Genomic DNA, 136255 nt, shown 5'->3' with positions numbered 1-136255 from the left:
TTGGAGATATAATTGATTTTATTACTCTGTCTTTTGACCTTCATACTAGCATTATAAGAGATCGATCTACTACTTTTACTATATGTTTGCTTTTACTAGTGAATTCTTTTTCCTTTCATGTTTTCTTCTAATTCTGGCCTTTTCTTTCCTGCTTAAAAAAAAAATCCCTTTAATATTTCTTATAAGGCCAGTATAGTGGTGATAAACTCTTTTAACTTTTGTTTGTTTGGGAAACTTTTCATACCTCCTCCAAGTCTGAATAATTTTGCCAGATAGAGTATTCTTGGTTGTAGGTTTTTTTGTTTTTGGGTTTTTTTCGTTTCAGGACTTTGAATATGTCATGCCACTCCCTTCTGGCCTGCAAAGGTTCTGTTGAAAAATCTGCTCATGGCCTTAGGGGTTTCCCTTGTACATAACTATTTGCTTTTGCTGTTTTAAAAATTCTCTCTTTAACTTTAATCTTTGACATCTTAATTATTATGTGTCTTGTCATGGACCTCTATGGCTTCAGCTTGTTTGGGGCTCTCTGTATTCTGGACCTGGATGTCTGTTTCCTTTCCCAAGTTAAGAAAGTCTTCAGGGGTGACTGGTTAAGCATCTGACTTTGGCTCAGGTCATGATCTCACAGTTGGTGGGTTTGAGTCCTGTGTTGGGTTCTGGGCTGACAGCTCAGATCCTGGAGCCTGCTTTGGATTCTCTCTCTCCCCCACCCCCCGCCCCTCTCTCTTTCTGTCCCTCCCCCACTTATGCTCTCCCTCCCTCTCAAAAATAAATGAACATTAAAAAAAAAGAGAAAGTGTTCAACTAATATTTTTTTGAATAAGTTTTCTGTATCCACCCTTTCCTTCTGGGACCCCTTATAATGTGGGTGTTCATATGCCTGGTGTTGTCCCAGAGGTTCCTTAACCTATCCTTATTTTTAAAAATTCTTTATTATTTTTGCTTTTCAGCTTGGTTACTTTCCACATCAACAGTCCATTCTTCTGCATCCTCTAATCTGCTATTGATTCCCTCTAGTGTATTTTTCCTCTCAGTTATTGTGTTCTTTAGCTTTGATGGTTCTTTTTTTTTAAGTTTTTATATATTTATTTTGAGACAGAGAGAATGCAAGCAGGGGAGGCGCAGAGAGAGAGGGAGAATCCCAAGCAAGCTTCATGCTGTCAGTGGAGAGCACGATGTGGGGTTTGAACCCACAAATCTCTAGATCATGACCTGAGCCAAAGTTAGACACTTAACTGACTGAGCTACCCAGGTGCCTCTTGATGGTTCCTTTTAAAAAATATATTAATATAAATTTTTTTAATGTTTATTTATTTTTGAGAGAGACAGACAGAGTGTGAGTGGGGCAGGGGTAGAGAGAGAGAGGGAGACACAGAATCTGAAGCAGGCTCCAGGCTCTGAGTTGTCAGAACAGAGCCTGACATGGGGCTCAAACTTACGAACCATGAGATCATGACCCGAGCCGAAGTTGGAAGCTTAACTGACTGAGCCACCCAGGCATCCTTTGAAAAATACTTTCTATGCCTGAGGCACCTGGGTGGCTTAGTCGGTTAAGCCATTGACTCTTAATTTTGGCTTGGGTCATGATCTCAATGGTTCTTGAGTTCGAGCCCTGCGTCTGGCTCCATGTTGATAGTGTGGCGCCTACTTGGGATTCTCTCTCTCTTTCTCTCTTTGCTCCTCCCCAGCCTGTGCTCTCTCTTGCAAAATAAATAACTATGAAAAAAATATGCCTTTGTTGAAGTTCTCACTGAGTTCATCAACTCAGCTCTCAAGTTTGGTGACCATCTTTATGACTATTACTTTGAACTTTTTATCAAGTAAGTTACTTATCTCTGTTTCATGTAGTTCTTTTTCTGATGTTTTGCCTTTTTTTTTAAAACATATCCCTCTGTTTTCTCATTTTGTTTGACTCTCTGTGTTTGTTTCTATGTATTACGTAGGTCAGCCAAAGTCTCTTGGTCGTGAAAGCAGTGGCCTTGCATTGAAGGCATCCTGTTGTGCCCAGTAGTGCAATTTCCCGGGTTAGCAGAGCCAGGCACTTCTGGGATGTCCTCTGAGTTGGTTGTGAGCACCCTCCTGCTGTGGCTAGGTCACAACTGCTGTGGGTGTACTGATGGGTGAGGCTGGCCCCTGGTGTGGGAGGCTGCAGCTGCTGCAAGCACACTGGTGGGCACGGCTGGCCCTCAGCCCAGCTGTCTGCAATGACTGGTTGCAATTACTGAGGACACACTGCTGGGCAGGACTGGCTCCCAGTGTGGCTGGCTGAGAGGTCAGTGGTAGCTTCTGTGGGCGTGCTGGTGGGTGTGATTAGCTCCCAGTGCAGCTGGCTCAGGGGCCCAGCCACAGCTTCTGGCACAGTGCTGGTGGGTGGGGCTGGCTTTTCCCTTTCTTGGGGCAGGAGCTGCTTTGCTGGGGGGGCACTGCTTTTCACCAGGTGTGGTGTGGCAGTGGTCGCTTTGTGGGGGACCCTAGTCTGAACTGAGGCTGCCTGCCAGGTGTGGCAGGGTGAGATCTGCCTTGGCGGAGTGCCTGCTAGGGGAGGAGGGTTGGATGGGGCAGCTCTACAGGTGAAAACCAGGTGGGGTGAGTGGTGCTAGCAAGGTAGGTGGAGAGAACGAGCTCCCACAAGTGTCTGGCTAGCTAGGCTGAAGGAGGGCATGAAAAATGGTGCCCCAAAACACTTCTGTTCCCAAAGAAAGTTTCTGCAGATCCCTGCCCCTCTGGCACATGCCCTAAAATTAGTTAGTAAATCTTCACATATAACCTAGGTGCTTTTCAAACTGCTGCTTCTGTGCTGGGTCTTGGGCTGAGGTACATAGCATGCCGGCCTTTTAAGAGCAGTCTCAAATTCCTATAGTCCTCCAGGTGTCCTGGGGTCCCAGGTGTTGCCGAGTCTCCACTGATTTTCATAGCCACATGTTATGGGGGCTCATCTTCCCAGTGTGGGCCCTCAGACCCAGGGGTGCCGGATGTGGGGAGTGATCACCCCACTCTTCAGGGAGGATCTCTGTGTCTATTATATCCCTCCTGCTTGTGGCTTGCTCTGCTGGGAGTCTGGCTCCCTACCCATGCTCTGTCCCTCCTATCCTCAATGTGATCTCCTTATGTCTTTATCTATGGAAGAGCTGTTCTGTCAGTGCCTGGACCTGTCTATGGAAGGGGGTGAGCACAGCATCCTCCTCCTCCACCTCCTTCCTGAGGTCTCTAGTAGGTAACCTTTTCATTTTGTTGATGGTTTCCTTTGCTGTGCAGAATGCCTGTATGTTTATTTTGCTAATTTCCCCATCAGGTAGTCAGTCATTTTTTCTTTTCTTTTTTTTTTTCTGAATAGACATCCTTTGTCAGATATAAGTACTGCAAGTGTCTTCTTCCAAAATAATGTATTCTGATTAACAGAATTTCTTCATTTTAATGTGGACCACACTTTTATTTTATGGCTTTCTGAGTCCTGTTTAAGAAATCTTTGCCTATCCTAAGGTTTTGAAGATTGTTTAGAAGCTTCATTGTTTTGCTGTTCACACTTAAGTCTATGCTCCATTTCAAATTAATTTTTGAGTGTGGTATGAAGTTGGAATCAAGATTCATTTTTTCTTTATAGATATTCAGTTGACCCAGCACCATTTATTGAAAAGCCTGTTTTTATCTTTACTGCTATACAGTGCTACCTTTGATGTGAATCAGGTGTCGATACAATGCATGGTTGTTTGGGACTATATACTGCTCTGCTAAGCTATTTGTCCATCCTTCCATCAATAACTCAGTCTTAATTACCATACCTTTATAAAAAGTCTTAACATCATTTCTATAAGTCCTCTCATTTTATCATTCTTTACGATTGTCTTGCTATTCTTGGCTCTTTTCATTTCCACATAAATTTTATAAATCAGTTTGCCAAGTTACATGCACACACACACATACACACCCCTACTGGGATCTGATGAAAACTGCAGTGAATCTAGGGGCACCTGGGTGGCTCAGCTGGTTAAGCAACTAACTCTTGATTTCAGCTCAGGTCATGATCTCGTAGTTCCTGAGACCAAGCTCCGCGAGGAGACTGCTTGGGATTCTCCCTCTCCCACTCCCTCTGTCCCTTCCCAGCTTGAGCACATGCTCTCTCTCTCAAAATAAATAAGTAAACTTAAAAAAAAAAAAAACCTGCAGTGAATCTGTAGATCAATTTGGGAAGAATTAACATCTTTACAACATTGAGTCTTACACACTATCAACCTGGTATACTCATTTACTTCTCTCTATAATGCTTAACACTTTTTTGTGTGTAGAAGGCTTGCACATTTTCTTTTAGATTTATTCATCAGTATTTGATGTTTATTTGATGCCTTGGTAAATGGTACCTTTTAAAAATTTTCATTTTATTTGCTTATTGTTGGTATACAGAAGCACAATTAACCCTGCTAAATTTACTTATTCATTTTAAGAGTTTATTTGTGGAATCTTTTGGATTTTCTATATATACTACTATGTTGTCTATAAGTAGTGAGTTTTATTTGTTCCTTTCCAATCCTCACATCTTTTATATTTTTGGTTACTTTAGCATAATGGCTAAGACTGCTAATATGATATTGAAAGAGACAGTCACAACAGGTATCCTGATTTCCAATCTTAGGGAAAAGTTTTTAATATTTCATCATTAAATATGATGCTTGCTGTAGTTTTGAAAATACACATTATTAGGTTAAGGAAGTGTTCTTTTTCTAGTTTGCTGAATGTTCTTCCTTTCTTCGCTTGTCCCTCCCTTTCTCCCTCTCTGCTTGCTCTCTCCCTCGCTCCTTCCCTCCCTTCCTTCCTCCCTCCCTCCCTTTCTTCCCTTCCCTTCCCTTTCCTTCCTTTCTTTTTTAATTTTAAGTAATCTCTACACCCATTGTGAGGCTTGAACTCACAACCCTGAGATCATGCTCTTCAGACTGTGCCAGCCAGGTGCCCTAAACGTTCTTTTAAAATCAGGAATGAATGTTGAATTTTTAACAAGTGCTCTGTCTATATCTATTAAACATGACTTTCCACTTTTATTCTGTTAATGTGTTGAATCACACTGATTTTCAACCTTGCAGTTTTTAAAAAATTTTGTTTATTTATTTATTTTGAGGTGGGGGAGGGTCAGAGAGAGAGAGAGAGGGGGAGAGGAAGAATCCCAAGCAGGTTCTGCACTATCAGTGCTAAGATTGACGTGGGCCTCGAACTCATGAACAGTGAGATTATGATCTGAGCAGAAATCAAGAGTCAGATGCTCAACCGAGCCGCTCAGGCTCTCCTAACCTTGCAGTTTTTAATGAATCCAACTTGGTTGCAATTTTTTCCTATTTATATATTGTCAGAGTCATTGAGCTAATATTTTATTTAGTGTATTTGCATCTGTAATCATAAAAGAAATTAACCTGTAATTTTTCCTTTTTTTGGTAATATCCTTTTTTATAATTTGGTAGTAATGGTATACTAGTCTCAATGAAAGTCTTGGGAAGTTTTCTTCTTTTTCTCTTCTCTGGATAAATCTGTGTAAGATTGGTGTCATTTCCTCCTGAAATGTTAGAGAGAATTCACCACTGACACCATGTAAGCCTAGAGCTTTTCTCTGGGGGAAGATTTTTAAACTCCTGATTTAATTTATTGCCTAGATACAGAATTCAAATTTCCCATTTTTTCTTGTGTCAATTTTGGTACTTTGCATTTTTTCAGGGGTTTGTCTGTTTCATTTAAATTTCAGAATTTACTAACATAAAGTTGTCATAATATCCTTTTATAATTTTTTATTGTAAAAAACACAGAATATGAAATTTGCCATCTTAACTATTTTTAAGTATATATAGTTCAATAGTGTTGAGTGTATTCACATTGCTGTGAAACATATTTCCAGAACTTTTCATCTCGCAAATCTGAAACTCTGTATCCATTAAACAACTTCCTTTTCCCTCCTTCCACCAGCCCTGGTAACCACCATTCTATCTTCTATTTTTATAAACTTTATTATTATTTATTTTCATGCGTAGGCTCTATAGTGATGCCCCCTTTTCATCCCTTATATTGGTCATTTGGGTCTTTTATCTTGATAGCAGAGTTTTGTTAGTTTTATTACTAGCCTTTTTAAAGAAACAACTTTGTGCTTGGTTGATTTTTTTCTATTGTAGATTTGTTTTCCATTGAATTCATCTATGATCTTTATTATTTTCTTCATTTGATTTAGTTTGCTGGTTTTTATTTGGGAGGAATGCTTAGAACACTGAGTTCTAGCTTTTTTCTGTTCTAATATATGCATTTTAGGTCACAGATTTTCCTCTAAACAACTTTACTGGTATCACACAAATTTTGATATGTCATATTTATATCCATATTCAATTAAACATTTTAAGATGATTTCCACTGCAATTTTTTCTCTGACTTATAAGCTTTTTAGAAATATGTATATAGAAACATATATATATATATATATATATATATATATATATACACACATATCTATTTTAATATTTATTTATTTTTGAGAGAAAGAGAGCTTGAGTGGGGAAGGGGCAGAGAGAGGGGGACAGAGGATCCGAAGCAGGCTCCATGCTGACAACAGTGACCCTCACATGTGGGGCTTGAACTCACAAACTGTGAGATCACGACCTGAGCCGAAGTCGGACACTCAACCTACTGAGGCACCCAGGCGCCCCTAGAAATATATTAATTGAGGGGTGCTTGGCGTGTTCAGTGGGTGGAGCATACACTCTTGATCTTGGGGTTGTGGGTTTGAGCCTCATATTGGGTGTAGAGATTAAAAAAATAAAATCTTAAAAAAAGGTAGTATATTACTTGATTCCAAACGTCTAGGGATCATTCTAATTACCGTTTCATTATTGATTTTTAACTTAATTTCACTGGTTAGAAAACATACTCTATATGATTTCAATCTTATATGTTTGTTGAAATTTGCTTTATCTCCCAGTACATGGTCTATTTTAGTAACTGATTTATATGCACTTGAAAATAATATATATCCTATAGTTGATGAGTGCTATATATACGTCAATTACATCCTTGTTAATGGTGTTGTTAAAATCTAGATCCTTGACGAGTATTTGCTTGTTAAAAACAGATGTGTATAAACTTCCCAATATATGATGTTGGAATTGTTAGTTCTTTTAGATGTCAATTTTTGCTTCATATATTTTGAGCATATATTAGGTACATAAATTTATAATTGTTTTCTTCACGATGGATTAACTTTTTCATCATTATGAGATGTCCCTCTTTATCTTAAAGCATATTTGTCTGATATTTATACAGCAATGATTTTCTTTTGGTTAATGTTTACATGATCTATATTTTTCTATCATTGTATTTTCAACAGTCCCGCCTCCTTAAAGAAGTGTCACACATATAGATGTGCATGTGTGTTTATAAATTTTAAATCTAGTCTATCTTTGTATCTGAGTAATCATTTTATATTCATTACTGACAAACTGAGATTTAAATTTATCATTTTATTGTTTTTTATTTGCCCCTCCTGTTCCACGTTCCTTTCCTCTTTTTTATTTTTAATGTTTATTTTTGAGAGAGACGGGGGGGGAGGGGCAGAAAGAGAGGGAGACACAGAAACCCAAGCAGGCTCCAGACTTTGAGCTGTCAGCACAGAGCCTGATGCAGGGCTTGAACCCGCGAACTGTGAGATCATGACCTGAGTGTAAGTCAGATACTTAACCAACTGAGCCACCCAGGCGCCCCTATTTTTATTTTTTAAGCAATTAAAAAAAGTTTTTTTTAATGTTTATTCATTTTTGGGAGACAGAGAGACAGAGGGTGAATGGGGAAGGGGCAGAGAGAGAGAGAGAGATACAGAATCTGAAGCAGGTTCCAGGCTCTGGGCTGTCAGCACAGAGCCTGACATGAGGCTTGAACCCACGAGCCATTAAGATCGTGACCTGAGCCGAAGTTGGGACACTTAACTGACTGAGCCACTCAGGTGCCCCTAAGCAATTTTTTAAAGTGTATTTATCTTGAGAAAGGGAGAAAGGGGGAGAGGGAGAGAGAGAAAGAGAAAGAGAGAGAGAGAGAAAGAAAATGAGCGGGGTAGGGACTGGGAGACAGAGAGAGAATCCCAAGTAGGCTCTGTACTGTCAGTGTGGAGCCCAACACAGGCCTCAAACTCACAAACCGTGAGATCATGACCTGAGCCGACATCAACTGTCGACGCTCAACTGACTGAGCCACCCAGGCCTCCCTCCTCTATTTTAAAAAAATATTTCTTCTTTCGGATAATTTTGTCATTCTATTTTTCCCTCTATAAGTTTATTATATATTATTTTCCTATTCTTTCAGTAGCTGTGCTAGTCTAGAGACTATTTTACTACTGTTTTTAGTTGTCACCCTGATCACAACATGTATCTTTGATTTATTAAAGTCTTAATACAAATCAGTATTTTTACTTACTCCTGGGCAATGCAAGTATCTAAAGAGCACTTTTACCCTCTTCTACCTTTTGTGCAACTGATGTCAGGTAATCTCCACAGGACATCACTACTGAGAGTTTTATACATCAACTGTCATTCAGGTTAACCAATATCTACCATTTTCTCTCTCTTTAATCTTCCCGCACCTCCATGTTCCTGTATGGAATAACTGTCCTTCCTCCTGAAGAATTCCCTCTCGGTATTTCTGTTTGTTGGAAAACGGCTTGTTTGTGTGTTTTATTCATTATTTTTGGAACGAAGCATTTCATTTATTTTATTTTTTACTGAAGTATACTTGACATACAATGTTATATGGGTGTCAGATGTACAACAGTGAGTGATTCAACAACTCTACAAATTATGTAATGCTCACCACAGTGTAGTTACCATCTGTTAGCATACAAAGTTATTACAGTTATTATTGACTGTATTCCCTATGCTGTACTTTTCATCCTTGTGAATTATTTTATACGTATTTATTTCTGATGGATTTTTTCCTAGGTATTTAGGTTGAGAGGGTTTTTTTCCCCGCTAACACTTCACGTCACTGTTTTATGGTTTTCATTGTTTGTCAAGACACCAACTATCAGTCTATTGCTATCAGTTCTATCATTTCTATTGCTACTTTAAAAGTAACATATCTCATATTGAAGAAGGAAAAACAAAGCTGGAGGACTCGTACTTCTTGATCTCAAAGCTACTATAAAAGTACGGTAATATAGTGTGGCATTAGCATAAAGATAGATCAATGAAGTACAATTGAGAGTGTACAAACTCATATATTACGTTTTTTTAAATTAAAAAAATTTGTTTAACGTTTATTTATTTTGAGAGAGACAGCATGAATGGGGAAAGGGCAGAGAGAGAGGGAGACACAGAATCTGAAACAGGCTCCAGGCTCTGAGCTGTCAGCACAGAGCCCAATGCGGGGCTCCAACTCACAGACCACAAGATCATGATGTGGGCCGAAGTCGGACGCTCAGCCAACTGAGCCACTCAGATACCTCTGCTCGTATTTTAACAAGGGTGCCAAGACCCTTCAAAGGGGGAAAGAAGAAAGAATAATCTCTTCCAAAAGTACTGGAACAAATGGATATCCACATGCAAAAGAATGAAGTTGGACCCTTACCTCACACTAATACATAAATATTAACCCAAAATGGATCACACACCTAAATGTAAGAGCTAAAGTTGAAAGTTTTTGTGACCTCGAATTAGGCAATTGTTTCTTAGATATGACACCTAAAGCACAAGCTACCAGAGAAAATACAGACAAATTGGACTCAATCAAAATTAAAATTGTGTACTTTGTCTTTTTTTTTTTTAAAGTAGGCTTCACGCCCAGCACAGAGCCCAGTACACAGCTTGAACTCACAACCCTGAGTTCAAGACCTAAGCCTTGAAATGACTTTTTTTTTTTTTTTTAAAGAAAACAGCAAGTGTTGATGAAGATGTAGAGAAACTGGAACTCTTGTACATTGATGGTGGGAATGGTGACCATAGGACCCAGCAATTCCACACCCAGGTATATACCTAAAAGAATTGGAGAGAGAGATGCAAACAGATTCTTGTACACTAATTCAGAGCAGCATTATTCACAATAGCCAAAAGGTGGAAGCAGCCCAAATGTCCATCAACGGATGAGTGAACAAATTATAGTATGTATATATGTACACACACACACACACACACACACACACACACACACACAATGGACTATTAGCCATAAAAAGGCATGAAGTACGTGCTAAATGTGGATGGTTCCTGAAAACATCATGCTAAGTGAAAGAAGACAGACAAAAGATTACATAATTTGTATGATTCCATTTACATGGCAGATCTAGAATAGGTATATCCACAGACAGAACACAGATAGGTATTTTCCTGGGGCTGGAGGGGAAGGTAGAATGAGGAGCGACTACTTAATAGGCAGAGGTTTGCTTTTTGGGGTGATAAAAGCTTTTTATAACTGGACAGAGGCGGTGGTTACACAACACTGTGAATATACTAAGTGCCATTATTCACTTTAAAGTGGTTAACTTGATGTTATGTGAATTTCTTCTCAATCAAAAAGCAGTAATATATTGTGGCACCTGAGTGGCTCAGTTGGTTAAGTGTCTGACTTCAGCTCAGGTCATGATCTCGCGGTGCATGGGTTCGAGCCTCGCATCAGGCTCTGTGCTGACAGCTCAGAGCCTAGAGCCTGCTTTGGACTCTGTGTCTCCCTCTCTCTCTGTCCCTCCCCCACTCACACTCTGTCTCTCTCTGTCTCTCTCTCTCAAAAATAAAGACATTAAAAACAAATTAAAAAAAAAGCAGTAATATATCTTTTTTCTCTGCTTTAAAGTTTTTGCTTTTCTTTTTTGTTTTACAATGACATATGTTGGTGTGTTTTACTTGAATCTGTGGTTTGATGTCTCTGTCAGTTTTGGAAAATTCTCAGCCATGTTCTCTTCTAATAATTGCTTCTGCCTCAATCTATCTCTTTTCCTTCTATAACCTGAATTACATGTATGTTAGATTTTTTGTCATCATCATCTAAATTCTCTTGTGACCTTTTTTGTATTTTCTTTCTCTTTTTCCTTTTGTGCTTCAGGTTGAATATTTTCTGACCTGTTTTCCAGTTCACAAGTCCTTTCTTCAGTTATATTTAAGTTGATATTAAACCTTCTGTGAGGTTCCTACTTTCGGTCCTCACATTTCCATTTATCTTTTTTTTTTTTTTTTTTTGCTGCTTCCATTATTTCTGAAATTATCCATCTTGTTATCAGTTTCCTGTACATACTTGAAGTTATTTTAAAGTCTATTATGTTTCTGATATTTGTATTTCTGTGGATCTACTATTTTTTGTTTTTCCTGTTTTTTGGTTGTTTGGTCTTCTAGTATGTCTGGTATTTTTGATGGCTTGTTGGACAGTACATATGAAAACTGTAGAGATAATCTGAGGCTGCTGCTGGTGGTATCCTCCTCTGGAGGATTTTCTATTGGGAAGGGACATATCACTTAGGCTATGGGCATATCCTTCCATCCAATTAGAAATTAAGCAGATTCAAAGTCAGGCTTCAGTCTTTGAGAGGGTTAGTCAAATTCTGGTTCAACCTGTATCTAGTTCAAGGGTATAGCCCTTTGGGGATCCCAGTGGAAAGCCTAGGGTGCTTATCAGGGCTCCTTGTTCTTGGTGTGCTCTGAACTCCAAGTTACTGTCTCACAAGTCCAGTAAGACTGCCTGAGCTCTCCTCAGTCATTCACCCCCGCATTCTGGTCACTTCTCAGCCATTGTTTACCAACTGGAAAATGCTTCAAAAAGAAAAGCAGTGTTGAACATTGGGTTCATATTGCTATACTTCCCTTTCCTCTGTGTTCTTGGCTCCTCAAGTTCTCACCACACTGATAGCTCTTCAATGCCTTAAAATAGAACATTAAAAAGATGCTTTTTCCAGATTCTCTGTTGTGCTTGGTATGATGTTGGAAGTACAAGCTAGTATGACATTAGCCGAAGCAGAAATGTGATCAACTTATTATTGATGACTTAGAGCCCCCATTCATGTGGCTTACAATCTTTCAGAAGTTTTCTTCAGAATCCTGAAATTGATTAATGCCATTAAAAAATAAAAGAGACTTTGTAATTCCCTGAAAAATGTAAGTACTTTAATTATTATGGTGTTTTTCTATTTGCTGTCTTACATCTTTCTTCCCCAATTAGACCATAAACTTATGGGTACAATTCAGATGGATTTTATCTCTGTCTTTTCACATTATGCCAGCAAATACTCTACAGAATTGAATTGATTAGGATGCACACTATCCCGATCACATCACTAATTTGTGTCCAGATAGTTTTAACTTGGAACTCCCCTAGCATGACATAAAGAGGGATTTTGCACTAAGAAACAGACAAGAGGGGTGCCTGGCTGGCTCAGCCGGAAAAGCATGATTCTTGATCTGGAGGTCATGAGGTTGAGCCCCATGCTGAGTGCAGAGATTACTAAAAGTGGTATATAAACTTAAAGAAAAAAAGGAAACAGAAAAGAAGCTAGAAATTAACCACCAATTGCTATTTCTGTGTATCATTGATTTTAGTTGTTATACAGCCTTTGTAAAGATTATAAAGACTTAAAACAACTGAAATATTCATCAATTGAGAATTGATTCAATATACAAAGCATCTGTCAATATTAAAGAGAATGAGGCAGACAGATCCACAGGCACTGATATGGAATAATCTCCAAATACTGGGCAAGAAGAAAATTATAGTCTATGTGTTCTTTTTTTGGCAAACCTATTGCTTCCTGTATTCTTGGTCTCAAACTGTGTTAAGTACTTGTTTTCTGATTCCGTTCTAGCAAAGAAGCCTGTCTCTGCTTTGAAACTGCAAGCTTTTGTGAGAAGAAATTTTAGGCAAACTTAAGGGAGTTGTTGATGTAGTTGCAAAAAGGGAACAGAAAACTGTAGAGTAGAGCCATTTAGGAGAACCTTGCAAGGTTAAGCTGAAGACAGAAAGCATTCACAAAAGCACAAGTCCTAATTGCTTACAAATGTAAATGTTAGAGCATCTTGCGACAGTGTGAGGTCTGGAGACTTCTGGACTTAAATGGTATAAAGTTTTCTTCAATGATGTTACATTCATTCTTAAATTACCTGATGCTAGGGGCACCTGGGTGGCTCAGTCTGTTAAGCATCCGACTTTGGCTCAGGTCATGATCTCATGGTTTGTGAGTTCAAACCCTACGTTAGGTTCTGTGCTGACAGCTTGGAGCCTGGATCCTACTTCAGATTCTGTGTCTCCCTCTCTCTCTGCCCCTCCCCTGCTTGCACTCTGTCTCTCTCTAAAATAAACATTAAAAAATTAAAAAAAAATACCTGATGCTAATTTGTTGCTATGGATAACCATATTCCCACTGTCATCTGTGGCCCTCTTCTGTAGCTATAAGGTAGGGATTCTTTTGTTTGGCAGAAAGGCTGAAAAATGTCTTTTTTTTTTTTTACCTTTGGGCTAAAGGAAATTTAATAGATCAGTGACCAATTGATAACTTGTTCTAAAACTATGCGCAGAAGAGATTTTGTTGGGGAAGGACAGTATGTAGATTAAGTTAACAATTATAAAGGTATGTATGAAAAAATATGCTTATATATGCACAAAATCTCTCTGCAAGTACACACGTAAAACTTAGGCAACAGAGTGCTGGGAGAAGACTGAGGACTGCATCAGAGTGGGAGGGAGATGTACCTTCACCTTATACCCTTTTGTACTATTTTGCCTTTTTTTTTTTTTTTACCATTTGCATTTTATTCAGGAAAATAATTTAAGATGATTTTTAAGTACAAGAAAAAGGGTTGAAGGGGGAAATTTTAAATTTATATATAATTTCACAACAATACTGCAAGACAGATGTGTTATTCTTATTTCAGAGAGAGGAAAATGGATGCTCAGAGGTGAAATAACTACCTCAAAATCATAAAGCTAGAGCTGAAATCCAGGTAAAGCAGAATCCAAAGCAAAGGCATCTTTCAGTTTTGTACTCTTAAATGTTTATTTATGTGTGTTGAGAGAGAGAGAGAGAGAGAGAGAGAGAGAGAGAGAAAGAGTACGAGGAGGCAGAGACAGAGGGAGATAAAATCCCAAGCAGGCTTGATGCTCAGCGCAGAGCCTGATGTGGGGCTCAATCCCATGAACCATGAGATCTTGACCTGAGTCAAAATCAAAAGTCAGATGCTTAACTGACTGAGCCACCCAGGTGCCCCACAATTTTATACTCTTAACACATAAATACCTTAGACGGTAGTTATGATCAAACTGCAAAAAAAAAAAACAAAAACAATATAATTACATTTAGTCGATATATTTAATTAATTAGTACAATTCAAATTCCTTAGATGCAATACTATTGACCGATTGAAGTTTTTTTTAACGTTTATTTATTTTTTGGGAGGGAGAGGGAGAGGGAGAGGGAGAGGGAGAGGGAGAGGGAGAGAGAGAGAGAGAGAGAGAGAGAGAGAGGAGCAGAGAGAGGAGTCACAGAATCCAAAGCAGGCTCCAGGCTCTGAGCTGTCAGCACAGAGCCCGATGCAGGACTTGAACTCACAAGCTGTGAGATCATGACCTGAGCTGAAGTTGGACACTTAACCAACTGAGCCACCCAGGAACCTGACCAATTTAAGCTTTTTATTCCGTATAAGAAATGGCTACAATAAATGAGAAGGTATACTTTTTCTAAGGCAATCAAAATTCAATTAAAATTTAAACTTTCCAAGGACTTTACAAAGGTGTTGGTAACAACTTTGATTAAAAAAAAAAAAATCACAACGTTGCTACTGCTTCTCTTTCTTTTCCAGAAATTCCAAAAAGATTATTACACCAGTGAAGACAGACAAGTCAACTTGAATGCTATTACCAACAGACCAGCTTGATAAGTGAAGGACCCGGCAAATTATAAGGATTGCTCTCACTACAGAATCCTCCCCGTGTTCCTATAATTAATGTTACAGTATAATCTACACAACTGTACCTTGTGCCTTCTTATAGAAATTAGACCATGCTCAAGTCTTCTTTATCCTGAGGCATCAAGAATTCCCTTGGAGTGAGGCTCCAGAGGGCGGGAGGGGGTCTCCTATCCCCCTTCCCAGAGCCCTCGTGTTCTATTTTCTTCTTATTTCTAGTCCCCTGCTGCAGGCCCTATCTCCAGATCAGGCAGATATATTTGCTCCTACGTGGCGCAGCTTTGTTTTATCACTATGCCTTAGGCTTACTGGTGGCTGCAGCCTATTGAAAGTGATAAATGACTAGAATTTTCACATAAAGCTTTCTTCTTATAAATCAGGAATTGGTGCTTGAGGCAAGACAGCCTTTCCAAGAGTCTTTTCAAAAGGCTGCTAGAGTTCTCACCTGGGCCTGGGACCTCTGTAGCCTCCAGGAAGATGAGTGCGTGCTGGCTGAACAGGGGGGAAAGGCAGTGGTGCCCAGTGGACAGAACATCGAACAGAAGACCAGTTGCAAAACCTCAGCAGGGCGGGGCCTTCCCTGGGCTGGAGGATGCCTGTGCAAGGCTTTCCCATCACCAACACCCAGAGGCACTTTTTAGGGATCAGTGCTTTTCATATATGGAAGGAAGCAACAGATACTACTGGGGAATACTATGTGCCAGGCACTTGCATAAGCCCCGTCCTCACTCTCCCAGCTCTGCATGGCTGCTACTGTGACTTGAACTCAGGGGCAAGACGTTGAGGCTGGAGGAGGCTATGTGACTGACCCAGCCAGGAAGGGGGCTGGTCCAGGCTCACAGCCCAGCTGCTGGACCGCACATTTGAATGTGGTGCAGATCACGTCAACCTCAACACCCAGGGGTTGCTTGCTTTGTGTGTCCATTCATCGAGCTGGCAGAGTAGGTGAGGTATGCAGAGAGGCAATGGAAATTCAGTGTCTTGCCCCAGGCTTAGCAGGGCCAGGCCTCCATGGGAAGCTAAATTCTCTGTGCTGTGGCTGTGAACCTCCTCACCTGTCCCTGGCTGTTTGTGCTGACTCCCAGCTAAGGAGGACTCCACTCCGAACCCCAGTTCCATGTGGGAGCCTGAGTTTCAAGGGGCATTTATACCTGCCTAGCAGTAAATGACATTTAAAGAGTGTAGGTGACTCTGCCTGTTGCTCAGCAGCAGGAGCGCCTGCCCTGTGGAGACAGGACTCTGATGTTTTGTAGCTATTTGCAGTCTCGGGTCCCACTTGTTGGCACTGCACCCGGATCTGAATGATGTTTCAAATGCCATTGGGATTACGCTTTCGTTTTTGCCTCTATAAACCTCCCCAACCCCTAAGATACAGCTCTCCTCTACTGTAGTTAGGTTACACAAGTCACCAGAAGCTAGGTGCTAGAAATTCGGCCTTTCTGGGTCTGAAAAAAAGTAAATTGTGCCTTTGAATTCTGAAAGACCCTTCACCGTCCACCTGTTTAGGCTGGTCTTGTTTCAGCCATGTGTGGTGTGTGGTGTGTGGTGGCGGGGTGTGGGGATCATGAGTAAAGAAGCCTCTCGGAAGGAGAGGTCACGTTAGGGCCACCTCGGGCTGAGCGCTCCACTTCTGCCTCTGCACCCTGAGCTTAGGGGTGGCCTCCACAGGGAAGGGCGCCATCTTGAGGCAGAGGGCAGAGACTCAGGGTGAGAGAACCCCTTTCCCTTCGGTCAGCAAGACCAACGTGTATTTTCCTCAAAAGGAACTTGTATGAAAACCTTGAAGGTAAAGGAAACAAGAGTAAGGGAACTGGATATGTTTTGCAGACTTACTAGATTTCTCTTCAGTTTCCTGGAGCCCCCTCAGAGACTGGCCAGGCTCTTGCCACCAATTTTACACACCCATCCTGGGCATCTTTTCATCACTGGGGTGTGCTTTTACCCCTCCTTCTCAGCCTGTGCTCGGGTTTGGCAGCTACCCTCGCTCTTGTGACCTCTACCTGCCTTTTCCACTCCTCAGAAAAGACAATGCTTCCCCTCTCTGAGCTGTCTGCAGGTGCACTGGTGCAGCTCTCCTGTACGGATGCTCTCCTGTGCTGGGTGAATTCTCCCTAGATGTCTCCTTACCCATGGGTTTCTAGAATCTTCTCATCATAGGCCCTGTTTCCAGCCTATTTCTTGCTTGCTGGCTTGTGTGCTAAAGCAGCTTCTGAGCCGTGCTGTTCTAAGCTGGCACCTCTACCTACTTTCTTTAGTGACTCCATTTATTTAATTTTAGGTTCCAGTCTGCATCTATTTCACACTTTCCAAAAATGCATGAGCCTCCTTAAGGCTCCCCACTGGAAAAGCCACGGTCTGTAACAGCCCAGGACACCTCTCACCTGCTTGTGTCCTTGACCCCAGCCATCATACTTCTCAGCCTTTCCTACCACCGAGCATTGTGCACACAGGGCCCATGGTCAGGATGCCCCATGATCTGCCCTGCCACTTGATGAGCTTCTCTGAGGTGCAAAACAGAATGGGGTTTAAGAACACAGCCGTGGTAAGTTACTGGATTTCTCTAAACCTGTTTCCTTGTCTGTAACATGGGGGTTAACAAAAGGGTTGTTGCAAGGATTAAATGAGTTAATGTGTGAAATGCTTAAAAGAGTGAGTGCCTACCACATAGTAAGCACTAGATGTTAGCTATTATTGTGATTAATCATTAACTTTAAAAAGTGTGTGTATATACACACATGTACACAGAAAGAGTACGTGCATGCATGCACTAGCTCAGCCCTCAAATAGTTCCCTCTGTTCATGGTCCTGTTTCTTCCCTGAACCTAAGAATTCCTTAAGAGTGAGAACCATGCACACTTTCCAAATGCTGGCCCAATGGTCTCAGGGCTGGAGGGTGGCTGGTGGTCAGGAACGTTATCCCTGGGCTGCTTCCGTTTCTGACTTTGCCACTTAATAGGTGAGCAATCTCCGGCCAAGTTTCTGGATATTCTCTAAGTTTCTTCATTTGCAAAAGAAGAAAGAACTATCCCTTCTCTGATTGGGATGTTGCCAAGATAAAGATTATCATGTACGTAAACCACTCAGCATAGTGCCTGCCACATCCTGGGAGATCTGGGGCTGCTAGTTTTTTCCTGCCCAGCTTCACAGCAGAGTTCTGGAATGGCAGTTTCTATCTAGACTGGATTCTTTGTTCTATTTGTTGCCATTAGGTTCTATTCTTAAACTGTCCTGATAAGGAATTTAACATAACCGAATATTTTTGTAGATAAAAAGTCAAAAGAACCATCAGGATCTTTTCTCAACTATTTAAAAAGTCTACAGTTAAAAAAAAAAGTCTACAGTTACAACCCAGCTGGCTGAAGAGAAATTAGATTTAATCCCATGGGGCTTTAGTGGCTATAAATGTCTGAAGCCATCAGGTAGATGATCAGGGAACTGCTTTCCTATGGAGGCTCTTTGGACTGTAGACTGTATTCTTACCTACCTTTTGTCTGTTGTAAACACTGAGTCTTCCTTGAAATAAAACTCTTGAGAAACACTTTTTACTTTTGGTATGTGTAGAAAACAAAAAGCAAAAACCACCTAATTCTTCAGGATTACAAAGTTTTCCAGTAAGGGCTTCAAAGTGAAATATCAATCTGTTCCAGACTAATTTCTGGTCATCTTCTAATTTTTAAAGTAGTAAACAAGTAAACAAGTAGTAAACAATTTTTAAAGTAGTAAACAAGTAAACAAGTAAACTCAACTTCATACATTTCTTCTATTCATAAAGCTGACTTCACTGTTGGTAGCGCTGTGACTGTGAAGAAATAAGCAACTGCCTTTGGATGATAATTTGAACTCTGATTCTAAGGAACCAAAGCCCATGTAAAGGATAACACGTGCAAACACGTGCACATATATACAACATACCGCCTTCAGAGTTAACAGAGACCAAGACTAATTGAAACATAAAAACTTAATGGTGCCAGTTAAACTTCAAAGCCATAAAATGGTAGGTTCAAATTTCATGGCAGATGACAAATCTTTCCTAAGACTGATGGAAAGCTCCATCCTGTTAATTCACTCATTTCATTTCTTAGCTCTTGTAAAAATTCTGTATTTGGCTCTGAAAAGCACCTACTATTTTAAAAAAGTCTTACTCTCTGCTAGGGCTTGAAACAATGTGAAAAGGCAAAAGCACATTAATACAGACAGTAGCATTGTCATTAAACACTCTTACATCTCCTGCTTATGAAGGAAAATCACAACTCACCATAAATGGGAAGGAGAGCAAAGGGAACAAACTAGGTTAATTTTTACCGGAATAAAGTGAGGTGGGGAGGAACTATCTTACTAATTTATGAAAATACTGCTAGAAGAAAAAAATATTTTGTAGGTATTGAGGAAGAAGCCAACCTCAACACAGCCTGCTCTAGAGAATAAAGTTAAACACTCAGGTGAATTCTCTAGCATACAGAGTTGGCTGGAAATATCAGGAGAGCCACTGAACCAGTCAATCTCAAGGGATAAAGATGTACTAAATAACCTCTGCGGCTTCTGAAAATCCTTTAACTTACTCATGCACCTAACAACAGGGCCCTAGAATACATAAAGCAAAAACTGACATAATTGAAGGGAGAAACAATAATAGATTCAACAATAATCATTGGAATCTTCAGTACTCCACTTTCAATAACAGAACAGCTAGATCGAAGATAAAAGAGGAACAAGAAAATTGAACAACACTATTAAACAACTAGAGCTAACAGACATCTACGGAGCACTCCACCCTATAGCAGAATATGTATTTCTCTCAAGTGAACATGGAACATTCTCCAAGATAGACTATATGTTAGGTAATAAAACAAGCCTCAATATATTTAAAATGATTGAAATCATACAAAGTATATTTCCAACCACAATGTAATGAAATTAGAAATCTGTAAGAGAAGGAAATTTGGGCAATTCACAAAGATGTGGCATTTAAGCAACATACTCCCCTCAACAACAAATGGGTCAAAAGAGAAATCACAGGGAAACTAGAAAAAAAAAATTGGGATAACTGATACAAAACCCACAATATACGAAAACCCTATTGATGAGCAAAACTGTGCTTAAATGAAAACTTATAGCTGTAAATAATTATATTAACAAAGGAGAAAGAGCTGAAGTTTTTCCACTTTGAGAAAAAAAGAGAAAGAAAAAACTAGGCCCAAACCAAGCAGCAGAAGAAAGTAACAAAGACCTGAGTAAAAATTAATTAAATACAAAATAGAAAAATTGGCAAATTAATGAAACCAAAAGTTAGTTCTTTGACAAGGTCAAAATTTGCAAACCTTTAGCTGAATTGACCAAGCAAAAAAGAAAGAAGACTCAAGTTACTAAAATCAGGGATGAAAGAGGGGACATTACTACCTACACTGCAGGAATAAAAAAGGATTACCAGGGAACCTTATAGACAATCATGTGCCAATGAATAAAATAAACTTGATGAAATGGACAATTACCTACAGAGATGCAAACTATAGGAACTGACTTAACTAGAAATAGAAAAGACCCGTAAAAACTAAAGACAGTGAGCCAGTAATCAAAAAACTTCCCACAAGGAAAAGTTCAGAGCCAGATGGCTTCACTGGTGAGTTTTACCAAACAAATGAGAATTAACACCAATCCTTCTCAAACTCTTTCAAAAAACAGCAGAGGAGGAAACACTTCATAATCATTATATGAGGCCAGCAGTACAGATACTAAAGCCAGAGAAAGAAATCACAAAATTATAGACCCATACCTCTTATGAATACAGATGCATAAACCCTCAGCAAATACTACCAAACTAAATTCTGCAACATATAAAAACATAATCCCACTGTGACCACTTGCCTGGGGATTTATCCCAGGAAGGCAAGGTTGGCTCAACACATGAAAATTGATCAATGTAATACATTAATGCAAAAAAGGACAAAACCTACAAAATAATCACAATAGGCACAGAAAAAGCATTTGACAAAATCCAAAACTCATGATAAAAACACTCAACAAGTTAGAAATAGAGAGGAACTTTTTCAATCTGACAAAGGGCATCTATGACAATCCCACAGCTAACATCATACTCAATGGTGATAGTCTGAAAGCTTTCCCCCCAAGATAAGGAAAAACACATGGATGCTGCTTGCACCACTTCTATTCAACATTCCACTAATGGAGGGTCTAGCCAGGGACAATTAAGCAAGAAAATGAAGTAAAACGCATTCAGATCAGAAAGAACATTAAATTATCTCTATTTGCAGATGATATGACCTCTTATATAGAAAATTCAAAGGCATCCACTAAAAGGCTATTAGAGCTAGTAAATGAGCTCAGCAAGGTTGCAAGAATAAAAAATCCATCATATTTCTACAGAAATTAAATAAATAAAAAGGCATCCTCTGTTCATGGATTAAAGACTTAATACTGTTATGACACTACTACCTAAAACGATCTGCAGATTCAGCATAATCCTGATCAAAATCCCAGCTGGCATTTTTGCAGAGATTGAGAAACTGATCCTAAAATTCATATGGAAATGCAAGGGGCCTTGGAGGGCCAAAACACTCTTGAAAAATAACAAAGTTGGAGGACTCACACTTCCCAATTTTAAAAACTTAGTACAAAGAAACAGCAATCAATATCACATGATACTGACACAAGGACAGAAATGGACACCAATGGAATAGAATTGAGAGCCCAGACATAAACTCATATATTATGCTTAACTGGTTTTTGACAAGGGTACCAAGACCTCCATGGGGGAAAGAATAATTTTTTCCAACAAATGGTACTGGGACAAATGGATAGCCACATGCAAAAGAATGAAGTTGGTCCCCTACCTCACACCATATACAAATTTTAACTCAAAATGAGTCAAAGACCTAAATATAAGAACTAACCTATAAAACTCATGTTAAATTTTGTTAAAAACTTGTTAAATTTCCTGTCATCTTGAATCAGGCAATGATTTTACACACATGATACCTAAAACACAAACCAAAGAAAAAGCCAGACAAACTGGACTCCATCAAAATGAAACACCTGTATTTTGAAAGTTACCACTGAGAAAGTGAACAACTTAAAGAATAGGATAAAATATTTGCAAATCATAGATAAGAGTCTAGTAATCTGGAATACATAAAGAACTCTTATAAGTTAACCACAAAAAGACAATCCAGCTGAAAAAACAGGCAAAGGAGTCAAGCAGATCTTTCTCTAAAGACATTCCAGTGGCCAACAAGCACATGAAAAGCTGCCCAACATCAGTAGTCACTAGGGAAATGCAAATTAAAACCAAGTCAAAATGCAAATAATGTGACATTTTGTACCCACTAGAAATGGCTAGAATTTTTTAAAAAGTTAAATAATAATAATGTGTTAGTGAGGAAGAAGAGAAATTGGAACTCTTGTACACTGCTGGTGGGCTATCCACTGCTATGGGTAACAGCTTGGCAGTCTTTCAACAAGTTCTAGAGTTGCCATATGACCCAGCAATTCCACTCCCAGGGACACACCCAAGAGAACTGAAAAGATACATTCACACAGAAACTTGTACAAAAGGTAGAAGCAACCCACATGTCCATTACTGGATGAACAAGATGTGGTATATTTATCCACACAATGGAATTATTATTCAGCCAGAAAGGTAAGTACTGATTCATGCTACAGTATGGAAGAACTTGCAAATGTTATATTAAGTGAAAGAAGGCAGACACAAAAGGCTACACATTGAACAGTTCTATTTATATGAAATGTCCAGAATGGGTAAATCCACAGAGACAGAGAGTGGATTTGTGGTTTCCAGGCTGGCAGGGTGAGCAGTGACTGTTAATGGGTATAGGGCTTCTCTTAGGGGTGATGAAAATGTTCTAGAATTAGACAGCTGTGATGGTTGCACACCCTTGTGAATATGCTGAAAACCACTGACATGGCTTATCCTTTAAAAGGGCAAATCTTATGGTATGTGAATTAAATCTCAACAAAATAGATAAAAATCTTCAACCCCTTACCAATTTGAGAATGACTGCTGTAGTGAACCCATTACTGATGGGATCAAATTCAGATGGGAATTTGGGAGTAAATTCTCATCCCTCAGGCATACTGATGCAAAAGGTTGAGGATTCACTGCTTAGAATGTTTACACATACTGATAATCCTTCAAGCATATGGTTCAATAGAACATAAACTATTTTAACATTCTTCTTGTCAATACAGCAAAAAAGATTTCCACTTGTAAAACTGCTCTCCTCCAACTTTTTAGAATTTGCTGCTTTAAAAAAAATACTGTACAAACTAGGGAGAAAAACCCCTTGGACAGATATAATTTATTACACATCGGTGTGTATTTTGGAAAATTTTCCATAGACTCATTCCTTCATCCCACAAGTATTTATTGAGCACTTACTATGTGCAAAAAGCACTCTACTAGGCATGGGGGGATATAGAGGCAAGCGACACAGCTAAATGTCCCTGTTGCTGTGGGGCTGATGTTCCAGTGGAGGCAGATCAACCATGTTTTTCTGGTGGAGCAAGAGATTATCAGAGAGGATGGTGACCTTGAAGCAAGTCTACTGGAGTAACTAACCCACTGGGTGCTTGAGTGGGCATTACTGCACAGGATGTGCTCACGCTCTGGTTGTATTTGGGCACCAGGAGGAACCAGTGTGAAAATACCAACAGGAGCAGCATCACTGCTCCTCCTGTGGGGGAGTCATGAGCACAGTTTGTCTCTGAAACACACATAAATGAAACTGGGGTATGTGATCTCCAGGTCAGCCTTCCGATCAATCACAGGTGGGTGAAAAATACTCAATGGCACGGTCTTTTTATTTTATTACTTATTTATTTTAATACAAAGCTTTGGCATTAGCAATTTTATGAAAAAATAAAATGTACTAAAAATAAACGCTTGTGTGGCATGATTGGTAAATGATGCACAAAAATAGGTTCTTTTTTCCTTCAAGGCAATCAGTCAGAAAGCAGTTTTTTTTTTTCTTCTTCAAAACCACTCTACCCTGTGGAATAGAAGGGAAAAAAAGAGGTCAAGAATTAGTTAAAAGGGAGTGGCCAATATTTTAAAATAACGGAGAAAGTGATCTTAACTGAAAAGTGGGCTGGGGCTGTCCCCCACCATTTCCCAGCCCCATTTGGGAAAGTCAGTAAGCCATTAGCATTTTCCTGAACTCAGCAGCTTCAGATCTGTGGTCAAGTGGCTCAGTCACCTTAGAAATGTGTTAGTCCCCCCAAAAGGAACGCAGGGAAAAGCACAGGCTAACCAGCATCCTGCTTAAAAATGCAGGGACGATTATCATACAATTCACAACTTTTCCTGGTTTGAATGCAAGTTCTCGGTGCTGAGTGTCCTGAAATCTGCAGCTATCTCTTTAAAATAGGATCCCCCTTTATACCTGGGACAAGAGTATCTATGTTTATTTTTAAATAAAATTTGTGAAGTGTAGACTTCTGGGACGTGTGGCTCTCTTACGGGACTTCCCCAGACTGTATGTGCACGTGTCCCTAAATCCGATGTCTGATGGTGCCCGGGGTCTTGGGAAGCCCCCTGCTCTGCCCTGGGGCGGACACCACCCCTCCACAGCCTGGCTCTGTGGGACGGCCCTAGCTTCCTGAAGCTTCGCGCAGCTGGTTCGCTTCCTTGGTACCCCGATTCTGGTCTCTAGTAGTGCTCTTTTCTCTCTGCTCAGTTCTAGACCCACACTTCAAACCGCTTAATCTCTGGACACCACACAACTCTCCAGCATCTCTGGATTTCCTTCCTCAGCTCTGTAGTCACTTAACCTCCCACCTCCAGTCTCTCCCAGGCCAAGGCAACTTCTAAGGAATCATCTTTGTGCCAAAAGGCCTCAGATATTACCTACTGCTTATAAGGGCACAGTCCAGATTCTGTAGTTGGCCTACTGCCTCCAGCAGACACATCAAGCCCACCACTCCCTGAACCAGCTCTGCTTTTTCCTCTTTGTGTCCTAAATTATGCCTGGCCTGGTTCCTGAGTGACTCTCTCCAGGAAGCCTCTGTTAACTCCCCAGGGTGGGGGCAGCAGGTTCCCTGTGTCTGTGTGATACCGAGAGGCTCTGCCATCACTCCCACTGGTGCCTAAGCCTGAGCACTGTGCAGCACAGCCCCATTCCCACAGCGCCCCTGCAGGGCAGGGCCTCGTGCCTGGAGAGGGTTGGCGGGGCGCAGCAGGAAGGCCGCTCACCACCTCACACTGTTCATCGCAGTCCACCTGAAGATCACATACCGATTTTATAAAATTTCCTCAGAAAAGTAAAGTATTAGGTAGGAGAACTTTCAATGGGTGAGTCAAGATTTTTAAACTTAATCTTGCTCTTCTAAGAAACTATAAGCTAATGTAGCTATAAGAAGGTTAAAGGTACTTGTGGGGGAAAAAAAAAGACAGTGAGGGAGTCCAATCAGGGGTCCCCACTGCCTTTAACTTTCTTTGTGCCATCACATTTCTAAAAAGCCCACTGTGTCCTCTTCCACTACATTATTTCTAGCCCTTTAATGGCTTACTGGAGCAGGCAAAGACCAGCAGTGTAAAGAAAGAGGTGGGCCCAGAAATGCTGGGCTTGAACCCCAGGCCCTCTTCCTATGGCATTTCTCAGGGGTCACGCAGCTCCTCTGGGCCTCACTTAGGTTATTTTGTGTACATATCTCAGGCTCAGAGTGGCTGAGAGGAGAAAGAGGTGGATTCATTATCAAACTGGGGGCAAGTTCAAATCTTTGCTGGCATTGCTATAAGGAAGGCTGTCTCGGAAAAATAAACAATCGAAGATGGATTCCAGTGTAACTAAGCAAAAGGTATTCTGTTGAGAACCAGAAATCCAAAATTCTTTAGATCTGTGTTTCTCAAACTGCAGGCTGCAGACTATTACTGGACTGTAAAAATCAATGTGGGAATTCATGACCAGTATTAACAACAACAAGGTACAGAGAGGAGATCCGAGAATAAGGATGTAGTAAGGGAGGTGTTTGTGAAACTTGTTTCAGTTATACACATGTGAATATGTCACAATACAAAATGTAGTTCTTACAGTGGCAGGTGGTAAAAAAAAAAAAGTTTTAAAATAGTTTTGATAGTTAAGGTTCTAAAAGAGGCAGCCAGCCAGCAGGGCATGCAATACCTCTTCTTGGGCTCTGATCCCTCCTAGGAAAGGACAGACAACTGAAGAGGGACTCTCAGAACTGGAAGGAGCCTCAGACTTGCACCTGACACAGGGTCTGCCTCTGAACAGTGCCGGCCTTGTGGTTTCTGTCACATAAGCAGGTTCTGGTAATTCACCAGCTCTCAAGGTATCCCATGTCATGGATGGACACTGTTGATCGGCAGTTAAGTTCTTTCCTATATTAGGTGTTACTCTACCTCTCCTCTGTGGATGTCTCCAGAGCTCCTGAACTACACAGTAAGCCCCCTCCATATGCACTGGTTAGTCATCACGAGACTATTGTGAGTGTTACAGGGGCAACCTGGGTAGAAACAGAGTTCCACACAGGAGTAAGTTCTTGGGAAGCACTCAGTAAACAGCAGCTAGTCTCATCTGTGGGAGCCCTTCAAATACATCCCTCACATCACCCTCATCTTTGCTCTTCTGAGCCAAGCACCCCCAAGACATAAAGATGATTACATTTTCAGATCCTTTTATATTGAAATACGTCAATGTTCCTCTTAAAGAGTATGTGTAGATAACTCAGAAATACTGAAAAGAGGGTCAAATAAAAACATCAATTCCTCTGATCTGGCTCATAAATGTCTATCACTGCACCTCAGAGGCCACCAGCTCACCAGGAATATTGGTGGGGACAACTCGGGCCTGCTGCAGAGCCAGGCTTCCTGGTCTTGGGCTGTGCTACAGGATTCTATACTTGTTCCAGTTATTTTACCACACTTCCTCCGGTTCAGATGGTTTTGAATCTTGAACGTCTGGACTACACTCCCGGGCAGATCCTTGGGCACGAGTTCTATGAATCCGAATCTAGGAGCTGTGGAGGATACTTAGATGGACCTCCCATTTGGCTCAAGTCCTCCTGCATCATCTACCTTATCTCACAACTTGCTCCTCGAACAACAATGAAAAACACTGTCTTTTCTTATGTTGAGGGACAAATAGGCTGGTACAGATAAAAGCTGGTGGTAAATGTTGGGATATAACGAGGTTTTCTGAATAATGAAGCAGAGCGATAAACCTCCTTTGGGAACTGAAGTTCACTACCCTTGCTCACTGAGGTACTACGAAACAGGGGTATGAGAAGATCATATGTACAAATATATTTGTCTTGCATTTATTTGCTTCTTTGACTACCAACCTGTAGTCAAAGCCTCAACATTTATATTTGCAAAGCCTCAACATTCACTAGATTGGTTTGCAGTGTTAAAAAATTAAGGCACAATTAGTCACGGTTGAGTATTTAAACAGTATTTCATACACTAGAAGGGGGGTGACCTCAGATCTGTGGACTTCTGACTGACCTCAGAGTTCAGGCAATAGTACAAGCCCTGGGTCACTGTGCAGAACATGGTGAGGGAGGCGGGCGTGCTTTTGCCCCTAGCAGGGCAGGAATCGGTGCTCGGCAGCCATGCCTGGGCCTGTGTGGGTTCCACGTGCCTGCCCTTACACGTGGCCCACATGGCTTCATCTTGCCCACAGGGTTTCACCAGTGACTAGACTGGGTCAAAGTCTTGCTGAAATCACTATATACAAGTTCAGTGTGACATTGTCAAAAGAGTAAACTATAATAGTAGGTAGTATGCGTAGAGGTGAATTTTACTATCAACTTCCAGACAAATCACATGTAAAAAGATGGAAATCTATTTATACAGAAGACTATCTTACAAATGGATGAAGTTACCTAGAAAATTAGAAACAGCAATTAAAATGAAGACAATCTCATTTTGGCTGTAAGTTTTTGGTAAATGCAAAAGGGAAATAGGACAGATTTCAAAGAATTCATTAATGAAGAATAATCATAAATTTATTTGCTAGAAACTTTTCTCTGGAATTAAAGTTGCATAGGAATTTTTTTAATCAACATTCTTGGGAAGGAGACATTGAGTGAGAGTGACTATCATCTTTCCGTTATCTTCCACAATTAAAATGGCCTTTAAAATATTAAGTACTTCATGTTGTATTAAAAAATCAACATATAAAAGCACAACAGGAGAGAAAAACATCACCCACAATTCTACTAAATTAAGATAATCACCATTAATATTTTGGTGGCCATTCTTTCATACATCCATATGTACACACACACACTCTCTCTCTCTCTCTCTCTCTCTCTCTCTCTCTCTCTCTCTCTCTCTCAATGGGATCATGAAAATTGTCCTTCAAAGTAGTTCTGACTGAAGGCACAGAAATAATACTCAAATGAACAACTGCAGTATCAACCTTCTACAAAGGCTAATGGGAGAAGGGTCGGCCTAAGACATGGATCTAAGATCTATGCTTAGACTGAGTCATGCAGGCATTTATGCATGGAACTGAAGTATCATGGCCCCAGGTACTTTGATTTCTAAAAGGTAACACATCTAGTGAGCCTTCTCTAAAATATCTGATGCATGAACTGAGCACCTGGCAGATTCTGAGTGGCAACAAGGTGACCATTAAATCACATCATGATTCTCTAAAAGTGCCCAGAGTGCCTCTATATGCTGTGACTGGTTTTTGCTCATTTGTGAAAGTTTTAAGAAGTGGACTTACACTACCATGGACTCTGATGGGGTCAGTATGAGAGTAAGCAAAAGAGGTGATTGTAGGTGAAATAACTCTCCCCTCCACACAGGTCTGAATCATAGGCACTTACTGAGCTCCTATGATTCTATACTGTTTCATGGAAGAAAATTAAAATCATTTGCCAAATGATAAAGGCAGATGGTCATCTCATTCACAGAACTTTGAAAGAATCTCGGTGGAACCATTAAGCTAACATTTATTGAGCACTTATTATGTACCAGGCACTGTGCTAAGCACTTTACATGCAAATTCACACAACCTAGGGTATGCTCCTACCATTATTCTTGTTTTCTCCATGACTAAAATGAGCCTCAGATAAATACAGCTGCCCAGGTCTCCCAAGCAAAAAATGGAAGAGCAAGGAGTCAAATCCAGGTTATGTCTCACTCTAGAGCCTGAGCAATTCACACTGTGCTATGTTGAAGTAAAACTGCATCAGGTGGGTTGGCCTATTGGATGACTGGCCACAACTACTTGCCTGAAGGCTGAAGAATGCCAACCAACCATGGCATCCTCCCAACGTGTCAGGGATGCCAAAGGGCCCTTCTTACAAGTATCCAGGCAATAGATCAGGTTAGAGATAATAAAATGATGTCATGGTAAGTGCAGGTTACTTGCCCATTTGTTTCTACAGTTGGACAAGGAGTGTTCAATTAAATCAATTACGTGAGCTTGGCTGGTTATGAATCAGTTAAAATGCCAGGACATAAGTGAGTGTGGAGAGCACGTGAATGCCACCTGTACTACTTTAGGTTCCTACTTGGGCTGTGTCCTAGGGCTACTCTCATCTCAAAATTTTTTTTCATGGATACTGGTAAAAGAAAGGACTAAAGAATACTTTACAATGCCCTAAATTTAAAACAAAACCAACAAAACCAAAAATAAAATAATAATAATAAAAAAATAAACCTTTGTTTTATCTTATCCCCATGGAAAGCTACTTGGAAAATCACTGGATCCAAATGGGACTTAAGAGTAATCTAGCCCAATTTTGCCTACTCTGAACAACCTCTAGCAGCCCCGACAAGTAACTTGCAGCTTCTTCCTGCGTTCCTCGTCCTGGGCACTCCCCATGGCAAACCAGCTCACGGGGTAAGTAGCCTCACTGACAACTGTTCTTCCTCTTACGGAGATGAAATTTGCCTTCCTGTGACCTACCCCTTTGGTCCTCATTTTGCCCCATGGAAATACCGTATAAGCTTATTTTCTTTGCCCCCCTGACAATCTTCCTACTCTTTGGTAACAGTGGGTCTTCCCGATTGCTTCTTTCTTAGAGGCTAAACATCCAAGTCACTGTCCCTTGACTGTAGGCCAGGGTGCCAGTGTTCCACCAAAAGCTAAGTATGTAAGAATCCAAATCAAGTCTGGTGAGCACACAGTAAAGTGGGATTTTCCCGTCAATGATCAGGACATAGACATTCTTTGCACCCTATGACTGTGCTGGTTCCCCTGGAGTTTGCATTACACCGCTGCTGTACTCTAAGCATGTGGCTAACAAAAGCCCTTGGATCTTTTCTCGAGTGAGCTGTTGTTGCTGAGCAAGGTGACCTCCCGATCTGTGTTACTGACTAAAAATATATGGTCAAGAAATACACTTATTTTGCTAGGTATGGCGTCATCAGGATATGAAACTAGTGGAAGCCAATTTCACCATCTTTATGAAAATTACAGGGTTTCTTGGGATCATCTGGCACATGCAATCCAAAAAATAATTTGTTACTTACTCATTAGCATTCAAGCTAGCTGTGGCTCTGATGATCATGTAGCAGAGTGTGAGAGCACTGAGAAGGCCAAAACTGGCAATAATAAACCATTCTTCTGTTGACAAAGGAAAGGGAGGAAATCACTCTGGGGAGAAGGCTTAAGTCAAATCGATGTCAACATTTCCCTCAAATGCAACGAAGCAGACGTCAACGGAGGTGTAAGCCAAGACTGGCCCAAGGAAGTGAAGCAGGAGGTTTGCCAGAGAGCTACTAACTGGAGAAGGTTAGTGGAAGTAGTGTTGAAAAGCTGCAAGGGAGAAAGGAAAGCATGGCCCAAACATTTCTTCCAGTTAAGGTCCTGAGGTTTGTGAAGAGTGTGGCCACCAAAAAGTGTGCAGCAGAAATAATGCATATAAAATTGCACGTGGACACAGAGTTTTAAATGGCTACTTTAGATGACAGTAAAGTGGACCAGCCATACTTCTACAACCTTTCCTTCTTCATTCTGTCACTTCTGCATGGTTGTGCCACTCATACGGAGTAGAGGTCCCAAAGGTCCTGTGGGTACTCCACGCAGTCCGCGGGCTGGCCTTCCGTGGCATTCGGGTCTACCTTCTTTTCTCTTAGGCACAGGTTTACTTACAGTCTTTATTTACAAAGGACATCTTATTGGTTCTCTCCTGGGAAGAACTACCCTTCATACTCCCGCCGGCGGGAAGCAAGCACTGGCTGCTTTGGCTGTGTCGAGCACAAGTAGGAAGGGAAGGTGACTCACAAGGTACCTGGCCCATCAAAGAGTTGGAAAAAAACCTCTGAAACACAGAACTCTAGGGTTTTTTATCTAGTCTTTCTCTAGATCCGGGAAGTCAGTTAATATTTTCCCTTCTTTTCAAAGTCTGTATGTCAAGGTAACGTCCCCGAAGTACTATTTACTGCAAACCTTGAAAATAACCTGAGAACCAATCTATAAAATATTTCCTAGTATATACACTAACTAGGGCTGGTTTAACAAGGTGGTACACAGCAAAGTCCCCTATGTATCTACAATAAGGCAGAGAGAAGACATTTATACTTGGAATGCCAAAGTTGGGTATGTAAAAGCTGTGTAGAATGTGAGGGTTTCTCAGTCTGGTTTCCATGAATCCTACAAATGTGCAAAATTGTGTGTGCCTAGGGATTTTTCTAGAAAAAGGTTATTATACTTTCACTGGATTTTAAAGGTGGTGATCTTCAAAACGTTAAGAACTGGTCTTCAGGATTGCCAGGATGATGAGTTTGTTCTAGAAGCGTTTCTTGGCCATCTTGATCTGTATTGTTATAATGCTTAGCAAACTCTTTGGTTTTTGGTTAACAGTGCAGCCACTGCTTCCTGGATTACAAATTCTTCATCAGTACAGTAAATTTATAAGGTTTTAATTTCAGTCCAAATGAACATTTAAGAACCCATACAAAACCCACCATCTTTACCTGCATGTATTTTAAGTTAGGAAAAATGTGTCCTGGCATTTAAAAAAATTCAGAGATGACTGGTCATCAGTACCAAGAAGCTTAACACAGAGTTATTTCTTTCTTCTTAGAGACCTTTGTACATGATAAGCAGACTAACTTTTGGAACTTCAGTGATGTCTGTGTTTCTGCATACTGAACATACCATCCATAGATGTATGGCATTTCAGTTATAAAAACTAGTAACCAAAATGAAGCAGACCCCATCACAATGCCTGGTGGGTCCAGCAGTCTGCTGAGGCCGGAACCCCAGTGTGTATTTAGCACAGTGCCTTGCACAGTGGGTGCTGAGCGGGCGCACTGTAGCTGGTACGACACTACAGAGCTTTGAAGGCAAAGGAGAGGGAGCTTTGGTTTCGTTTAACCACATGAGTTTATTTATTCACATGTGTAAATTCCACTAATGGGGATTGATATGATATATGAAGTAACATTTTTTATCATCAAAATGGGAGATTCTGAAAGGACAGTTCTGCATAAAATATAGCAGGATCAGAACTTAATGTAGTAGTAGGTGCTCAATAAATGTCGATCAATGAAGGACCTACAAAAACTCATTAATAAACAAGGAACCTTTGTTTCCTTTATTGCTACTAGATCAGTTTTCAAAAATCTACACTATAAAACCTGTTGAAACACATCACGGGGGAAATGGTAAGAAATGAGTCAAGCTGTATCAAAGAATAGTTTTCCTTATTTTGTATCTGAATGAAGTCTCCCTAAGTTTAGACAGATGCTAGAACAAAACCTGGGGAGTCATTTGCTACTACTAAGTTTTGGTTGGTTAAAAACATGTGTCCTTCACTTGAAGAGACCACACGAGGCTTGCTATGTCAAGGGCAAATCTTTTGCAACAGCTTTATCTGGGCTATGGACCCCCTGAGTTAAGCAGGGCCCCATCAGCTTTAGGGCTCGAAGCTACAGGCAAGCAACAGCACGTACTGGAAAAGGCAGCACCAGAGTGGTGGCAAGGAAGATGGCGAAGGGCTGTTAGATGGAAAGATCACGTAGAGGATGGAACTGGAGGAGACAGCTGGCTTGTTACAGGGTGAATGTCCGCAAGGCCCACACACACGCCTGCCAGCCCACTCACACCGTACTGAGGCACGGCCATCAGAACACTCGGAGCACTGCTTTTCTTCCCATCAACGGCACAACAGTCAAGACGTTCATAACAAGCAAGAGCGTTTTTAAAGGCATATTACCCTTTGGCTTTTCTCCCACCTCATGTACCATGACACCAAAGAGGTAAGTGCCAAGACACCAAACGTCATAGAAAGTGTAAAATAAAGTAAGCGGCAGCTGGCTCAAGTTGCCCTAGAGTGGTTCATTTGTGTGTTCAAATCTGCACTAGTGTTTCACTCAGCTGCCTGCAGCCTAGGAACCAGAGAGCACTGGTGCTCACGGTCACACAACACACCCAAGGTGACGCCCGAGGTCACATCCCAGCATGACCCTTGAAACTGCCCATCTGCAAGGCAACCATTTTGAAACCGGCTACTAAGACAAACCTCTGAACAACTACTTGTCAAATGGAAGCGATTCCCATTTATTATACACAAATACACAAGCTCCTTATTATAAACAAACTTTTGTCCTTCCAAATACCTGTTTCTTTCTCGGTTACAGACTAACCAACCGGCCCAGGAGATTGCCTCAACTGTCCTCCAGAGCAATCAACGCACACCAAACAGCAGCAAATCTGCCCTGCACCCGGGCACAGGGCCCCACTTACTTGTTACTGCAATGTTGATCTCTCCCGTTCTAGGAGTGAGCTCCCCATCCTGAGGAAGAGGCGAGATCCCCGAAGTTCGAAGTGGCTCCAGGCCAAGGGAGTTGTCACTGGCGAGGTCACCTAGGGCTGATCTTCGGTTAACTGCTTGGGTTCTGGTGAGCCTTTCCATATCAAATGCTACGTTATCAGTACATGGCAAATTTGGCTGCAAAACATTTCCAGATTAAAAGTACTTATAAGAATAACAAATCTTTTAGAAAATTCTAAATGTTTGATACCCTGTTGAAAAGACTTCAAGTTTTTTTCCGTGTGGTTTCCTCTCATTTCTTTCCCCACTTACCCTTTCTCACCCACAAGTTTTTCTGTAAAAGAAACAGATTTCTTCCCAGAAATTGGTGAAAAAGAAAACTAAAATCCACTGAAGAACCGAGAAAACCAGATACTTCATCTTTATGAAGAAATGACAACCTTTGGTGGACATGGCTCACGGGCACAGGGGTTGTTCAATACATTACAAAGCTGACAAACATTTAAAATGTGTCACTTTGGCTCTTCCATCAATGTGGAGCGAAAGCAAATGACATAAAATACTGCTTTCATCCTATTAACTTCTCTGTAATGGCATTTATCTGGCAGTCAGTTTTTAAACGTCTCCTACCTTTAAACACAAGGAAAGCATCCAACCAAGAGCAGATCAACCCTGAAAAGACCTTGAATCGTGAGTAAGGGATCTGTTTCACAATCTAAGAATCTAACCCTGAAGGAGAGTTACAGAGCTGCCTTGGGGCCAAAGCCTACCAACTAAAACATGGATATGAGAATCTTCTGATGTAACAATATGGATACTCGGTTTCCCTAGCAACCTTCAGTTCTTGTAGCAGATAGCACGTCAGAGGCAGAGCTGGGAAGGATGGCTGAGAGAAGCTGAAGTATAGAGAAGTGACAGCTGACCAAACCCAGAACAATGGCTTCTCAGCCAGGAGAACGCTGTTCTAGATCACCCCAGAGCCTAAGTACAAAAAATGACAGCACAGTGCAATAACTGATGCTTATAATGATACCCACTCAGAAGAGGTTTATTACAGCCTTTATATTTAAAACCATGGTAGCCTGTAATAGATTTTAGAAGGGTTTCATTAAAAAACAGAAGGGAAAAGTATTAGTACTTCAAAAAATAGGACTTAAAAGAAAAACCAAACCAAACCACCACCAAGGCTAGAGGCAATGAAAGGAGATTAAGTTAATCCTTCCCAAAGTATCTGCCACATGTCAGGTATTGTGGAAGATGCTCTATGTTAAACTCCTCAAAAGGAGTGGGTTTTGTTCCCCAGGAGACGTCTGGCGACGTCTGGAGACATTCTGATCGCGTGACCGGTGTGTTGTGCCACTAGCATTCAGGAGTAGCCAGAGGGGCTGCTAGGAACCGAACGGTGCACAGGATGAACCCCCACTGATGGAATTATCTGGTGGTGCTGAGGTAGAGGAACCCTATGTTAAATGATGTCACTGATGTGATCGCTGCAGATGGGAAGATACAAGGGGTCATCACTGCCCAATGGGACTGTTAAGCTGTCATCTGATAGCGGATTTTGAATACGACTGCTTGGATGTGCTTTGGGCTGCAAGGCTACCATGAGGAATTCTTTCGGTGGGCCAAACTCAACTTTTGGTTCTTAAGGAAATCACTCATCCACTCTTTCCTGAGACCAGAGAGTACTTTGTTTTCCTCCAAAAAGCATTAATTGTGGACATATACTTCTCTTAAGGAAGTCTCCACGATCCTCAGTCAGTGCTGAAGTTGTCTGCACAGAACCGGACCAAAGGCCCTGCCCAGAGCCGGCACCGCCCACCACCACTACTGGCAACTGACCAAGGCACGCAGGGGAGCAAAGCCAGATCCAAGGGGAAGGAATGTAAGACATGTGATGCTGAATGCAGAAAAAATTACTGCATAGTCTATATTCTAGTCCTTAAAATAAAATAGTGGAGTGCAAGAAAACCCCATCCATCTCTCCTATGGCGGTACTTTACCACAATCCAGCACCCACAGAAAAGCACGCTTGCCAGTGGACTAGCTCAGTCCTTTATCATCTCTTCTGGGACTTCCCCAAGGTGGTCTGGACTTTAAGTGCTCTGGGAGAAAGGCACTGCAAGCCGGGGTTCTCTCGTGAGATGTGACCATCCCGCTTGTGCTACGTTAGGCTGCACCTGGAGAGGACACCACACGGACGCAGTAACAAAATAAGAAACATACCACAATTCCCAGGGCCTTCAAAATATTAAGTTTGCACATTGGACAGGTACAGTGTTCACTAAGCCAGGGATCCACGCAGGATTTGTGGAAAACATGCCTGGAAAAAATGGGAGACTTGTATCACAAATCACATGCTAAACAACTATTAGACCAAAAGAAATGGAATTTTTAGTCAGTTTCTCCTCCTTTTCCGACATATTGGCAAGTCCCAAGAGACAAATATTGGGGATGTACTAATACATGGCTGGCAGAAAATCTCCTGAATCCAATCTGGATGACGAGAACTGTAAGTAGTATTTGGCAGTTCGGTCTTTTTATTTCACCATTTGAGGAAACTTAGGACATTTATTATGAATGAAGAAGACAAACTATACTTTATTAATCAGTTATGTTTTCTGTAACAGCTAAAGTAGGAAAACGCAAACTCAAGAAGATATGAAACAAGAGTCATATGAAGTTTTCTGCAAAACTATGAATTAGTTTCATGGAACTCAGTTTAAATGTCACTTAAAACATTTTTACTTGTTTTTTTAAATTAAAAATTCTTTTTAAATGTTCATTTTTTGAAAGAGCAAGTGGGGGAGGTGCAGAAAGGGGGAGGGAATCCCAAGCAGACTCTGGGCTGTCAGTGCGAGGCCCGACACAGGGCTCGATTCCACAATCTTGGGATCACAACCTGAGCTGAAACCAAGAGTCAAGATGCTTAACTGACTCAGCCACCCAGGAGACCCTTTAATTTTTTTTTTTTTTTTTTTTAAGAGAGAGATGTACGCACCAGGGGAGAGGGACAGAGGGAGGGAGGGAGAGAGAGAGACAGATTCTCAAGCAGGCTCCACACTCAGCAAAGAGCCAGACATGGGGCTTGATCGCATGACCATGGGATCATGACCTGAGCTCAAATCAAGAGCTGGATGCTCAACACACTGAGCTATCCAGGTGCCCCTAAAACATTATTTAAAAAGACTTCTAAGAAATCTATGCTAAATGTATGTAAAGGCTGAAGGGTGGTTGGGAATATTCTGGGGACAACTGCACCTAAGAATTAGGTAACACTGAGCCAGAAGTTTTCAGTGGAAATGTTTTGGGGAGAGAGAGGATGGGTGATTTGCTCTTGCTCAGGAGAGTGGAAGTCGCATCCTAGCAACTGAACCTAAGTCAGTTGTGGAGAGTTTAGCATTCTTAGAAAAGGGACGTTGCACCTTTTGGAAGTGAGAGAACACTTTGAGGGAGCTGTGGAAATCATTTCTCAAGTTCAAGTACTCCCCATGGCAGCTCTCAGAGGTTGAAATGAAGCCACACAGAAGCCCCAGAGTCCTAGCCAAACAGGGAAAGAGGCAGATGCTGGGACCTCTGCCCAGCACCTTGAAAGAGGCAGATTCAAGCACCTTTGGAGTAACTATACGTGGAGTCTTGGGATAAAAGAAATGTTAAGAAAGATATCAAATTGAAACATGGTATGCCTTTAAAACTTTGTCAATTTATAATTTATATGTGGCTTATAGTTATATATAGCTGTTCAAAAAATTGCAGTTTTGATAAAAAAAAAGAGGTCTAAAGAACTCACTGCTTTAACTGGGATTTGGAAGAAACATTCATACCTACAGCTTCAATATGAACAACACGTGTGTGCCCACCTGCTGCCACTTAGTGACCGTGCACTCAATTACTTTGGGTAAGAATAATGATCATGATGTCTGAATTTATCCATCTCGTGGGAAGCCTGCAGATAAAGCAATGAACTAGAACCTCATCATCCCTGGAGGCTTTTATTTAAACCTGCAGGTTTCTACTTAAGGGGTTAAAGTCACCAAACCATAGGGGAGCTTGAAATTCATTTACAACACACAAGGCCTTGTCATGTCTGCTTCTTGTTCCTTTTATTCTCATGTGAGAATGCTCCAAGAGTGCTCCCACCCACAGGGCCCGCCCTGGGCGGGTGTTTTAAGAGCTGGTGTTTGCTGTAGTCTGGCGGAGACTAGAACAAGGGTTCTAATCTTTCTGGGGATTCAGATCCCTTCAGGTTGGCTAAGTGACAGATCCTCCCCCTTACAAGGGTGCATCTGCCTAACCCCTGGCCTACAGACCTCTGAGGGTTTGGTTAGCATTGGGTAGAGGTGGGTGGCTGGGAGAGGCGCTTGAGGCCAGTTCTGCGATGGACTTTGGGCAGTTGGCAGGTGACAGGAGAGCTGAGGTTGTGTGACCTCCGTGGGGGGAGGGCGCTGACTTTAGCCAGCTGTTTGTGGGGACCTTGGTTTCAGCAAGCAGCAGAGGCCTGGGGGCAAATGGTGGTTTGCTCTCCCTCTTCCCTGTCACCTCCCTGTCACCTTTTTCTTAACCTACTGCCTTTCTTTTTTATCACTGGTTGTTCAGAAAGAATAAAAGTTATAATCCCATATTTAATTTTTAAGGCTCCATGAGCTGAGTATTCTCTGCTTATCTGTTCCTTTAGTTATAAATGCATTTTCTTATTCATTTTTTTTCTTATGTTGGACCTTATAGGTTTGTAGATGCAAAAGAAAGTGTCTCTCCAGCCCCCCTTGGGTACTGTAATGGACAACAAAGACTAACTGGGTCTTCAGGGACAAACTGAGAATGTCTCCCTTTCCTAGCTAACTCAAAATCCGAAAAAAAATTTTTTTTCTTAAAACAAACAAAAAAACTTTTCCTTTTGACTATGTGTCTAACCCATGGCTCTCCTACTCTTGACCCCCACCCCAGTCCACCACCTGCCCCCTCCCTCCTTTGACAGATTTCCCAACAGCTGAGTTCCTGTACCTCCCCTGGAGCGAGATGGGGAGATGGCCAGCCTGGTTCCCTCAGCATTTCCCTCTCATCTGAACACAGCTGGGCAGCTTTCCTGTTCTCCTGGGGCCCCCTGACCCCAACCCCCTTGGGGTCGCTGCTGGAATCTCAGTGAGTAACTGACCTGTGCTCCTTCTTTCCCTCATCACCCATGTCCTTACCCTCTTGCTTCACTGCTGCACCAAGCTCAGCCTGGTGGCCTCCCCCTTCTTCCCAGACACAGTTCTGCTGCTACAGTGTGTGGAGCCTTCCCGACTCCGCTGTGTGGCCAGCAAGCCACAGAGGTGGAGTAGGGAGGGGGGCAGGGAAGGAAGGCATGCTCTACCTTGTGAGGCTGTTTGGAGCAGTATGCAACAAACTGTTGTGGAATACTTAGAAAAGCACCAATGGCGTGCAAAGGAAAGGTACTATTAAACATACACTCAGGCTTGGGGCGCCTGGGTGGCGCAGTCGGTTAAGCGTCCGACTTCAGCCAGGTCACGATCTCGCGGTCCGTGAGTTCGAGCCCCGCGTCGGGCTCTGGGCTGATGGCTCAGAGCCTGGAGCCTGTTTCCGATTCTGTGTCTCCCTCTCTCTCTGCCCCTCCCCCGTTCATGCTCTGTCTCTCTCTGTCCCAAAAATAAATAAACACGTTGAGAAAAAAAAAAAATTTAATAAACATACACTCAGGCAAAGTTAATGGTAACGTTTCACATGACAGAACGAGTGAGTGGGCCTCAGGTGCTGGCACGCCCAGCACCCGTGACCTCGGACTAGCTTGCACGTGTACCACGGATGTCTCATCGGGCGGCAGCTGGGGCCAACCAGACTTTGAGAAGAAGCCCTTTGAGAGACTCGAGTAGTCAAAGTACACACACACAGAAGCATTCAGGACAGAGAGGTGGACAGGGACAGGGATGGAAGGCAGGTAATGGGCTGAGGAACAGGGAACCATGGGAAGGACAAGCAGATCACAACTTCAACAGAACAGCTCTTTATTCTTAGAAGAAATACCTTGGGGTACAGAATGCAGAATTTATGGAACACGAAAGGAACAAAACCAGCAGAACTGCACTGCATACGGTGTCCGCCCCCTTTCCTCCTTCCCGAACCAACACAAACTAGAGAGAGTAGAACGATGGCTGGGGGTGGGGTGAGGAGTGCACACTAAAGGGGAGTTGTTTGCACAGCTCTGCAGCCTCTTGGTGCCATGTAAGAACCTGACAAATATAAAAGGACCTGGGATTACTAAAGGTCAGAGATGAGAACTCTCCCCCCTCGCTGGGCCTGGCAGCAGACGCTATGCAAATAGGCGCTCCTTCGAGGTGGGGCACCACAGCGATGCACCCCTCTTAGCACCCAAAGTGGCATCTCGGACACATGTTTATCCAAGCTGCGGCACTCCACTTCTGAAAAGTATTTTTAACCACTAAAAAATTTTGTGGCTGACCTTTAAATCAGAGGTCTAAATAAGGCGGTAGTCTCTAGGGCATGCTGGCGAACATCCTAGATGATCAGCCGTAATCAACTGACACAAGCAGGAGGCCCCAGAGCAATGCCAACCACCATCTGTTCGCAGTAAATGAACGTGACAGAGGACGAAAAGTAAAGGTCATGCACCAAAAAGCCAGCAATCCATGAGGGCACTGCTATCGATAGACAGAAAGTTCAGTCTGCAGACAGGCTGGTTGAAAATCAAGGATGGACAGAAACAAAGGCACCTAGGTTTTCTTCTTCCCTTACTCAGGTGAAGAAGGTTACAGCGAGCACAGATCCTTCCCTAAATCTGGGGGTGAGGGGAGGGGCCGCAGGACGGTATTTGGAGACAGATTAAGAAACTGCTGCAGGAAGTGCTTGCTTATGTCGAGATGCCAGGGATAGAAAGAACAAAACCTGGCAGGAGCAGACAGTCTACAGAGCAAGGTCCCTGAGGAAGGGAAGGGGCACATCGGAACAAGGGGGTCCTCCTCCACCCAGAAAGGAGGGGACGCTGCAGGCGTGGCTGGGAGGCAGGTGCACCTGAAAGCTTGCTGTCAGGCAGCTGAGAATTTCAGTATCTAACAACCATTATTTCTTCCGTGGAAGTGATGAGGAAGCTCTCCGGCAAGAGTGAGGAACAAAGGGATGAGCTGAGGTGTTTAAAGGAGACAGAACACACTTAGAAGTGTGGCTGTGAGGAATGAGAAGAGCTGACCGGGAAAGGGAAGGGCTCTAGGCAGCACCCTGGGCCCTGTTGGGGGTCTGCCTGGAGTTCCACAGGAGGCAGGGAGGTACCAGTGCCACTTGGCAACAAGAGCTCAAGGGAGATGCTCAGTCTCAAAGACCTACAGGTGAGAGAGGAAGGGCAGGGTGTCCCAGGCTGAGGGAACAGAGTAGGCAGGGGCACAGGCCAGAAGCAACTTGAAAGTACTCTAGAGGAGCCCACCGGAAACCAGAGGCTTAGACAAGATTTGAAGTGAAGATGGGTATGTGAGCGAGGTCATCCTGTAAGGTCCGTGGTTCTCAACTGCTGACATCTGTGGTTGTCACAACTGTGTGTGGGGTGCTACCAGCATCTAGTGGGTGGAGCCTGGGATCCTGCCAAATATCCCACAATGCACAGGGCAGCCTCCCCCACCCCTCCACACCGGCCCCAAATGTCAACAGTGCCAAGGCTCGGAAACCTGGCTCCAGGTGAAAAGTTGTCAATTCTGGTCCCACAAAACGTTGCTCAATGTGCAAAGTTGATTTTTACTGTACATGAGAATTATGCTGTTGTTACCGTTTTGGTAAGGTGAATGGTTCTGCCAAGCATGTTGTGTGACACAGCTTAGAGAAAGCTACAACTTGTTGAGGCTTAAGAAGTAAGCGGTACAGACACCAACCTGCTCCAAGGCAAAAGGGGAGCTCTGATATACAGGCAGTGGGCATGTCTAGTCCAGACAAGGACCCAGCATGGAAGACAGCTGACTGAGGGAGCAGTGCCCTAACTACGTGTACAAGGAAGTGTTGCTAACGGTTGCCAAAATTGTAATACTCAAAAGCAGACCATGGACACAAAGGGTGAGAACCAGTTCTCTGGTGGCAGGAGCAGCCACAGGGATGGCTAAGAGCAGGCCGAGCTCTAGACTCTGATGGAGGGCATGCAGTTTCAGCATTGCTCAGGCACCTATTCAAAACCACACACCTGGGCTCCGTGATGTTTCTAAATGTTCCCCACTGATTCCAACACAGAGTCAGGTCTGGAAAGCACTGAATGAAGTTAAGAAAAAGGAGGACTAAGAACAAAATGCTGGAAAAGCCAATGCTTAAGGGGGCGGGGGGCATGGGGAGCAAGTTTCTGGAGTAATCCATCTTTGGCCAAGGCTCCCCTGAGGAAGACACCCTCTCATCAGTAATAAGCATGAATGGCTTTAGAGGCCTTTTGTGCTTACGTCCAGATGGTTCCTCTGGAGGAGGGACCCTGGCCTGAAATATGAAGATGGAATTTGGCTTCTTCCTGGTGATTCTAGTGTCAGAAGAAATCTGTGCATGTAAAAACATTTTTAAAAAGCAGCTGAGAGGGGCGCCTGGGTGGCGCAGTCGGTTAAGCGTCCGACTTCAGCCAGGTCACGATCTCGCGGTCCGTGAGTTCGAGCCCCGCGTCGGGCTCTGGGCTGATGGCTCAGAGCCTGGAGCCTGTTTCCGATTCTGTGTCTCCCTCTCTCTCTGCCCCTCCCCCGTTCATGCTCTGTCTCTCTCTGTCCCAAAAATAAATAAATGTTGAAAAAAAAAATTTTAAAAAAAGCAGCTGAGAGATGATAATGTTTTATAATGTACCTACTAATCTTTTTCCTGGTTTGTACTTGGATGTGTCTTTCCTTCAGCCTCATGTGACCAATGATGACAGGTGAAGGAAATCTAATTATATAATTACACAATTTAGTTTTCTATAGGACAGTTTTGTAGATTATCCTTTGTATGTAAACTAGACTGACCTGACTTCCAGACTCTGGTTTTCTGTTTCAGCATATGGAATTATTCTTGAGTTTAGGATTAAAAAAAAAAACAAACCCACAGATCTTTCTGGGTTCAAAATAGCCTCATGGAGACAAATACTGACATTTATCTTATTTGCTCCCATGTTCCGTGTTATTAGAAGGTCAGGGTCAAGTAGCGTGTGTTTTAAGAGAAGGGAGAAGGAAGAGGAAAAGTCCTCGATTTTCAGCGATTTTTTATTTTTCCAATCAACACTCAGAATTGTGCGTCTTACTGTTTCACAATCCCTAGCTTGAGATGGCGCCGTGGCAAAAATCAACATGCTTCCAAAGAACATCTGCTCTTTTTATAGAGTGCCAATACAGGTGAAGACCCTCTTTCTGGAGGGAGGTATGTGGCCCCAGGTGTGGAGTGCCAACATTCAAGGCTGACCTTTACTTGGACTCTGCCATTTCTGGATTGTGTGGCCTCGGCATCCACTAGGAGTGTCACTGTCCTTCACTGTATGATGGGGAGAAAAGCACTGACCCTCTCCCAGGACAGCAAATTCTGAGAGCACAGAGCAGAGTGACTGGCCTGGAGCAGGCACACAGCACCCAGCAGTCCCCCACTGCTTGGGGGAAGCATCTGTCCAAGCCCCAGAGTTCTGGTTTCCACCACCAAGTGAGCATCACTAAGCCTTCGTCGGAGGGCCTAGTGATGTGCTCACATTTAATAGGGAGAGGAACAAGTGGCTGGTTTTGAAACCCATAAAAGTCACAGAGTTAAAAATTCTTGACCCTGGGGCACCTGGGTGCTCAGTGGGTTAAGGGTCTGGCTCTTTGTTTCAGCTTACGTCATGATCTCAGTTTTGTGCGTTTGAGTCCCGTGTTAGACTCTGTGCTGGCAGCGTGGAACCTGCTTGGGATTCTCTCTCTCACCCTCTCTCTCTGCTCCTCCCCGACTTGCACTGTCTCTGTCTCTCTCAAAATAAACAAATAGACTTAAAAACATACTTTAAAAATTCTTGACCTTAATGTTTTTAGGCTATGATGTGTCCAGATGTTTTTTCCCCTTATGTTTCTCAAGGCAGAGAAGTCCGTGCAGTCTGTGCTGAGGCAGCATGGCCTGCTGCCAGCCACAAGAGCCATGGGTAAGGTGGCTCTCAAAAGCCAGTAGGATAACCACTCTGAAAGGGACACATGCAAACCACGTTAGGATTAGTCCTTTTTAAGCCAAGAAACCTGACATACTTGCAGGGGAGAATCCGGACAACATCATTCTGCTTATAGCTCTCAATGCAGACTGCGCAGTGATCAAAGTCTGGGTCTGTTTCCTGCAATGAAAAGCACAGGCACAAAAGTCACATGCTAAAACTAAAGATACACCTAAATAGAGGAGATACAATCCCACTAAGAACTCTCCTGTGGCAACTATGGTAAGCAAGTGATTATGAAAAGTTATGAACAATTTTAATGTGTTTTCATTTGCTTACCTGTATTGACCCAAATTGCATCTCAACAACTCTACTTTGTTTTTAAACTATGTTGTAACAGTTAATACTACTTCTGTTTGTGAAGGGTCTCAGAAGTCAAAAAAACAAGATTCAAATCCACTATTACCTTGGACCATCCTCTCACCCCCCCTCCTCCCACTGCTGCAGCACTGTTCTGGTCCAGGTCACTGCACACCTTCCACAATGTGCATCTTCATCAGAAGGGTCGTGTGACCACATGTCTAAGTACAGGCAGAAAGGACAGTGAGCCCCCAAAAGACAAAGCCCCAAGGACGGGAGCTGGTCACAGATTTGGGGTAGAGCATGGTCATGGCCCAACTCATTACTGGGTCTTTATCAAGGGTCAGGAAGAGTCAGCCAGGTGTCTGGTCATGAGGTTAACTGGCTTCCTTCCTCATCTGTGCTGGAAAATGGATTCCCCTGAGTTAGCATTTCCAGGAGCCCAAGCCAGGAAGGGTGAGACACTTTGCTGTGTCGTGGCCACTTGGACTGAAACTCAGTGGGACAACACTTGGTAGGTCTAGGAGGTACAAACTAGGAAGAGGTGTTGTTCTGAATAAGGAAAGATTGTTTTGTGTTAGCCTGAAGGACACAGTAGGGATGGACAGGCTACACCAGCTCCAGGGAATTTTAGATTAATGTGGCTGCTGGGCCAAGAAAGCATTCATAGGGGTGACCACTCCTCTGGGGTTGGAGGGCAGCTGTTTTGATGCTGCTGTTATTTTCTGCAATGAAAAACTGGATATGGTGATGTCAAGGTGGTGGGAATAAAAATGAGTGAAGTCCAGAAAGTAGTGAAACTAAGGAGGATGGAAACTCATCTGAAATTACCCTCCCAGAGCTGTTTGTTAAAATGTGCCAGGGGGTAGGGCAGAAAACAGTTTGGGATTTACGCCTTTTAGAGATGCAACTTTTTCATTTCAGATAACTGAGTACATTGGATGTAGGGTCTAACACCAGGTTGCTACTTTGTCCTTATAGAGCAGAAGCGGGCTCCACGTAACTGGAGACCTGACTGGGGAATTGTTGTCAGTGGCTCTCAGCCACTGCTTTTCTCATTCAGTCCCCAAGCCGAGGGTTCAACCCTGACACACTGTGGTCTTCCTTCCACCAGTCTAGCCTGCCATACAGAAAGCACCTTGCGAATGACACTCCTTCGAGATGTGGGCCTCCAGCTCTCTGTTTAACTGGCGAAGGGCTAAGCAAAGGAGGTGCGGCCAGGTTTCAGGAAGCATAGGGAGGAGAATGTTTATTCTTGGCCACTGAGTGTACCGACGGACCCATTAATTAGCATTCTTCCTGAAAGTATCCCTGGTTGCGGCAGGAGAAAGCTCCATGGAACACCACAGCTGGGGTAACTAATTGTAAGTAGACCAAGGAAGCTGATAATGGCAGGAGCACCGAAAAGTCCAGGAAAGTCGAAAACAGCATGGAGGGGCTTCAAAGGAGGCATGCTAAGTATAAGAATTCAAGGGGAGGTTAGTTTAAAATAAAGCAGGGGTTTACCTGGAGAAAAGGAATCACCTAACAAACGAGACACAGATGATTAGGATGTATTCTCTCCCACCAATCGAAAGCAAAACTACTTTATTATTTTTACAGTATTAAGGTTATTTCACTACTATACCTTGTCACCCTTTTTTACTGTTCTTGTTGTCAATTTGCTGATGGCTTTCTTAGCGGCATCTCCAAGACGACGCTATGAAAATTACAAAGAGAAACAGACTTTAAATGCAAGATCTCTGGATAAGGTGTTCTTTGTTTTTTTTTTAAAGGTTTTATTTATTTTGAGTGTCTGGGGCACCGGGGTGGCTCAGTCAGTTAAGCGTCCGACTTAATTCAGATCATGATCTCACAGTTTGTGGGTTCAAACCCCGCGTCAGGCTCTGTGCTAACAGCTCAGAGCCTGGAGCCTGCTTCAGATTCTGTCTTCCCCGCTCCCCCCCCCCCCCCCCACCAGCCCCCGCCCCACCCCAGTCCCTCTCCTGCCTGTACTGTCTCTCAAAAATGAATAAATGTTAAAAAAAATACATATATTTTTGAGAGTGTGCAAGTGGGGCAAGGGCAGAGAGAGAGAGGGACAGAGGATCTGAAGCAGGCTCTGCACTGTCAGCATGGAACCTGATGTGGGGCTTGAACTCATGAACCGCGAGATTGACCTGAGCCGAAGTTGGACACTCAACCAACTGAGCCACTCAGGCACCCCTCTGGATTACGTTCTTGATTTTAAAATAATTAAATATACAGTCCCTGTTATCTTACAACATTCTCCATGTCATATCATAGGAAATGGATTCTAAAAAAGCAGTTAAAAAATGTAAAAAACTGGCATTTTCCTCACAGATTCAGCATTCTGAATTGAATTAATGAATTATTCTGGTTGAATAATGAAAAAAAGTGTGTAATAATGAAAAAAACCAGGTGTCCTACTCACTACTGTATTCTATATTTAATAAACCTTTGCAATATTACAGCATTATTGAAATCTACTTCTTGTACAGGTCACAGCACTACTACTGTTCTAACAGCTTTCCTATTCAGCTTCAAGGACGATTAGATGTATACATAAGCTGTCTTAATAAAAGGAACCTCCGATGTGCCCGAAAATGCTTATCACGTTGTCAGGCACAGTGGAAGAGAGGTGGTCACGGGCTCTCCTTTGGTCTCTGCTACTACAATGCTCCATGATCTTAGGAAGGTGTGTTTATTTTTCCAGGGTTGGGTTGTCTGAACAGGTTAAGTTACGGAATCTCAAAGGCTGGATTTATCCAACATTTTGCCAGATGCTGCTAGCCCTGCTAGATACCAAGGACCTACAGGTGGAAAGACTGTGCACTCCTAATCTTGAAAAGTTAACCGAACTGAGGAACAGACCAGTCAACACATTTTAACTGAATGTTGTACAGCAGGGCATGCCTGAGTAGGGAGGCAGCACAAAGGGGGGTGGGGGGGCAGCCTAACGCAGGTGGGTGGGACAGGGCAGGGGAGGCAAGTCAGGGAAGGGCTTGAGGACAGGATGCCTGAGCTGAGACTTGGAACACTCATGGGAAGGAATTTGATAAGAAAAAGCACAGGGGTAGGAGGGGGGACTCCTAGACAAAGGAATGATCTAATAAAGATAAAGAGGTGTGAAACACAGGAAGGTGAAGGAAATTATCATTTGCTATGACTAGGAGGGGAATATATTTTATTGTGCAAATGAGAATGTTTTGAGAGTCAGAGGGCCCTACCAATAATCACCTGGGGATAGGAGGTACAGACAGGCACACGGGGATAGGTGGCCACTACACACAAGCAAATCCTGAACTGTGGGAAGAGGCAGATGCTGAGGGTGAAGGAGGTTGGTGGGGGCTAGAAGAGAGGACCCTGATTTTATATCCGGAGGATTACAAAAAAAATATTAGAAACATAAAAAATTTAGGGAGATTTAAAAAAACACACAAAAGAATTCAATGAACCATATGCATTATGTATCCACATGTAGCTTCAATGATCAATATTTTACCTATATTCTTCATCTGTCCCCTCCTCTTTACTGTGCTAGGGGACTTCAAAGCCTATCACAAGCATGGTATCATTTCCCCCACAACATCTTCACTCTGTCTGACAGGACTTTTGTTTGGTGCCACTGTCTTACCTAACAAAATTAACACTAATTAATCAACATTATCAAATACTCAGACCTTACTACAATATCCCCAGTTGTTTCCAGGATGTCTTTATATAGTTGGCTTGTCTGACTCGGAATACAAAGTCCAAACATTGCATTTGGTTGCTGTTCCCCTCAAGTCTTTCCTAATCTGTATAATGTATGTATCTTTAGCATTATGGAAACAGAACTGACTTAAACTGCATGTTTAGTGTTTATTAATTTTTGAAAGACACAGAGCGTGCGAGCTGGGGAGGGTCAGAGAGAGAGGGAGACACAATCTGAAGCAAGCTCTAGGCTCTGAGCTGTCAGCACAGAACCCGACGCGGGGCTCAAACCCACGAACTGAGAGATCATGACCTGAGCCAATGTCAGACACTTAACCAAGCCACTCAGGCGCCCTAAACTGCATGTTTAAAGTGTACAATTTGAGGTTTTGACATGGCCCTTGAAAGCATCACTACCATCAAGACAGCATCCCTCATCCCGCAATTTCTTTGTGCCTTTTCCTAATCCCTTCTTCCTGCCACCATTCCACCCATCCACTTTTTGCTTTTTTCAGAGTTTTACACAAACACAATACAGTATTACAGCATGTACTATTCTGCACGAAGTTTCTTTTACTAGGCATAATTATCTTAAGACTAAGCCGTGATGTTGAGGCACCTGGGTGACTCAGTCATTTAAGCGTCTGACTCTTGGTTTTGGCTCAGGTTATGATCTCACAGTTTGTGAGTGCAAGCCCCACAGTGGGCTCCATGTTGATAGTGCAGAGCCGGCTTGGGATTCTCTCTCCACCACCCTCTCAGCCCCTCCCCGACTTGTTTGCAAGTGCACGCACTCTCAAAAATAAATAACAAATTAATGCATATTGTTGCATGTATGAATAGTTCATTGCTTTCTTAGGCCATGAAGTATCCCATTACACAGATTATACCACCATGTATTTATTTTTTTACCTGTTGATGGAACTTTTGTATTGTTTCCCAGCTTTTGGCTTCAATGAACAAAGCTGAAAACCACTTTATTTACTTGTACAAATCTTTGTAAAGACCTGTGCTTTCTTTCCTCTGGGGTAAATACTTACAAAGGAGGGAAGACCAGCTAGTATGGTGGGTGTGTTTGGCTTTTCAAGAGGCTGCCAAAGTGTTTTCCAATGTGAGTGGACCATTTTATGTTTCCGTAAGTTGTGTATGAAAATCCCGGTTCCTCCACATCCTCACCAACACTTGGTATGGCCAGTTTTTTTCATTTGATTGTGATCACTCTAAGAGGTGTGTAGTGGTTATCTCAATGTGGTTTAAATTTGCATTTCCCTAAGACTAATGGCAGAGAGCATCTTTTCAGGTACCTCTTTGCCATGTGCATATCTTCTCTGGTGAAGTGTCTGAATCTTTTGCCCATTTTTCTACTGAGTTGCTCTCTTATTGACTTGAGAGAGTATTTTGCATATTCTAAACACAATTCCTTTTGTATATATCTTCTGTCACTCTGTGGCATAAGTTTCATTTTTAAAAAAATGTTTATTTATTTTTGAGAGATAGACAGAGTGCGAGCAGGGGAGGGGCAGGAAGAGAGGGAGACACAGAATCCAAAACAGGCTCTAGGCTCTGAGCTGTCAGCACAGAGCCCAACATGGGGCTTGAACTCATGAACTGTGAGATCACAACCTGAGCTGAGAAGTCAGACACTTAACTGACTGAGCCACACAGGTGTTCCTGTGGCATAAGTTTTTAATTTTGATGGTCAGTTTATCAATTTTTCATTTGTGGACTATATTCTGGTGTCATATCTAAGCAATTTTTGTCTAAGCCAAGGTTGTAAGACTTTCCCTTATTTTCTTTTCTACAAGTTTTATTGTTTTAGGTTTTGTATGTAGGCCTCTTATCCATATTGAGTTAATTCTGTATATGGTGTGAGGTACTGATCATGGTGGTTTTTTGGTTTTTTTTTTTGCATATGCTACCCAGTTCTTCCAGCACCAATTGTTGAAAGGGCTGCTCTTTCTCCACAAAATTGCCTTTGTACATCTGGCAAAAACCACCTGCCCATAAATATGTGGGACTGTGTCTGAACACTATTTTGTATCATTTATCTATCATTAAGTAAATATCACAATCATTAATTTCTTGTAGTGCTTTGTAAGAACAAATTTGAAATCACGTGGTGTTACACCTCCAACTTCTTTTCCAACTTCCTTTTGGTTGTTCTTGACCCAGGGCACTCCCATAAGAATTTTAGGTTAAGCTTGTCAATTTCTATAAAAAAAGTTATTTGGGATTTACATTATGATTGACTGCACTGAATGCACAGATCAATATGGAAAGAAGTGACATCTTAATAGTATTGAGTCTTCCCTTGAACAATGTATCTCTCTCCATCTACTTAGTTCTTATTTAATTTCTCTCAGCAATATTTTATAGTATTCCCTGTACAGGTCTTGCACATCTTTTGTCAGATCTCTAATAATTTCCTGTTGATTCTATCGTGTTTAATGCTAATGAAAATTGTACTTAAAAAAATTCAATTCTCATTTACTGCTTGTAGAGAAATAAAGTTGATTTTTGTATATTGATATTGTATCTCTCAACCTTGCTAACACCCATTTATTAGTTCCAGAAACCTTTTTACAGACTCTATCAAATTTTTTACATAGACACTAATGTGCTTTGTGAATGAAGACGGCTTTACTTATTCATTTTTAATTTTTTTAATGTTTATTTTTTTTTTTTTATAAATTTTTTTTTCAACGTTTATTTATTTTTGGGACAGAGAGAGACAGAGCATGAACGGGGGAGGGGCAGAGAGAGAGGGAGACACAGAATCGGAAACAGGTTCCAGGCTCTGAGCCATCAGCCCAGAGCCCGACGCGGGGCTCGAACTCACGGACCGCGAGATCGTGACCTGGCTGAAGTCGGACGCTTAACCGACTGCATTTTTTCTTTTTAAGAGAAGAAAAATATCCCTTTCTAAAGTCTATCCCCCATGCTTCCCACCTTGCTCACATGAGCTATTGTTTAAAGTCTATTCCATTTTTTTTAGTTGGCTGCAAAAGAAATCCTAAGAAGTAATTTAAAGAACATGTCACTGTGGCAACATCTTGAAAATGAATCAATCTCATGAAATAAAAGCATGTTTTCCCTACTTGATCTTTTCTATAAAAAATTTTTTTTTTTCAACGTTTATTTTTATTTTTGGGACAGAGAGAGACAGAGCATGAACGGGGGAGGGGCAGAGAGAGAGGGAGACACAGCATCGGAAACAGGCTCCAGGCTCTGAGCCATCAGCCCAGAGCCTGACGCGGGGCTCGAACTCACGGACCGCGAGATCGTGACCTGGCTGAAGTCGGACGCTTAACCGACTGCGCCACCCAGGCGTCCCTTTTAATGTTTATTTTTGAGAGAGAGAGAGATTGAGCAGGGGAAGGGCAGAAAGAGAGAGGGGGAGACAGAATCTGAAGCAGGCTCCAGGGTCTGAGCTGTCAGCACAGAGCCCAACATGGGGCTTGAGCTCATGAACTGTGAGATCACGACCTGAGCCGAGGTCGGATGCTTAACCGACTGAGCCAGCCAGGTGCCCCTACTTTTCATTTCTAATACAGGTACCTTTTATTTCTTTTCTTTATTCCTTGCTGTACTGGTTAGAACTTCTGGTACAATGTGGAAATAAAATTCATCAGAGCACAAATCTTTCTATTGTTCTTAATCTTACAAAGCATTTGATCTTTCATCATTTAGTACGATGGTATAGCTGCTAGTTTTCCTTGGATGCCCTCACCAGTTTAAGAAGTTACCTTTAATGCCCCGTTTGCAAAAAGTTTTATAATTGGGAAGGGATGTTTGATTTTGGCAAATGTATTTTCCTCCATCTACTGAAACATATGGTTTTCTTTTCTTATTCTTTTGTTTGTTTGTTAAAATGGAAAATTACATTGGTTAATTTCTTAATGTTAAAACAGCCTTGCATTCTTGGGATCAATACCACCTGGTCATGATGAATTATCCTGTTTACCCATTATTGGGTATGATTTGCTAAAATTTCTTTAGAATTTTTACATTTTTGTTCAAGAGGGATTCTGGTCTGTAGTTTTCTGTTTTGTAATGTGTTTATCTTGTTTTGGTATCAGGAAGATGCTGGCTATGTTTAAAATATGGAGGTATTCCTGCCCTTTCAATTTTCTAGAGTTTATATATTTCTCCCTTAAATGTTTGACAGAACTTACCAGAAACCACCTGCCTGGAGATTTTTTTTTTTTAAGGTTTTAATCGCACTTTTTTTTAAAGGTTTTAAGTGCACAAGTGCACTTTCCTGATAGACACAGGGCTATTTATCTTTTTATCTCGCATGTGCTCTGGTCATTAGTGTCTTTCATGCAATTTGTCCATTTCCTAGAAGTTGTCAAATTTATTGCCATAGAAATATTCATAACATTCACTGGTTATCCTTATAATCTGTAGTGATGTCACTGCTCTCATTTTTGATATTGCTAATTTGTGCCTTCTCTCTTTTCCTCCTGAACAATTTGGCCAGAGGCTTATCAATTTTATTGATTTTCTCTTAGAGCCATTATTTTCTGTTTTCTAATTCACTGACTGCTGCTCTCATCTTTTGTTACTTCCTTTCTTCTGCTTACTTTGGATTTAATTTGCTCCTTTCCCCCCAGTTTTTTTTTTAATTTTTAAAAGTTTATTTATTTTGAGAGAGACAGAGACAGCATGAGTTGGGGAGAGGCAGAGAGAGAGGAGACAGAGAATCCCAAGCAAGCCCCATGCTGCCAGTGCAGAGCCCAACGTGGGGCTTAAACTGTGAGATCATGATCTGAGCTGAAACCAAGATGCTTAACTGACAGCCACTCAGGTGCCCCTCCCCCAGTTTCTTAAGGCATCAGCTGAGAGTATTAATTTCAGAACTTTCATCTTTTCTAATATAAAGTACAGCTTTAGTGGAACTTTCAAAATTCTGATATTCTGCGTTTTCATTTTCATTCAGTTCAAATGATTCTCGAATTTCCCTTTTATCTTTATCTCATGGGTTATTTAAAAGTAAGTTAGTTTCTAAATATTTGAGTTTTTCAAAGATTTTTCTGTTATTGATGTCTCCATTTAATTCCAAGTGGTCGGAGAGCATATTTTGTTAGACTCGAATCCTGTTAAATCTATTGAGACTTGTTTTATGGCTTAGAGTACACGTCAAAAGAATGTGTATTTTGCTTTTGTTGGATGGATTGTTCTTTAAATGTCAACCAGGCTGAATTAGTTATGTTTAAATCTTTTATATGCGCACTGATTTTCTATCCACTTGTTCCTTTAATTACTGAGGGAGGGGTGCTGAAATCTCGGACTATAACTGCAGGTCTGTCTACTTCTCACTGCAGCATCCTGTTAGTTTTCACTCCATGTTATTCTGAAGCTTTCTCAGTAGGAGCACTAGTGTTTGGGGGCCATGTCTTCTTACCAATCAACTGATTTATGATTAAGAAGTGACTTTTATCCCTGGCAGTAGCTTTGCTCTGAAATACTAATCTACTTTATCTTGATTTGTGATCTGTTTTTCATTCTTTTGACCTATTTGTATTTTTATATTTGAAGTAGGTTACTTGTAGGCATCATATGGTTAGGTCCTACTTTTTTTTTTATCCAATCTGTTAATCTCTGCTTTTAATGGAGGTGTTTAGACCACATACGTTTAATGTGATTATTGATATGGTTATGATTAAGTCCATGATCTTGGTATTTCTTTTGCCCCATCTGTTCTTTATTCCTTTTTTCAGTCTTCTTTTAGATCGAGTATACTTTTCTTTTTGAAAATTGCGTTAAAATGTATATAACATAGGGGTGCCTGGGAGGCTCACTTGGTTAAGTGTCTGACTGTTGGTTTTGGTTCAGGTCATGATGTCACGGTATGTGAGTTCAAGCCCTGTGTCAGGCTCTGTGCTGAGTGTGGAGCCTGCTTGGGATTCTCTCCCCTCCTCTCTCTGCTACTTTCCCGCTCACACTCTCTCAATAAACATTACACACACACACACACACGTACATATGGCATAAAATTTGCACCTTTTAAGTGTATAGCTCAGTGGTACTAAATACATTTATGCTGTTGTGCAGCCACCACCACCACCCATTCCCATAACTCTTGTGAATCTGAAACTCTACAACCATGAAATAACTCTATGTTCACCACTCCCTCCCAGCCATTGGGAGCTGCTATTCTACTTTTTGTCTTTACAATTTTGCCTATTCTAAGTACCTCATATTAGTGGAACCATACAGTATTTGTCTTTCTGTGACTGGTTTGTTTCACTTAGCCTTATGTCTTCCAGGTTCACCCATGTTGTAGCATATTTTCCTTTTTAACGCTGATGATATTCTGTTGTATGCATATACCACATTTGCTTATCCATTCATCTGTCAATGGACACTTGGGTTGCTTCCATGTTTCAGCTATTGTGAAGAATGATGCTATAAATATGGGTGTACAAATATCTCTTACAGACCCTGCTTTCATTTTTTTTTGGGGGGGGGATACCCAGAAGTGGAATGCTGGGTCATGGGGTAATTCTACTTTTAATTTTTTAAGGAACTTCATACTTCTTTCCATAGTACTTGTACCATTTATATTCCCACCAACAGTGCACAAGGGCTTGATTTTCTCCATATCCTCACAACATTTATTTTCTGTTTTTTGTGTGTTTGTTTTTTTAAAGCAGGCTCCATGCTGGGTGTGGAGCCCAACATGGGGCTTGAACTCATGACCCTGAGATCAAGACCTGAGCTGAGTTCAAGAGTTGGATGCTTAACTGACTGATCCACCCAGGAGCTCCATGTTTTTGTTTTATTTAAATTTGCTAACTGCAGTATTAGTTGTGTGTACAATCTAGTGACTTAATACTTACATATGACCCTTAGTGCTCATCACAAGTGCACTCCTTAATCCCCACTCCTTAACCCATTCTCCTGGCCACTACCCCTCTGGTAAACTATCAGTTTGTTCTCTATAGTTAAGAGTCTTTCTTGTTTTCTGTTTTTTTGACAGTAACCATCATAATGGATATGAGGTGGTATCTCATTGTAGTTTTGATTTTCATTTCCATAATGATCAGTGATGTGGAGCATCTTTCCATGTGCTAATTTCCATGGCCATTTGTATATCTTTGGAAAAATGTCTCTTTACATCCTTTGCCTGTTTTTAAATTGAGTTGTTTACTTGAGTTTTAAGAGTTCTTTATATATTCTGGTGATTAACCCCTACTCAGAGATAATAGGATTTGCAAATATTTTCTCCCATTCTGTGGGTCGCCTTTACATTATGTTGATTGTGTCCTTTGATGCACATAAGTTTTTAATTTTCATGTTGCCCAACTTACCTATTTTTTTAAAAATTACTTGTGCTATTGGTGTCATATCCAAGAAACCAGTGCCAAATCCAATGTTGAAGCCTTCCCCCTATGTTTTCTTCTAAAAGTTGCAGTGTTAGCTCTTATGTGGAGGTCTCTGATTCATTTTGAGTTAATTTTTGTATATAGTATAAGGTAAGTGTCCAGTTTCATTTTTTGGCATGTGGATATCCGGTTTCCCCAGAACCATCTGTGGAAAAGACTGTGCTTTTCCCACTGAATGGTCTTGGCACCCTTGTTGAAAATCATTTGACCATATATATGAGGGTTTATTTCTCTGTGCTATTCTGTTGGTCTGGGTCTGTCTTTATGCCCACACCACACTGTTTCGATTATAGTAGCTTTGTAGTAAGTTACTAAATCAAGAAATATGAGACTTCCAACTTAATTCTTCTTGAAGATGATTTTGACTGTGCACCTTAGAGAATAAAGCCACCATTTAAGGACCTGGGGAAGATGCAGGAAGAGCAAAATTGGAAGAATTCAGTTTAGGGTGTATGAAGTGTGACGTCAAGCATAACGAACACTAAGAACGGACTACTGAAGAGAACAAACAGAGGTCATAGTGGCCTTGACGAGAGTTGCTCAGTGGAAAGACAGGAAAGACGCTCCTGACTGGAGCGGCCTTTAACTGGCACAAGGTGGCGGGAGCAGGGTCACTTCTAAATCTTACCAAGTTTCCTCAGGAAAAGGCCCAGACCAACTTTAAGAGTGGAAGTTTTGTTTTCAACAAAAGCAGGTGGAAGGGTTAGCTATAAGTAGGTGGGGTCAAACCACTAACGGTAGCATTATTCTAACCGGATATAGAGTCAGCAGCTGTGCTGAGGCAGTAAAGGGAAGAGAAAAAGGGTTCTGACAGTCTTAAGTGCCAGGGAACTCAGAAATCACCATAAAACACCTCCCCATACCCCTGAAAGAGACTATTCACTAGACAGAAGCCTCAGCAAGTAACTCTGAGATACACCCAGGGACATGGGGAGATTTCTCAGGCTCCCCGTTTACAGAGAAGCAAACAAAACATAACACGGGAACGCACTAAGAGGTAAGATCAGATCATCCAGGGCAGCCCATTCCCCTGAGGACCTGAAACACCAACAACTCCCAAGAAGAAAGAGCCCTCCTTGAGGAAAACCAGACCTGGGACTGAGCAGGGCAGGAACCTGGGGGTAACACAGAGAGAAGCTTCTGATACTAGAGGAGATGGATCAGGAAGTCCTGAGGGGAGGGGGCTCCACAGAGAGGTGCAGCACAAGACAGACCCCCCAACTGCTCAGTGCGGAAAGCTACCCGGACCTACGTCTCCCCAACCTGTATGACATTCTCCTCCCAAGTACAGAAGTTACATCATTTAACATAAGGAACAGAAGATTATGATCACATCTCATACAAAGGTATGAGGGAGAAACATGAACCAATTAGCCTTCAACAGACAATGAAAAGCACAACAATGTTCTATTGAGCTGTAGGAGTTCTTTATACATTCTGATATATGCCTGTTAGGAGATATGTGATTGGCAATAATTACCTTTTAAAGAAATTTAAATTAAGAAAAACATCAGATATTTATGCACTTAATAAATACATTTCTGGCTTTCTTCCCTGCTTCTATGTACTTTCATATATCCACTGATGCCATCTTCCTTCTGCCTGAAGGACCTATTTGTTTGTTATAAATGTGTATTTACTTTTCAGACAGAGAGTGTGAGCAGGGGATGGTGGTGGTGGAATGGACACAGGATCCGAAGCGGGCTCCATGCTGACAGCAAAGAGCCTGATAAGGGGCTCGAACTCACAAACCATGAGATTATGACCGGAGTCGAAGCTGGACCCTTACCCCACTGAGCCACCCAGGAGCCCCCTGAGGGACCTTTTTAAAACATTTCTTGTAGTGTAGGTCTGCTGGAGATTAACTGTAATTCCTTCAGCTTTGTATATGTGAATTTCACCATTTTTGAAAGATGTTTGGGTGCACATAAAATTAAAGATATTGCTCCCCTGTTTTCTCCCTTGTACAGTTTCCAATGAGACAACTGCTATTACTCTATTTCTTTGTATGTTTTTTGTCTGACAGCCCTCTTAGCTCATTTTCTTGGGGAACCCAAACACATGTATACTGGGCTGCTGGAAACTGTTCCACATTTCACTGGGGTCTGCTCTTTTGGAGGCTAATTCTCTCTCTGCATTTCATTGGGTGGCTTCTATTGCTACGCCTATAGTTTGCTAATTTTTTCTTCCATAATATCTAATCTGCCATGCCATTAACCCAAGTCGGTTTATTTTTCATTTCAGGTATTACAATTTTTATCTCTACAATTTTGATTTGGGCTTTTTGAGGGGGAGTAATTATCTTACATATCTCCACTTAATTATCTGGATACAGCTGTGGTAGGCAGAGTACTGGGTCCCCCAAAGATGGCCAGATCCTAAGCCCTGGAACCTATGAATATGTTCTGTTACATGGCAAGGGACAACTTAGGTAGCTGACTTTAGAACAGGGAGCCTGAGGGGCGCCTGGGTGGCTCAGTCGGTTAAGCATCTGACTACGGCTCAGGTCATGATCTCGTGGTCCGTGAGTTGGAGCCCCACGTTGGGCTCCATGCTGACAGCTCAGGCCCTGGAGCACTCTGTCTCTCTCTCAAAAATTAAATAAACATTAAAAAAATAAATAAATAAATAAAACAGGGAGTCTGAATTACCCAGTGGGACCACTGTGATCAGAGGGTTCTTAAAAATGGAAAAGGGAATAGAAACAGAGAGATGGTAGTGTAAGGGCTCAGCTGACACTGCTGGCTTTGAAGACGGAAAAACAGGGCCATGAGCCAAGGAATGTGGGTGGCTTCTGAAGACTAGGAAGAGTTGGGAGAGATTCTCCCCCAGAGCCTACAGAAAGGAATGTGGCCCTGACAACATGTTGGTTTTTAGTCCCATGAGCCCCATGAGGAGGCACTGTCTGCTGGGTACTGTTCCTTCCAATCCCTTTGGATGGTCTTCCCCAGCTTTGGAGACTTTGCTCACAGCACTGGCTGCTCAGTACTCTGCTGAATACTCAAGGTGCATGGACCTTTTACAGATGCTGGGGCTTTGTCTTCTCTGTGCATTTCCATCCTTCCCAGGACTGTGTTCCATGAATGCTAGCTACTCTGTTCTTCTTGGATTCTCAGTAATGACTTTCAAATAAGGCAGTCCACTCAGCTCTGCCTTAGTTTCCCGTCTGTGCACTGTGGCCTGGAAACTCTTAAACACATGAAGCTGGATAATCCTCATCTCTTGTCTGCCATTGCTCAGGGATCACTGACACTCGTTTGTTGTCTAGTCTCTTGAAAACATGATTTCATGTATTTCTGCTGTTGTCTTTTTCCTTCCTAATTGCTGTTTCAGGCAGGAGGGTAAACCAAGTTCATTATCTGATTCTATTTTGGCCAAAACCAGAAGTCTCCACCATACTTTTTTTTCTTTTTAATGCCATTTTAAAATGGCAAAACTGGGTTATTTTTCTAATAGAATGTCCCACATTCTAAATTTGACTGCTTGTTTCTTCCTGGTGTCACTTTACTTGGTCCATTTCTTATGAAACAGTAGCTAGATTTAGGTTCAACTGCTCTAGCGAGAGTATGTCCTGGGTGGTGCTGTGTGCTTCCCAACGTATCCCAACGTGAGGACATAGGGTTAGGCTTCCCTGCCCTCACTGACATCAAGCACAATCAGTGGGTTCAGACTCTGTCAGTTCAGAAAAAGCTCCCTAAGTCTTTCAGCGGATTTTATAGCGTCCACTGATGATCACTGCCTCAGGCCGTCATTTCACCAAAGGTTACAAAATGGTGATTTTCTAATTCATTGATTAGTTGGCGTTCTCTATAATGAACCTCCTCTCACCAACTAGTTGGTTATGATTTAATAACATAATGTGTACAGAAGACACAGGATGAATCGTTTTTAAAACTTGATTTTCAGAGGGGCGCCTGGGTGGCGCAGTCGGTTAAGCGTCTGACATCAGCCAGGTCACGATCTCGCGGTCCGTGAGTTCGAGCCCCGCGTCGGGCTCTGGGCTGATGGCTCAGAGCGTGGAGCCTGTTTCCGATTCTGTGTCTCCCTCTCTCTCTGCCCCTCCCCCGTTCATGCTCTGTCTCTCTCTGTCCCAAAAATAAATAAAAAACGTTGAAAAAAAAATTAAAAAAAAAAACAACAACTTGATTTTCAGAATAGCAAGTTGGTTCTCTAACAGCCTCCAGTTTCCATCAACTGCTGTATTTATTCCCTGGTGCTTCTGTCTCACTTTCGAATATGGAGAGTTACTCTGAGAAGGCACCCAGGTCCTTTTGACACCACCTCAGTAGTCTTCCTTGTTTTCTGGCACAACATTCATCTTATACATTTGCTGCCCTAAATCTGGAATAACCCATTTCTCCAAGGATTCCTGGTTCCTTTGAGAGGGAAATGGCATTTAAAGGTAACTTTAGAGGTGTCTGGCTAGCTCAGTAGGAAGAATGTGTGACTTATGATCTTGGGATTGGGAGTTTGAACCTAATGTTGGGTGTAGAGAGTACTTAAAAATAAAATCTTAAAAAAAAAACAACAAAAAAAAAGATAATTCCAGAGCAGTCTGGGGATGGGATGGAATGGAATGGGACAGAGGCTCATTGTTTTATTAAGGATGTAAAATGGTTAATTTGCTTTATTTTTAAATAGTTATTTACTTTCTAGGAAAGCGCAAGCGGGGGAGGGATAGAGAGAGGGAGACAGAAGATCTGAAGCAGGTTCTGCGCTGACAGGCTGACAGCAGTGAGCCTGATGTGGGGCTCAAACTCACGAACCGTGAGACCACGACCTGAACCAAAGTTGGATACTCAACTGAGCTACCCAGGTGCTCCTAAAATGGTTAATTTTCTTATTTTTGAGAGAGAGAGGGAGAGAGAGAGAAAGCGTGCGCGCAAGCATGAGTGGGGGAGGGGCAGAGAGAGGGAGACACAGAATCCGAAGCAGGCTCCAGGCTCTGAGCTGTCAGCACAGAGCCCAACGCGGAGCTCGAACTCACGGACCGCGAGATCATGACCTGAGCTGAAGTCAGACATTTAACTGACTGAGCCACCCAGGCTCAGTTAATTTTCTAATTAATTTCTAGTTAATTTTCTAACTTTGCCATTCCTTATACATTTATTAGTTGGAATTCTTCTATAAACAGGTACTGTTACTGGGTTGTCATTACATGGACAGAGGAGCTCTGTAGTTTTTAGGGAAAGGAAAATAAGCCAGGAAGGAGTTCACACTATTTCCAATTCAAAAATAAGATTACAGTGTCATCACTTAATGTTTTTAATTTTAATATTTTCTAACTCTGAAAATCTTGGTTCCTAATATCATCAACATAATTACTTATTTGCTTTATCCTGCTATACATATATACATATATATATGATAATTTCAAATAACAATCAATACAACAGTAAGACTATTAAATGCAGCTGGTTTTTTTTGAATCCTCAGACTATATTCCAGCAACATGGACTGTCCAAAAACAGTCCCCTGAAATAACTCCTTTCTCCATATGGGTATGCCTCTTGAAATATATTTAGCTTCATTTGTTCCCATTTTCAATTTTGATAATTTTGTCTTCTGTTTAAATTATTTTAAACAGTCACGTGGTTCCAGAGTCAAAACTATAAAACCAGGTACAGGGAAGTCTCATTTCCATCCCTAGTTCCTCCAAGTTCCCTTCCCCCTAATGTTAAGAGCTCTTTAGGATAATTCTGCTTTTTCCTCATATTGTTTCCTTTTGGAAATAAAAGGAAATGCATATGCATGTGTGTACATACGTGATATGAATATCCATTTATATGGATGTATTTTCAAAGCTCTTTCTTACCATCAGCTGGTACACTAAAACTGTTCTGTACCAAGAGGTCACTCCAGAGGCAGCAAACCAAGACCTTCAGATTCCCCTTCTCTTCTACAGCTACCTACTACTTCAGTGCATTCAGAGTTATTTCACGGTGGAGAGTTATAGTTTATTCAAGCAGACTCCTACGGATGGACATTTGGGTGGTTTGTCTTGATAGTATAAAGAATATCAAGATGGATAGTACTGTATAGATGTCTTTTTTCACTTTTGTAAGGCTACATTGCTACAAGTGAGGTTACTAAGACAACTGGTAAGCACATATGCATTTCTGCTGGATATTACAAATTCCAGCCCCCTCGCCCACGCCCCTCCCCTGCCTGGAACTGTTTTGCATTGTCATCATCAGTGTATGAGAATGTTGGTTTCCCCACCACCTAGTCAAGAGAGAACGTGGTCAAATCTCAGAATTTTTTTTTTTTTTTTGCCAAATTTAAGTACCGTTTGCATTTTTCTAAGTGAACTATCCATTTTATTTGTCCATTTTTTTTTCTATCGGGATTTCAGTCTTCTTTCTATATCAGGGCTGCTAAACCCTTTGTAATAGAAGTCACAAATGTCTCATTTTAGTTTGTCATTCATTTTTCATTTAAAAAATTAAAACATATAGCCAAATTTATCATTTTATTGTACTGTATTCTGAGCCAGAATTCAGTTTTCCATGTGCCCTACCATAAAGGAAAATTTAGCCCACATTTTCTTCTAATCTTTGTAGTTTTGCCATTTACAATTAGATCTCTGATTCATCAGAAATTTATTCTGCTGTACAATGTAAGAAATCGATCTGATTTTGTCTTTTTTTCCAGTTGCCCCACAACCATTCATTAAAAATGTTCATCCTTCCCCACTGATTTGAGATGATGCTTTTTATTGTATACTGTGCTTAAATTTCTACATGCAGTTGTGTGTTTATTTTTGGGTTTTGCATTTTGTTCTATTGGTGTGTTTATTTGTAGGCTAACTTTTATTATTTTTTTAAATAGGTTTCATACCCAGAGTACAGCCCAACACAGGGCTTGAACTTGCGGCCCTGAGGCCAAGACCTGAGCTGAGATCAAGAGTCAGACACTTAACCAACTGAGCCACCCAGGTGTCCCTAAACATTCTTTTAAATAAGAGGCTTTAATATGTATTATAAAACTTGGTGTGGCTAGGCACCCATCGCTGCTTTTCTTTTTAAGGGTTTTTTCCCCCTGGTTATCCTTATTCTTCCAAGTGATTTTTATAATTACCTTATATTTAATCCCAGAAAAAATATCTGAAGGTAATTTTATTTAGATGCAGTTAAATGTATGAATGACCTTTGGGAGAACTGACAGCTTCATTGTACTGAATGTTTATCTTCAACAAGAACAAGGTATGTCAGGAGCGTTTTGTATGTTTCTTCTTGTGAGTTTTACACAGTACTTGTTAGTTATGCTCATACCAGGATTGAGCCACCCACCTACCCATCCAGCCATAAACACTGCCTTCCATCCCATTTTTTGATTTTTCTTCTGTACATGCATTTTATATCCTGCTCCTTTACTAGGTTGTTCCCTTGTTTTAGTAGGGTTCCATTGATCCTTTTGGGATTTTCTGATAGCCAGTCCTATCAACTGAAAACAGACCTACTTCTCCAAGTCTTATTCATCGTACTGCTTTTTCTTATCAAACTGCTTGGGCCAATACCTGCGGCATGACTTTAAATAGGGCAGCTCTGCTCCGTCTTCACATTTATCTGTTAAGTAAGATGCGGGCTTCCAGGCTGAGTGTGTGTGCACATGTGTGCTACTGAAGCCTCGGGGCTGAGCTGCCCCATCACCTACTGTGCTCTCTGAAGCTCCTGAACAGTCTTCTCAGGTCTCTGTGCTGGCTGTTGATAAATCACAGCCTGTGCTTTCACCAGCGGTTCTCAGACACGTCTGCTGGGGCTTGCGCCTCAGAGCGGAGCCCTGTCGCTGTGACTTCTGATTCTTAGGATCACCAGAACTACCCCCTTTCTTCCCCTGGCTACCTTCTTTGGAGCTACTGTGTAGGTGCTGCTGCTGCTGGCTGTCTGGCTGAGTCACTCCTTTCTCTGGAGTTCTTGGAGGCACCTGTGGCCTGGTAGCATCGAAGATGCTATCTGAGGATTTTTCCTTGTTTTATCCTGCTTGCTCTCTATTTTTTTAAAAAGGCTTTTAGGGAAATTAAAAAGAAATACCCTACTACTTCCATCTTGCTCAGATCAGAATTCTGCTGAAGAATTTTAAACAAAAGAGATCTGGGTTTTGGAGAATTCAGGCCTGGCCTCCTGAGAAGGTCTGTGACACAGGGAAGACTGGAGGCACTGAGACCTGGTAGGATCTAGGGCTTCGGAGAGTTAGGAAGGGCCCGAATCAGGCCAGTGGGTGCAGGGGAAGAGGAGAGGACAGAATCCAGGAAGATTTAGAAGGTAAAACTGGCAGAACCTAATGACTGACTGACATGGGATGGGGGGGGGGGGGGAGGTGGCATGAAAACAGTGGGTGTTAAAGATGGCTGGCTCAGCTCTCTAGCTGGGTGACAGGCTCTGTGGGAATGGTACCCCATTATGGAATTCCAGAAAAAGAGGAGCCAGTGCTGGCAGGAGAAGGGGTTCAGCCTTCAGCATGCTGGTAACAATGCATGCAGGGTGTCTGAGAGAGTGCCCACGAATATTTGGATATATCACCCCTTCCACTTCTCAACTTCCAAAATCTCCTGTGGCAAAAGGAAAAAAAAAAATTTCTTCTCTGTATTTGATATTAACGTCAAATGTCTTCACTGTAGTATTTTTCATGGGACTTGGCTTATGTTACTACATACTTCTTGACCCCTCCTTCAACATTTCCAATCACTCTGTGACAGGTATGCTTCTGCTATGGTTTTGGTCTTTTACTTGAATCTGTCTAAAAGCCATTGCTTTTTCCCCTCTTGGTGTTAATACTATTTGTGTTCTGCTGACTCACAACTTAAGATGGAGCACAAATCCCTTTGTGAAGATCATTTTTTATTAAATTCCCTTACTTATACCTGACCACCATGCCATTAAGTCACTGTTTTTCAAGGTATGGTCTGTGGGGCAAATGCTTTAAATCTACCTTGGGGGCTTAATAATAATAATATGAAATGATGGTATTTATAGTAACTAAGACTTATTCAGTACATACCACATGCTAGGTACTGTTCTAGTAAGTTTCACACGTACTGACTCACGTAATCCTCATCATCATTTTAACAGAAAGTAACTACATTATTCCCATTTTACAGAAGAGGAAATTGAGGTATAGAGAGATTAGAGCTAGTAAGTAGGTCCTACCTAGACTTCCCGATTCAGCCTATGGGGGAGATGTTTTGGGAATTTGTAGTTTTACAATGTCCCCTTCCCCACCAAAAAAAAAAAAAAAAAAAAAAAGTGCTCTCACATGATTCTGTGGATGCACAGTATCCAAAGGTTTTACATTGGTAGAAAACAACTCATTCTAGGGTACCTGTGTGGCTCAGTCGGTTAAGCATCCGACTCTTCGATTTCGGCTCAGGTCATGATCTCACGGTTCATGGGTTCAAGCCCCATGTTGGGCTCTGTGCTGACAGCGCGGAGCCTGCTTGGGATTCTCACTCTCTTCTCTCTTTCTATGCCCCTCCCCTGCTTGGCTCTCTCTCTCTAAAAATAAATCAACAACACTTAAAAAAAAAAACCAAACAACTCATCCTGCTTACTCAAACAGGAATAATTTGTTCACAGCCAGCTGGTCCGCAGCATATCGAGGACAGGTCTCTGTAATGAGACTCAGCTCAGGTTTCTCTTTTCAGTCCTCAGGAGTCTCCCAGAGACACAGAGCTAGGTTTGTATCAACGTGCAGCAGGGTTCTCTTCTAAACACTGATATAAACACTGATGAAATCCAGGTGCTATGAAAGCTATTTTCCCGGACTGAAACCACCTGGTAGTCTGCAGCCTGTCACTCATCACAGACCACTTTTTGTCCCTTTTGTCTAACAGAACTATCCCCATCGCCTTTCCAAGATACCGTGGGTCTATGTCCTGGCCCCTCCCCCCAGTTGGCTACATAACCCTGCTTTATTAATATTACTTTCCTTTGCTCTTTGATATTTCCAAGAGCTCCTTCCCCCTAAGCCTCTCCTGTCAAAGAAAAATTTTCTATTGCTCCACTGCTAAAAATCCTCATTTGATGGCTCCTCACTGCTTCAGTGCGAGATTTGAGCCCTTCATCTTGTTATGTCAACACATGTGTCCGGGAGCGGCTGACAGGTTCAGGTCCCCTCCCCACGATTCCTGATGCCATTCAACTCTGTCCCTCCTTTCATCCCTCCACAGCTCTGTGGAAAATGATCTCTTTGCCTGACTTTCCTACCAGCCTATTTGACAAAGTCTTATTCATCCTGTAAAATTCAGCTCAAATGTCACTACCTCCGCTGTGAAGTACCCTGACTCACCTAGAGTAATATCACTCTGCCCAAAAAGAGTAACTCACACCATACAGCAGTATTCTGATTACACCTGTCTGCCTTCCTCATAAAATGTAAGCTCATTCTTTGATTAAATTTAAGCATTCACTGAGTCAGTGTGATGTGCCAGGCCCCATGCTAAACCCTGAGGAGGTAGTAATGAATGCCTCAGAACACCCTGTTCTCAACAGGATATTTTGTGCTAGAAAAAAATCTTAAGCTCTCGATGTATAACGTTTAGAAGGCATATACTCTCTGCACACAGACGGTGGTATTTATTTATGTAAACTGACCATAATGGCAGGACATGAAAAAGAAGGTAGAAAGATGATAAAGTAATATGTACACACTCAGCTCAGACACCTACTTTCCTTCTTCAGTTTTTCTGGAATTATTAATCCCTAAAAAACCTAGCAGATAAAATTCAGTGTACAATCCAACAATGACAAAGGCCGTCTGTCTCTTTCAACTACATAATCTTTTCCAAGGGGAAAAAAATCTTGACAGTATGTGCAATATCTCCCTGCTCAGTGTGGAAGGAAGACTGAGCCCACCACATTTCCAAGGTCAACTGTGTATAAGTATCTGCTGTCCTATGCAGAACATTTGGTGTTCTTCCATACTCTCACATGTAAGTGCACTCTCCAGTTAGCTACCTTCTGGGATGAAAATGGGCAAGAAAAGCCTGTTTCGTTTCAGTAACCTCGGGATATTTATAAAGACTAAGAATAAGGTACACATGTTTTGGCAAGGAGCTTTAGCAAGTTTTAAATACCTTAGAAACTGTATAATTTTCACAGGGAATTTTCTAAAAAGACATTCTAAACTCAGGTTTGGCTTGTGGAATTTTGTTTATATCTGCCCTATTATTCCTCAATAGTAAAATAAAAAATTATTGTTCTGTTTTGGGGATCAAATTGGATTACTGTAGGATAAAGGTGCACCACCGACCATGTAAGTGTGAAAAAGTTTTATATTTCTCGGAAAAACTGGAGGCTCCCTTTCCATATAAACACATTGAACATCTATCCCCTTGTGTGAACGAACTATCACTGACTTATCAGAAGGCAACAATCCTCTGAGCTATTTGCACATAAACACTGTATCCAGATGCATTCTGACAGTCCTTTAGGAAGAGCAAACCACAGATAATTTAGCAGTAAACTAAAGAGCCAGAGCAGTAGATTCTTTTTGCACGTGCAAAATGGTGTCAATTGTGTACATTACATTGTGCTCAGAAAGTTATTTATGTTATGTGGCTCTCTTTAGCAGCATATTCTGTCCAAAGCACTGCTTCACGATGACAGTTTGTGGGAGAAAATGGGTCTCGCCTTAAACTCACTGTTTTTCCTTTGCCAATACTTCTGGCTTCTCATTTAAAATAGCCAAAGGTTTCAACCAGTTGGGCTGTTGCCACCTTCTTATTAAACTTTAATAAGCTAAGCTTTTTAAGCCACATAAAAATTTCATCAAGCGTTTCTCAACCTTAGGAAAAAAACGGAAGGAGGAAAAAAGGTCAGAACATCACTTTCCGCCACAGCAGCGCCTGGAGAAGGCTTTGGAAGCCTGTGCGCAATCGGCCGCATGGCAAGCGCCTGTGGCCTGCGCCAGATGGTGGGTGCGTTGCCACCTGCATCACACACAGGCCCCACGCCGGGTGCTAATTAAAATGCTACCATCAAATACCAGGCTCCTGGGACCGACCAGACCACTCGCTCTTTTCCAAAAGTCCTTGGGATGCACTACATTCAACCCACAATTGTAGGGTTCTCCTGTCCAGAACACCATTTCAGAGCAACTCTTGATCACTTCTAGTGTTTCATAACAACATACTTAACAAACGTCTTTATTATTTTTTCTTAAAGGAGTATAACATGCTACATGTAAATACGGAGTTAATAACAGAGGGAACAGATAGCAGAGTTGAAAGAGGTCACTTGTCTCTGGGAAACAAAAATTAGGAAAAGACCGGGCAAGGAACCAAGCCTTGTGGTGCTATTTATTTTTAAGAATCATGTTCATGCATTATATCAGTGACACATTTAAATTAAAAAAGAAGGCTACATCACTGAAGAAAGTGGGCTGTTAAAAACCACTTCAGGGCTGTGCTACTGTCCTTCAAGAAGCTCAAGAACTTCAGCTGACATCTATTTTCCTCAAATATCATCAGACAAGATTTCTTGCCAGGTGCCTCGATGATAAATACACAAATGCTGTCGTTTTGTTAGTGCGGGTGTGACTCTATTCTTCCATTTCATCACAACGCGATTTTTACATCTTTTCATTTTATCAAAAACTTCATAAAACTGGTGCCTTCAATCTGAAGGCTGTAAATGTATAATTTCACACATTATGTCTAATAATCTTTTCTAGGGTTGTGGCATATTTTATATGTTAACATTTTCATCTAATATTCCTTTATTGTTTTCGTCACCTATGTCCCAGTCCAAGTGTGGGAGATCCTATGGGGACCGTCAGCTCTGCCACGACACAGGAGCCTCCTCCTCCTAGCCCTCCCCCTGGATCTACACAATAGGCAAGGACAGCAAGTCTCTAAAAGGTGGAGAGGAGGGACCTGGAGACTTGAGGAACACAGGGTGGACTGCCTACCTGTCCTACTCTAGCCAAACACCTGTGGAAAGATCACACCCCTCTTTGCCACATGGTTTCAGTGGGGCCCAGTGGGAAGGGGATCTTTCCACCCCACCTCCTCACAGAGGCAAGCTGAGCGCATGATCTAATTGCCATCTACAGAACACGCCACCCAACAGCAGAATACACATTTTTTTCCCCAACCACCCACAGAACATTTGCTAAGACAGACTATATCCCAGGTAATAAAACAAACCTCAACACATCTGGAAGAATTTAAATCATACATCTGATCATAATGAAACCAAACTAGTAATCAGTAACATTAAGGTAACTGCAGAATCTCTGAACTCTGGAAAGTGAAGTCATCGGTCAAAGAGGAAGTCCCCAAAGAAAAAATTACGTAAAACTGAACAAAAATGGAAGCACAGGATATCAAAGAATACAGGACACAGTGAAAGCAGTAGTGTTAAGAAATTTATGGCACAAAATCCTTACAAGGGAAAGACAAGATTTCTTTTTTTTTAATTTCTGTTGCCTAGTATTTTTCTTTTTCTTTTTCTTTAACATTTATTTATTTTTGAGAAACAGAATGAGACAAAGTGTGAGCGGGGAGGGACAGAGAGAGAAGGAGACACAGAATCTGAAGCAGGCTCCAAGCTCTGAGCAAGCAGTCAGCACAGAGACTGATGCAGGGCTCGAACCCACAAACTGTGAGATCATGACCTGAGCCAAAGTCGGACGCTCAACCGACTGAGCCACCCAGGCGCCCCAAAAGATTTCTTTTTTTAAAAATTTATTTTGAGAAAGAGAGAGAGCGCATGCATACATGGCACACGTGAGCAGGGGAGGGGCAGAGAGAGAAGGAGAGGGAATCCCAAGCAGGCTCCTCGCTATCAGTGCAGAACCTGATGTGGGGCTGGATCTCACAAACCATGAGATCATGACCTGAGCTGAAATCAAGAGTTGACTGACCCAGGGGCCCTAGAAAGAGAAAAGTTTTCATAAATAATATAAGTTCCCATCTTTAAAAATCAAACAAACAAAAAAAAAGCTGGTTCTTTGAAAATATAAAAAACTGAGAAGTTTCTATCAAGACTTACAAAAATAAGGGTGCCTGGATGGCACAGTTGGTTAAGCCTCCAACTCTTGCTTTTGGCTCAAGTCATGCATGATCTCATGGTTTCATGAGTTTGAGCCCCAGGCCCTGAGTAGGGCTCTGTGCTGACAGAACCGAGCCTGCTTGAGATTTACTCTCTCCCTCTCTCCCTGCCCCTCTCCCACTCACATGGTCTCTGTCTCTTTCAAAATAAATAAATAAACTTAAAAAAAAAAAACTTTAAAGGACTGACAAAAAATAAAGAGAAGATACAAATCATTAAAATCAGGAACGAAGACAGACACTGCAGCCACTAAAAGAACAAGGGAATACTGTAAACAACATCATACTTGTAGATATGACAACATCTAAAAAAAAGGGCCAATTCCTCAAAAACCACAAATTACCAAATTTCAATAAAGGCGATACAGACAACCTGAATAGTCTTTTAACCATCAAAGAAATTACAATTTTCCAACAACCCCTCCCCACTCCCCCCCCCAAAAAAAACTACAGACCAGTATCTCTCACAAACTTAGACACAAAGATCCTCAACAAAACAACAGCCAGCCAAATTCAGCAATGCACACACAAAAAAATCATACACCATGATGAAGCAGGATTTGTTACAGGCATGCAGGTCTGGTTCAACATTAGAAAATCATTGAATACTATCCACCATGTCAACAGGATAAAGAAGAAAATAAAAAATCGTATGATCGCATCAACGGACACGGAAAACATCTGACAAAATCGAACACCCATTTGTGATAAAAGCTCTCAGCAAACTAGAAATACAGATGAGCTTTGTCAAGCTGGTAATAAACATCTACAAAATATGACAGCTAAAACATACTCAATGATGAAAGACTGAATCCTTTCCTCTAAGATTAGGTACAGGCAAGGATGCCCACTCTCATTTACCGCTGTCATTCAACATGTTACTGAAAATTCTAGCCACTGCAATAAGGCTAAAAAAAAAAAAAATCCTTAACCTAAACCTCTTATTTATTAAAAACATGACCTCAAAATGGATTATGGTTATGGACTTAAATGTAAAAGGCAGAACTATAAAACTTCTAAAAAAAAAAAAAAGAGAAGATCTTTGGAATCTAGGGTTCGGCAAAAAGTTTTTAGACTTGATGGCAAAAGTCAAATGGATAAATTAAACCTCATCAAAATTAAATCTTTTTGCTGTTCAGAAGACCCTGTGAAGAAGTCTTCTGACCTCTTCCCAGATAAGACACTGGGATAAAACATCTGCAGACCACAATTCTGACAAAGGCTTGTATCTGGAATGTAAAAACTTCCAAAACTCAACAGAAAAAAAAAAACCCTAAAACAACCTAGCTAGGAAATGGTCAAGAGACATGAACAGGCATTTCAGTAATGACGACATACAGACGGCAAATAAACACATGAAAAGATGCTCCACATCAGCAGCCATCAGAGGAACGCAGGAGAGATGTGCCTACACAGCTACCATCAAATGGCTAAAATAAAAATTAGTGACAACATGCACCATCAAGGGTGCAGAGGATATGGTTCAGGGATATGTTTCTAGTGTGAACACGGAATATAGAGCTGCTTGGGGAAAGGTATGGCAGTTTCTTCTAACATGATGTATGCGCTTGCCATAATGGCCCAGATATTTCTCTCCCAAACATTTATCCAAGGCAAATGCAAACTCATGTTAACACAAAAATCCCTAACAGATGTTCACAGCCACTTAAAATACCCAAAACCTTGAAACAACTGGGTTCACTGGACTGGTATATCCAAGCTATAGAACACTACTCAGCAATAAAAGAGAATAAACTACCAATACACACAACAACTTGGGAGACTCGTAAGGGGATTGCATTAGGCGAAGACACCAAACTCTAAAAGTTAAGTACTATATGCTTCCATTCATACAGCATTCTTGAAATGACAAAACTGTAGAGTGGGGAACATATTAGTGCTATCAGGAATTAGGCAGGAGGGCAGGAAGGAGGTGCCCATGAGTATAAAAGAAAATAGCACAAGGGATCCTTGTGGTGAATTGTTGTGTATCTCAATTGTGGCAGTGGTGACTCAAAATCATATAGAACTACACACACACACACACACACACACACACACACACACGAGTACGGGTTAAACTGGAGAAATCTGAGTAAGATCAATGGATTATATCAATGTCATATTTACTATAGTTATAATATTTACTATAATTATGCAAGATTTTACCCTTGGGGGATGAAGAGTACTGGGACCTCCCTGTATTATTTCTTACAAATGCATGTGAATCTATGATTATCTTAAATAAAAAAAAAAAACAAGAAAAAAAAGTTTACCAAATGTGAAGGACTGGTATTCCCAAAAAAATGCATATACCTGGATATAATAATGAGGGAATGCTGGGTATCAGACAAACTCAAATACAAAACAACTGGCTTGGACTCTTCAAAAATGCCAATTCCAGGGGTGCCTGGGTGGCTCAGTCGGTTAGGCAGCTGACTTCGGCTCAGGTCATGATCTCACAGTTCATGAGTTTGAGCCCTGTGTTGGGCTCTGCGCTGATAGGTCAGAGCCTGGAGCCTGCTTCAGATTCTGTACTTCCTTCTCACTCTGCCCCTCCCCCACTCACGTTCTGTCTCTCTCACAAAAATAAACAGAAAAACATTTTAAAAAATGCCAATGCCATGAAACAGATTGAGAGAGACATGACAGGGGTGCCTGGCTAGTCCGGTGAGTAGAGTGTGCAACTCTTGATCTTGGGGGTGTGAGTTCAAGCCCCATGCTGGGCATAGAGCTTAATTAAAAAAAAAAAAAAAATAGACATGACAACTCAATGCAACATTCAATCTGTTTGGATCAATACAGGGTTTGCTCTGCTAGAAAAGACATTATTAAGACAATTTTACAAAACCTAGAAAGAAAGGTCTCTAGATCAGATAATAGTATTGTATCAATGTTAACTTCCTGATTTTGATAATCACATTGTGATTATGTAAGAAAATGTTCTTGCTTTAAAAAAAATACACAAGGAAGTAGTAAGGGTAGAGGAGCATCATATCTCAAATTTACTCTCAAATGGTTAAAAAAGGTATGTACACATAGAAAAGCAAATAGGGTAAATGTTAACAGTTGAAGAACCTGGGGAAAGGAATACTTTATACTATTTATGCAGCATCTGTAAGACTGAAATTATAAATAATAAAAATTATCATATTAAAACTTTTTTAGGGGCGCCTGGGTGGCGCAGTCGGTTAAGCGTCCGACTTCAGCCAGGTCACGATCTCGTGGTCTGTGAGTTCGAGCCCCGCGTCAGGCTCTGGGCTGATGGCTCAGAGCCTGGAGCCTGTTTCCGATTCTGTGTCTCCCTCTCTCTCTGCCCCTCCCCCGTTCATGCTCTGTCTCTCTCTGTCCCAAAAATAAATAAACGTTGAAAAAAAAAATTAAAAAAAAAAAAAACTTTTTTAAAGTATACAGGATACTGCACAGAGCCTGGCACAAAAACGTGCAATAAACTCCAGTTTTCAGATATTTTATACCTATTTTCAGATGAAGAAACAAGTTGAGAAGTGAAAATAAATGGTCTATAAGGACCATGGCAAACTGATGGTGAGGTTGGGATTTGAACTCATATCTGTTCCACAGCAGCATCTGTCCTTCTTTCGCTAGAATGAGGAAGGCTGAAAATTTCAACTCCCCCACAGGGATCTGGATGTACTCTGTTTAAGGAGAGGATGGCATTACATAAAAACTGGCTACCAACCACTCTCCAAGCACTTCCCCTGCTGGTTTTCTCCTAGAGAAGCCTCGGGCTGGCACTGGGACTCAACACCTCCAGCCCAGCCCCCCGATGTGCACCAAACAAACTAACAACCTGACAAAATCACTGCCTGCAGGCCATCCACCACAGGGCAGCACACGGTCTTGTCTTTCCTGTGTCTTTACCCACTCATCCGAGATCCACTGAGCACTGTTTATGCTGGTTAATGGAGGCTCTGGGACAACTAGATACTGCTCTTCTATGGGTCCTTCTCCACCTCATCGTCTCCCCCACGGCCCGGCTTACACAGGATAGGTAATCTTAATTGATTTATTTTATCTGAATAGGTAATCTACAGTTCAAAATTCACACAGCATGAAAGCGTGTGCCATCTCCCCCCAGCACCCACTCCCAATGACCATCAATGCTACTGGCTTAAAAATGCAACTCTGTGATATTTCCTCAAATTACTAGGAATTAGCTAGATCATATTATGATACTATGCTAAACATTTACATAGAATATTCTAAGTGATCACTGTAAATTTAAATTCCCCATTTAGGCATTTAAAAAATCCCTCAAATAATTTGTGTTAGTAGGTTTTCAACACACTGTAAATGACTGAGGGTCACAACTTTTTTTTTTTTTTTACGTGAAAAACTATTGGTACCATACATGAGCATAATAGATGTCCATGAATTACGGCTGGTAAGCATCAATCATTACAGACAACCGACAGCTCACCTGGTTCCTGTCGCGTGCATTCGTGTACCTGATCTTCTGAATGAAGTAGAATATGAGCCATGCTGAAGAAATAATCATCAAAACAATAAAGGATATTGACACGAAGACTAGAGAGCCACGGCTGAAGTTCTTTGGCGGCATTCGTGTTCCAACAGCTATTGTCATTTGTACAGAGATGTTTTTCTCCAGATAACTCAAAATATCCTTACCCCTCAATTCTGTAATCATGACAGCAATAATATCTCCAGTGCCTGTAATGTAAAATAAATACATATACTCAAGTGATCTTTAAAATTTACAGGTACATCAAACATACAAAGGTGCTATTTAGAAAAACCACTACAGGGGCGCCTGGGTGGCGCAGTCGGTTAAGCGTCCGACTTCAGCCAGGTCACGATCTCGCGGTCCGTGAGTTCGAGCCCCGCGTTGGGCTCTGGGCTGATGGCTCAGAGCCTGGAGCCTGTTTCCGATTCTGTGTCTCCCTCTCTCTCTGCCCCTCCCCCGTTCATGCTCTGTCTCTCTCTGTCCCAAAAATAAATAAACGTTGAAAAAAAAAATTTTAGAAAAACCACTACAATTTTTGCTAATGGCAAGGGTTTGCAGATTCAGCTTTTCAGATGAAATCAATCTCTGCAGTTGGCTATGCGGGCACCAAGTGGAAACAGGAATCTGTTGTGTAGTACTTAAAACTCAGACAAAGTGTAAAATTATTGCAGTGTTAAGAGTCCCATTACCTTGTCTTACAACTACATTTAAAAAATGGATTATTAGATCAGCCAAATGTTAACGACAGACAGTATTAAACGTGGTATTATGTAACAACGTCATGTGATAAAATATGGCAGGTCTTTACTGTAAAACTTTTTCCATTTTTTAAAATGCTCTTTAGAAAGTCCCAGCTCCTTAAGAAAAGGAGAATAGCACTAGTATTTATAGTACAAAAAGCACTATTATTTATAGTACAAAAATTGGTGCTTTGTGCACTACTCGTTCTTTACAGGGCACCTATTGTGTGTACAACTAGTAGAAGGAGTAGAAAGCACAGGACATGCAGTTTTATGATCTCACTGACATGACACAAATCCAGTAACAGAGCTGCAAAAGTTAAATGCCAAAAGGGGGTAACCTTCATTAATAACAGCTGAAGCTAACTTTGGTCCCACGTCTAGCCCTGATGAGAGGAAGGTTCCTTTCTTATTTAGCCCAGAGCCCTTCTGGAAATGAAACCCTCCCCGACTCGAGTCCACACTTCAACACCCTAGACTAGTTTGGTATCAGAATCCTTCCAGCTTCTAACAGCTGTCCAGAGGTTCTGTCACAGCCACAAACTATTTTAAGGTAATTACAGGATGTTCTTAAGTCACCATTCTAGTCATTTACTTCTTTCACTTATGTAATTTCCAGGAGTAGTGATACAGTAAAGGCAAATTACTCTCTCTCCTGTGGAGCGTGAAATTACTATTCCTTTCCTCCTCCTCAGAGGGAAGTAATTTCCCATTTCCTTTCCTTTCTACACCAGTCTAGCTGCCAGTGACCCTCCGTTCTAAGCTGAAGCTGCCGGTGGTGACGTGCAACTTTCAGCACACTTCAAAGCAAAGATGAGACTCTGGGGGTCGGAGGAAGGAGAATAAACATTTTATTTCAGGAAAGAGAAAATTATAACCACTTATTCAAACTGGAATAGGGTTTGCAGATAAATGTAAACCACCAAAACCAAACAAACACCCCACAACATGCCCTTGCAAACGCTTCTTCAATGAATACTACTACTAAAGTATTTGGTTTACATGTTTATTGTATTTGACTAAAAGAACTACCCTTATCATGTGCAGTCAAAAGAACACAGGCTGAACTGAAAAGAAATTCAATAACTAAAAGTTTTCTGAAAAATTTAACCCAACGGAACATATACCTTTTGTATTACCTTATTCAAAATTGTGCCAGCCACTTTATCAGAATAGCAGTTTATCAGAATACTGATTAAAAGAATCCAAAAACAAAAAAAAAAACTGCGAAATTAAAGAAAGCAACAGAGTTAACATCTAATTATCTTTGTGAAAGAAGAGTTATGGTCAGTAAGTTAGAGAAAATCATAACATAGTGTTAAACCATTTAAATTTTCCATTTAGAAAACTTAGGTCTGCGCTTTTAAAATGTTGGTCAACAGGCAACGGTCTGTAGTGTAACATACCAGGTATGGCTATAAAGTAACTGAGACGGATCCCACAAACCACACATGACAATCAGTCTCATTGCTTTATAATCACACCAGGTACAAACAGTTTTAGAAACCAGTTCTGAGGCTTCCTCTTGAAGACTCAAGCTGGAAAAGGAGCAGGGACAGCTTCACAGGTAGCCCAGGGAACCAGTCCATGTAATTTCATTCATTCAAAGAACACTAAATAAATGAACACCGCCTAGTTTCAACTGGAAAGCTGTTTGGGAAAAGAAGCATTTAATTATTTCAACCATCCCCATTCAACGATATTTACTGAGCACATACTATGATCAAGGTTCCCAAATGTTCACATTTTTTAAAGATTTTATTTTTAAGTAATTATGTCTACCTTTAAAAAAAATTTAATGTTTACTTATTTTTGTGTGTGTGTGTGAGAGAGAGAGAGAGAGAGAGAGAGAGAGAGAGAGAGAGAGAGTGTGTGTGTGTGTGTGTGTGTGTGTGTGTGTGTGTGGCAGGGGAGGGAGGGGACAGGGGATCTGAAACAGGGTCTGTGCAGACAGCAGAGAGCCCGATGCAGGGCTTGAACTCATGAACCGTGAGATCATGGTCTGAGCTGAAATCAAAGTCAGACACTTAACCTAACTATGCCACCTAAGCACCCCTGTTCACCTTTTAGAGACAGAAAATTTACCTGCTGTGAAATAAGAGAAAACATAATATGTTGGTTTCTGCCCCGGTTCCTGGGACAAAGCTCCTAAAACACTTGCAATTTCCTAAGTGATAAGAGCATTAGGAGCATCTTTTGTTCTGCTATTTGGTCCTTGACCTTGAACCCTGACACAGGGTTTCTAAATCCCTTGGAATTTCCTGGGTGAGACAAGAGTCTTCTATTCTAATGAGGGGACTCTTGGTGGGCTCCTGGATAGCTTTAGAAAGACCAAGCCATGAGGAGAAGCTTGGAACTTTTAGCCCATCCCTGCCACCCTCTGGGCAGGGGAGAGGAGCTGAAATGGAGTTAATGACTGATCACACCTAAGGGATGAAGCTTCCATTATAACCCCCAAAAGTGTGGGGTTTGGAGAACTTCCAGGTTGGTAAACATGTACAGGTCCTGCGAGGGTGGAGTGCCAGCAAGCCCCTTCCCACATACCTTGCCCTATCCATCTTTGGCCACTCCTCTGTATCTTTCATAATAAACCAGTAAATGTAAGCAAATGTTTGCTTGAGTTCTGTGAGCCATTCTAACAAAGTTTTGAACACTATGTGGGGGTTGCTGGGAACCCTGATTTACAGCCGGTTGGTCAGAAGTACAGGTGACAACCTGGGACTTGTGGCTGGCTTTATGTGGGGCAGGGAGGGGGCAGCCTTATGGGTTTGAACCCTTAACCTATGGGATGTGATGCTAACTCCAGGCAGACGGGGTCTGAATCCAACGGAATTCTAGGACACCCAGCAGGTATGGCTAAGAATTGCTCGGTACAGGGGAAAGCCCCACACATTTGGTGACCAGAAGTGTCACAGAAGTGACACTATATGAACAGTACAGGAGACACAGGAGTGTTTTTTCCTTTATACCTGCTCTTGATTTTGTGAAAACTGCATTTACCCTCAAAGAGCAAAGGAGAATCCAACTATGCTTCAATTAAAAAAAAAAACAGCCTAAACAAAGTAATGGATAAATAAAAGGTATACCTATTATTATTATTTTTTTAAAAGAGTAAAGGAGAATCTTAAAGGGGCTGGAGAGAGGAGCCCAGTGCAGGTAGTCTCATCAGGTTAGTACAGAGGAAGAGATTGCTAGCAGGATAGGGAAGAAGGCGAAAGCAGTGCAGGTCAAGCAAAATGAAGAATCACAGGAGGATGTCAGAACACTAGCAAAATCACTCGGTTCTTAACCACTTCTGACAGTAAATCACTTAGAGAACCTGATGGTAGGAGACCCCTCCTATAAGAGAAGTCCCAATTCTACTAATTTCAGGAGAGATTTGTGGATCTCCTCACTCCCCACCCCTAGAGATGATCCGGGTTGAAAGACCCTGATTTAAGGATGCCTCTGACTCTTGACTTTTAAAGATCTGGGAAGTCTTGGCCAGCTTGCAGGAGGATACTAATGCCAAAGTATAAGCTTCGAGATAAAAGCAGGGTTGGGTCAAGCAGACACTGATAAGAGTTGAAGACTAATTAGACTACAATGATATAAACATTCAAGGAGAGACAACATCCACCACCACTAACCCTAATCCTAATGGATATGGCCTCAGAATCCTCAGCACTTCACATGCCCAGGAGCCAGGATTAATTTACCAGGGATGACAAGTAAAAATCTAGGGTGATCCCTGCTTTCACCTATTTGCTTAAAGCTTTCTCCGCTTTTATTTTTTAATGTGAATCTAGATTTCCACTGCTTGAGTTTGGCTACTTTAATAAAGTTTTTTTTTTTTTTTTTAATTCTTTCTCCTTTTGAGAATTTTCAAACCCCAGAAGAGTTTCAAATCATGACATTTCCTCCTTAAATACTTCAGCATTATTTCCTAAGAACAAGGACACAATTAATTTATCACATTCGAGAAACTGAACTCTGATAGGACACTGTTCTGTAATATACGGGCCATAGTCAAATATCTCTGCCCGAGTCTAATGAAACCTTCAGAATTGTTTAGTGTAGGTCAGTGCAGTACCCAGGACGCAATCAGGCCTTGTACACCTCGTGTTGTCTTGTCTCCTTTGTCTCTGATAATCTAAAGCAGTCCTCAGTCACTTTTGGTCATTCACGTCATTGACCTTTTTAATGAGACCAGGACATATGTTTTGAAAATGTCCCTCAATCTGGATTTGTCTGATTGTTTCTGATTACTGACTGTGATTAGATATCTGAAGTAAACGTTTTTTGGCAGAAATGCCACACAGGTGATGCTGTATCTGTCCTTCTAGTGTTCACATTGGGATGTACCTGTCAAGTTTTACCAAAGGTGATGGTGAATTTTAACACTTGGTCAATCTGGTATCAGCTAGATTTTTCAACTGCAGAAAAATATTTTTTTTAGATTACTAAACAATCTATGGGGTGATGCTTCCAGATTATCTAGCTCTCCAGTAAGCTTTTATTCAGAGCTCTCAGCACCCATTAAAGCTCACTTGAATCAGTTACTACAACAGTGTTTACAAAATGGTGATTTTCTAATAGTATAATTTCTTCTACATTTGTAAAGTGCTTCTATAATCAGAGGCATTAGCATATTTTTCTACTTACTTTTTTTTTCCCCATTAAAAACCAGAACTGCTGGGTGGGCAATGTTTTGTAAAACAGAGCTCCCTACTTGTAGCAATTCTATTTTTTAATGAGAAAAAAAAAAAAAGGTAAGTAGAAAAATACGGTAATGCTGCTATAATCCTGACCACAAAATCAATTTTTCGGGACCAAAGAAACCTAAGAATTAGCCTCCGTTGGGCCCTGGAGTCAGAATGTCTAGGTTCAAACTCCAGCATAAAACTTAACCTCTCTGAACTTCAGTTTCTTCTAAATGAGATGTTACCTGCAGGACTCATGGCAGATGCTCAGGAAATGCTACACCTCACTGAGCTAATCCCACTTCTACTATTCTTCTTCATGGAAAAGCACATGAAAGCATCCTCTGGAGGAGACCAAAGAGCTCCTACCACAGAAGTTTGGAACTCCTATTCCCTCTCGTTAATCTCTCCAGCCACCATGGGAAGCACTCAGGCACCTGCTGACCACCACAATCCTCCTGGCTTCCACAAGGATCTGTACTTCAGCTCAGGGAGTCCCCCAGTTGGGAGGTATCAGAAACCCACCCCCTACCGACACACGGCTTCTTCCCCTCTCCTGGGACTGACCCTTGGGGCAAGCCCAGTTCCGCTGGGCAGCTGAAACTTTCACCTGAGAAAGGCTGAGGCAGGAAGAAAACACAAATGAGCTGTCTGGGGTATCAGGCCACAAGTGGAGAGAGGTGCTTTTACCGTAAGCAAGCAGTTCTACTTTTTTACTGTAATCTTAACCATTTTTTATTTTTAAAGAAAACAACATCCCTGTACAAAATCCCATTTAGCAGAGGTTTTACACCTTAACAGATGAACATGTTTGTTAGGTTCAAATCAGCTGCCGAGGTTTCAAGGAATTTTCATACTCTTAGATAATTTTAGTAAATTTCCCATAAAAAAAAGTTCAGGGAGCTGCTGTATTCCCACATAAAGCATTTGCAATGATACTTTCATAATTTCTGGTAGGTTACTATCAATGGCATCAGAGTTACTCCTATAGAAATCAATGACCTATTTTTACATGTAAAGCAGAACACTACACACTTTAGGTGAAAGAATTAAAATTGCTTTTAAGTTCTAGAATGGCTGCTGCTGAGGGAACAGGCAGATATAATTCAGGGATTTTTTTTTGTAACTCAGTCAAGCTGCACAGATCGGCAAAGCCTGGCGTGTCTGTGCCTCAGTGAGTCTGCTTGCAAGTGGTCTGAGGCCTTCTCTTCACTTTTCCTTTCACTGACTTAAGTCCTTCTCAAATGTTTATCTACCATATTTCACTGCTTCAAATCCAGTACTTATTCTTCTCCGACCCCTTGAAGAACTCAAGGGGGAAAAAAAGGATATGCTACGTTCTTTTATAAAATGAATACATCAATAAATCTGACAGAGGCAGATGACAGGTTATAGCAATTACAAACATCCTGCTGAGATCTGTCAGTGTTTTTTCTAAAACCTAATTTGTCATACCACTCTGTTCAAAGCCTTTGATATTTGCAAGAACATGGACGGATCTAGAGGGTGTTATGCTACATGAAATAAATCAGACCAAGAAAGACAAATGCCTTATGATTTCACTCATATGTAAAAAACAAAACAAATGAACAAAAACCAGACACTTAAATAGAGAACTGGTAGTTGCCAGAGGGGAGGGGGGCTGGGGGATGGGGGAAATAGGTGAAGGTGACGAAGAGGTACAAGGTCCCGGTGATAAAATAAGTCACAGAGATGAAAAGTACAGCATAGGGAATACAGCCAGTAATATTGTGATAATACTGTATGGTGACAGATGGTGACTACACTTGTGGACATGACAATAGGCACTCTTAACGGACCAAATGAAACTGGTGGTCACAGGACCAAAAGAGTGGCTCATGTGGCCCAAGCAGAATGAAGGCACGGCACCCAGAGGAGGAGGAGAACTGGGAGAAAATGGAGCTAGGGCTCAACTGGAAGCTTCCACAAAACCAAAGGTCAGGAGGACAGGAGGGGAAGGGAAGAAGCAATGGTTGGAGAACAGGACACACTGGACCTGAGACCAGAGATGTACCTCTGGGACATACCAGACAATGGGGTTTTAGGTTAGGCCCTTTTCATGTGGATTCCGCGGCTGGCCAGGATGACGGCAGCGCTGTGAGTGGGGGAAATGAGTGTGTGGGGCACGAGAATGAAGGGTGAAGTTCTGTCACTGTGAAAGTGTACTGGTTTGAAACCAGCTGTACTGAATGGAGAAAACATTAGTGTCGTGGCATCCAGTTGGTGCCCATGGTTGCACGATGCTGATGAGTAGCTCTTATTGTGCTCAAGTTGAACCTGAATCTCCTGCCATGAGGCCGACATTCAGGGGCTCAATGTGTGAGCTGCTGAGCGACTTCAAAGTCACTTGATAATTCCTGACCAATATTTGGCTGCAGTCCATCCTCAGAAAGAATGAGGGTCTACTAAACCCTCGTTCCTTGATTCCTCCAGCAGGAAGTTCTTCAGACTCACACCAAGTAGAGCAAAGGCTCCACACCCAGTGCTCAAATGCCAGTTTCTTTTCTTACTCCATCTCCTGTGTGTACTCATCATGTAATATGTTTGTTTTTCCCAAGTCAAAAAAGGAAAGATGGTAGGAACAAGCCTGGCATGGAAGAGAAAGCCACTTTTCTCTTTCATCTAGAGGCAGAAAGGGAGGGGGGGGTACCTGGGAAGACAATCACTGGTCAGCAGAGTCACAGAATCTTCTAATTAAGAGAGATCTTAGGGGTCCTCTTCAACACAATACAAATAACTTACCGTTTTAGGTAGCTAGTTCTATGCACAGGTAGTTTTAAGTATGAGAAAGGTCTTCCCCCTAATTAAAATCTTGATTCCTAAATACCCATTCGTGGCTCTTGGTTCTCTTCTTTCAAGAACCACCACCAAATAAATAAACTGTATTTCACTTATCGATGGTATAAAATATCATCAACTGTGAGGTGTATTATTATCATATATATCATGAAAAAAATCCTGCCAGTACGTTGGAAGACGCTGGCAAATGTAAGAAACACCCCAACTTCAAGCTGTACATCATGGAATGGAAGAAAATTCCTCTTCCGTGCAACAGTCCTTCAGATAGTCAAAGACATCTCTGGTACTCCACTTCGGACTTTTCTCCATATTAACTAGTCCTAGAATCCCAAATTATTCATTAAAAAATTTCTTTTTTAATGTTTGTTTATTTTTGAGAGACAGAGAGAGAGAGAAAGAAAGAAAGAGAGCAAGCAGGGGAGGGGCAGAGAGAGAGGGAGACACAGAATCCAAAGCAGGCTCCAGGCTCTGAGCTATCAGCACAGAGCCTGAAGCGGGGCTTGAACTCACGAACCGTGAGATTATGACCTGAGCTGAAGCTGGATGCTTAACCAACTGAGCCAGCCAGGCACCCCTAAAAAATATTTTTAAAGAACCTGACACAGAAAAGCTGGAAGTATTGTATGAAAATCTCTCTTCCCCAAACCATTCAAGAGAAAGTTACTGGTGTGATGGGTCATCCCCTCCACCAACACTTAGTGTGTACTCTCCTACAAACAAAAACCATTTGTGGACAGAGTACAACCACTCAAACCAGGAAATGAACACAGACACATTACTACTGCCTCATCTCAGAGTCCATTCAAGTGTCCCCAATTCCCAACAATGTCCCTTGGAGCAGGCCCGGATCGGAGCCACGCACTGCATTCAGCCATCACATCTCATGACTCGCTGTCAGTCTGGTACAGACTTTCCTTGATGTCCATGACTTTGACACTTTTGAAGATTATATACAGCCCAGTGACTTTGCAGAATGTCCCTCATTCTGGATTTATCTGGTGTTTCCTCAGGGCTAGATTCAGGTCATGCACTTCTGGCAGCAACATCAAAAGAAGCGATGCTGTGCTTTTTCCGGTGTGTCCTACCAGGTGGTGGACAGTTATGACACATCCCAATACTGATGAAGTTCACTTTGATCATGTGGTTTTGTACAAGTGATGTTCTCCAGGCATTTCCACTGCAAAGTCACTCTTTTCCCCCTTTGGAATTAATAAATATTCTGTGGGGAGGAGGTATTTTGAGACTAGGTAAAACATTCCATTCCTCATCAAAATTTCAGTTTACTCTTTTACTTTTTAGATTAGTATGAACTCATGTTTCTTATTTTACTTAATGGGCTAAAATCATTACTAGCATTATTCACTTTGATGCTCAAATTCTAAATGGTAAAACACTGTTTACAGATTTTTTTCCCATCCTGTTCTTTTGTGGACATCAGTTTTTCAATGCCTTTTATTAAAATAAAATGCTAAAAATGCTAAAAATGAATACAACCCATCCAATATCAAGAGCAGCATGAGGTTAACCTCTCCCTACATATCATGATATTCTGAAAATTGTGTTCACAAGGATACGGCCTGAGTTTTCAACATATTTTTGGCAGCCATGGCTCACGTTAGTGTACGCAGAGCTTATAGGATGGAAGGTTCCCACTTGGAACTGTTACCTAAGCCAAGTCTCCATGAACCCGTTACTAATTTTTTGAACCCACCTGCAGGTTCACTTAGTAAGTATTTTCTTTTTGTTGTTACATGTGTTCCAAGATCCACCTAGTTTTGTGTCATTTTCAAGCCAAGATACTTACATTTGTATTTTCTTACAAGTTTTTGATAAAAGAATTTTAAATGGGAGGAGAAAGAAAGGTTAAGTACTGAGTGGGGCGTTCCACCCAGGGAAGACATGCAAGGGAAGCAGCCTCCGTCAGCTGGCACGCTGACCATCGGCACTCTAAAAGCCTTCAGAGCTGTTATTTGTGTTTAAGAATCTGTAAGTCTGAGAGCTCTGTGATCAACAAGAAAACGGATGGTGGGAGGTGGGAGCCAGCTTTCTCACTTTTCAAGTGGCAGTTTAAGGTAAGCAAGGGCCTAGCATGATGCAAGTGGTCATGGATTAGGGTTGGTGACATCGGGATGAACGCATTCTTAGCTTAATACAGACACAGAAGGTTACACACAACAGTACCTATGGATACGTGTATGTACAAGGGCTGGAATACACACATAGATCTCCTTGCTCTGTCAGCTGAGAGGACCCAGAAGCAACAGAACCTCATAGTAATGAGCACATCTAATGCCCAGAGCTTGGCTTCTAGTGTCATTCTGCAAAAACAGAAACCAGGCTTCCTGGGAGAAATGGCTGATTCTCGGGCTGGGACAGAAACTATATATAGGACGAGCCCAGAGCATCTCACAGCACCAGAAAGGAAGAAAGTGCTCAAAAACAAGACAAACAAAAAACCAATACCCATGGTAATGGGTGCAAGTCAAAGGACGCAGGAGCCAAGTGAAAGAGCTCCTAATGGCCAAATACAGTTTAATTTGAGCAACAAAAATAAGCCCAGTAGTATTATATTACAATACGAAGTATAAAATAAATATCCATGAGTCCAAACTGATATAAATAAATGACTGAACAAATTAATAAGTAGAGAAGAAACAAATTATCCATGCAGAATAATTCCAGATAAGTAACACTCTGCCCTAAGGAGGGGAAGCTGAACTTCCCCCTCCTTAAGTGTGGGCTGTGCATGGTGACCTCCTTTATGGAAGAGAGAGAAGAAGAGCTTTCCAGTGGAGAAGCCTGAAAACACACCTGACAAACACCAGGTGACCAAAGTCTACACCAACAGCGATCATTCATGGTGATAATATGTATCCTTGATAGGATGTTGAGAATGACACTTTACTCCTGTGGTCTTCTTCTCAAAAACCCAGGTCCTCAGTCTAATCATGAAAAAAAGATCAAATAAATCCCAACTGAAGGACATCCTTCAAAATACCTAACAGCACTCCCCAAAACTGTCAAGGTTATCAAAAACAAGGGAAGTCCATGAAAGTGTCACAGCCAAAGACTAAGGAGATACAACGACATCCCCTCCTGGATAGGACCCTGGCACAGGCGGAGGACATTATGTAAAAATTAAGGAAATGTGAATCAAGTACAGACTGTAGTTGATGATGATGTACCTATACTGATCAGTTCATTAATTATAACACATGTACCACACTAATGTAAGATGTTAGTTACATAATAGAGGATACTGGGTGCAGGTCTATGGGAATTCTTTGTATTATCTCTGCAATTTTTTTTATAAATGTAAAACAGTTCTTAAAAAAATACAGTTTATTTAAAAAAAAAAAGACTCATTACATAAAAGAACATCTTTCCATCAGGAAAAACGGAGGCTGGAAAACAAAGTCGCAACACTTTTTAAGGTGCTGAAAGGAAAATACCATCAACTCAGAATTCTGTGTCCATGTTCTTGAAAAATGATGTCAGAAAAGGCACTTTCGGATAAACGATGAGAGACTTCATCCCCAGCAGCTCTGCATTATGAGAAATGGTAAAAACTACCTACGTTGACAGGGAAAGGACACCAGACGGAACCTGGGACCAGGGAGACAGAGGAACAAGGACACCAGACATGCCACTCTGTGGGTAAATATAAAAGCCTATCGTTTTTCTTTCATCATTTTGCCATTCCCATCTTCCCCGCCCTCTACCATCACCGAGGGACCCCCTTTCATTCCTCCTCTACACATCCCACAGACTTGGGAGTGTGACAGTGGGTCTCAGAGGGGCAGAAAAGGCCTCTCGGGACAAGTCCGCAAACTCTGGGGAAGGGTTTTATACTGCCACACAGACGGACAGGTGTCATTGGCACTTGGGAGGCATGAGCCTGGGAGACTAAACGCTATATAACACCAAGGGGAAACCTGCAGAGCAAAGAATTATCCTGCCTCAAATATCCCTCACTCCCCACGCCCTAAAAACCCTGACCTGACAAGCACGAACACTGTAAGGCATCAGTCAGGGTTGGGGCCTCCTCACCGGGCCTCGAAGGCATGCCACCACCATCCCTAGTAGCCTGGCCTGTGGGACTCACTCTGAGCTTGCAACTGCAAATCCAGGTCAGCAGCATGTGAACAGCTATCAAGTAAGAAGTGTCTTCCATCCTGTAAACTTTGGAATGGATTTCTACGCTGCTATTCTAAACCTCTGTCAATCCCTTATATGATTCTGGCTTCCTCCTCTCACTGCTGGTGAGGAAAAGATAAGCACAAGAAAGGTAAAAAGGCAAATCAAGTGATGAGTTTAAGCAACCGACTTGGGATACAGAGCCTGCAAGGTCAGAGATAGACAGGAAGGCTAGTAGATACATTGTCTCAAGTCTCTGGCAGATGGAGGGGCTCTTCACGGCCACGTAAATTAAGATTCAGAGAAGTAAAGGAAAACTTCAGAGCTTCTAGAAAAGTTTCTGAATGGAATCATCAGCAGTTATTCTTTTACAAGTGATTTTTATTTTTAAAAAGCTACTGCTTAAGTGTTTCAGTTTTTTTTTAGTTTTTATTTCAATTCCAGTTAGTTAATATGTAATGTTATATCAATTTCAGGAGCACAAAATAGTGATTCAATACTTCCATACATCACCTGGTGCTCACAATGACAAGTATACTCCTTAATCCCCATCACCTATTTCCCCCATCCCCCACCCACCTCCCCTCTGGTAACCATCAGTTCTCTATGGTTAAGAGTCGGTTTCTTGGTGTGTCTCTTTTTCCCCTTTGCTTATTTGTTTCTCAAATTCCACACGATTGAAATCATGTGGTATTTGTCTTTCTCTGACTTATTTCACTTAGCATTATACTCTCCAGCTCCATCCATGTCATTGCAAATGGCAAGATACCATTACTTTTTATGGTTGAATAATATTCCATTGTGTATATGTACCACTTCTTTATCCATTCATCAATCAACGGACATTTGGGCTACTTACATAACTTGTCTATTGTAAATAATGCTGCTATAAATATAGGGGTGCATGTATCCCTCTGAGTTAGTGTTTTTGTATTTTTTGGGTAAATACCCACAAGTGTGACTGCTGGATTGTGGGAAGGTTCTATTTTTAACTTTTTGAGGATTTTTCCATACTGATTTCCACACTGGGTGCACCAGTTTGCATTCCTACCAATAGTGCATGTGGGTTCCTCTTTCTCTGCATCCTCGCCAATACCTCATTTCTTGTGTTGCTGACTTTAGCCATTCTGACAGGTGTGAGGTGACACATCACTGTAGTTTTGATTTGCATTTCTCTGATGATGAGAGGTGATGAACATCTTTTCATGTGTTTATTGGCCATTTGGATGTCTTCTTTAGAAACTTATCTGTTCATGTCTTCTTCCCATTTTAAACTGGATTATTTGTATTTTAGGTGTGGAGATTTAGAAGTTCTTTATATATTTTGGATACCAACCCTTTATCTGATCTGTCATTTGCAAATATCGTCTCCCATTCCGTAGGTTGCCTTTTAGTTTTGTTGATTGTTTCCTTTGCTGTGCAGAAGCTTTTTATTTCGATGAAGTCCCAATAGTTTATTTTTGCTTTTGTTTCCTTTGACTCAGGAAACACATTTAGAAAAGAGCTGCTACAGCCAATGTCAAAGAGGTTACTGCCTATGTACTCTTCTAGGATTTTTCTGGTTTCAGATCTCACATGTAAGTCTTTAACCCATTTTGAATTTCTTTTTGTGTATGGTGTAAGAAAGTGGTCCAGTTTCTCCAGCATGTCACTGTCCAGTTTTGCCAATATCATTTGTTGAAGAGACAGTCTTTTTCCTACTGGATATTCTTTCCTCCTTTGCCAAAGATAAAGGGACTATATGGTCGTGGGTTTATTTCTGGGTTTTCTATTCTGTTCCATTAAGTGTTTCAATTTTACCTTTTTTTTTTTTTTTTGCTAATTCTGAATTTTCTAAAGAGTGTATGGATCATATGGAGAAATATCTGCCAACTCCGGCAAAAAGATACACACAATTTAAACACTTACTTCCTGCCACAGCAGTGCATTTAAACTGCAGGCTCCATCTTTTCTGAGGCAATTAAATCCATATTCAGTAAGATCCAAAAAACTTTAAACACTAAAATAACAGTATGACTATCATTTATTTCTTGATGGTTTTTTTTTGAAAGGATAAAGATTAACACTAAGTGGCCCAAATTATTGATATTTAAAGATATTTTGCAGGATGTTTAGATATACCTTTACTGACTTTCATAAAGTCATTTTTTTATATTCACAAAGTGAATTTCTGATATTTTACAAAGTGTGATATTTTTTAATTTATTGCTACACAACAAACATAGAGCTATGTAAGTTTTTTTTTTTTAATTTTTTTTTCAACATTTATTTATTTTTTGGGACAGAGAGAGACAGAGCATGAACGGGGGAGGGGCAGAGAGAGAGGGAGACACAGAATTGGAAACAGGCTCCAGGCTCTGAGCCATCAGCCCAGAGCCCGACGCAGGGCTCGAACTCACGGACTGCGAGATCGTGACCTGGCTGAAGTCGGACGCTTAACCGACTGCGCCACCCAGGCGCCCCAAGTTTTTTTTTTTTTTAAGAGAATATGATGGGGAAAAAAGATGAAGGGCCATTCAGCAAATCCTGTTCAACCAGCCAAAGGAACAGTAAGAAGGACCTGATACTGCTGATTGATAAGATTGAAAAGCAACATTATTATTTGGCTACATCTTTATCTAAATTACATTTTCCTACTAACAGTGAAAAGAATGTCCACAGATTTACCCACAGATTCTTACAGACACACAGATAAAAGTGTAAGACATTTCCAACTTGATGATTTGACACAATTTAAGACTGTTAAACGGTAACAGAAAAGCCTATATAAATTTTTAAAGTCCAAGAAAATAAATCCTTAACTTTCAGACAAATGTACATTATTTTAAACTATCCAAGAGCCCATAACTTCCCTTTTATATATACTACCACACATCCGCTAACTACATTACAAAGAACTCATTCTACTAACTAGAGGTAACAAATAAAACCACAAATTGAGCTGTCTTTCCTGTCAATGATGTCATGGACACTGCACTGGGAAAGATGTCCTTCAGGCCGCAGATGAAGGGCATTCATTAGAACCAACACAAGCAAGCTCTTGAAACATCATTGACAAAGGAAGAAAACAAAATACTGGTACTTAACACTGTAATTTTTAAATGTTATTTTTTTTTTTTTCAACGTTTATTTATTTTTGGGACAGAGAGAGACAGAGCATGAACGGGGGAGGGGCAGAGAGAGAGGGAGACACAGAATCGGAAACAGGCTCCAGGCTCTGAGCCATCAGCCCAGAGCCCGACGCGGGGCTCGAACTCACGGACCGCGAGATCGTGACCTGGCTGAAGTCGGACGCTTAACCGACTGCGCCACCCAGGCGCCCCAACACTGTAATTTTTAAATCAGTTATAAACTCTATCCTTAAATGGAAGGAAAAGCTCAATAAAAACTAAATATCTTAATAAAATAATTATTTTGCTCAAGGCATTCTGCTGACCACTGCAGACAACGGGAAAGGCACACTTTCACATAAAGAAATGAGCAGTCTTTTCCCTTCTGCCAATCAAATACGCAAACAACAACATAAAAGGAGAAGGGTGGTACTGTCAGAGCGGTACAAAAAAAGGCCCTCTGAAGACTGCAGAGGCTTTCAACTGTAAACTCACTGAGGGCATCATCCAGGTGTCTTTTGGTTTTGGACTCTTACCAATTCGTATTAGTTCACATTACAATGCACAGCACAGAGGGGTACAAATCTAAGGTTTCTTGACTAAAATGGAGGGTAGGCAGAATTGACGTGTGAGCAGGGGAGGGCTAAGACATGGATCTTGGGTCCACTCCAGGAGATTATGGGTTATAAGTTGCAGGGGGCATCCAGTACCGCTGGTGCAAGGGTCCTGGAACTTCAGGTGGGCAGTGCCACCCCACAGGGAGAGAAGGGGGTCTGTGGAGGGACAGGGGCACACTGATGAGCCAGGACAGCAAGCGCTTCTCAGCACGTAAGGAGTACAGCAGAAACAGAAGAGCAGAGAGCTGTGGCATGTTGAGCATTGTTGCGCTGAAGTGCCGGAGGCTGGAGAAAGTTTGAGATGATGTATGTGCCGAGCCTGTGCTGTTTAATCTCACCCTCTTCCCATCCATCCCAGTCTCACTTGGCTCTGGGCTGAAACAGGATCTTCCTGTAACCACTGTCTCACTGACACCATGAGAAATGCTAATCAGCCAGGGGCCAGTTTCCCAGGGCCTTCCTGCTTCCAGGCTCTTCCCCTAGGGGGAGGCGACCCATGCTTTGTGGGGCTTCCCTCTATACCCCAAACCCGATGCCTCCTGCTGGGTTTCCCAAGCCCACACTTAGGTGCCAGAGAAGCCAGGAAGAACTTTCTAGCTGCTCAAGACAGCAACCATCTACGGAGAAGAGCTGCGAACTGCCTAGTGCTGTGGCCTGGCCAGTGTGTGACACCACACTGCAGGGCCCCTAGCAGAGTGCTGGGACCGAGGAGGCACTCGAGTTAGGTGACATCAGGCTTGCCGGCCGAGAACTACACTTCCCTTGTCTTTCCAAATCCCTGCCATCACTAATAACTGGTCCTTACCTTGGGCACATGTCCGCTTTGAGGATGAGGCCTTTTAGCCCAATTCACCATTACCCTGTCCGCCCCTTCAGCCAAACTCCCCTCACCCTCCAGTACCTAAACTTTGTGTTTTTCCCACCTCAGAGCCTTCACCCCTGAGGATTCTTCTGCCTAGAAGACTCTCCTCAACTTGTGATTTCCTATTCAAATGTCATTTCCTCAGGGTGGCCCTCTCTGATTCCGTGGATTTAAGTCTGCTTCATAAAGACTTTTCATCATAATTTTTTTAAATGTCTATTTATTTTGAGAGAGAAAGAGAGAAGAGAGAGCGCACGCACACGAACAGTGCAAGGGCAGACAAGAAAGGAAGGAGACCCAAGCAGGCTTGCACTGTCACCAAAGAGCCCGACGTGGGGCTCAAACCCACGAACCATGAGATCACAACCTGAGCCGAAATCCAAAGTTAGACGTTTAACCAACTTAGCCACCCAGGCACCCCCATAATTATGATTTCTAATTCAGTGTTTATCATCTCTGCTTGATTTTAACTCCATGAAAGCAGGTATCATGTGGGTCCTGTTTACATCAGGAGAACTGATAGGAGCTCAAAAAACTATGCTGATGAATTAGCATATAGAACCCAAATCCCTCTGCTTGTTGTCAGTGGGCCCACAGCCTCATTTTCTACCATTCATCCTCAGACTCCTGCCCCTCCAGGCAGGTTTCTGACTCATATGATTACCCTACAGACTGTCTTTGGTCAAATCCTGACCACCATTTAGGGCCCAGCACAATGAAAGCCTCCACTGTGAAGTCCTCTGATAAGTTCCTTCCAGACATCAGAGTCAGTAAGTCTTCCTTGGTATCACTAGGTCTTATCCTGTTAAGTCAGCACTCAGTGGTCCCAATTATTTCCTGCATGTTTGTCTCTCTGTTGGAATAAATGTTCCTTAAGAGCATGTACTTACTTGCATATACTTCTTCTGTAGATCCCTACAGTGTCCATCACAGAATGCTTGGCACAGAACAAATGTAATTTAATACTTGTTGATTAATTATTTTATACTAAGACCAGAAGAATGAAGAAAGTATACTCAGAAATTAAAAAAAAATAAGTACAAGTCTTAGAGAAACATATTGATTTCATAATTACAAAAGAGATAGTGCTCACTCAAGGCCCAAGAATAAAGAATAACAAAAACGGCACAATTTAACAAATTCGTTATCGCAATAAATTCACAATCATCCTGTTAGGTGATTAGGCAGGTGCTCTCACTGTTTTACAAACGAAGCCAATGGTTTATCTAGAGCCCCAAAGCCAGTCGTCAGTGGGTCTAGGACACCAATTCCAATCTTGTGACCATCAATGCCAAACTCTTTTCATTATTTTATAGGATTTTGTTTTTGTAACTAAAAAGATGAGGAGAATGCCATGGCAAATTACAGGTCAGTGACACACCCTTAAATATGATTCTGAAAGATGAATAAAAGAGTGGGATTCCTATAGAAACAGAGATCTGTAAGACAAAATAGCCCACAGTGTTTTTATGAGGTGATGAATATGTTAACAAATGCACCACCACTGGAGAAGAGACTGAAACCAAGAGTGAATTCTGTTTGGAAAACAGAAGACAGAACAAAAGCCTAGGGGCTCAAAGAAGAAAGGGCAAAAACTCTTCCCTTTCACACTCCATAATGAGCTTGTTTGCACAAAATGGCATTTTAAATTTTCTCTAATTGAAAGTCAAAATTAGGAGCCGCCTGGGTGGCTTAGTCAAGCGTCTGATCCCCTCAGGTCATGATCTCACGGTTCCTGAGTTCAAGCCCCAAATTGGCCTTTGTGCTGCCAATTTAGAGCCCACTTTGGATCCTGTCTCCCCGCCCCCCTCTCTCCCTGCCCCTCCCTTGGCTCAAGCATGTGCTTTCTCTTTCTCAAAAATTAACATTTTTTTTAAAGTAAAAATTAAAATTGTTTTTCAGAAATCTTTTCAATGAATGGATTTACTTCCACTGCTTTTAAATACAAACGTGCTTTCATTTAAATAATCTATGTAACTTTTCAGGTTAAATAAACTACACCAATCTAGAGCAGTTCGGTTGCAATAAAGACTTCTTAACTCTAAAAATATATAACTAACCTCTGTGTTTAGGTCATGACTTGAGAGTTAATCTTTCTGTCTCAAACACACAGGCACTTAGCATGTCTCTACTCAAGCAAAGTGACTGTCTTTATTTTCACATTTTAATTGCTTGCATTTTAATATCATTCTATCCTTATATGCTCTTTAATGTCCTACCCTAAATACTTAAAATGAGAACCAAAGTCACAAGAGATCACCTCATGAATACTTGCTATAAGTTTCTCAAAGTAAGAATACGTAAGGGCATACAACTCAAAGAAAACTTCCAGTTTAAGAATCTTTGTGTTGCTTCTGAACTTTAGCCTGCATTACACTTTTTTTTTTTTAAATGTCTACACCCAATGTGGGGCTCAAACTCATGACCCTGAGATCAAGAGTCACACGCTCCGCTGATTGAGCCACCTCAATCAGGCACCTCAAAGTTCAGGCACCCCTGAACTTTTGAACAACAGCTGAATGAAGTATAACTTACATGCCATCACATCCACTTTTTGTAAAGTGTAAATTCGATGGTTTTAGTAAATTTATGGAGGTGTGCAACCACCACCACAACTTAGTTCTAGTATATTTCTATTATCCCCAAAAGTTCCCTCATGCCCAAATGGTTAATCTTCACACCCAGCCCCCAACCCACACACCCACTGACCTGTGCAGCTTCTGTCTCTTTGTGACTTTTCTAGACATTTCACGTAAATGAAATCACGCTATATGCGTAATACATGCATTTCATGTGGCATAATGCTTTTGAGACTTATTGTTGTTGCAGGTATCTGTAGTTAATTCCATTTAATCGCTGAACTGTATTCTGTTCTATGCATATGCCATGTTTTGCTTCTCTACTCACCAGCTGATGAACATCCGCATTGTTTCCACTATTTTAGCTATTGTAAATAATGCAATGAGTATTCACGTACAAGTTTTTGTGTGGATATTTCATTGTTTTCTTTTCTCTTGGGTAGATTCCTGGGAGCAGGACTGCAGAGTCATATGGTAAATTTATGCTTAACTTAAAAAAAAAAACCCTGACAAACTGTCTTCCAAACTGATTGTACTATTTCACATTCTTACCAACAATACATGAGGGTTTCAGTTTACCCACATCCTCAATAAAACGTGGTAATATCTGACTTTTTTTATTATAGTCATTCTAGAGGTATGAAATAACATCTCATTGTTGTTTGTTGTTTTGATTGTTTTCTAATAATGAAATTGTTTTCTAATAATGAAATGGTTAATCATTAAATCCTTTGCCTGTTGTAAAATTAGGTTGTCTTGTTATCAATTTATGAGTTCTTCATATACCGATCATTTATCAGATCTATGAGTCAGAAATCTTTTCTCCCAGTTTGCGGCTTGTCTTTTCATTTTCTTCATGGTGTCTTCTGAATAACAAGGTATTTTACTTCTGATGACTAACACTGTTTTTGTCTTTTATGGATAGTGCTTTTTGAGTAAGAACTTTCTGTCCCAAATCACAAAGACTTTCTCCTATGATTTCTTGTACAAGTGTATATAGTTTTACTTCTTACATTTTGTCTAATATCTATTGTGAGGTAACTTTTATACAGTAGAAGGTAAAGGTCTTAGTTCCTTTTTGTCTTTTGCATCTGGCAAACAACTGTTCTGGCACCACCTGCTGAAAAGACTATCTCTTCCCCACCAAAATGTCATGGCACCTTTGCTGAAAAGCAAGGGAGTATAAAAGAAGGATTTTACTTCTAGACTTTCAATTCAGATCCATTGGTCTAAATGCCTATCCTTTACACCAATGCCGCAATGCCCTATGATTACTGAAGTTTTTAAATCAAGTAGCATGAAGCCTTTCAACATCGTTGTTGTTCTTCAAAATTATCTGGGCTACCCTAAGGACTCTGAATTTGAGGACTCTCTTAACAATTTCTACAAAACATTGTATTTGGAAAGTTTTCAGTTATTAATTCTTGAAATATTTCTTCCTGCCACTTTCTCTCCTCTCCTCTGGGAGAGGGTCCCACAGGCCTTTGAGCTTCTGTTCATTTTCTTCAAAATTTTTTTTACAACTTGTTCTTCAGAGTGGATAATCTCTATTGCTCTATCTTCAAGCTCACGGATTCTTTCTTCTGCTATTTTGAATCTGCTGCTCAAGTCCTTGAGTGATGTTTTTCATTTCCAAAATCATACTCTTCAATTCCATGATTTCTACGTGGCTCTTTTTGATAAGTTTTACATCCTTTATGGAGAGTCTCTATGCATTGGCTCATTGGTGCCATTCACTGTTATCATGTTTTCCTTTACTTCTTTGAGCATACTTAACATTAATCCCTTTGAGGTCTGTGTCTACTAAGTTCACACCTGGGAACACAGAGGCAGGTTATGCAGACTCTTTCTGAGAATGAACTGCAGTTTCATGCTTCTTTGCACAGCCTGTCATCTTTATGCTAACATTATGAAACAAGACATTTCAGACAATATACTGTTGCAACTCTGAATTCTGATCTTTTTTTACCTTTAAGGTTGCTGTTGTCGTCATTTGCTCGTTTTGTTTAGTAACGTTACTGGGCCACACCTGTGAAATATACTTCCTCTCTGGTGCACAGCCACTGATGTCTCTGCTCAGTTTCATATTTTTTCAATATTCTTTTCTTCCTTCTTCTCTAGACTAGCTTCCTAAGGACTGCCACTGTGTCTCATAGAAACTAGCTGTCAGCCAGTTCCTGGACACAGGTGGTACTCAAACATCTCAAATTAGTCAGGCTTCTGTCATCTGCTAATGGATCTGGTTGTCAGGAGAGAAAGTTCAAAGTTCTGGCCACTTCCAATCCTGCCTGGGTTACTTCTATAGGTCCTTTCTGAGTCTCCTATGTGTGTGCACATCATAGTCTCAGGGTCATCCAGGAGTGTAAACACCTCCAGCTCAGTGGTCACCACGGAGCATATGGTCTCAGGCAAGAACACAGCTGGGTACAACCTTGGGCTGGGAGAGACAGACACTGGCCTTTCTCTATCTCCCTGTCCCCACAAAGTCACTTCCAAGGACAACAGGTCAGGCATGCGTATCACCCACCTTTCCGTCCCTGCAGAGCAAGCTATCAGACCTTGCCACTCGCTCCACTCTGGCAGAAACTCCATGCAGCATAGCCTGGGGAGTGTGGGAAGCAGCCCCTGGCCAAACACCACAGCTTCCCATTGTTCTTACCCAAAGTTTGGCAGTTTTTCAAAACATAAACGTGCCTCAGATCGTTGTATGCCTCTGGCTGATTTCCAGAACACTGAAGTGGATGCTTCTGTCAGTTCTGTTCAGTTGTATACTTGCTTTCTTTTAAGAAAATTTGCTGATCTCCTCACTTGGTCACAGCCAGAAATGCCACCCTTCTATTTACCTTTTGATCCTTTATAGAGCTTTTCTTTCATAGGAATTTTATTGTGACAGATTTCAAAAACCAAAAAATTATAGAGAATACAATGAATATCTCTGTAGTCAACCCCTCAACTTAAGAAGTGACACATTACAGATATGTCTGAACCTCATTATTCTCCCTGATCCTACTTACATTTCCCTCTCCGGAAAGAACCATGATCCCCAAATTTGGTATTTGCTAATCTAATGTGTGTTTTTGCTATTTCATACCTATATACATGCGTATATGGCAACTGCTATCTTGCATTTTTTTAACATTCAAATGCTATTTGTACATATTCTACAACTTACTCTTTTTTGCTCATTATTGTTTTGGGCATTTATACATATAAATACATGTGGCTTTAATTCACTGACAGTTAACTGCTATACAAATATGCCATAATCACTCTGTTCTCCTGTGATGGACATCTGGGTGTTTCCAGTACTTTGCTGTTACAATGCTGCTATGAATACTCTTGTTTGTTTCCCATGCACATATCCAGAGTAACAAGAGGATGACAGAGAGGGACTGTGAATGTTTGTGTAACTATGTGAAATCTCCCACTGGCTCCCACACGGCTGGAGGTAGAAAGTGGGAGATCTCCTAAGAAGGATAAACAGTGGTTATCCTTCACACTGGGGATGCATGGCCTTTCATAGAATCTAGGTTTAGAGTCACAAGAGGCCTTCCCAGACAGGAAGCAACTTGTCCTATGTCACGGAGCAAGTCAGTGGGAAATTTGGGACTAAAACCTAGGTTTCCTGTTTTCACTTCCTTGTTTCTCAAAGCAAGATCTGTGGACTAGAGGCATTAGCATCACCTGGAAATTTGTTAAAAATACAGAATGTCAGGCTGTACCCCAGATATGCTGAATCAGAATTTGCATTTTAACGAAATGCCCAGGTGGTCTATCGTACACTGAAGTACTGAAAAATACTCTAGAGTATGTATATAGGCATGAAATTACTGTATCACAATATATGCATTCTTTAGCAATATCACGTAATGCCAAATTTCTCTCTGAAGTATTGTACCAATTTACTTTCCCACCTTACTCTGATTTTTTAGGTGTCTAATTAGAACATGAAGCCATTTCTTACTGCTCATACATCTACTTTTATTCCATTTGCCTCATCAAGGTTCCATTTCCTAAGAATATATCCACAAATTCTAGCCCTAAATTTCCCTACCTGTGCTATGATACCCTAAGCTGTAATAAAAGGATTACCTGGTTAAGTAAGTTTGGGAAATCACAGATTAATCTAGGTAGAACAAGTTCTTAACTCTAACACTCCTCAGAGGCCTCAGAATGTCTACCAGGAGCCACTACAAGTAGACTACATTTCAAGCATTTTCCTAAATTTATTTTACCATTTACCTTTTTTCTGCCATGGGTCATCTACGAACATATATGAATTAACTTACGTTTCAAGGGAACACAGATGGAAATCTGTGCTAATTTATACAGGCTTCCTTCCTTTTTAAAACAAAAATCATTTAAAAAATAAAAAAGGGTATCAATTTCCTCTCTTATAATCCTCAGATCTCATATTTGAGAAAGACCTGTTCTAGCTACTTCTCTGCAGTTTTGCATATGTAAAATAACATCACCAGAAAAGAAAAATATATTTTGCTCAGATGAGTTTCTCCCTCTCCATTTTTCTCCATGTTTTCAGTAAGAAGAAGTCAGTATGGAATGATCAGGTCCAAAATTTCAAATAGTTTTTCTTGACTCTGAAACAGCCAAGGAGAACAAGCTGGCACCTGTTTTGAGGCCCAGAGCAGAAAAGCCACTGTCTCTAGTCCAGAGTTCCCACACAGATGGCCAGCTGAATAAGACTGGCCCTTAATCTCCTTTTGGTTTCCCTGAAGGAAAAGTTACAGGTCTCCAGAGATCTCTGGAGAGTGAAAATCACCCATTCTTGCGATTTCATTACTTATGCTTTCCTACAATTTCAGTTTTTCTGCAGTGAGCATGTGTCAGTTTTGCAACTACAAAAAATACAGTCCTAAAAGGTTTAACCTGAAAGGAAGAAAAATCACAGAATGAAATTTAAATCCATCTCATTACTCTATCAAAATACACACAAAAGGTGACTCTCAGTGAGGATGAGGACACCTTTGAAAGGTAATGGTCTAAAATTGATTACATGATTATATGATTAAAAGTTAATTCTTTAAATAAGTCATTTACCTTTAAAATACTTATCAACACAGTGGCGCCTCAGTGGCTCAGTTGGTTGAGCATCTGACTTTGGCTCAGGTCATGATCTCATGATCTCATGGTCCGTGAGTTCGAGCCTCATGTCAGGCTCTGTGCTGACAGCCTGGAGCCTGCTTCACATTCTGTGTCTCCCTCTCTCTCTGCCCCTCCCCCACTCATTCATTTTCTCTCTCTCTCTCTTTCTCTCAAAAAAAAAAAAATTAAAATACTTATGAATATAGAACTCAACTTCATCTAGGTTTCAACTTTAAGAGATCAGAGACCACTGGCGGACCTATGCTCAGTCTCCCTCCTGTTGCCAATTCTCTTGATGTGTAAGATGGGAGAGTACCTGCACCATGCAGTTATGGTGAGGACTAAGAAAATATGTATTAAAAAGCTCCATATAATATGTCAGCAGGGAAACACAAATTAAAACAACTTATTAGAATGGCAAAAATCCAGAGCACTGGTCGCACCAAATGCTGGCAACGATGTGGAACAGCAGGAGCTCTCATTTACTGCTGGTGGGAGCGCAAAATGGTACAGCCACTGGGGAAGATGGTTTGGTGGTTTATAAAATGAAACATGCTTCTACTATACAGCTCAGCAATCATACTCTTTACTATCTACCCAAAGGATGTGAAAACTTAGGCTCACACAAAATCTGCACACAAATGTTTATACCAGCTTAATTCATAACTGCCAAAACTTGGAAGTAACCAAGATGTTCTTCAGGAGGTGAAGAGATAAACTGTGGTATATCTAGAAAATGCAATATTATTGGGGTGCCTGGGTGGCTCAGTCAGTTAAGCGTCCGACTTTGGCTCAGGTCATGGTCTCAATAGTTCATGGGTTCAGCTCTGTGCTGACAGCTTGGAGCCCGGAGCCTGCTTCGGATTCTGTTTCCCTCTCTCTCTGCTCCTCCCCTGCTCGCTCTCTGTCTCTGTCTCTCTCTCAGAAATAAACCATTAAACAAAAAAGTATAAAGAAAAGAAAACGGAATGTTATTTAGCACTCAAAAAATGCACTATCAAGCCATGAAAAGACATGGAGGGAACCTAAATGTATAATACTAAGTGAAGCCAGTCTGCAAAGGCTATGCACTGTATAATTCCAACTATAAGACATTCTGGAAAGGTAAAACTATGGAAATAGTAAAAAAAAAAACAAAACAAAAAAAAAACCCCACAAAAAACAGTGGTTTCCAGGGGTGGGGAAGTAGGAGGATGGGGGGGAAGGATGAATAGGGAGAGCACAGAGGATCTTTAGGGAATTGAAAATACTCTGTATGATACCATAATGATGGATTCATGTCATATGTGTCCAAACCCACAGAATGGAGAACAGCCGAAATGACCCCCAAAGTAAACCAGGAACTGTGGGTGATTATAATAAGTCAATGCAGGCTCACTGACTGTAATGAATGTACTGCTCTGGCTGGGGTGTTGATAGTGGGGGAGGCTCTTTACGTGTGGGGCTGTGTGGGAAATCTCTGTACTTTCCACTCAATTTTGCTGGGAACACAAAACTGCTATAAAGAATAAAGTCTATTATAAAACATCCCCCCGCCCCCCAAAGCTTATAGTCCACTGCCTGGCATATGTATAGTAAGTGCTCAATAAATTGCAACTACTGTTATTAAAGCAGTTACATTAGACATGAAGAAACACCGTTTCTACTGTAGTAATGCTAATCGCTGAATCAGTCTCAACATTTATCCTGATAAGATAAAAAACATCCTTCTCGAAGAGGTAATCCTTGGGAGTCCATGACATAACCTGGACAAGTGATTCTGAATAGAATACATGTTATTTTTCAAAGTTATCAAGTGGAATGTAGAAATGTAAAATGACTAAGAATTTAGTCACAACCAGTTACGTAGTAAGTGCAAGTTTTACAGACTCTGTTGTCATTATTTAAGAAAAGGATTCAACTGAAGGAAAAAGACATGCATCTCAATAAACAAACAATAATACCAAAAATGAACATAAAAAAATGAATATAACCATAGAATGATGTTGTAAATGATGTGGATTCAGCGGTGGTAGAATGCTTACCCACAACGCACTAATATCTAGAAGGAAAAACAAAACTCACACCCCCCCTGGTTTTGTTTACCTGGATGAGTCATGGTAACAGGCTCCTCTTTGGATTTATTATTGTAGATGACCACGGCCACTGCATTGTGGAAAGCAGCCCGTGATATTTTCTCTTTAAATGTGCAATTTCCCCTCTGCAGCAAGGCAATCCACTGTTTGATATTAGGAGGGACAAAGAACCGTGTTTGAGGATCACAGCCCAGATGATCAGCAACTAAACAGAAAAGGAAAAAAAAAACCATTAATTTTTTTCTCAAGTAAGGATAAATAAAATTGATCTTTATCAAAGTGCTCAACTGTTCCCCCAAATCTTCTGGATACCCAAGGCACTTCAAGCAGCTCACTGTCAACAGAGCTATGAATATAGCCATGAAGGACAATACAATGAACCTGCATCCGTATCTGTACAAGGAGAGAGATGCACCATTGAGATGTTAACCATGGTGCAAATTAAAACCCTGAAAAATTCTGTGTAACTTCAGAGACTGACAAAGGTAAAAAAGACTGATAATGCCCAGGGTAGGCTGGTGAAGAGAGGAGGAAGAAAAAGCAAACACAGAAATCCCAACACCAAGGTGACTAATCTACCCTGAATTCTGCTTTCGTCACATCTACTCTTCACTCCACACCCCCTCCCCTACACCCTCTCCCCCCACACCACCTGCACACTGCAGAGAGAGAGGGACTGATTTTGCTTGAGGTAAATGAAGCCAAACTGAACTTTGTTTCAGTTACCAAGTGGTCTTGTTGAAAATTCAAGCATGTTTGAACAAATTTCTTAATAAGTGTCTAAGGAAATTAGAAAAAGTAAGTTTTGGCTTGTATTTGAAAATAATATGAAACTAGAAACTAGAATAGATTATTCCTCTACATTTACTGGTAAAAATTACAATTCCATACTAAGATATATATACAGTAAAACCTTGGATTGTAAGTTGTTCTGTGAGTGTTCCACAAGATGAGCAAACATTTCTAATAAATTTTAACTGGATAAATGGGTGATGTCTTGCACAACGAGTAGTACATGACACTGAATATCACATGATCACACCTGAGCCATTGGTTCTCTCTCTCTCTCTCTCTCACTCTGACTGAGGGATTGTGGGTGATGGTCTCCCATGCTCGGATGCTCAGTCTCAGGCCACAGTGTTTGGCAAATATCAGTGATTTTTCAGAATGTTAGAAGGTGCCCACAACTGGCCCTAGTGTATTTTTTGTCACTTCAAAGAAAGTACCTATGGACAGTCCTTTGCTTTTCCATACAAGAGCAAGCTTAGGAATGCTTTGCTTCATTCTAGGTCAGGCTGCCTGCAAATATAGACCCTTTCCTCTGCTGCCTTATTGCCAGTTAGATTAAATACAGTACATGACAAGAGTTTATTAATACTGTACTTGTAGTCAGCATCCGTGCAAGCATATACAATGGCTCCCATGCAGAAAAAGATTCCATTGAGCCAACAGATAGCACTGATTCCGTGAGTGATAGTGAAAGTCACCCTACATAATAAACCCTCCTCTCTCATCTCCCTCACACCAGCCACGAAGGTTTTCAAAGGTAAGTGCAGGTTAATTTATGTATTTTTCTTTATATTTTGTATTTTCTTTATTATTTTGCATTATATTACAGCACTGCAATAATTTTTATATGAGTATTTTTAGGTTGTGGAGCAAATCATCTGAGTTTCCATGATTTCTTATGGGGAAATTCGCTTTGATATGCAAGTGCTTTGGACTACAAGCACATTTCCAGAACGAATTATGCTCGCAAACCAAGGTTTTACTGTATTAATTTTACTACCTCCACCCATCCAACAAGATACATGAAGACACCAAGACTACTTGGGACTAATTAATTATAATTACATGGCCATTGTTGTGGATTTGGGGGGAGAGTTTGTTTCAGATACCTGGAAGTACACTGGAACGTGTCAGGCTGAGCTCCACAATTTGGTCATCAGAGCTCTGCCACCCTTTGCAAATCTTAAGAAGCCACCCCTGGCTGCTTTTCCCACTACCCATCCTCACATTTCTAATAGGTTACAGTGAAAGGGAAGAGTGGTCCAGAGAGGGGAAAGAAATCACAAAGGTAAAGTTTGCACCACACGCAGTGCCAGAGGATGGCAGGCCCTAGGCCTCTTGGAGTCAGTCACTATCAGTATTGCACTGGCTGGCGGGGAGATGACAAAAGGGTAACACTAAAAACAAATAAGCAATAAAACTATTAACTCAGTATTAACCAGTAATAAACTGTATGAAAAGATGACACAGTGGGGAAATATTTGCTTTCTACACCCCAGAAGCACACTAGTTAGCAAAAGAAATGAAACATTTACACTGAGCTGTAAAATGTAGAGGTGTCACTAACTTCAGAGAAATGGTACACCTATCATTCCTGTTTACAGAATATCTTTCCTGAAAGTCTCTTATTATCATGGTGAAGGATCGCAGTGAAAGTGTACTTGCTACCAAAGGTGTCCTAATACAGTGAGAGATCAATGATTTCATGATGTCATGATATATATCGTTGACAACTACCACCCTTCTGCTTAGACAATTTCTGTACTCAGAAACTTTAGTCCTTTCTCAAATTAAGTGGATGCAAAAGAGCCTGTATCACAATTTTAGTAGTTAACTATTGAAAGGCACAGTCAAGGCATCGTGAAACTCTGAAATCCTGAAACAGACTGTTTACCCACAGTGGTATCTGTTTCCCAGATAAGGATGTGGCCTTAAAACACAAGCATTTAGGCTATGTGTTATGATAACCATGATAACCTCACTGTCTTGGGATAACTTCCAACACTATATCCAAATAGAGAGCAATAACAGACCTGGTTTTAAGTGTTTCATTTATAATGCTTCAAGACATGCTGCTGCACAAACCCTGGAAGGAAGTGCAGAATCAGGAATAGCTAAAAAGATCTGTATTCCCGTCTTCAGCAAAATACTCACTTTTCTGTGGCTTATCCCATCTTCCCTATGATTGTACACGTATTCACAGTGGAATAAGGAAGACACAAGATGGTCGTGAAATCAGCAAGATGTGGGGTCCACATTCTAGCTCAGCTTACTTACTAGCTGAGCAACTGTCCCAGGTTCAATGATCTCATCTTCAACTTTTTTTTTTTTTAATGTTTATTTATTTTTGAGAGACAGAGCATGAGCGGGGGAGGGGCAGAGAGAGAGGGAGACACAGAATCCGAAGCAGGCTCCCGGCTCTGAACTGTCAGCACAGAGCCCGACGCGGGGCTCGTACTCACAAACTGCGAGATCACGACGTGAGCCGAAGCCAGACGCCTAACCGACTGAGCCACCCAGGCGCCCCTCATCTTCAACTTTTACTTATTTACAAAGATTGAGTTAAAAAATTTTAATCTCACAAAAAAATAAAATAAAATTTTAGTCTCACAAGAGTTATGTATGTGAAAAAGGCTATACTAATTCCTCTATTCTTAAGTACTGAAAAAATTCCTTTAGTTTTATGGGCGTCATCCTATCTGGTCCTAGTGTTCCACCAGTTTGGTGCCATGGGGATTTTCTGTGCCAATGTGTGTGAAATCCAAACAGCTTAGCAGCACATGTCTGCCCCACATCCCTGGCTCATAACAGCTCCTGTTCCCAAGTCTCATTCTCTCTCCCCTTTGTGCTGACAGCGTCACTGTCTGCTTAGAAGATTAGCCCTTCGGGGCACCTAGGTGGCTCAATTGGTGGTTGGGCATCTGACTCTTGGCTCAGGTCATGATCCCAGGGTTGTGGTATAAAGCCCCACCTTGGGATCTTTGCTGAGTATGGAGCCTGATTGGGATTCATTCTCTCTCTCTCTCTCTCTCTCTCTCCCTCTCCCTCTCCCTCTGCCCCTCTCCTGCTCTCTCAAAAAAAAAAAAAAAAAAAAATCAGCATTTCAATAACAGTCACCATTTCCAAGGCTGAAAAGACAGAGGAAAGGGTGCAGCCACAAAGCAAAATCTAGCAAACATACTGAAGGAGAACTTTAAAATTCTCTTAAGGAATCCTCACTAAGAAGAGATTCTACCAACAACTTCACAATCCAAACAAAGTCCAACACAGACTGTATGAGCAAAAGAATGTCCTTGTTCTCTAAATTCACCCAAACCATCATCCATAAAAGGCTCTGAAAACATTTACATCAGCAAGAATATGCAACAATAAGCAAGAATTAAATATTCAAGTTCCTGTTCAAGGAAGGAGTTTTCATTATTCAGAAGAAGAAGGTTAAGAGGTTTTCATAATCACTTAATACTGTAGCATGCTTATTTTATCTATTTATTCCTTCTTGTAATTACAAAATAACTTCAACAGTGAAAATGTTAACAGCTCTAGAACATCTTCCCAGGACTGAGGACTAACTGGTTAAGTGCCCCTACTTCACCATTTAATACCAGTTGTTGTTTATACTTGAAGCAGTTTATTAAGTGAAGACATAGTATGGCATAAAATATCTATGCAATTAGGCACCATTAAAATTTATCAATAGCAATTTGCACAAATTCAAAATCATTTTCTTTCTTTTTTTTTTAAACTGCCAAATTTACAAGACGACTTCACCTCTGACTTCTTTGCATTTATTAGTTATCGTGTCAGGAAAAACTTTTAGGAAGGTATCATGAAAATGTGAAATTACAGAGAATATAAAATACAGTATTACAGTATCTTACAATTTTGTCAGTCATACTTCAATAAACCTGAAAAAATGTTATATTACAGAAGAAATGTTATATTACAGGTTTTTTTTTTTTGTATGATCTTTCCTGTTGCATCCAGAAACAATAATGAGACTTTTCTTTATTCCTTCACAAAAACCAAATAATTATTGACAGGAACAAGCATGGAATCCTCACCTCAACGAACAATAACTTTAATGCTCAGCAACATAGTTAAGTACCAAAGAGAAATGTGACAGAACCAAACACTTTAGTCTTGAACTTACAGGAACCTCTAAAGGTACCGGGGAGGCATGCCTGGCACAGAAATATCAACAATACTGGTTGGTAGTATAAAGTAGCAGCATGAAGGTGCTTAGAAATCCAGGAAAGGAAAAGAGCAACATGATGGTAAAGGTTTCGAGGGAGTTGGAGCCTGAATGGAAACCTGGAAAACTGCTAAGCAGAAACAAGGGGTGCAGGAGTGACCGGCATAAGAACAGAAAAGACATAAGCCCTTCTTCTGAACTCTCCCAAAAATCAAGCAAGATGATACATAACTGAAGTGACCATACTATGCAAACCTCAGATATTCTGAAAAGAGGACCCTGTCTGAAACAGGAAAAGAGGAAGAATATTCTGGCACAGAGTACGTAAATATTTAAAGGGTTCTGTGAATAAGTAAGTAAATAAATAAATAAACAAATAAAATCTCTCTTCCCCAGGAAGCCTGGTTCATTTGATTCAGTAAGACCTTGTCTACTGAAAATGCAAACACCCCATCTAGGACAGAGTGGTCATCACGTTATGGTGTGGGGGTAATGCTTCCTCCCAAGCCTGATGACCACCAACCTGCTGCTGTGGTTAAGAGTCAGGCGGGGCTGGGGCACGTGAAGGAGGGTGCACAGCACAGTTACCCCGGTGTGCTTCATGCTCTCAGAGCCTGCGTGTCTGGTTTCCTCTGTCTGAAATGCCAATCCCACCACTTCCTAGCTGACGACCTCCTAACCTCAGGATTCTGCTGAAGTTCCTCCTCCGGAACTGCCTCCCGGCCTCCTAAGGCTGAGTTGGGTGCTTTATTTGTGTTTCCATGGCATCCCAAGAGGACATATATCCTACTGTACCAGTGGCTGGCTGTTTATCCTGAGTATCTCCTACAGGATGAGATTTAGCATCTCCTCTAGTATGTCTGGCACAGAGCAGACATTTACCCTCCTAGGTGAAGGCAGAAATGGAGGAACGACAAAGGGAGATTGAGCAAGAACTGATACAAAGAACAAGTTTGTGCCAGGGACCGCAGTTTCATGTGTTCTGACTGGTGTAATGTTCAATCAGCTGCTTCCTGCAAAAGAAGTAAAAATAACAATCAGCCTAATTAGTTACCCTAGATACAGATGTTTCCATGGCCAGGTATGTTCTGGTTGTTTCCTATTTCCACATTAGATTATAATCTCTTTAGTCTTCAGATTTCCCACTTCTTACCCTGTCTTTCCTTATTTCCCCCTGTTAAATTCTAATTTTATGATTCAAAGAATAACATGTAATTCTTTATTTGTGCTTCCGGTTTCTCAACTTTTAATGTTCAGCTACTGGATTTAAGTGTCTCGCTTCCATTCCTTCATCCACTTCCATGGATATAACTTATTTTCTTATGATTTCTATACTTCCACTTAAATCCAGCATCTTTTCATTACTGATCTTCAGTGGTTGTTTGGTCTTGTTGAAATGTTTTGCTTTTCCTTTTGTCTTAGTTTCCTGTTAACTCACTTGTACGTTTCAGTGTTTTCTCTAAACCTTGCATCCACTCTAATTTTCTTATCCCCTCCCCCCACCCCCTTGCGGTTCTGTTAGTGTTTTTCTTTTCTGGTAGGATGTGTTATCACAATGGCCGGGAAAAATTATCTGGACCCTAGACTTTCTTGATTTCTCAGGAGCCTTACATTAATGATTATTCCCTGTTTTCTTTTTCTTCTCAATTACACCTGCTGGTTGGTCCCTTCCATTTTAAAAATAAAGAAGAAAACAGACCTCTTGAAAGACCCCCATTTGCTGCCACTGCTGTCAAGAGCTGCCTGTCCTGCTGTTCCCACCTCCTCAGTGTCTACTCATTCCTCATCACATTTCATCCAGCCACTCCATGAAAGTGCCCTGAAAGGTACCAATAACCTCAGCACTGCTATCTTGGGACACTGTGCCCTCCTCCAAACGGACTCTCAGTAACATCTAGCTCAGCTGAGCGCCCTTCTGCCCTGGCTCTCAGGGCCCTCCTCCTCCTCTTTCACAGCCTTCCTTCCTGGTCTTCTTTCCTCACTCCTCTCCCTACACCTGCACCTGCAGTGTGGACACTCCTGAGCACTCAGACCACTTGGATGTAGGTCTAGGACCCCCCTCTTCCCCGCAAGGGCTAGAGTTCTTTCTACACTGATGGTACACTTTTTTCTTACTGGAACAAGGATGTTTACTAACATCTTCTGCTAATCAGCCCTTTCCTGAGAAACTATTTTTCACTTTTTACTTATATAAATTCACAGTTTCCAGCATATAAACTAAATCAGGCCAACAGCATGCTAAGAATCAGGAGAGAAATATGGAAAATTATACACAGGGAAGGGATCTATTCCCCTCCCATTCCAAGCAGAAACTGGTCTCGAATTTAATGAGCATTTAACAGACGTGTGTGGGGCACGTGTGTGGCTCACTGGGTTAACTGTCTGATTCTTGACATCGGCTCAGGTCATGATCTCGAGGTTCCTGAGTTTGAGCCCTGTGTCAGGCTTTGCACTGACAGCACGGAGCCTGCTTGGGATTCTTGCTCTCCTTTTTTCTCTGCCCCTCCCCTGCTTCTGTGTTCTCTCTCTCTCAAAATAAAAAAAAACTTTAAAAAATGAGCTAATAGGCATTCTTGAAGGTCTCCACTGGCTCCCATGGAGGGAGACGCGGGAGGGAGTCTCTGTAGGCAGGTGGACAGTCTGTCACTGTCTGATTTGTTTGTTTCCAGGTTACTCTGCCTCACTTCCAGGCAGGACCATGGGATCGTCCTGGGGTCCAAAGTACATTCTGTTAGTTGCCCCCCCCCCAAACAAAAACAGAAACCTTTTTTAATTGGAGCATCTACAGATCACCTCTAACCGAGCCATATGCTTTCAGTAACATCTACCTGGGCTCCAGCTCCAGGGGGAGGGAAGTTGACACGCAGTCTAAGATGAGCCACAGAGAAGTGAAGAACTTAACTACATTTGAGGAGAGGCCTTTTCTCTGTTTCCCATGGGATGTGAATAAGGAAACGTGGCTCTAGCTGTTGCTGGCAGTCATTTTATGACAAAGAGGGAACAATCTTAGGACCAAGTTAAAGCTAAGATGGCAAAGGGGAGGGATCAAAAGGAACAAGATGCCTCCTAACACTGTTATGTGTTGAATCCCTCAAAGTGGCCCTAGCTTTGAGCTTCCAGTTCTGACACAGAACACTATTTGTATGCAGTGTAAGCAGGCATTTGTTGCTTGAAGCACTCACACTTCTTGTGTATGTCAAGCAGCAGTGGTTGAGATTGGGGCTTTATCCCTGAGGGGCTCTCTTAGTTCACCAGGATCCACGCCTGGCTACTCAAGCCCACCAAGAAGAAGTCTGAACCTAAGGAGAAGGCTTCCCTGGGAAAGTCCTTTGCCACAGGGAGGCAGCCAGGAGGTCAGTCCTTTGTCACTTTCCCTCACTCAAGGGATGTGGTAGCCATCTGGGAAAGGAGAACTTTGTTGGAAGACTAACATGTCGAGCAAGGATTCTTGACAAGGATCCACGTGGGCAGAATGCAAAAGGCTGATGGAATGCGAATGAAGGAAAATCATCTTTATTTTTGCTACACTTGGAATGAAATCTAGCGTTTTCTTCATCTATGAATGTAGACAAGAAAACATCTGTTAACTGTAACTAACAGCAATTACATTAGTTACTGCAGATATGGCAAAAACATAGTAGAGATTAAACTTAGTAGACCCAACATAGTAATCAAAATGATCAGACCCAACACTAGATCCGTTACTTAATATGATCATAAGGACACACAAATATTTTGAATACCGGTACTGTTTCAGGAGACTTGGTTTCCTTTAATCCTACTTACTTTTGCACTTACCACTATTCTGAGAAGCAGCCTAAGGTTTTCTTTTTCACTAGGCTGCAAAAGGAGTCTCAGCTGCCAAGTTTAGTGAATTCATATTACATATATGATACACTTGGATCCGTTTCTATTACTTTACTTTGTTCTCATTTATTCTGTTATTCCTAAGTTTTTTTTTATACTTTCCCCTCTACTTCTGAATGCACTGATCATGTTTTCTCTGCTCCTCCTCTTTTCCTCCATTTATATATTCAAGTTTTGCTTTTTATTTTTTAAAAAATTTTTGTTTATTTTTAACAGAGAAAGAGAGAAACGGGGAGGGAGAGGGAGGGTGGAAGAGACAGAGATAGAATCCCAAGCAGGCTCTGCACTGTCTGCACAGAGCCCGACATGGGGCTTGAACCCAGGAATCCTGAGATCGTGACCCGAACCAAAATCAAGAGTCGGACAATTAACCAACTGAGCCACCCAGGTGCCCCCCTCAAGTTCCACTTTTTAGAGGTCACTCTTTTTTTTTCAACTTTTTTTTTTTTTTTTTTTTTTTTTTTTTTGGGACAGAGAGAGACAGAGCATGAACGAGGGAGGGGCAGAGAGAGAGGGAGATACAGAATCGGAAACAGGCTCCAGGCTCCGAGCCATCAGCCCAGAGCCCGACGCGGGGCTCGAACTCACAGACCGCGAGATCGTGACCTGGCTGAAGTCGGACGCTTAACCGACTGCGCCACCCAGGCGCCCCTAGAGGTCACTCTTAAAATGTTAACTTGTACACCTGATAAAGAGTTTATATTTAACCAATATCTCTATTTTCTTCCTGAATAACAATTTCATAGGGCTACCACAACCAAGTCCTACAAAATTGGTGGCTTACACAGCAGAAATTTATTCTCGCACAGTTGTGAAGGACAGAAGTCTGAAATCAGGGTTCTGGCAGGATCATGTTCCCTCCAAGGGCTTTAGCGGAGAACCTTCCTTGCCTCTCCCAGCTTCTGGTGGCCCTGGGTGACTCTGGCTTGTAGCCGCATTATTCCAATCTCTGCCTGTCTTCACATGGCCTTTTCTACTGTGATGGTGTCTTCATTTCTGTCCCTAAAGATACTTATTGTTGGACTTAAGGCCCACTTGGGTGATGCAGGATGCTCTCATCTCAAGATCTTAATTTAATTACATCTGCAAATGTAATTTTTCCAAAAAAGGTTTCTACACTCACAGGTTCGGGGGCATGGACAACTCTTCTGGGAGGCCACCATTCAACCTACTACAGAATGCAGCTCCAACCACCCCATTTCATCTTATGAGTAATTACCCAGCATCCAATTCTACCTTGCTTTAATTATCCCATCCCTAATATTTAATGTTTCATACAGTCAATGCTTATTAAATGTTACCTACAGATACTTGTCAGCCTTTATGTTAGTTTGGGATCTCCAGAGAAACAGACCAGTAAGATATGTGTGTGTGTTTGTAAAGAGATTTATTATAAGGAATTAGCTCATGTGATTATGGAGGCTGACAAGTCCTCTAAGATCTGCGGGGTAAGTCAGCAAGCTAGAGAGTGGATGTGATGATGTGGTTCCAGTTCAAAGTCAAGCAGCTTGAGACCCAGGGAGAGGTAATGTTTCGGTTTGAGTCCAAAGGCAGGAAAAAGCCAAGTCCCCTATTTGAAAGTAGTCAGGCAAGAGGAATCCTCTCTTACTGGAAGGAAAATAAACCCTTTTGTTTCATTCAGGCCTTCAACTGATTGGATGAGGCCCACCCACACTGGAGGGCGTCAAATCTGCTTTGATCTGCTTTATTCAGTCTACCAACTTAAATGTTAATTAATCTCATCTAAAAACACCCTCATAGAAACACCCAGAATGTTTGACCAAATTATCTGGGCATCCCCGTGGCCCAGTAAAGTAACACTTAAAATTAACCATCACAGTCCTCCTCACATCTCACTTATTCCTTGTGTGTTTCATTTCCTTCTTCCTTATTAGAATAGTAAGAACACATCCTTTTGATATTCTTTTATTGAGGATCTGTTAAAGATGAAGTCAGGTTTTCAAGTAAACCTGTCTTTTAAGATCTGAAAACATCTTTCATATGATCCCATTTTTGAATGACAGTTTAATTAGTAAAAATTTCTAGATAGTTACTTTTCTCTCAGCACTTTGAAGATATTATTCCATGGTCTTCTGCTTCTTATGTTGAGGAGCTAAAAAAATTTTTAATTGTATAGGTTCTCAACTGTTATTGTGTCTACTTTTTACTTTCAAATCTAGTATCTTTAAAAAATAAAATAAATGTGTTTCTTATTTTTCTTCTAATTGGCAAGTTTTACTTTGGTTATATTTACTCTAAAGAAACAAATTTTTACAACAAGTCATAAGAAGAAGGCAACAACGAGCTATCTTCTGTACACCTAGAGTGCTGGATATATCAATCAACATTGCAAGAAGGGTCATACATAGTTGAACTGTCAGCAAGTTTAATTGTCAATAGCTATCCATTATCGTTTGTCTTCTATACTTAGTTACTGTATATCTCAAATGGATTTTGATTATTTTTCACATCCTCACAACTTAAATATATCTGCTGGATGTTCTCCATGACATAATAAAAAGCATCTTAGGAGTAATTTTAAATGATGGCTAATACAAATCACTTTACCTGCAAAGTTATATTCAAAAATAATTTCTATTACAACTGATACAACAAATACTTCATGGAAGAGAGATGCTACAAATCGAAATAACTAAAAATTGCGGGTAGATCTTCACACAGATGTGGTACTACAGTATAAAAGACATGTAAACTATTTAATCTACGTCACTCCCCATTTCACAGAAGCATTATAGTATTGAGCACAAGTCTTTTCAAGGCTCTCTTTTTTTACTCCTATCCATCACACTTTCCTCTTACCTCGCTGCCTACTCTTTCTCATTTTTCCACTGCTAGTCTCTTAGCTGGAGGTGTTTCACCAAGAATCAGCCCTAGGCCCTCTTTTCTCAGCGGGCAATATCATCCACTTCCATGGCTTCAACCATCACGTGTACACGGATACCGTCCAAATCTAACCTCTCTCTTATGCTTTATTCTGTCATTTTGAATGGCTTGCTAGACATTTCTCCATGAATACTGAGTATCTCAAACTCATTATCTTCCCCCCTCAAATGTGATCTTCCCAGGAATTCCTAACAGCATCATCATTTAGCTAAACACACAGGCTGAAATCCCCGTTGACAAACAAGGAAATGGCAATTAAGAGACAAAATGAAATGGAGTGTTAAGTTTTCTTGGCTGCCACCAAAAAGCCCACCAAGGCTGAGCAAAGCCACTGACTATACCTCAACACTGCTGAGGCACAGAGAGATGGAAGAACACCATCAAGGGCTGGGGAGTATCCGAAGGCATTATTTCCCCCTCAGCTTTACTGAGATATAGTAAGTAAAATCTATATATATTTAAAGTGTACAACATGATGATCTGATATACCTATACACTGAGAAATAATTACCACAATCAAGCTAATTCATATATCCATCACCTCATATAGTTACTTTTAATTTTTTTGTGTTTGGTGAAAACACTTAAGATCTACTTTTCAGCAAATATCAAGTATTCACCATAGTATTATTAGGTATGGTCACCATGCTGTGCATAAGATCCCCAGAACTTATTCATCTTATAACTGAAAGCTAGCAACACTGGAAAGCATTATTAATCCTTGGGCAGAAAAGTAAAGAATGTGGGAGCACCCCTTTTTTGCTTTATTTATTGCTTCTTTCTTCTGGTACAATACTTCTAGTATTGTGCCATCAGACACAATGGCAATGTTAACAAAGACTGGACTATCTGGAAGATAATTTCAAACTTAGGAATGATGGATTCAACAATGCATTAAAAGGAACACATGTCATGATCAAGTGGGATTTATTCCAGGGATACAATAATGGTTCCACCTCCACAACTCAGTGTGATGCCCCACATTAATGAAATGGAGGATCATATAATCATCTCAATAGATGCAGAATAAGCATTTGACAAAATTCAACATTTATGATAAAAAGTCTCAACAAAATTGGTATAGAGGGAATGTACTTCAACATAATGAAGGCCATATATGACAAGCCCATAGCTACTATCATATTCAACAACGAAAAGCCTAAAGCTTTTCCCTTAAGATCAGAAATAAGATGGGGATGTCCACTCTCACTGCTTTTATTCACAATATAGTACTAGGGCTCCCAGCCAGAGCAACTACACAAGAAAAAAATAAGAGGCATCCAAATCTGAAAGCCAGAAGTAATATGGTCTCATGACATTATATATAGAAAACCCTGGAGAGTCCACCAAAAAATTATTACAACTAATGCACAAATTCAGTAAAGTCACAGTATACAAAATCAACGCAGATAAATCTGTGGTGTTTCTATACACTAATAATGAATTATTAGAAAGAGAAATTAAGAAAACAATACCATTCACAATTGCATCAAAAAGAATGAAATACCTAAGAATAAATTTAACCAAGGAGGTGAAAGACCCATATGCTGGAAATTAATAAGACATGGATAAAAGAAACTAAAGAAGAAACAAATAAATGGAAAGATAGTCTGAGTGGAAGAATACCATTAAAATGTCCATAGTAACCAAAGCAATCTACAGATTCAGTGCAATCTCCATCAAAATTCTAAGGGCATTTTTCACAAAAATAGAATTAACCCTAAAATTTGCATGGAACCATAAAAGGCCATGAATAGCCAAAGCAATCTTGAGAAAGACAAATAAAGCTGTAAGTATGATGCTTCCTAATTTCAAACTATATTATAAAGTTGTACTAATAAAAACTGCATAGTATTGGCATAAAAGTAGACACACAGATCAACAGAAACGAGTAGAGAGCCCGGAAATCCACACATACATGGTCAATTAATTTACAACAAAGGAGCCTATAATGTTCAACAGGGGAGGGCCAGTGTCTTCGATAAACAGTGCTGGGAAAACTGGATAGTGACTTGCGAAAGAATGAAACTGGACTCTATCTTATACCAAACACAAAAAGCAACTCAAAATGGATTGAAGATTGGAACATACGACCTGAAACCATAAAACTAGAACAAAACACAGGCAGTAATTTCCTTGATATCAGTTTGGCAATGAGTTTTTGGATCTGACAACAAAAGTAAAGGCGACAAAAGCAAACATACACAAGTGGGACTACATCCAACTAAAAAGCTGCTGCACAGCTAGGAACATCATCAACAAAATGAAAAAGCAACCTTTCGAATGGGAGAAAATATCTGATAAGGGGCTAATATGCAAGATATATAAAGAACTCCTATAGCAAAAACATTTCATCTTAGGGTCCTTGTTTTATGCAAGTTTCATCCATACAGTTCCCCACCATTCCTTACATTTGACAGGTGTTAGTTGTGTGATTCTGTTAACCTTGGAATAAATGGTATGTGAGTTAAAAGAAATGACTCATCCCTATAGAAAAAAAATAAATGATGGACTATAACAGCTAACTGCTGAGGAAGGAGGTAGGAAACACGAAAAAAAATCATACAGTCCCTATGGAGGACAATCAGAGAAAAAAAGAACAAAAGCCTATGGTGGGAGACTACTCACATGAGAAAACAAATGGGAACAGGAGATTTAAAGTTTTCATAATCTGAGATGTCCATAAATAAATACAAGTAATAAGAAAAATCTTTAAAGTTCACCTTAAATAACAACTAATCAATGAGCCTTGTTGAAGTGGGTCCTGAGACTGGCCCATAACAATAGAAAAGTATATTTTACTAAGGAACTATTTATTATTCAGAGGGGGAAAAAAAGGAGAAGAAGATTATTTTATATCAAGATAACAGATGTCCTATAGGGAAATCCAACTGAAGAGAACTCAAGAATGTGTCTAAGAGACAGGAAAGAAACTCTGATGGGGGCAATATACCTACATCAACTGGCCAAACGGGTGCCAACGACCCAAAGAACTGCAGAGATCTTGTTCCGCTAAAATTAGTATCTGACAAGTTCATGATCTGCCTTAGCATTCATTCCATCTCCAACACGATAATGGCTAGGGAGAACCAGGGGAAACTGCTACCCAGAACCTAACACACACCCATTATGTGAAGGGACTAGTAATTAGGAAGAAAGCAACCCATTATCACAGAGTTTGTAAAACCCAGGGCAAAGATAGCTGGGTAATTACAAATCATCCTGATGAGAAAGAAAATGAAGACACCAGCAAGAATGCACAAGATAAAGTTTAAGAAAGGCTCACACAAGGGCTGTAAAGGCAAATGTAGGATGACAGTACAGACTCAGAAAATTATCTTCAAAAATTAAAAAGTCCAGAGTTAAAGATTGCAAATAATGACAGAAACAAAAGAAGTATGTCTACTGCTCAGGGTCAACAAAATAATGGATGAAAACATTTTCAAAACCTTTTTGCTTTTGTTTCCTCTATTAAGGAGAACAACCTGAGAATAAGACCATCCCAGTAAGGCTAAAGGACATTGAAAATGGGTGCGGAGACTGTCAGAAAGCAAATATGCTGATTCTTAAGACAGGTTTCTCTGTTACATACTTCCATTTCATTTCAGTAAACCTGCTGTTTAATATATCTTGTGCATGCATGCTGGTTTCTTCAAGAAAACTTCCATCCCATTAAGATGTAATTACCCAGCTTTCTTTGCCCTAGGATTTGCAAACTTAAAAATGATATAGTTGCAGGGTGCCTGGGTGGCTCAGCTGGCTAAGCGTCCGACTCTTGATTTTGGCTCATGATCCCATGGTTCGTGGGTTCGAGCCCCATATCGGCACTGGCAGGACGAAACCTGCTTGGGATTCTCTCTCTCCCTCTCTCTCTGTCCCTCCCTCATGTGTGTACTCTTTCCCTCTCTTAAAATAAATAAACTTAAAAAAAAAGCCCACAGTAATATAGTTGCTTTCTTCCAAATTTCTGGTCACTTTGCTTTACATCAAATGCAAAGGAAATTTTCCAGCCCTGGGCATAACATTCTCCTCAGCAGTGTCAGTGGTAGCTAACCACTTAACTTATAAGATAATGGACATTTCTTTGGCTCCCTTTCTCTCCCTGTCAGTCCTATTGGCTAGTCAGTCTTCTCAGCACCTTTTGCTGAAAAGACTATTCTTTTCACCCACTGAATTGTCTTGGCATCTTTGCAAACAATCAATTGATCTCACTTCTATTCCACTAATCTGTAGGTCTATGCCAGTACTACACTGTATTGTAGTTAGGTTTTGAAATCAGGAAATGTGATCCTTTTAATCTTGTTCTTTTTCAAGACTGTGTTGACTAGTCAGGGTCCACATGAATTTTGGAATCAGCTTGTCAATCTCTGCAAAAATCCCCCTGGTATTTTCTTAGGGTTATGTTGAACCTGTAGGTCATTTGGGGAGTATTGCCATATGAACAATATTAAGTCTTTGGATCTATGAATATGGGATGTCTTTCTACTTAGATTTTTAGTTTCTTGTGACAATGTTTTATAGTTTTCAATGCCAATGCCATTTTAAATACTATTTTTTAAAAATTATTTTCTAATTGATTGTTCCTGGCATAGAGAAGCACAATTTACTTTTTTGTATGTGTACTGATCTTGTATCTACTGACCTAAGTTTACTTAAATTAACAAAAGAAAATCATCCTGTTATAGGGAATAAGAAATTAAGCTTTACGATGTTTCCTTATGGATTAACACTGGCTGCTTTTCTCAATCCATGTCCAGATGCTGTGTGTCTCCTATGGTACCGAAGGTGTCCTGAGTAGGATCCCACAAATGAAAACAGGATAGCCGTGACTCCCCTCACATGTGTGTTTGCTTTCACAGTATTGTCAAATAGCTGCATTATGTGGATTTACAGATGAGACCATCTACTTTTAAATAAATCATCCCTCATCAAATAACACAAATGCCTTAAAAAAAAAAAACTGCAAAGTAAGCCAATGGGCAGAACTGACATTTCTACTGGTGTACAAGCTTTTTTTAGCCACACTGAAAGGGCAAAAAAAAAAAAAAAAAAAAAAAAAAAAAAAAAAAAGAAAAAAAAAAGCCACCCCCCAAAAAACCCAAAACACACACACCAAAAAACACCCCCCCCAACTCCAAAACCCAACTAATCAGATTTGTAAGAGAAAGCCAAAAAGTTAGAAATTAACCTGAAGACTATTAGAAATACAGATTTATTACAGCGGGTGGCCTAATGAAGGCCAAGTGCTGGGCCTTAAGATAGTATGCCAAAGAACATCAAGAATGTGGTACAACATTCATAAGTATAAAACATATATTGGGGGTACCTGTATATGCACAACCAAGAAAGTCTGTCTCCCATACTATAGGGAACAGGTTAGAGCAGGTAATTGTGCACACAGGGAAGCATGTTAGGAAGCCATAGTCTAGATGAGAAACTAGAATAGGTTACAGTTGATGTGGGGAGACATGGACACATTTTAGAGATGTCTAAGAATCTGGATCAACAAGAGTTGGTAAGTAATTAGGTATGGTGGCTGGGGGTCTAAAGAAGATGTCTGAGTTTCTGGCATAACACTGGGTAGAAGGTGGTGCTGTTGACTCAAACAGCAAACGTCGGAGGAGGAACAGATTTTTGGAGAAAGCATGATGAATTGTCTTAGGCAAACGGGGCCTGAAAGAAAACTGAGCAGGAGGTAGTAATTCCCTTCCTAAGCACACCCAGTAAAATGCTACATGTGTAACCAGACTTGTAGGAGGTGTTTATGTCAGCAGTAATTGTAACAGCCACAAAGCAGGCAACCTGGTGTCCATCAACAGAATGGATAAACCATGATATATTCATGTACTGGGTCAGTGACAAAACTGCTACACAGAGCAACATGAGTTCACCTCACAAATCAGTGATGTGAGCAAAAGAAACTAGTCACAAGAATATACAAGGAGAGGGGCGCCTGGGTGGCTCAGTCAGTTAAATGTCCGACTTTGGCTCAGGTCATGATCTCGTGGTTTGTGGGTTCGAGCCCCGCATTGGTCTCTGTGCTGACAGCTCAGAGCCTGCGGCCTGCTTCAGATTCTGTCTCCAGTTCTCTCTGCCCCTCCTCTGCTACTGTTCTGTCTCTAAAATAAATAAACATTAAAAAACAATTTTTTTAAGAATACACAAAAATTGTACCATGATCTAGGTACACAAAGTTAAACAGGCATAATCTGTGGTGTTCAAAATCTGGGGAGGGAGGGAGGAGGTGAGTGACTGAAAGGGGGCTTCTGGAGAACTCTGTGAAGCTGGTTATACTCACTTTCTTGACGAGGTTTGGGGTTATATCAGTGTGTGCACTACGGTAATTCACCAAGCTGCAGACTTACGATTGCGTATTTTTCTGTGTGTGTTACAGCGAAAATGTTAATTCAAAAAAATCTGGTTATCTCACTCCTCAGGTTAAGACCCTTTAACAGAATTCTGACTCATGCTACAACATGGATGGACCTTGAGGACATCATGCTAAGTGAAACAAGTCAGTCGCAAAATGAAATACTGTATGGTTCCACTTCTTTGAGATTCCTAGAGCAGTCGAATTCAGAGACAGAAAGTAGAAGGGTGGTTGCCAGGGACTGGTGGAGGGGGAAAACAGGGAGTTACAGCACTGCAAAACAAAGAGTTCTGGAGATCTGGTTGTACAACAACGTGAGTGCATGTAACTGTACACTTAAAAATGGTTAAGATGGTAACTTTTGTATTCTATGTGTTTTACCATAACTAAACATTAAACAAACCAGGAAACCCTTCAAAAGTTTTATTCTTCTTGAGACACGGTCAAAAATCCTAACACAGCTTAGTAAGTACTGACACGCTTTTTCACCTCTGCTGTGTACCACTCTCCCCCTTATCCTCCAAAATTCCTCCATTCATTTCCTCCAGCACATTAAGGGTTTTTTTGTACCGTTTAGTCTTCATATAGGCTTCCCTGGCCTGGAATGGTCTTCCTTTCTCTGCCCATCTTAATATCTGCTCATGCTTTAATCTCAGCATTAATATTTCTTCAGAGTATCCTAGACCAGGTCAGCTCTCTCGTTTATGCCCTCTTGACATCCTGGTACTTTCCCCAAGAATTACTAAATTTATTTAAGCCTTTATTTATTTGAGAGAGAGAGAGAGAGAGAGAGACAGAGAGAGAGAGACAGAGAGAGAGAGAGAGAGAATATGAATGAGTGGGGGAGGGGCAGAGAGAGGGAGTCATAGAATCTGAAGCAGGCTCCAGGCTCTGAGCTGTCAGCACAGAGCCTGACGTGGGGCTCAACCCCATGAACTGTGAGATCATGACCTGAGCCAAAGCCAGATGCTTAACCGAGAGCAACCCAGGCACCCCTCCCCAAGAATTATTAACAATTACTTGGGTTATTATCTGTTTAGTGTCTGTTTGCACCACCAGACAATATACACCAGACAATACATATGCAATATACAGGTGCTGACTTACCTTGCCTCCCCCACCAGACGGCATGCAGGAACTTCCTGTCCTGTCTGCCACACAGTAGGTATTTAATAATTATTTGCTGAGTAAGTATGGAAGCAGCTGTCCCACCTGAGTTTAGGGTTTCTGATCGAGATGAATCGCAGTTTGGTGACACACAAATGAGAAAGAGCATCACTGACGGTGGTCATCGAGGAATCACAGAACGATATTAGAAAAGTAACCTGTGTAAATAGCACTCCAATGTTTACAAAGTGATGAAGATGCACTGTGCAAGTTATGGACGTGTTAGGAAACTGCTGACCCTTGGCAAAATTTCAGAAGTTATTATTAAAGGAATAACGTAGATACTGAGAAGAGAAAGCTGTAATAATGGGGTGCTGGCACACGCTGGTTATGTATGGGAGGCAGAATGATGCTCCCCACCCCCCCGCATGTCCCCATCCTAATCCCTGGGACCTGTGAATTCGTTAGGTTACACAGCAAGAGGGAATTCAGGTTGCTCTTCAGCTGACTTTAGAATAAAGATTACCCTGGACTGTGAGGGTGGGCCTAAGGTAATCAGAGGGGTTTTAGGTGTGGAAGAGAGAGGCAGGAAGTCAAATAGAGAGCACTTTGCAGATGCTTCACTACAGGTTTTGAAGACAGAGGAAGGCCAAGAATGTAGGCAGCCTCCAGAAGCTGGGAAAGTGAAGAAAATGGATTCTCCCATAGAACCACCGGAAGGAATGCAGGATTGCCAATGCCTTGATTGTAGCCCAGTGAGATCCATTTTGGGCTTTGCACTTCCAGAACTGTAAGACAATAAATCTGTGTTTTTTTAAGCCATCTAGTTTGTGGTAACTGGTTACAGTGGCAACGGAAAACTAACACACTATGGCTAAGCCATGGAAGATTCACTTCTTTTCCTTCCTTGCCATAGCTCCTGACCTAGCAAATCAGGAAGAGAGTAAATAAGATGTCTTTGTTTTTTCCACCAAAACACTTGATTACATCATTTAAGATATCATAACACTAAAAAATATGCACCAAAGGCAAAGTCAACGAAGTGAATTAGAAAACTCTGTGGAGTGCCCACACCCCCAAAGTGCTGATTAATGGAACGATGCCATCTTAGAAGATTCTGAGCAACACACTACAAGGGTCTGTTCATTAACATTCTTCAATACTTTTATCAATAACTTAGAGCAGGGATTCTTAACTCTGGGATTATGGACCACCTGGGACTGCAAAAAGTATCTGAACCTTCTAAACCTTACTGAAAATTTTGTTATTACCTACATAATTTATTTATTTTTTTTATTTATTTTTATTTTTTGGCAGAAAGCTCTATGGCCTTCATTAAAGTCTTAAAGGGGATCCATAAGTCCAGAAGGTTACGACCTGACTTAAATGAAGATACAGAAGGTATGCTCATCACATTCACTGGTGACACAAAGCTGCCGGAAAGAGTAAAGACTGCGGTGACAAATCAGGATTCCAAAAACATCTTGAAAGGTTGAATGAACAGGCTACATCCAGTGAAGATAAAATCACACAGCTTAGGGCAGCCTCTGGAAAAGACTCAGAAGGTTTAATCAACAGTAAGCTCAGTATGAGTCAGTAATTAGGGCTACCAAAATAACTTATATGACTCTCGGCAGGTGTCCAGCATGATGGAAAAAAAAACACTTCTACTCTCTTCTGCTTTGGTGAAACCAAATGCATTAGTGTGTTCAGTTTTGGGTTTCTTCTGTATTCATTTCCTAAGCCTGCCATAACAAATGACCACAAACTTGGGTGACTTAAGACAACAGAAAATGTACTGTCCCACAGTTCTGGAGGCTGGAAGTTGAAATCAAGGTGTCTTGGTTCCTTCCATAGGCTCCAAAAGGAAAACAGTCCCATGGCTCTCTCCTAGCTTCTGGGGCCCAGAAAACCTTGGTGTTCCCTGGCTGTGGCAGTGTAACCCTGATCTCTGTTTCCCTCTATCTTCCTGTGGCTCTTTTCACTGTGTGCCTGAGTCCTCTCTTCTCCTTATAAGGACACCCACATTGGATTTAGGGCCCATCCTAAACTACTATGATCTTATCTTGATCCTCAACTACTTATATTTGTCAAGATCCTATTTCCAAATAAGGTCACACTCAGATTCCAGGTGGACATGAACTTTTATGGGACATTATTCAACCCACTGCATCCTTTAAGTGGAATACTAACAGACAAATACACTCTGAAGTTTACAATACCATATTCTTTTTTATTTTTTTTTTAACATTTATTTTTGAGAGACAGAGAGAGACAAAACATGAGCAGGGGAGGGCAAGAGAGAGAGGGAGACACAGAATCCGGGCTCCAAGCTGTCAGCACAGAGCCTAATGCAGGGCTCCAACTCACAAACCGTGAGTTCATGATCTGAGCCGAAGTTGGACACTTAACCGACTGAGCCACCCAGGCACCCCTACGATACCATATTCTTAAGAGCAATCAAAAGAAACAGAGATATAAAACCAAAAGGTTAGAGGGCTTGAGTCAAACAAGGAAATTAACTATTGCCTACAAATATCTGAACCAAGTTTTTTCCCCAGATGAAAAACTTTCTAACACTGCTTTCCAGAGATGAATGTGATAGATTTCTGTCATTCATTTGTTCAAGCTTAAGCTGTACAATCATCGGATAGGAATGCTGAGGCTTCGGATGGGTGGCTGACTTGAGAATCAATGATGATCAAGCTATACAGCTTCAGCATGGTAAGCAGGGGTGAGATAAGTGGCTGGAGCCACTGGAGGAGACCACAGGGAGGGAGCTCAGATTTCCATTCTGAGGATAATGAGAAGACCCGGAAGGGGGTTAAGCAAGGAGTGTTACGATTTCCTGTAGAAGCTTCAAGATTATCCTGGCTACTGTAGGGACAAAAGACTGATGGAAGTTAAGAGAAAAGCAGAGACCAAGACAGGGTAAGAGGGGAGAGCTGCCCATACTGAGAAGGCAGGAGTGAAAATGACAAGTCACACAGAGATATGTATATCCTGCAGGTAAACTGTGGAGGGAAGATCAGATGTGGAATGTGAGGAGAAGAAGCAAGGATGACCCTAAATGTGGACGGTGATGTCATTTGTTGAGATGGGGAGGATCAGGGAGCAGCGGTAGCAGGCTGGAAGGCAAAAAAAAAAAAAAGTATCAAAGGCTCCATCTGAGGTTTCTAAATCTGGAGATGTCCTCGAGACATTTAGGTTGAAGATACCATGCAGACAGAGTTGAATGTGTGACTCTAGGCTCACAAGGGAAGACTAGGCTGAAAGTAGAGGAAGACACAACAGCAGGCATTGGAGAAAAAGAAAACTGTTGCCTTAAGAGTTGTCCCACTTCTTTAGGAGTATTTTGGGGGTGCACCTGGCTGCTGGCTCAGTCAGAAGAGCATGTGACGCTTGATCTTGGGGTCACAGGTTTGAGCCCCATGCTGGGTGCAGAGATTACTTAATAAATAAAAAACTTAAAAAAATATTTTTGTATTACTGAGCATAGTTAAGTGCCCATTTGTTTCTGCTTAAAAGTTATGTTCTCAAACCCTGGTCAGCTGTGTTGTTCAGATTTTCTCCAGCCACATTCAACTGCATGGTGACAGGAAGCACAGAGATGGATGGTAGTGGTTCACCCTGGATTGACATTTTGCCAAGTGAGTGTGATACAGAACAGAGGAAAAAGGGATGATTAATGTGAAGAATCATGGACTCTACATCAAATAAGGAGAGAAGTGAGAAGCCAGAGGGGGCTGAAAGAGCTTCCTCTATCCAAAATCAGCCAAAGGACAGGGTCATGCTATGCTGAATTCAATTAATGCTGAGGCCTTATCACAACTGACTGAGGAGGAAGGTAGTTGCCAGAAGAAAGGGAAACACTATGAGCCAACACAGTAGCTACTATCATAAATTAGTTTAGGGTCTATAGACTTAGATCTGTTTATAAAATAAAAGCAGTTAATTCAATGGTAGCGTTTCCTGATTTCGTGGTCCATCAGTGGCTACTAAGCAGGAACTCTCTGGAGACAGCGCTTAGTTTCTAAAGAACCCTACATTTTATAGCAAGTCACTATAGTTGGAGAAGACCTCAGATGCTGGGAAAGCAGGGAGCTTCTGCAGAAAAGAGAAAGGGGTGGGCACAGAATTCATTTGCAGTGTGGATGGGGGAATGAATGGGAAGCTTACTGTACACACACAGAAAAGACAAACTTCACCCAATGGCTTACAGTGAAGTATACCTGTCCCATTCACTCCATTGTCCTAGGTCCCCCAAAGCAACCCAGTTTTTAGTTCTTCTAGTGGTCACCTTCTACAGTTCCACAAAGGCTCATCGCCATTGTTTCCTGGTTTGTCAATGTAAGACATTATCTGCAGATTTATGAGGCTACAAATCAAGATTCTGCTCATTTAGGCTTCTCCATTTTCCCTCTTCCCTGATTTCATTGTTTCATTATTTTCCTCTGTGGTTCAACCTTCCCAGTGTCTGCAACTACAGCCGACCTCCTGAATGCTCACCCAGTGAGATGAAGTCACTGGCCCTTACCAGCTCCTGACATGTCTTTTCTCTCTTCCATTTCTCTACCTTTGTCATCTATTTATAGTTACAGATGCTTAAGGTCGAAATGTTTGCTTTCTCTTTCTTCTGCAACCAATAGGGCCTTCCACACTTTAACTACAGATTGATCTTAAACACTGAAAACCAACAAAACCACTAAAGCACTAATATCATCATTATAAAAATGTTACAGAACGGCCTGTGTTTGGATTCCACTTCCCTTTCTAGGATCTGCTAACTGCTCACAACTGTGTCACATTTTAGTTGTTTCACAATTGGACCAACTGTCCCTGGTCTTGGAGTTCCTCTTCTCTTACTAGGGAAAAACATGTCCTTTTAATTTTATGTCTAGTATCTTCCAGTTTCCTGCTCTGACCATGGCTTGGAATTCACTCCATTTTTTTTTTTTTTTTTAAGCTTTGGGAATAAACAAACACCCAACCTGTACACACTTACTTGTTCCCTTCGGGAAGTATGACTTTTCCCCTATGAAGGTTGTGTACTGAAAATTAACCATTTCAAAAAAAAAAAAAAAAAAAGAGAGAGAGAAAATGAAAAATGTCCCCCAATGATCCAATCAATAGAACACAATCATTTTTATTTTTGCACATTACTCTGAGTCTTAATCCACTGTAAACAAATTTAACACAGTCACAGTTCAATCACTATATGTTTATTTTTGTAGGATATACCTTGCTTTCACAATCCCCTTTAATGGCTGTGTAACTTTCCACTGAGTGGATGTATCATAATTTATTAAACCCACTCGGGAAGCAGTACAAAAAAGTGGTTAAAGTATGGATGCTGCAGTCAGACAGACCTCCAACACATCCCAGCTCTGCTGAATCCCGACGGCTCTACAGCTGGTAGGTTACCTCTCCTGCTTTCATTCACCCAACGCTAATAACCAGTGCCACCCTACTATGTTCCAGGTGCCACGCCAAGCACTGTGTACACACGAGTAGACACAGCAACAGCATCCCCGCCCTCATAAACAAACAAACCAGATATATAATTTCCAATCGTATAGAGGGCTCTCAAGAAAAAAGACACTAAGTGAGAGACTGGAGAAGCCTGAATTCACATCCACAAAATGAGGACACAGTACCACTTAGGGCTGTTATTAAATGGCAGCCCATGTATAGTACAGTACTTGGCACCCTTCTCAGCCCACAATACGTGAAACAATATGTGTTAAGTACCTCACTGCCTGGGGTAAACCAAGAGCACCAAAGCAGGAAACACTCTCTCAGTGTGTTCTTCTTTCCTTCATCAACAGAAATCCTACACTTTCTCAAGTCTGAGTTCATGGCTAGACATCTGATGTGGGTCTTTTCTATATCCATTTCCCTCCTCAGCATGTTATTTTCTTTTACCTCCTTAAACAAGCTATCTCTACAATAGCTGTTTTAACACCCTTATCTGCAACTCTAGCATTTGTTCCATTTCTGGGCCTGTTGCTACTGCCTATTTTTGCCTGGTTATGGGTAATAGTTTCCTGTTTCTTAGCATGCCCAGTAATTTCTGACTGGATGTTGGTCTTAGATTTTATGTTTTTGGGATCCAGATGTCACTGCATCCCTTTCAATATTGTCGAGTTTTGTTCTGGACCAGTTGCTTGGAATCAGTCTGATCCTTTTCAAGTTCGCTCCTAAGCTTTGTTAAGTGGAGTCCAGAACAGGCTTTTATTTAGGGCTGATTTGGCCTCGCGTGCATTAGGCAGTCTCCCTACACTGATCAGTAAGAGTATGAACTATTCCAAGCCCTGTGGGAACTCCAAGAATTCCCCCTGCTAATTTCTGACAGTTCTTCATAAAATGTGCACATCAGTACCCTGGCCAAAGACCCGTGGGGACCCCTCACGGCTCTCCAGAGTTCATTCCCTGCGTGACTCCCTCCTCTCTCGTATTTTACCTCCTTGCATATTCAAGTCCGTTCAAACTGCCTTGGCCTCCTAGAGCTCTGAACTCTGTTTCGGCAACACCAGTTTCCCTCTGGATTCCCCTTCCTTGCACTGCAACATGGCAACTCTCCAGGCCGTAAGTAAGCTGGGGCAGTCATACAGCTTCACTGTTTATTTCCTTTCTCTCAGGGATCACTGTCCTGTACTCTTTGTTGACCTATTTCTAAAACTGCTGTTTCATAACTTTGTCATGTTTTCTAGTCATTTAAGGTGGGGAAGTGAACTGGTCCCTTTTACTCAATTATGGCTAGAAACAGAACTAACCAAGCTTGACTTCGAATTTCCACATTTTCAATGAAACTCTTCTAGACTACAAGTCCAAGTCATTTTCCACTTTTCTGGTCTTCATGCCATTCACGACGCAGCACGCTAACAGAGGCCCTACAGTATACTCTGTCCATCAAGCCCCCCCCCCCACCCCTGCCCCCAACACCTTCCTACAAAGCCTGCCATCAGTTTCACTACCAGACCCAACACCGCTAGACTGAATGCAATCACAGATTCCAGTGGCTTGCTAGTGCCAGGCACAGTCCTAGGTGCTAGACTGAAACAAGGAAGACATTGTCCCTAACTGCCAGGAGCTCACAGTTTGTGGCAATGTAGAAATCAAACTCTCAGCCATAAATCCATAACACAGTTTTCAACGGGGAAAAACTAAGGTAGAAATGAACTTTTAGCACAAAGATCGTCAAACATTTTCTTAAAGCGCCAGAGAGTAAGTAGCCTAGGCTTGCAGGCCACATAGACTCCTCTGTCACAACCACTCAGTTCAAAAGCAGCCAAAGACATGTGAACAAACGGTTATAGCTGTATTCCATAACTGTGTAAAGTAACAGGTGGCTGGCCCCCTGGGTGTAGTCTGCAGACCCCTGCTTTAGAACAACATCCACCAAAACAGCCTGCACCATCTTCTACAATGGTATGTTCTGTTTGTGCCATCCAGACAAGGCCCTCCTAGGCGGGCAGTGCATACAGCGCTTTCTGCACAAACTATAGCACTTGTACAACTCAAGCACAGAGTAGGTACTTACTATTTTTTTTTTTTTTACTTATGCTGCTTTGCATTTGAAGAGCTCCCTTTGTTTTACTTAAAACTGCTTCCAACAGTAAACGAAGCTGCATTTGCAACAATTCATAGAAAATAATAAATGTCTAGTGCATAATATAAGGATGATAAAACAAGCAAATGTTGATGGTCCTGAAAAACAGTTTCATTTTGCAAGTAAGTCAAGACTACCATATACTTAAATACTCAAAAGAATCTGCTCTGGGGACTACCCATTCATCCCACAGATGGCCTAAAACACTACTAGACTTCTCTCTTGAAAAATATCTAAAGAGAGAGTTCACAAGCACATAAAAAAGAATGGCCTCAAAAGAACTTTCAATTGTGGTCAAAATTCAAGTCTATCTAGAAAAGACAAAGATTTGATACACTGCACATCTTTTTAAAATTGATCAATCAAAAAGATCTTACAAAATAAATCTTACAAAATAAATGCTAAGTATTTCAATTTGTTTTCACTGCTGCACAATATGTGTGTGCATATATGTACACACAATGGATAAACATACGGTGATGTGACTGGTTTGAAAAGACGAACACTCTCTTTAATAGGTATATTCTGGCAGGTTTGTTCAAAAAGATCTGTCCTTGGGTGCCTGGACGACTCTGTCAGTTGAGTGTCTGACTTGATTTCGGCTCAGGTCAAGATCCCAGGATTGTGGGATGGAGGGAGCCCTGCATCGGGCTCTGTGCTGAGAGCATGGAGCCAGCTCGGGATAGTCTCAGTTTTTCTCTCTTTCTCTGCCTCTGCCCCTCCCCTGCTCATGCACATTCTCTAAAAATAAAAAAATAAGATTTGTCCTACCACTTTATAGTCACACTTCAATCAAGGTGGAGGAAACTTAGAAGTCATTTAATCTAACCTTCCTTCAAATGAAGGATTTTTCTTTTATAAATGTTCCAACAGTGCTCTGTGGTTTGTCCATCTTTTTTTTTTTTTAATGTTTATTTATTTTTGAGACAGAGAGAGACAGAGCATGAACAGGGGAGGAGCAGAGAGAGGGAGACACAGAATCTGAAACAGGCTCCAGGCTCTGAGCTGTCAGCACAGAGCCCGACACAGGGCTCGAACTCACGGACTGCGAGATCATGACCCGAGCCGAAATCGGACGCTTAACCGACCAAGCCACCCAGGTGCCCCGGTTTGTCCATCTTTTAAAACTCACATTCAGAATCAAACATAAACGAGAGGTGTACCTGGCCTCATGAAGCAGGACCAGTGCTGCCCAGGAACCAGACACCCAAATTCAAGACGACTAGAGAGGGTCTGTCCTGCAACAGGCAGCTAAGCTTTATCTCCCTTCAACTCCTTTTAATGCAGGTGGTTTTTTTTTTACACCCCAATTCGGGGCTACGTATTTATTCCTATTCACTTTTTTTCTTAGTCTCAACCCACCATTCCACACACTGAGATCCTAGGGATTCAGCAGGTCAAAGAGATCATTTAAATATGCCATGTCTTTACCAAAATCACTGGCACAGCAATCAAAGATCTTCACAATGTGAAGAACAGCAGAAGGAAAAACTGAAGGCAGCAAATATGAACACAACCCTTATGGGAAGCTTTGCCATTAAGAGAAATAGAGGATGGGATGGTAGCAGAAGAGTATTTGGTGGGAAGGTCAAATTTTTTTTTAAAAATATTCAAATATTTATATGCCAATGGATCATCCAAAAGTGAAGGAAAAATACAGTGTGTGAAACCATTTTCTCAATTGTAAAATTCAATATAAATATATTGTATATATCTCCTTTATCTGCTTGCTTAGTTATTTATGTTAAGATCTGGTTTTTAGAACCTCCAGCTCCTTTTGAATTCTCTTTCCTTTCAGAGTCCCTGTTCCCAGAATCATACCTACTATTTCTCTGAATATTTTGAAATCTCTATTAGTAGTCCTTGCCTTTGCCATTATGAATTCTAACATTACATGATGGCTTTCATCCAAGGTCTTTTTTCCACATCAATATCCTTTACTCTTTATCAGAATTTAAAAAACCATGTTCAGGTTTAATGGATTCATCCAAAAGAACCACTTTCTTAAACCTAAAAACCTAAGTTTTTCTTGTTTTTTTTTTTTTTTTTGTATCCATACGGTCAGCAAGATGCCCCCCTTCCCCACAAAAGTTGATCATTTGGTAAAACTGTTAAGGCTATAACATCCAATCCTCAAAATTTCTATGCAAAGCAAAAAGTGGCTGATACCAGATTCTTCCCACCAGCACATCTGCATATACAATGACATCATCAACACTGGTCCTTCTCCTGCCCAACCCCCACTCCGGGCTCAGACAAAAAGTTAGTGTGCACAAACACAGAGCACATTTACAATGTCTGCTCCCCAGTAGGTACTAGCTAGTTTACATTTGTTTCTAGTTCTAAGCTCACCCTTTGAGTAAGCAACTGTAATCTGCAAATAAATACAAGATATGTTCCTTCAAAGGCCCATTCCTAAAAATGAATTATCAGTAAACATATGAAATCTGTTAACACCAAACAAATGAATCTCCATTCTATTCAATCTGCATTCTATTTAGTGACAAAGAATACGTTTTCAAAGTACAACACTTATTGTTTTATAAAGTTTAACACTTTCTAAAAATGTACTTTTAAAACACCAAAGAATCTAAAGAAAAAGCTGTCTATTTGCCCTTTAAAGGTGTAGAATAAATAAATTTCATTCAGTTATTCATACATGTCTAATTGATAGTAGCACTACAAAATAAGAAAGGTTTCTAATATTTCACAAACCAAGTCAGAGATTTAAAATGAGTCATCATGTTAAGCTCTAGGAAAATGTGAAATTAGTTTGTCTTTATATTCATTACTACCAAACACTTATCCTCAAAAATGCACCTTTGTTAATATCACATCTAGGGGTGCCTGGTTGGCTTAGTTGGTAGATTATGCAACTCTTGATCCCAGGGTTGTGAGTTCAAGCCCCACACTGGGTGTAGAGCCTGCTCAAAAAAAAAAAAAAAAAAAAAAAGATAAAAAAAATTTTCACATCTATTAGGCCCAGCTACTTCTGCCAGGAATTCCCGTCTCGTAACATTTTTTGCTTTGTAATTTGAACATTACTTTGTTTACTGTCAACACACAGGAAGTCCTCAATAAACACGCTAAGATTCTCTTCAATTCAAAATTATAAGAGCATAAAAGGTCATAAGAACTGTAATATTTTTTATTAAAATATAAAATTTTGAAATTCACTAAATCAAGAATAGCCACTTTTTTTTTTAACTGAGGTATAATGGATGTAACGCAAGTAATCGTAACAGACTTATACCACCATTGTTGTTTTTAAGATACATTCCCAAGTTCCTGCTGCAAAAGTAGGAAAATGTCCTGGATTTCATGATTTACAGGTATACGGATGTATAAAGGCCCTAACTAGCACTTCAGGAAGAAGAGGAATTTTCATCTGTTTTGTTCACTGCTGTTGCCCCACCACCTCTGCAGTGGTACACAGGATTTCAATTAGTATTTGCTGAACTGAAAGCACCTCTGTGTGCAGACCCCTCAGTAGGAAGTCAGACTCAAACCACCTGTAGGACCTCACCACTCACACCATGAGAAAACATGCAGCAATCTCATGTTGTGCAAATAGAAAATGAGCTCCTAGAGAATGGAGAATAGGAAGAGAAGACAGACACTGAAGGGAACCGACCCCAGATTCAGCGTTCACACACTGCCCTGACGTGTTCACATTGAGGGGTGTCTAAAACCTCACCAATTTAGACATTCATTCAGGTTGACAAGTCTCGTTTTAAGAATGCAGGGGCCATTCATACCTGTCAACAATCTTACGAGGTAAATATGTCATCATTCCATTTTGTGGAGGACACTGAGGTTATGTGGCCAATTTACTTTCCCAGGGTTACGCAATGCTCTCCTGGTGTCACATAGCATATGCACAGCACAACTCAGAACCTTTACTTGTACAGTGATGCTACCTCCCCAGGGATAAGGAAACAGGACTAACCTTCCTCTACACATCAGTTGCATGTTAGTTCCCAATACTCTTCTGTTCAAACACCTACAAGAGTTCTCAAAGACCGGGCTTTTGTTTGGGGATGACAAGCAAGCAACAAGTAGTTTTACAACATGAGACCCTTTGGAGGCAAGAATTTAAAGTGAGTATCGTGGATTTGCGGTGCCCGAGGGAACCAAGCCCTAAAGACAAACCAAGTATTTCAAAACCCTGCACGGGGCCAACTCTTGCTCCAGAACAGCTTGCCTCTCTCTCTTCCTCTTCCTCCCCTTCCACGTGACCCTCACGGTTCTCCGCACCAGAAAATAGGCTACCATTGTTAGTGCCATAGTTTGGCAACATTATGTGATCCAACTACAGTGACTGGCACAGAACAGGCACACAAATATTTACTAAATGAACCAAAGACCAAAGTTGTTTCTGCCCGCAAGCTAGGACCCTAACTGCCATTTTTAACAAAGTGGAGATGAGAATGCACTTTAAGCACCTGACCGTTGGTGTAAAAATGAACTTTTACGAGGCACTTCTAAATTGGGGGCAAACTAGAGTGAAAGACCCACGTGATTCTTTTTCCTCAGTACACAGACAGCTTAGCACTTTAGCACACACAGATCTCAGAAGAGGCATGATGTTTTAATATTTTAGAGTATAAAAACAAACATCATTACCTTATTTAGACTGCCTTGTTTAGGTCATCTTAACATGAATAGCAGCTTAAAAAAAATCCACTCTCAGCATTCTCAGGATGAGTGCGGGGGTGGAGAAGATAGCAGACATTTTCCAAAAAGTTCGCAGTGGGCAAAAAAACAAAAAACAAACCCCCCAAAAAAATATCAAAAGGAAAAAAAGGTTCCTTTAAAACATGACCAGTAATTTATACAAATATACATTTTTATACAAATAACTAAACGGAGCCAGTGTTTGTAGGAAAGCATGAGCATACGCCAAATGGCTTCAAAGACAATTCTTGAAAATTTTATCTATTTCCCCCTCGTCAGCACCCATGCCCTGAAAACTTGGCTACTAGTTCCAATTGGTATCAGATTCTTCATAATGTGAGATTTTCAGGCGTCAAATTACAGTAAAAACTACTGGGGCAGAACAGGAGCCAAAAGCAACAGGGAAGATGCCCATTTTCCTCTACCAACCTCCTCCCACTTGCCACTTAAGAAAAACGGCACGTTTTTACGTTAGAAAAGGGCCTTCATCCTTCGAGATCTAATTCAGCGTTAAGTCTGGGATTTCGGGAACAAACCTGCCGATTCCGAAATGCAGGTTAAGACCTCCACCATGAATTAGTTTTGCGCTCTTCCACCACCTCCTTTGTCTGAACTGTCCCTGCAAACTCGCAGACCCATGCCCTCCTGTAAACAAGCTACCTAAACGAAAAGGAACGTTTTCTAAGTCTTCCTAAGAGAAGAGGAACCCCCCCCCCCACCCCACCCCCCAAAAAAGCGTCTGGAGCCTCATTCCCACCCGTGGGCAGGCCGGGCTGCGCACGACGGAAACCTGGACCCCGGGGCCGCCGGCCGAGCGGAGCGGAGCTGCGAGTCCGGCCGGGGTGGGTGGGGGCGCTGAGCCCGCCGCCCCCGCGCCCCGGCTCCCGGGGGCCGCCGCCCGCCCCCGCGCCGGCTCCTTCTCTCCGCGCCCCGGCACTCACCTCCGTGGATGGGCAGCGGTGCCAGCACCTGGCCGCGGACCTCGGCCTTGGGCGAGTCGAGCCCGTAGCGCCCGCGGTCGATGCGGAACGTGAGCGGGGCGCCGCGGCCGGGCTCCTGCACCGTCACGTTGATGAGCGCCGTGTAGTACTCCTGGCTCGCGTTGTCCGCCCGCGCCGGCCACAGGCTGCAGGTCAGCAGAGCGAGCGCGGCGAGCCGGGCCGGGCCCGCCCGCGCCGCGCCGCTCATCGTCCCTCCGGCCGCCGCCGCCGCCGCTCGCGGACCGGGCTCCAGGGCCGGCGCGGAGAGGCGGGGCGGGCGCGGCCGGCGCTGCGGCGGGAGCGCGCGCGCGCGGCCTGCGCGGGGCCGGGCACGAGCACGGTCCTCCTCGGCGCCGCGGCCCCGCCGCTCGCCGCCCTCACGTCTGCGGCCCGCCCGCGGGGACGCGCCCATGGGCCCCTGGGCGAGGACGGCGGGTCAGGCAGCTCGCGGTGGTCTCCTCGGGGCCCCCTGAGGGCCGTGGGGACGGGCCCACTCCATCCCACGGGTCTGGTCCCGCCGACTCGGGGGCGCCTCGCTTGGCAGCGGCGGGGTTTGGGAGGCGGCTCCAAGAGGATGCGCCTGAAGCAGGGTCTGTGAAACACAAAGTCCCGCTAGCCCGGCTGCCGCCTCCGGCGCGCTCGCCGCCGCTCTGCCCAGCCCCCTCCCGGAGGGCCGAGCGGCAACGCGCAGGCCTGGGGCTCAGCCCCGCCCCCGCGCGCTTGCGTGCGATGCCCTGCTCGCTCCCGTCCGCCTGCACGAGGGCCGGCGCTTACACAGCCATGTCCGTTAGTCCCCGCGTGATGCGCACAGGGTGCGGAGCCTGGGAGCTTTATAAAGGCCTGTGGAAAAGTTTGCGACGAGAATGCAAAAAGAAAAACAGTTAAAACTTTACAATTAATTTTAAAAGTTAAATGTCTGTGAAGAGTTCAGATTTCAGCTGGTCAACTACCAGTCACATATAATTGACTCCAAGGAACGCAGGGGAGGGGACGTGCCTCTGTAATGGGACGCAGGGGGCCGCAACACCCAGAACTGTAAGAACACCTGTGGGGTTGAGAAGGCTGTCTACAGGAGATGAAACCTCCAGATTCTCTGGATAAAGAGGAGATTGTAGTGAGACCTGCCCAGCCCACAACACACACACATCTTGTCAGCTGTGTACCCTTCTAAAGCATAAACGAAAGAGTGGGATGGGTCTTCAGTCAGGTGTGGCTGAATCCAGTAGCTTATAGAATGTTAGGCAGTGTACTCATTATTGCTCCCTGATGAGGAGGAAGGATAACGTCTTTTTTTCTAATTTAAATTTTCATTAACATACAGTGCAATATTGGTTTCAGGAGTAGACTTCAGTGATTCATCGCTTACATACAATACCCAGTGTTCAGGTGCCCTCAATACCCATAGTGCATCTAGCCCATCCCCCACCCACCTCCTCTGTCAACCCTCAATTTGTTCTCTATCATTAAGAGTCTCTTGTGGTTTGTTTCCCTCTCCTCTCTTTTCCCCATGCTCATCTGTTGTGTTTCTTAAATTCCACATATGAGTGAAATCATATGGTATTTGTTTTTCTCTGATTGACTTATTTTTGCTAGTTCCATCCGTGTTGTTGCAAATGGCAAGATTTCATTGTTTTTGATGGCTGAGTAATATTCCATTACGTGTGTGTGTGTGTGTGTGTGTGTGTGTGTGTGTGTGTGTGTGTATACCGCATTTTCTTTATCCATTCATCCGTTGGTGGACATTTGGGCTCTCTTCATCATTTGTCTATTGTTGATAATGCTGCTATAAACATTGGGGTGCATATGTCCCATTGAATCTGTGTGTTTGTATCCTTTGGATCAATACATAATAGTAGGATAGCATCTTCTGACTGGCCCTGCCTGGATTCCCTGCGTCCTATAGTGGGAAGGGGTGGAGTCAGCCTTGCCCAACCAAATGTACTGAGTATCCCAGAAAGAGGCCACTTCCCAAAGGAAAACTGAGGCACTGTTTCCAGGCAAAGGGTGTGGATGCAGTGTTGGCTAAAATATCAGATGTCCTTGGGTGACTCTTAGCAATGTCCTTCACAATTTCTCCCTCTAAATCTTCCCTTCCTTCCTCACTGCAATCATCTGTCTAGTCTGTCCTGGCTATATTGAGGCTGGCTTTATTTACTTGCCTCCAGGATGTACAGCCCCTAGACCAAAATAACCAGGCCTCCTCCCTGGGCCTAGTGCTTGAAGAGGTATCTACTTTGGCCCTCCAGCAGCTGGACTCCCTTCTCAAAGAGCAAAGAGTTCTTGGGACCAAGGTACTCATGTTCAGGCACCTGAGACAGGGAGTTCCCTGCCCAGATAGCCCCAGGCCTGCTGGGGGTCTCTGGGCTCTGCTCTTACTTGGCATGCCCTGGCCTGCCTCTGCTTGCCAGGCTCATTCACTCTACTCCCTTGTCCTTACAAGGATCTTTCTTTCTTTCTTTCTTTCTCTTTAAATTTTTTTTGGTCAATATTTATTTATTTGGGGGAGAAAGAGACACAGTGTGAGCAGGGGAGGGGCAGAGAGAGAGGGAGACACAGAATCTGAAGCAGGCTCCAGACTCCAAGCTGTCTGCACAGAGCCCGATGCAGGGCTCGAACTCACAAACTGTGAGATCATGACCCGAGCTGAAGTCAGACGTTTAACCGACTGAGCCACCCAGGCTCCCCTAAAAGGGTCTTTTAAAGCATGTGGTACCCATACTTTGAATTTGTCAAGTAGAGAGTTGCTTCTAGAGAACTTACAACACTTCTCTGGCACTTTCCAATCGCCCTTTAAAATAGAGTGGGATGAGGTGGTCTCTGTGCATAGCCTCAGCAGGTATGGACATCTAGGGCATTGGTAACACCACCTTCATTTAGGAGTGTAATTGTTTTTAATTTTATGGACAGTTTCCTTTAGGAAAAGGGTCTTTTCATGTATAGTTGTGGTACAAAGCTACCTTTTTAAAATTGCAGTAAAAAAATATGAGAAACAAACAAAAAAAAACACCCCAAAATCATCTTAAACCATTTGTAAGTGTTCAGTTCAGCAGCATTTGGTACATTCACATTGTTGTGCAAGGATCACCACCATCCATCTTCTAGACTCTTTTCATCTTGTAAAACTGAATTTCTGTCCCCATTACATAATAACTTTACACTGCCCCCTCCCCCAGCCCATTGGAACCACAATTCTATTTTCTGTTTCTATAAAATTTCATTACTCCGGGCATATACATACAGACATTTATAGACCCACATACATGGAGTCACACAGTATTTGACCCTTAGGGTGTTTTGTTTTGTTTTGTTGGTATTTGACCTTTCGTGACTGGA

General features: G+C 41.6%; 1 protein-coding gene across 2 annotated transcripts; it reads right to left on the bottom strand.

Annotated features, from left to right (window-relative positions):
* Positions 1–23719: 23719 nt before the first annotated feature.
* On the bottom strand, positions 23720–133145 carry RNF130 (ring finger protein 130). 2 transcript variants are annotated; one of them, XM_047082834.1, is made up of 9 exons: positions 132884–133145; positions 100435–100629; positions 73655–73905; positions 45701–45772; positions 43811–43893; positions 35841–35937; positions 33587–33791; positions 30367–30460; positions 23720–23905 (listed from the first exon to the last, which is right to left on the bottom strand). In XM_047082834.1, the coding sequence occupies exons 1-9, from the start codon at positions 133128–133130 to the stop codon at positions 23890–23892; spliced, it is 1260 nt and encodes a 419-aa protein (XP_046938790.1). In that variant the 5' UTR covers positions 133131–133145; the 3' UTR covers positions 23720–23889. The 2 variants fall into 2 exon arrangements, with proteins under 2 accessions (XP_046938790.1, XP_046938798.1); XM_047082842.1 differs by having other exon boundaries at positions 23886–26891.
* Between the last annotated feature and the right edge of the window lie 3110 nt (positions 133146–136255).

This window comes from Lynx rufus, unplaced genomic scaffold (genome assembly GCF_022079265.1).
Source record: "Lynx rufus isolate CCGP_SWC_20201006 ecotype Redwood Valley unplaced genomic scaffold, mLynRuf1.p SCAF_1, whole genome shotgun sequence".
NCBI classification, from domain to species: Eukaryota; Metazoa; Chordata; class Mammalia; order Carnivora; family Felidae; genus Lynx; species Lynx rufus.
This window is presented reverse-complemented; position numbering and strand designations above follow the sequence as displayed.

Coding starts and splice junctions, on each gene's coding strand:
- RNF130 (XM_047082834.1), bottom strand. CDS start 133,130: ATGAGCGGCGCGGCGCGGGCGGGCCCGGCCCGGCTCGCCGCGCTCGCT. Junction 73,906..100,434: donor TGTTACCATGACTCATCCAG/GTAAACAAAACC, acceptor TTTACATTACAG/GCACTGGAGATATTATTGCT. Junction 33,792..35,840: donor TGAAGGCCCTGGGAATTGTG/GTATGTTTCTTA, acceptor AATGTTTTGCAG/CCAAATTTGCCATGTACTGA.